The sequence below is a fragment of the Chelonoidis abingdonii genome, chromosome 2 (assembly GCF_003597395.2).
Source record: "Chelonoidis abingdonii isolate Lonesome George chromosome 2, CheloAbing_2.0, whole genome shotgun sequence".
In the NCBI taxonomy this organism is placed as follows: Eukaryota; Metazoa; Chordata; order Testudines; family Testudinidae; genus Chelonoidis; species Chelonoidis abingdonii.
In genome coordinates, this window is record NC_133770.1 from 285,465,865 (window position 1) to 285,610,043 (window position 144,179).

The window sequence follows — 144,179 nt, forward strand, 5'->3', positions numbered from 1 at the left end:
AAACACTTTAATTAAGCTAAGGCCTTACTAGACAAATGGGCCTCGATCCCATAACAATTTAGTTAACAGCTAAACACCCAATCCAGCGGGCTTTTGCTTACTTTTCCCACTCTATAAAAAGCGGGAAAACCCCGACACCAATAAAAGTGTATCTTCAAATTTGCAATTTGACATGAATTTCACCACAGAGTTTGATAAGAAGAGGAATTAAACCTCTATAAAAAGATCTACAGCCCAATGCTTAAACACTCAGCCATCTTACCTGTGTTTTTAACCTGCTGATTTTTTTCTACTAACCATAAAGACATTGGCACCCTATACTTGATTTTCGGGGCCTGAGCAGGAATAGTAGGCACAGCATTAAGCTTATTAATCCATGCAGAACTAAGCCAGCCAAGGACCCTCCTAGGGGATGACCAAATTTACAATGTCATTGTTACAGCCCATGCCTTTATCATAATTTTCTTCATAGTTATACCAATTATAATGGGTGGCTTCGGAAACTGACTTGTACCATTAATAATTGGAGCAATGAACCATAACAAGTTTTCACATCTGTGGCTGCGGTTGTCATTATGCACCATACATGAGTTTTTATGTTTCAGGTCTGAGGCTGATTGAAGACTTTTTCCTAATAGCCATTCAGTATGCATTTCAAGACTGCTTAAGATAGAAGCATTGAATAGACCTGTCATAAACAGATGGTTAAGGGTTAATGTCTCTTTTACCTGTAAAGGGTTAAAGTTCACCTAGCCTAGCTAACACCTGACCAGAGGAACCAATGGGGGAACAAGATGTTTCGAAAGGAAGGAGGGATGTTTTTCCTTTGTTCGGAGTTTCATTTTCAGCCGGAGTGGAAAAGATCAAGGAACCAGCCTCTTATCAGAGTAGTAAGTTTTAGAAAGGAATAAATAGGCTTATGTTTATTTCTTTGTAACCTGTCTTATGCGATTAGAGGTAGAATCAAATTGGGTATTTGGGTATTTTTTTGTGTAACTAAATTTGTGCCCAGGGGAACATCCTCTGTGTTTTGAATCTGTTGTCTGTGAGAGTAGCTGGTATGCCAATCTCTCCCAGAGGGTTTTCTCTTACCTTTCTTTTCTTTAATTAAAAGCCTTTTTTTCTTAATACCTGATTGATTTTTTCCTTGGTTTTTTTTTGATCTAAAGGGATTGGGTCTGGACTTACCAGGGATTGGTGGGGGGAAAGGAGGGGGTATGGTTAATTTCTCCTGGTTTTAAGATCCAAGGGGTTTGGATCTTATAGTTCACCAGGGAATGGTGAAAGTCCCTCAAAAACTAGGCAGGGAAAAAAGTAGTGCTTGTGGGATGGTGGCAACGATACCAGATCTAAACTGGTAATTAAGCTTAGAAGTGTCCATGCAGGTCCCCACATCTGTACCCTAAAGTTCAGAGTGGGAAGGAAACCTTGACAAGACCTTATTTAAACTGTCTACATTCATTTATAGTGATTTATTTTAACTTCTGACTTGTAGCAAACAATTCATATGTCTTTATGGAGTTTTGTGGAGTCTCTCATCAAGTTCAACAGATGAGTTGCAGTCACATATTGTAGGTCCTGAGATGAGTCCAAAGACCAAATTTTGGCCTGCATCCTTGTCTGCAGCTTTCCACCCATATGAAAGTGCAGCCCCACAGGGAAAGATGAAAAGTTTAAACTCCTTTAATTATCTTAGCATAATGTTGTTGGCTTCTGCCATTTTTTCTAAATTTTATCCTGAGCTGAAAAAAGTTGCAGCAAACTGTTCCAGTGCAAGCTGAGAAGAAACACTAACCTCCACTACCATTGTTTACTTTTCAGCATATTCCTGAAAAATAAGTAAAAATAAAAATAAATAAAAAAAATAAATGGGAAAGTGTGAAGTTTTTAAAAATTCATGCATGGTTTACAAAAGAAATATTTTTTAAAAAATCTATAATCACTGATGCTACTGGATGCCAGAAAGCTTTAGAAGCATTAGTTAATTTAAATATTGGAGTATTTAGTTAAGATTAGAATTCTTTCTCATTAAAGCAGTCCATACCGTCCTTATAGTCAAAAATAAGATTAAACATGTAATTTGTGGAGGAAACATGCTTATAAGCAACTAGAATAAGCTTGCCAGAGTGCTATTTTTTCCACTGGTTAGTGAATGAGGTCAGCAGTGAATCTCTTCTTGGCAGTAATCTCAGTTAAATAGATGTTTGTAGTTTGCTCTGGATCCCATTGAATATGAAGTTGAATTCAACTTCTCTGTATGGATATTGAAAGTTCTGTGTAATCCTAGCTACTTAAGAGATCAGTACTCCCTTCTTATCCATGATTTCTCACAACTGCTGAACTCTAGTTGTATGCTGAAAATTTTGGCCAGTGAGGAAAACTAGTTAGTGCCAGAGACTCAACTTTTACAGGAGCTGAAGATATACAGGGAACTCAATCCCAGGAGAGAGAAGAATGACCGTGAAACAAACTACACCTCTACCTCGATATAACGCTGTCCTCCGGGAGCAAAAAATCTTACCGCTTTATAGGTGAAACTGTGTTATATCGAACTTGTTTTGATCCACCAGAGTGCGCTGCGCAGCCCCGCCCCTCCGGAGCACTGCTTTACCGCGTTATATCCACATTTGTGTTATATCGGGTCGGTATATATTGAGGTAGAGGTGTACTGGTACTTTCAGAATTCACTGCAAACCTCTTTCCTTCAGTTTTTCCCTCAATTTCTTCATAAACACATCCATTCACACACACACATGACAAGCAAACAGAACCAATAAACTAATCAAGTTGTTTTTTTCAAGACTAGGAAGGATGGAGAGTGTTGCTTCTATTTTTAATTCTTGGGAGGCAATTAAGCTGATTGGGAGGGGCCATAAAAGAGCCTAGGTAATATCAGAATAACATTGAGTAAGTGGAGACACACTCTTTGTTCAGATTGTGAATGAAAAGATCTTCTCTGTCAAAACTGTAAGATTTTGACAAGGATTCTTATAGGTAAGAGGCCAGGAAAAAACTCTGGCATGTGATAGAGGCACAATATTTTTTTTTTTTTTTACTTACCTATTTTTTAACTAAGGGAGAAAAATGCTATTTGGCTGTTCTGAACTTCTTTGTAGCTGTCTTAATTTAAAAAGCAAACCCTAAAACTTGCAGTGTGCATTAATTAAGCCTTTTATGTTAAAGCCAGGTTAAATTTGTTAAGATGTTTCTGTTCATGGATTCCAGTTAAATATTTCACTTTGTTATATAACTTTTCATTACACCAAATTCAATGGATTGGGGTTTTACTCTTGTGATTTGCAGTATAATGGGATTTAGTCACGTGGTCAGCTTTTTGGACAAACTAAGCTGCAATCCCCATGCAGTTCAGTATTTTTTACTATGTAAAACTGAGTAGTCAATTAGAATACCATGCAAATCTAGTATGGTTAGATTTATAATAGTTTTGAAGGGGCTTCTAAAACCACTTCAGTGGATGTTTCTTTTAGTCTATCACAAGTGACTATCATGTGGGAGACAAAAGGATAAAATAATGCAAGGACATAGGAATACTTTTTTTTTAAAAAAACTCTTCTAAATGTTTAACCATAAGTGGAATTTCTACTCAAACAGTCTTCGCTGCACCAAGGCAAATCTTGAAGAGTCTTTATAATGGATTTAAATTTAGTAATACCTTCATAAGAATGGCCATACTGGGTCAGACCAAAGGTCCACCTAGCCCAGTATCCTGTTTTCCGACAGTGGCCAATGCCAGGTGCTTCAGAGGGAATGAACAGAACAGGTAATCATCAAGTGATTGTCCCCTGTTGCCAGTTTCTATCTTCTGGCAAACAGAGGCTAGGGACACCATCCCTTCCCATCCTGGCCAATAACCATTGATGGACCTTGTGACACTGCACCCCATATTCTTCGCAGTGATATTATTATACAATTATGATCTAATTATATTGTATTTCATGCAGGATAAGTCATGTGAGGTGCCATTGGACATGTTATGAGTTGTTGAATTTGATTATCCTGTTTGTATGCATGTATCATTTTTGTATATGAAGTTATGAATATTGACTCTGTATCTGTATTCCAAATGTAAAGTTACACCTGGGTAACGTCCACTAGACAAGATACTTTCAGTCTAGATAGTGGGTGGGGAAGGGCCTATTGGAGGCAATGGGCTGTTAGGAAAAAACGATAGGCCTTAGGAGAAGCTTATCTACCACCTGGTGAGCTTTTCTGTGAATGCTCCAGACTGCCTGTGAGTGATGGCTGCTATAACTCTACAAGAACAGAGTCCACATCTTGGGTGTCACTATTTTTCCACAGACTGGTCTGGGAACCAAGCTTTGGAACAAAAGGTTCCTGCCATATGCAAAAACTGTGTAAAGCAGGGAGTGACATCATTGATCTTAACTCCTCACACAAGAAGATGCCTGAAAACACTTGAGGAACAAAGACTGAACTGGGGGAAGAGCTAGACCCCGGCTAAGGGGATTTCTAGCCTGTGAATGATACACCTGGGAATTTCAAGCTGTAAAGCAAGTGCAGCTTGCCCCTTAAAAATTTGCAGCCTGCTTGTATCATTTCTTAGGGTGAGAATTTGCTGTTCATATCCAATCTATTTAGTATATTAAGTTTACTTTGCTTTTTTTTGTTTATTTGCCAAGTAGTCTGCTTTGATCTGTTTGCTATCACTTATAATCACTTTATCTTTGCTTTATCTAAACCAGTGTTTGGGAATCACCCGTCAGGGGCAAAAGGTTGTTTCATATTCCTCTCCACATTAAGGGAGGGGCAAATTTTATGAGCTTATGCTATACAGGTCCCTGTGCAGTGCGAGATGGTATAATTTTGGGTTTATACTCCAGAGGGGGTATGTACCTGAGGAGCTGGGAATAGCTTTCCCATGCAGGGGCTGGTCAGAGAGCCTGCTTGTAACTGCAGCTGGGTGTGTTTCTACCTATATGTATGCTGGTGAAAGTGCAGGCTTGGAGGGCTTTGTAGCTTGTCACAGCAGTACAGTGTGAGAAGGAGCCCAGGCTGGTGGGTCAGGGAGCTCAGTAGTATGCCAGTTCCATGTGATACCCTGGGGGAACTCGTCACAGACCTATCCTCTATGTATTCATCTAGTTCTTGTTTAAACCCTGTTATAGTCTCGACCTTCACAGCATCCTCTGGCAAGCAGTTCCACAGGTTGATTGTGCATTGTATTGTAAAATACTTCATTTTGTTTGTTTTAAATCTGCTGCCTATTAATTTCGTTTGGTGAACCCCTAGTTCTTGTGTTATGAGAAGGAGTAAATAACACTTCGTTATTTACTTTCTCCACACCAGTCATGATTTCATAGACCTCTATCATATCCCCCCTTGGTCATCTGTTTTCCAAGCTGAAAAGTCCCAATCTTCTTAATTGTTCCTCATATAGAAACTGCTCCATATATCACCTTTGCTTAAACTATAAGGTATTATATACAGATAGCTCTAATGTGATTAGTCTCCTGACTTTTAAATAGGTGTCCCTGTCCTTAAAATTTAATATTCTTGTTTAAAAGTCTGTTTTTAAGGCTTTATTATTAGCCAGGAATTTATTTAAAAATACGATAAACTTGCTAAATATACTAAAAGAAATCCAAATTGGTTTGATACTACCACTGTAAAGTGATATTCAGCTGCAGAATTAGCACAGTTTTTCCTAAAACTAAACTATTTCTCTCTCCTGTCATCTCTCATACAAATGGAAGGCTTTGCATTATACGAAAGTTTGATTTAATGAGTCTGGTCATGTCAACTCATTCATACTATATCGTGTGTACAGTGGGTGGTGGTAACAGAATTTGATACTTGAATTGTCCCGTGTTTGGTAGCTTTATGTTGATGTCACACGGAGAGCTAATTAGATACTTTTACAGTCTTCTAGTACATTACATGAATGCTACTAAACTGAGCTGAAAAGATGCAGAACTGTTGAAAAAGGACAGCTAAAAAGAATAGAATAAATGGAAAGTAACCTCGCATACAGGATGAGGCAATACGTTCAAGTTCCGACAGTTGAACAGGAAAATACCTATGACTACAATCCTGCATGGGACCCAAGTCCATTTATGCATTTGGGTAGGTGGGGGAAAAAATCACTTACTATTTTGATGTTACGCAACATTTCTCACTATATGGTTTGTAGAATATGTTTTTATTTAAAAAACAAGAGAATGCTCTTAGTATATACTTAACATGTAGACTATGAAATCTTGATTTCAGAGGACATATATTTGAATACTTGGAAAATGTGTACTGTTTAAGCTAGTGTTAATCTACTTTGTAAAACTTTTACATGGAATATAATGTACTGATACAGCTTTTTCCACTGACCTAACTTCAAGTTTCATATATTTATGTGCTTATGAATATTCTTTTCCCCATTCTATTTTTTGCCGTAAGCAAACCAGTTCAGGGCACAAAAGCATGCCAGAATCTTTTTCTTTGTTCCTGTTGCTCAGATGGTAAAGTGTAGTAAATACAACACAATTGAAAGATACTGTGGGAAATCTGCAATAGGGAAAAGGTAAAATGGACATCTTTCAAGTCTACTGTAGTACTGTGTTTAGTTTGGCAAATTCATTTCGTTGAACAAAATGCAGTGTGGTGAATATCCTCCCCACAAAGGGCAGCAATTGCTTCCTGCTTGTCACATGATCTGGCTGCCAGAATGAGTCAGCAAAACAGCTCATAAATAAGTCTCAAGATCAAATCCTCTATTTTACATTCAAATTATATAGCTTCAGTTGTGAAAAACACTGTTTTTAGGCTTGCTGTTGTAGTTCTTGGTATAGAGGAGATGCCTTTGGTACTGAGCTTTTTAATTTGGCCTTTCTTAACAGTAAATGGGAGAAAGGGACACAAGTATGTGAAAGATGATTAAAAGAGAAAATCTTTATTGGAATGAACAGTATTTTCATTAATTGTAAACATTTTAATAGCTGTATGGCAAATATGTATTGACCTAGTTAGTTATTTGAAATACAGATAAATACAGAAAACAATCTCAAATGATTTTGCTAAAGTTACTCTAAGAGTTATGCAATTGTTCTAATTTAGGAAAGTAATCGAATAAGATTCCAGTATATTTGCTGAAGTGTGGGGCCCAAACTTGGATACTCACCTCCAGCTGAGGTGCTGAATAGAGCAGAACCATTACTTCCCATATCTTACATATGACACTTTGGTTAATACACCCCATAATATTTTCCTTTTTCATAGTTGCATCCAACTGTTGACTCACTCAATTTGTGATGCACTATAACCCCCAGATTCTTTTCAGCAGTACTACTACCTAGCCAGATATTAGCCATTTTTAGATGTGTATTGGGTTTTTCTTTCCTAATAGTAGTACCTTGCACTTGCCTTTATTGAATTTCATCTTGTTGATTTCAGAACAATTCTCCAATTTTCAAGGTCATTTTAAATTCTAATCCTGTCCTCCAAGTGCTTGCAACTCCTCTCATTTTGGTGTCATCCAATTTTATAAGCATGCGCTCCACTCCATTAGCCAAGTCCTTAATGAAAATGGATAGATCCTTGCGGGACTCCACTAGATACTTCCTCCCAGTTTGACAGCAAACTGTTCATAACACTCTGAGTACTGTCTTAACCAGTTGTGCACCCACCTTGTGGTAATTTCATGTAGACCACATTTCCCTAGTTTGCTTATGATGATCTTTACTTCAAATTTTTAGTATTCTATATGTACCTGATTTAGCCAGTTGTTGCAAATTCAGTCTTGTTCCCTTATTTTAATCAATATCAAATATTACAAAATGTTGTGCTGTACAAAACAGGTTTCTTTAAGATATTTGTAGATGTCTTTTAAAAAAAAACCTTGTAAATCACTTGGTTAATATTGTGATGTGGTGCTGTGGAGGATTCTTGTGAAATGTAGAAAGTTTTTTTCCTCAGTCCTGTAGTGAAGTAATATTTCTGTTCTCATCCTTGTCTGGTGCTGTGGAAATTATTATACTGTGTTTTAAACTATGTATTCATGAATGACTCAAAGGACTGATGAAAGTAGACTGAAAGATCAAGTGCTTAAAAACAAATTGTTGTAAATTTCACAATTGTTGATTGCAAGTTACATAAGATAAAAACAGTAAATTAAATTGTCAGAAAGTGGGCATAACTGAAATTGAATGGGGCTCTTCCTTCCCAAATGGAAAGTTTGATTATTAGGAGAGAGAGAAGAGGTGGATAGGGTAACAGTATCTAGTGCTGTACAGTCTCTGTAATGGAGAGGGATACAGCAAAATTAGACAAGGAGTTGTGTATCTGTTACATCTCCTCTTGACTGGTAGAAAGCAAGAGTGGAAAATTCCTGAACAGTTATTGAGTTTGAAACCAGCGGATAGCTTATACTTGGACCTCTCATACATCGTGTTGAATGATAAGTGTGGCTAAAAATGACACAGGTTTTTCAGTTGCATAGAGATCCAAAAAATATTGAGTAAAGTCATACAACTACGGATATAACCTTCAACATACACACCTATCCCCTCATAAACACTGTCCCTACCCCCAACAAATGAACTGCAGTCATCAAGGTAGTAACAAGAGATTCTTAAGTCTGTTCTCTTTTAACGTGGGTGTCGTTTTCCCTTAGCAACCTTAATGTTTTAGCAAAGTTTTTGTATATTTGTGTTAGATGTTTGGAAGGGGATCCAATTGGTAGGCATCTAATCTCCTCTGTGTTCACTACCCCCATTATATTGCTTGCTGTTTGAGTAGGTATTGTTTTTTTGAGATTTGAGAGGCATGCTCTCACTGATTTTTGTGGACAATTACTAATATTCGCTTATCTCTAAATGGCTCCTTTGCTTCAGAGCTGCTCTATTGTGGATCTGGGACTTGACCAATGAGTTTGAATCACATCATATCTGACCCATTTCTGGAATAATTTAAAACTAGATTAGATAAAGTGCTTAAAAATACTACAGGGAATAAATCTGCACTGGTAGAGGAATGTACTAGATGGCTGACTGGCTATATTCCATTTTTGATTTTAAATGTGCATTATTCCTTTAATTGATGTTTCTTGTCATGTAAATTATGAGTTTTTTTATTCCTTTGAACAATCTGGTTGTGTTCAACCCCAGAAAAGAACTATACCTAACCCATATCCTCTTGTCTTTGTGAACAGGAAATGTGATGTGTGTTGCTTATTTTGACAGAGGCTGCATATTTTAATCTAAGACTCTTTTGATGTATCTGAATAGAACGTCGTCAGTGCGGTTGACAGTGGAAAAGGGGCAAGAAGATGGAGGACCAGGCATTTTTAAAAGTGTAGTTTCATTTAGTTGTCATAAAAGCCTACAAATGGTTGAAGGACTAAATAAGCCCAGTTCCCTCAGCCTTTCCTCATCAGTCATGTGTCCCAGCCCTCTAATCATTTTCTTGCCTTCTTTCCAATTTGTCCACATCCTTTCTGTAGTGGGGGACTCAAAACTGGACACAAAACTCCAGAGGTGGCCTCACCAGTACCGAATAGAGGAGAATAATCACGTCGCTCAATCTGTTGGCAATGATCCTACCAATGCAGCCCAATATGCCGTTGGCTTTCTTGGCAGCAGGGGCACACTGTTTACAGTTGACGAGAAGCTGGATATGAATAAACTCCAGATCCTTTTCTGCAGAACTGCCGCTTAGCTAGTCGGTCCCTAACCTGTAGCAGTGAATGGGATTTTTCCTTCCTAAGTGAAGGGCTCTTCACTTGTCATTCTTGAACTTCATCAGATTTTTTTTAGCCCAATCCTCCTATTTGTCTAGGTCACTCTGGACCCTATTCCCTACTCTCCAGCGTATATACCTCTCCCTCCCAGCTTAGTGTCATCCGCGAAGTTGCTGATTAGTGCAATCCATCCCATCATCCAGGTCATTAATGAAGATGTTGAATAAAACCGACCCCAGGACAAACCCCTGGGGTACTCCACTTGATACCGGCTGCCTACTAGACATTGAGCTGTTCCTTACTATCTGAGCCCGATGATCTAGCCAGCTTTCTATCCACCATATTTTTGCCCCAGATCCCTAAATGGTGGATCTATGGCAAAATCTGTCTGGGGATTGGTCCTGCTTTGAGCAGGTTGGATCCCCCCTAGCCAGCAAGTTAGAGCACTATAAAATATAAGTGCAGACAAACCCTTATAACCTGGGGATGCAGAAAAACATCATACCCTTCCTTTCAGTCTTTAGGGGACAACTGCACTGGGGCTGAAAAAGTGGTAAATAGTGGAATTTACCCCCCTAGCTGAGTTGCTTCCCCCTTCTGCTGCAGAAATTATAATAGCTGCTAGTTGTAATCTCTCTGCTTTTCCTGGAGATGCTTTCATGTATGAGTGTAGGAGGCTCTAACTTTCCCCACAGTCCACTCCTTCACTTACTGGCTATTGGGGAAAAAAAACTGCTATTCTAAAAGGTGGATTTAGGGAGGAAACTGCCAATGCTCCCTCCTGGCAGCAGATCAAGAGGTTATTGTGAGGAGGTGGTTTCGCTGCTTGACTGCCTCTGTTTAATCCAGATGCTATGTGTCTTGCCCCACTGCTCCAGATGAAAGTTTTTAACTTTCAGGCCCTGGAGTAGGGTAGGCCCATGCACTACAAGTCTTTATGCCAATGCACATCATCTTCTGGTGGAATTGTTGCCTGTTATCGGAAAACATGAGAAGGTGTGCAAAAAATAAGCTATATTACAATATTAATTTTTTTGTTTAACTCACTTTACATAAATGACAGTTTTCTAGAAAGTGAGATTGCAGAGTATAGTTACCATTTAACTTTGCAGCTGTTTTTTCCTATATGTGTAGGAAAAACCTCCTGGGTATGGTGCTTTGTCCCCCTCTAGTGGCACCAATACTACTTAGAGATTGAGTCTGCTACAGCATTAGCTAAGAGCCATATGTGGCTTTGGCTCATGCAGTAGAGTTTCATGCATTAAGCTTCAGAGGTCCCAGGTTTGATCTTGCCGACAACCTGGGTCTGTTAGTGTGACACATGCTTGTACTCTTCCTCTCTTAAATGACTCTATACAGCTTCTAAAATATTCACCTTCTAATAACCTGGTTTTGTTTTATTTTGTTTTGTGTTTTGGCAAATGTTTTTCCAGGAGTATGCTGTTGCTGTGCTGCTTTGCGCCCTCGTTACAAACGTCTGGTGGATAACATATTCCCCGAAGACCCCAAAGTAAGTAATAATTTAATTAAACCTTATCCAAAATTCTGAATTTGAATCTTCTTTGTTTACTAAAATATTGTAACAGAAATAGTAATATTTTGTAACTTTTAACATACTTTTTGGAGAAGAAAAGGCATTCAATTTTTCATCTGCCAGAGCATTCTCCAGTAAGAGAGAAATCTGAAAAGTTGTCATCCAACTGTTTGGATCACAAATAGTTGATATTAAACAGGATTTTTGTTCAGATATGACCACACGTTTGAACTTGTTTCCTTTTCTCTGTATGCCTAGCAATTCTTTATTTTGTGTCTTTTTGAAATATATAGTTTGGTTCACCCAATGGATTATGATCCAATTGTTTTTCATCTTTAGTTGTCCATATGTATTAGTTTATTGTGACTTCATTTAGATACACAGAGTAGAAACCCTTTTATACCATGTTCCTTGAAAATATAGTTCCTTGTTAAGTACTGATGGTGCTAAATATCTAATACAGCTGAATGTTTGAAACTAATTCGGAGTTTCTGTAAATGGTGGAAGATCACTTTCAATGTCTTATCAGATTTGTACTACTTTTTTATTTTTTCTTAAAAATAAAGGATATGAACAGTATGGAGTCATGTGTAGGTCCAGCATATATCTGAGAATGTGCAGCATGTATGTTCTTCCTAGAAGATCTGCTATTATCACTGTGGGCTAGCTTCCTAAGTTTTTTGTAAAATATCGGCTCTAGGGTAGAGTTATTCTTTTCTGTGGATCTGATATCTTCAAAGCATGGATTTTTTTTCCAGAGGAAATAGTCATTCAGACGTAAATTCTGTTGACCTACAAGAGGGCGATACTGATGGTCTGTTTTCCATATACAATCATAGAAACCAAATACTTCTTTAAACATGTTTGGTACTGTTAGTATAGAGAGATGCCTCTGAACATCTAAAGTCGGACTAGCCTTACTAGTGCTGTGTGTGCTCTCAAAAGCAGCCCTGATGCAGCAATCCATCAGAGTCTCCTATTGTGCTGGTGTGTGCACAAGGTGGGGGAGGGCAGGATATTGTCCAGCCCACAAGGTATGACACCGTGAATGTTAATTATTGCCTGATATCTAACTGTGATCTGTTTAGTCCTCTTGGGCATCTTGATACTAAAGATTTTTCTCTTTCTAATGACTCATTTAATATATGGTGAACATTCTCTCCTGTGACTGTTCACAAATAAGTTAATCATTCTTGTCAGACTTTGAGAGAAAATACCCTTCTTTTATATAATTAATATTTAATTTGACTTAAATTGTTGTGAATGAATGAATCTGAAATGTTGTTTAAAAACTATGCTGTTTGCTGAACTGCCAGTTAAACTGCTTTGTAGTATAAAATAAGTTGGATGATAGTAGACAATCACAGATCATTTATGCAGCCAGAAAGGGGACTTTAACAGGAGTACAACTTACTGTACCAGTAGCACTGCAGGAATGTAGTTATTGCTTTCAAGGTTACAGTGTGGCATATCTAATCACATTACTGTATGTTCTTCCATAGTAATTGATCCCAATATTCTCCAATTTATTTAAACATGAAATTATCAAAGTGTAGAAGAAGTGAAGAAAAATTCTTACACAATGATCTGGTCAGTCTCCCCTTGAAGCTGACGCTGGTGTACAAAAAGGAACCACAATTTTAAAGCTGTTACTCTAGTGGAGGAGGATTGAAGCTTCTGATTGAAGAGGTTGAGGCCCTGAGCGTGGCTAGACTTTCACCTTGATGTCAGTGAGAGAACTGGACAAAAATTAAAAAAAAAAAAAATCATGAGTAATCTTTTTCATTGGAAAAAATTAAGAAAAATGTGTATTGTCTACCAGCTCTAATTGGTTATTCAAATAAGCAATATATTTTAGTCCCTGTTTCGTCTTGACTCTAATAATTAACCAATGATAATGCTGAGTACTTTTTGTATGTCAATAACTGTAGTTGGTACTGATATTTCTAACTATCAGGTGGCTTCAGCTCCTTAAACACTAGCTGTAATACAGACAAATATGGAAAGCAGTGGCCTTGTACAGAGAAGAGTCAGAACTGTTAAGGCATGATATTCGAGCAATGAAACTTTTAGACTGCAATTCAGTTATATAAAAACAATTTTACCCTGAAAGGATTAACTTGACACTCTCACTTCTGAAGTTTTTTTATTGTAGTAATGGCTTTTTGAAGAATTTTTAAGTAACAGAAATTGGACTTTAGGAAAAATAGTGTGTCTCAAGAATGATGTCACAGCTCACCCATAATCTGCCTTTGTTGGAAGGGAGAACACTGACAATATACTTCTCTGAGAAGTACTGGGCTTAATCTTCTGTTTTGCAATTTCTGTATTTTAGGCCCTGAACAAGCTTGTTAATGAACTATTTAACATATTCTAGTAAAATGGAATGTTTTAGTTTGTATTAGCCCAAAACCTGTTCTTTGAATTGGAAAAATGTAAGATATTTCAGAAGCTTAAAACTGTTCCTATGAATTAAAAAAACAAAATTTGTCTCATTCTTAGGATGGTCTTGTTAAAGCTGATATGGAGAAGCTGACTTTTTATGCAGTTTCTGCACCAGAGAAGCTGGATCGAATTGGAGCTTACCTAGCGGAGAGACTGAGCAGAGATGTTGTCAGACATCGCTATGGGTGAGGAATTCGGTCACTATATAAATACAGATGCTAAAAGCTGTTTTCCCCTATCATTATTCTGGTTCTTTTTACAAGACATATAGAATCAGAACCTTGGCTATTCATGCTGATGGGCAGGGGATAGCTATTATATTTTTATTTTTTAGCCAAAATATATTAAAAGTAAAGTGGATTATGAAGTTATAGGCAATGTTGGATGTGAAAATGACCTGGATTTACAAGTCAAACTTCTAGACTCAGCAGGACATATTTTCCACTATACTAAGAGTGTTTTCATTTAATATATATGTTACGATATATATATTCAGGCCTGTCTGCAAAGGCCTATACTTTAAGAATATAGGTGTATTCTTATCATTTAGCTAGTTACAGAGGTATAAAAGAAAGAATCAGAGATTACTGTCTGTGTAATGGCCTTCTCTTATTGTGACAGGCTAAGGTCTTCAGCTAAGATGTAGTTAGACCCCCATAAGCTGGGAAGTGTATGGTCACATCCTCACATTCCAAACTAGTCACATTGAAATAAGGTGCTGTTAGGAATACAATCCTGTCCTGATATTTATCACCTCCAGAGAAAGGGAAGAGCCTAGAAGATAGCATCCTGTCTGGCAAGAACTCACTTATCAATAGACGCAGCTGGAAAACCCTTATATCTGGTAAAACCAATTAAGGTGGTGGGGTATAATTGGTTAATAACCAGTTACCATTATGTTAGGATTGGTTAGTTAAATTTCAGTAAAATGATTGGTTAAGGTATAGCTAAGCAAATGCAGTGTTTACTATATAGTCTGCAGTCAGTCAGGAGTGGTGGGGGATGGAACAGAGACCGGGGAATTAAATCATGTCTTGCTAAAGGGGAAGATGGAACAGGAACAGGGACACAGGCAAGGCTCTGTGGTGTCAGAGCTGGGAAGGGGGACACTGAGAAGGAAACTGGAATCGTGCTTCCTGGAAGTTCACCTCAATAAACATCGAATTGTTTGCACCTTTGGACTTCGGGTATTGTGCTCTCTGTTCATGCGAGAAGGACCAGGGAAGTAAGAGGGTGAAGGAATAAGCCCCTAACAAATATCCTTCAGTTCTTCTGTGGAGCATAATTGTTATATAAGCTAATTGTCTGACTCACAGGTGATTGTCCTTAATACTTAAGCTAAATTAATCCTCCTGACCCAGAGGAACAGGTTAGAAATGGTCTTTCCTGTACTTCCAAAGAGGGAATAGGGGAGAGGAATATATATAAGAAATAGAGAGAGGAAGAGACCATAAGATGGAAAGAGATTAAAAAAATGAAACAGACAACACATGGAATTGGAAGGAAGAGCTCAGTGGTTTGAGCATTGGTCTGCTAAACCCGAGTTGTGAGCTCAATCGGAGAGGGGGCCACTTAGGGATCTGGGCAAATCAGTACTTGGTCCTGCGAGTGAGGCAGAGGGCTGTGACCAGATGACCTTTCAGGTCCCCCTTCCGGTATTATGAGATAGGTAAGAGAATGTTGTGCTGCCCGCAGTATCATTGAGATAAAGAGGTACAGATGTAAAACAACTGTAAGAATTTTTTTACGGATTACGGTCAGTATGTGAGTGACAGTAAACACCCTCCTGATCACACTCTTCCTCTCACTAACATGCTCTATGTAGATTGAGATGTCTCCTTAAATGTGGAAGTTAGATACATTGCTGTCTTGTGCATACTGAAATTTGGTAGACTGAAGGCCCTTACTGACTGGAAGGATGTGCCTTTAATCCAAAATAAAAAGTAGGACAAATAAGATTTTAAAAATATCTCTACAGGAATACCAAGAAATCTTTACTTTCTTTGAGTGTCTTCAAAAATATACTTCTGAAATAAGTGGAGAATATTAGGTGTGATGTGCCTTACACCTATCTGACATTTAATTTTTTCTTTACAGTGTTTGTAATATGGGCTTAAATAAAAGCATGTAAAAGTTTGGGCCAAGTAAATATGGCACACAATGTGCATCTGTATGGATCTCTTCTCATTTGCTTTCAGGTATGTTTAATAGCCATGGAGGCATGGACAACTTTTAATGGCTGCATTCTCAAAGCATTAAACCATTTGTGGAAAGTTTCCTTCGATTGTGGCAAGCTGTCTAGAGTCAGGGGAACCAAAGTCGCAATTCTTGTGAACCAATTCTGTGAGTAAACAGTTGCTAGAGTATAGATGTAGTTGTGAAATCCTCACTTCTGTATTGTTTTGTATGTTTATTTGCATGGTCTCTGTCTGGTTCTGTAATTGTTTCTGTCTGCTGTATAATTAATTTTGGGTATAAACCAATTAAGGTGGTGGGGTATAATTGGTTAAATAACCATGTTACAATATGTTAGGATTGGTTAGTTAAATTTCAGTAAAATGATTGGTTAAGGTATAGCTAAGCAAAATGCAGGTTTTACTATATAGTCTGCAGTCAGTCAGGAGTGGTGGGGGGATGGGAACAGAGACCGGGGATGGGAGAATTAAAATCATGTCTTGCTAAAGGGGAAGATGGGAACAGGAACAGGGACACAGGCAAGGCTCTGTGGTGTCAGAGCTGGGAAGGGGGACACTGAGGAAGGAAACTGGAATCGTGCTTCCTGGAAGTTCACCTCAATAAACATCGAATTGTTTGCACCTTTGGACTTCGGGTATTGTTGCTCTCTGTTCATGCGAGAAGGACCAGGGAAGTAAGAGGGTGAAGGAATAAGCCCCCTAACAATATATCCTTCAGTTCTTCTGTTGGAGCTATAATTGTTATATAAGCTAATTGTCTGACTTCACAGGTGATTGTCCTTAATACTTAAGCTAAATTAATCCTCCTGACCCCAGAGGAACAGGTTAGAAATGGTCTTTCCTGTACTTTCCCAAAGAGGGAATAGGGGAGAGGAATATATAATGAAAGTAGAGAGAGGAAGAGACCATAAAGTTGAAAGAGATTAAAAAAATGAAACAGACAACACATGGAATTGGAAGGAAGAGCTCAGTGGTTTGAGCATTGGTCTGCTAAACCCAGAGTTGTGAGCTCAATCGTAGAGGGGGCCACTTAGGGATCTGGGGCAAAATCAGTACTTGGTCCTGCGAGTGAAGGCAGAGGGCTGGACTCAATGACCTTTCAGGTCCCTTCCGGTATTATGAGATAGGTAAGAGAATGTTGTTGCTGCCTGGCAGTTATCATTGAAGATAAAGAGGTACAGATGTAAAAACAACTGTAAGAATTTTTTTTATGGATACGGTCAGTATGTGAGTGACAGTAAACACCCCTCCTGATCAGCACTCTTCCCTCTCACTAACATGCTCTATGTAGATTGAGATGTCTCCTTAAACTGTGGAAGTTTAGATACATTGCTGTCTTGTCATACTGGAATTTGGTAGACTGAAGGCCCTCTACTGACTGGAAGGATGGTGCCTTTAATCCAAAATAAAAAGTAGGACAAATAAGATTTTAAAAATATCTCTACAGGAATACCAAGAAATCTTTACTTTCTTTGAGTTGTCTTCAAAAATATACTTCTGAAATAAGTGGAGAATATTAGGGTGATGTGCCTTACACCTATCTGACATTTAATTTTTTTTCTTTACAGTGTTTGTAATATGGGCTTAAATAAAAGCATGTAAAAGTTTGGGCCAAGGTAAATATGGCACACAATGTGCATCTGTATGGATCTCTTCTCCATTTGCTTTCAGGTATGTTTTAATAGCCATGGAGGCACTGGACCAACTTTTAATGGCTTGCCATTCTCAAAGCATTAAACCATTTGTGGAAAGTTTCCTTCAGATGGTGGCCAAGCTTCTAGAGTCAGGGGAACCAAAGCTGCAAGTTCTTGGAACCAATTCTGTGAGTAAACAGTTTGCTAACCCAAATCTGAATCAAGTTCATAGAAGATTGGAGGGGGTGAGAGATTGTCATGCCAGATGTTCAGCTGGTGTTCAATCAAAGGAAAAAAATTAATGAAAGCCTGAGATTGCATGTAGTTAGTACCTGTATGACTCATGTGAATGTATCTATAAGCAGCTTAACTGTCAAAATAATCCTTATCTTTGGATATTTATCCTACTAAAAGTATAAAATGATTTTCATAGTAAAAGTTGGAGGTGAATGTCTTATTCATGAATGCAACTAATTTTATTTGGTCTTTTCCCCTTTATGGGGTCAATCCAGTTTTCCTCTGTTTTCACAGTAGATTCAGCTTAATAGCAATCCCGATATTAACAGCCTTCATTTAATAGTAACATATCTTCGTGAACAGCTCCCAATCTCTTGACTTCAATGTTAATGGGATTAGGATATTGGCAGCAGTCATGCCACTTACAGCTCTTTTTGGAAGAAAGTCCCTGGCTGCAGTGTTTTTGCAGTGCTTGTTGTATTAATTTAGATGGAATAAATGGTCTAAAGGTGTTAAAAATAATCACGTCACCATCCAATGTTAAACAATATCCAGGGTTTGGCATACAGAGACCTCAGCTTACTTATTACCATGGCAAATACACTATTAAAAATCCTTTATACCTTTATTAAAGGTACAGAAGAGAAGGAAAAACAGTTAAAGCATTTGAAATATAAAGTGTTAAATAATGCTTTCATTTTAACAAATCCTTTGTTTTCTTTCCCTTTCACTGGAGAGTTTTAGAAAGAAAAACTCGCTTGTTCGATAAGTATCAAAGATGGTGTTAATTGTCCTTTTGGGAAAAGAGAAGAAGTTTAAGATTGGTTGAAGCTGTTGTTGCTACTGTTGTGAAAGTCTGATTTCATTTCATGCCAGCTGGTGGTTGGGTTAAGCTGGAGTTTGTGGGGTGGTGGTATTCTCTGGAACTTTTTTCTCTGGCCCAGTCTGGTCAGGACATTCTCAGGGTTAGGATGATGAAGGCCCAGGGTCACAGTACATGATGGGGTTGGCAGCCATGATGGTGAAGCTTGCTTCTGTAGCCTCCCTTCTATTCTTGTTTCTGTATTTTCTTTCCTCCTAAAGTCTTTCTTTATGGTGTCAAAGTTAGAATCAGAACTCACAGTTTGTTAGACCACTCTGTTTTATTAGCACAGCGCTCTGCCAATAACACGCAGATAATGTGAGTGGCCATGCAAGACCCAAACAGTCTTATTTGTATAGATAAGAGTGGGAATTAGACAAAGGGACAAAGAAAGCAAAACAGTAAAATTCACCTGGGGCACAGCGTGCATATCGTACTTCCTTACTAACTCTTATCGATCTAAGGCTAATACTTCACCAATTACCCTTAAACGGTGCAATCGTTCTATGTTAATGTCTGTATTCCTGACACCTGGATTGCAGCATTCCAACAATTTTGCTTAAAGGTACAGACAGCATTTCTTTAATCCTTTCTGTTTTCACAATATAATTCATTCTACTTTCACAATGGACTCAGAAAGGGTGTGATTGGTAAAATAGCCCATCCTCTCTTCATTTTGTCCCCCAGTTAGGCCTAATATCTAACACACCAGTTTTTGTTTCTTAATTTCCAGGCTTTTACCAAGAATGATTTCAGCATAGTACGTACTATGTACTATAGTAAATATGTCCTAGAATATTCAAGGAGCTGGCTGAGGCGATATCTGAGCTGTTAATGATTATCTTTGAAAAATTCATGGAAGATGGGCAAATATAGTACCCATCTATTAAAAATGGAAAAAGGACAACATGGGGAATTAAACACCTTAACATCTTAACTTCAGTACTTGGAAAGATAATGGAGCAAATAATTAAGCAATCCGTTTACAGACACCTAGAAGATAATAAGGTGATAAGTAACTGTCAGCATGGATCTTCAAGAACAAATCATGTCAAACCAACCTAATAGCTTTTTTGACAAGGTAACAAGCCTTGTGGATAGGATGGAAGCAGATGTGGTATATCTTGACTTTACTAAGTCTCTTGATACTTTCTCACATGACCTTGTCATAAACAAACTAGGGAACACAGCTTAGGTGAAGCTATTATAAGGTGGGTACGTAACTGGTTGGAAAACCATTCCCAGAGAGTAGTTATCAGTGGTTCACAGCCAAGGGCATGTTAAGTGGGGTCTCACAGGGATCAGTTCTGAGTCCAGTTCTTTTCAATATCTTCATCGGTGATTCAGATAATTGCATAGAGAGTACACTTATAAAGTTTGTGGACAACATCAAGCCAGGAGGGGTTGCAAGTGCTTCGGAAGATGGGATTAAAATTCAAAATGATCCGGACAAACTGGAGAAATAGTCTGACATGTTTCGAATGAAATTCAAAAAGGACAAATGCTTAGTACTGTACTTAGGAAGGAACAATCAATTGCACACATGCAAAATGGGAAATGACTGCATGGGAAGGAGTACTGCAGAAAGGAATCTGGGGGTCAGAGTGGATCACAAGCTAAATATGAGTCAACAGTGTTATACTGTTGCAAAAAAAACTAGCAAACAACATTCTGGGATGTATTAGTAGGAATGTAAAAGCACTACAGAGAAAACATAATACAAACAATACTGGGGTGTGTCCCATTCGTAGCCCTTATCCAATATGCCATGAGAAATCTGACCGTAGGTATCGAAGTTCCTACAGCTGGAGCGGAGCTGGGAAAGCACAGCCTCGTCTCCACAGAGGTAGCAGATCCAACAATTCTGGTGTGCTCCAAGCAGGAGAGTATTTGCTACATGGAGCTGCCATGGTCAGCTGGGAAGATGTGATGTGAGCTGTCCATGCCAAGCAAACAGGAAGTGAAATTAAAAAAAATCCTGAGCCTTGGAAGTGGGAGGGGTTGATACCTGGGTGCAGGAGAGTAGAGTACAAACTGCTGACGAGAGCAGTCAGAATGGGTATTGTGGGACACCTTTTGGAGGCCTTTTAGAGTGACATAACCAAGTGCAGTGTCTAACTTTGATGCAAAAAGCTCTGCGTCTCTTGTCAAGGTGGTTTTATTTAGTTGGCAAAGCAGGAGAGTTTTTGTCTGTGGAAGAAGCATTATAGAGTCCACACATCCACTGTTTTGTTGACGAAAGCTGACTTTTCTTGACAAAACACTGTAATGTAGACAAGGCCTTAATAAGATCCAGCAAGATCCTCCACTCTCTTATAAAACTTGTGGATGTAAGTTATCTGAGCCTGCTGATTTAAAAGTGTCTGATTGGAGTAGCTGCTGTTTAACATCCTCCTGAGCTGCTATTGGAATGGAAAGTGCTTTGTGATATTTTTTTCCAAATACAGAACAGAAATATTTATTGAACACTTCCTCCTTTTCTATATTATTTACAATTCTACCATGTCCTTCTATTGTAATTGACTGACTAATACCATTGTTAGGATTATTTTTGTTCCTAATACTTAAACTCCTTATTGTCCTTAACTCTGCTTGTCATGGATTTGTGTCCTAATGTGTGTCTTATCAATTTCTCCTGATTCTTAGCCTTATTTTTATTCAGCACTATCAACTTTCCCTTTCTTCCATTTACTGTTTGTTTTCATTGCTGTCTTCACTTCTTCTCTAATCCAGATAAGTTTGCTTGCTTGATGTGTTTATTTGTTTTAAATCTTTCTCAATGATGGCACTGTGACTTTTTGGGCATCTAGTAAAATGTTCTCAGACAATTCCCATTCACATTTTTCTGTTAAAATTTGTGCTCCCAATTGATTTTGCTCAAATTGTTTTCAGCTTTGTGAATTTGGCTATCTTTAAGCATCAGGTATTGTGGCAGAGCTTCTTCCCCGCCTCAGTGGTTTCTGGTCTTCCTCTTAGTGGCGGGCTGGGGGATTCCTCTCTCCCTGAGAATTTCCCCATGCCCCTGGGTTTACTGCCCTCACATTGTCTGGGCAGGGGTTGCTCCCGGCCTCCCTAACGGGAGGGGGAGGGAAGCCTCTTAGTCTCTGGTAACTACTCTGGGTGTAGTGGAGGCAGGCCAGGAGCCCAGTTTAGTCTCTCCCCTCTGGTGGAGTCTCTTCTCCCCAAACCTCTGGGGCCTGGAAGGGCTGTAGTCCCTGCTGGGGGGAGTTTCCCCTGCTTTTCACATCTGTGAGGTCGGTCTCCAGCGTTTATCAGTATCTGCACTGTCCAGCTCTCCAGTAGCATGCCTGTTCCCCACAGCTCCTGTTGCGTGCACCTATCTGACTGGAGGGGAGGCTTTTAACAGGTTCTGGCAGGCCCTTGATTGACCTCACATGTCCTAGTTAATGTGGAGTAACCCTTGTTCAATTACCAGGGGGAAAGGGACCTGCTTATCCTGGGGCTAATATACCGGCCTTCTATACTTACCTGGCAAGGGAGATACCATCATCACAAAGGTAGTTTTTCCAGGCTGAGGCTTATCCATTGCACTGTGAGTGTGCTGACCCCTTTAATTTCCACAAATGAGGGAGCAGGGGACTGTGTTCGCGCTTTCCTACAGCCGTTTGGCCTAACTCCGTCACCATATATATTACTTATTTGGACTTTATTCTATTTGCACGTTACAGATATAATCAAATCATTATCACTCATACCGAAGCTACCACTAATGTTTAGTTCTGTGATCAGTTCCTCTGTGTGTCAAGGTGAGATCCAATATAGATAAGGTGACCAGATACCAACTGTGGAAAAAATGGAACGGGGTGGGGGGGGTCACAGGTGTCTATATAAGAAAAATTCCCCCAAAATGGGACTCTCTCTCTAAAAACGGGACATCTGGTCACCCTAAATATAGAATCCCCCTATGTTGAATGCAGCTTCTGGAATTAGAAAATTGTCAACTATTGTATTTAGAAATTCCAAATATCTCTACATATATCACTGAAATTGAAATCCTCCATGAACATGCAGCTGTTTTTCCCTGTACACATTATAGATAGATGCTTAAGGAACCAGTTATGCTGTTCCCTAGTGTTTGGTGGCCTGTAGCAGATAAAGCACGAGACTGAGTACTTGTTTATATCTGTTAGGACACTGATCTGTAAGCATATAAGATCACTTTCTCCTGAGCTGTCAGTGACTTGGAAACAGGTAGTGTAATTTTTGACATAGAGTAGCCACTTTTCCGTTTTGCTCACTTGGTCCTTCCTAAATAGACTATAAAAAATCAATTGATTTTTAGCATATCAGTCATGAAAATCATCCCACCAGGTTTCAGTAATGCTAACTAGATCAAATTTATTCTAATAAATAAGCAATTCGAGTTCATCTTGTTCGTTACCTAGGCTCTGAGCATTAATGTATAGGCAATTCAAATAATTTCTTCTCTTCACAACCTCTAGTTTCCCAATTAATTTTATTGTCATCGTGATTTTGTGCTCTGAGTGCTCATTTGTGCCTTCTTTTCATCCTCCCCTTTTGGTGTTGGGTTAACACCAGTCTGTTCTTGAGGAAACTGGTTCCTCTTTCACTGAGGGCGTATCTGCACTACAGACTTAAGCCAGACTTAAGCCACTACAGACTTAAGACAACATTGAGCCTCCGTATTAAGTTGATCCTGCGTGTCCACACCATGCTCATTGTGCTGGTGGCATGCATCCTCATTAGCAGCACTTGCATCAATGCACAGACCAGTCCACCATGGGTAACTGTTCCACAGTACAACTAACCGCAGGATGTTTTGGGAAGGGCTTGCAACGCCTCATGGGACTGAAACATTGTTGCAGGGGGGAATGGGAATATGTCTTCGGCATCCCATGAGGCGTTGCGAGCCCTTCCCAGAACATCCTGCAGTTAGTTGTAATGTGAGATGGCTACCCATAATTGACTCGCTCCCTCCCAATATCAACAGCAAACAGCTTGTGTTTTTTTGCGCCTTTTTCTGAAGACCTGCCTTACCAGCACATGCGCCATAGCCTGAGAAGCATGGAGCCTGCTCAGCCGTGCACTCTTGTTGTGAGCATTACTAACACCGAGCGCCTTATCCTGCAGTATTTCCAGTGCAGAGATAGGAGCCATCACATGGAACATTGTGATGTCATGCAAGCAGCCTACTGCAAGCCATAGAATGAAACAATTCCCAGTTGCTGCTGGCAGTCGTGCATCAGCTGAACACAGTGGAGTGCCATTTCTGGTCCCGAGAAACAAGCACAGATTGGTTGGACTGCATCGTTATGCAGCTATTGGATGACGAGCACTGGCTGCAGAACTTTTGAATGTAGAAGGCCACTTTCCAGGAACTTTGTGCAGAGGCTTCCCCAGCCCTGCAGTGCAGCAACTCTAAAATGAGAGCTGCTCTGACAGTAGAGAAGCGAGTGGTGGTTGCTCTGTGCAAGCTTGCAACACCAGACTGTCAATTTGGAGTTGGTAAATCCACTGTGGGAGCTGTTATGATCCAAGTGGGCCAGGGTCATTAATCAACTTCTGCTAAGAAGGGTAGTGACTCTGGACAACTTGTAGGACATAGTGGATGGTTTTGCTGTGATGGGGTTCCCTAACTGTGGTGGGGCGATAGATGGCATGCATATTCCTATCTTGGCACCAGACCACCTTGCCAAAGAGTACATAAACTGTAAGGGATACTTTTCAATGATAATGCATGCGTTGGTGGATCACAAGGGGTGTTTCACCGACATCAGCATGGAATGGTCAGGAAAAGTGCAATACACGTGCATCTTTAGGAACAGAGGTCTGTTCAGAAAGCTGCAAGCAGGAAATTCCTTTCCAGACCGCAAAATAACCACTGATGTTGAAATGCCAGTTGTGATCCTGAGAGACCCAGCCTACCCCTTGCTCCCATGGCTATGAAGCTGTAACCAGCCACCTAGATAGCACTAAGAAGCGGTTCCACAATAGGCTGACCAAGTGCAGAATGGTGAGGGACTGTGCCTCTGGATGTTTAAAGGGTCACTGGTGCCGTTTACTTGCTAGGATAGACCTCAGTGAGAGCAATATCCCTATTGTTATCGCTGCATGCTGTGTGCTGCATTTTATCAGTGAGGCAAGGGGAGAGAAGTTTCTGCAGGCATGGGGCATGGAGGCAGATAGTTTGGCAGCTAATTTTAAGCAACCAGATACTAGGGCAGTAAGAGTCCAGCAAAGAGCTCTTCATCTCTGGGAGGCTTTGAAAACGCTTTTCAGTAATGAGCCACAGTAATGTGTGCCAGTTATCTGCATTCTGCCTTCCCTTGCCATCCCCTCCATTGCATCAGTTTTCCTGTACCCAACACAAACCCCCATGAGTAAAATAAATGAAGAGCCTTTCTATCTCAAAGTGTTTACTTTTATTGTATACACACAAAGAAACTGAAAGAGCAGAGAAATAGGTTAACCTTGGGCAAACTGGCTGATAAAATTGGGAGGGGAGAAACCAAGTAAGTCAGATTGTTTTTCAAAAGCATGGGTAGCATCAAAGGTCAAGGATGGGCTCCATTTGTTCTCTGTATCCTCCCCTAGGGTTGAGTGGAAGGGATACTGAATTGCCCCTCCCTCCTGTAACATTTGGGGTAGGGGGTTCTTGAACAGGGTAATGCTTGCGGGCAGTTCTGCAAGGCCTCCAGATGGAGTCCTGCCTCAATATGTTTTTCTTGAAGCTCATCCAGATATCTCAACCTGTTTGATTGGTCCTTCATAATCCACAGCATCTCTTCCTGTGTGGCACGGTCCTGGGATGCTCCCCTGCTCTCCATTGTCCAGTTTCTCGGGGAGTGAAATCCTTTAGGCTCTGGGCTATGTCTCAGCTGTCCCTGCAGCATTCGTTATCTTGTGTGACAAAGTTCTGTCCTTGACTCTGGGGGTTCTGTTTCCTGATGGATTTTTGCTAGCCTCAGAGGCTCACTGTGACCCTCCACGTACCCCTTCTCTCTCTAGAGGCAAGGGTCACAGCTTACTGAGCCATTTTCATCATAAGCCAACAACAGAGGTGAGGAGAAGCAATCCTCCCTCACACAGTCTCTGTTGTCTCCCAGTCTTAGTGATTAATGAGGGAAGGGAAGGGGGAGCCCGGGCCCGCCCTCTACTCTGGGCTCCAGCCCAGGGACCCTAAAATTAGCAGCTGTGGTAGCTGACTTTTTGGAAATAGGACGTGTGCAATTCCCTGGGCCACTTCCCCAGCAGCCCCCACTCAATATCTCCTTCACCGTTACCTCAGAGCCTCTTTCCTTACACCTGTTATGGATTCGTACTGCTTCATTCCTCCAACAGAGCGGCTCCCTCCTATAGCTCCTGACACCCGTGCCTCACTGACTAACTGGGAGGCTTTTAACTAGTTCCAGCCAGCCCTTGATTGGCTTCACGTGTCTCAATCAATCTAGCTATCTCCACTGCCTTCTAGAAGGATCTTAATTGGCCCCAAGTGTCTTGATTAACCTGGAGCAACTGCCATTTGGTTATCATGGTATCAGGGGTTTGTTTAGCCTGGGACTAATATACCTGTTCCTCACTACTTTACTGTAGCCATCTGGCCTTGCCCCATCACACTTGCTGAACATGTCATCCGGTGTCCTCTTTTTCTGCCTTTTGATCTGCGATAACCTCTCTCGCAGTTCGAATGATGCAGTGTAGGACAAGCTTTCGGCTATAAGGCATGCAAAACACAAGACAACCATTGTTAGCTCTACGCTGGTTCTGGTGCAAGGTTGGTATTTAAAAAAAAACAAACATAAAACACTCCCCTTATCACACTCCAGTGTAAACCAGAACATAATCAGAATCCCTAGCTATTCAATGGGTCAGTTTCCTGTTCCAGCCCTACGACATGGGCGACGAGCCTTGTGCTGCAACTTGTGGGAAATTCACATTGACGGCACAAGTGGATAGGTGAACAGTGCCCCCTTCCCCTAGGAATATGGATGTTGCTTGAGAACCAATCCCAGTGTTAAGACTCCCAAATTGCTGTCTGTTTCTCAGGTGGTTCCATAGGGTGGGGGATAACACAGGAAGCCTTCTTCCCCCCCTTTCCTTAATGCTCAAACTGGGTGTTGTGACCCCTCAGGGGTCGCGAGATTATTACGGGGGTGGGGGGGGGCGGGTTGCAAGCTCTCAGCCTCCACCCCCAAATCCCGCTTTGCCTCCAGGATTTATAATAGTGTTAAAAGTGTTTTTTAATTTATAAGGGGGATCGCACTCGGAGTCATCCTGTGTGAAAGGGGTCACCAGTACAAAAGTTTGAGAGCCAGTGTCTTAGTAGATGCTAGTCCCTGCCAACCAAAGCAATGACATGTTAGGCAAAACGTGGTTGGGACCCAGAATTCACCAGGAGGGGAGAGGTGGCTCACATGCTCCACTGTTTGTGGTATTAGCACTTGTAATGAAAACTTCCCCTGTTTTCTCTAGGTGACCTTATCTGATAGTTTCCTGAGGGTAACAGAGGTGGCAAGGGAGCAGATGCTGCAAGCGTCTGGGTACAGACCTGGTCCTCATGCTGTTATGCTGTGTACCAGAATGATGCCAGCAAAGTTAAGAGTGGAGTGGTGTAAGAAAGTGTCCTACCGTGATAGAAGAAATAAGGCAGTCCTCCCCACAAACCTGCAAAGAATTGCAGGGTACCTTCATGAAAGTTTCGTAGAGATCTCCAGGGAGGATTCCGGGCCATCCCTGTGCACATAAACAGACTTTCCCGGGGAGCACCATCTGCGGAGCTGGAGCAGCAACTTCGAAACAGATAGCCAATGCACCTCATTTTTTGTTCAGATTAAACATAAAATATAATAGCATGTAAGCCCTACAGTTTGTTTGGAAATGTATACTCACCAGAGGTGCCTTCACCAGTATCACGCTTGGCCACCATGCTCTCCTGAGACTGGCTGGGCTCTGGGGTTAAGAACAAGTCCTGGCTGTCAGGGAGAATGGATCCACCACTCACCTGTCTCCCATCTTCCTCCAGAACGTCCTCCTTGTTGCCTGTGGTGGCCCAGAATTCATACTCCTGGGCAATGTCCACAGTGTGTTTGTGGGAGGAGTTGTGGGGTCACCGCTGAGAATCGCGATATTCCAGAGCAGTCACAGCAGAACATTGTGGGACACCTCCTGTAGGCCATTTGAGTCAAACCACACAAAGCTGTATCTATGCTACCTCTCTGTTGACCCATCAATATCAAATTCAATGCTACATCACTCGAAGAGGTAGAGTAATGAAATCGCTGTTACAGGCAACTTAGGTCAGCGGAAGGGACCTGGTAGTGTAGATGCATACATTATGTCTATTTAAGCTTCCATCGACCCAAGTTTGTAGTGTAGACAAGGCCTGAGAGAGAGAGGTCATCCAAATATTACCTCCTCTTCTGTTCCCACAGAAGGTGGATCATGCACCACAAAACCAAAAGCCTTTTACAAGAATGGATCTGGACAAATCACTTGAATAGGCTCTGAAGATGTTTGAATGTTTGTGAACATGTTAAAATTAGGTCCTCCTGTTTTCCTCTTTCCTGAACTTCATGGTTCATTACATTGTAGAAGATTGATTTGTGTAAAAAAGCCGTTTTGCAGACAACCTATTTAATCACACTGCCACATAATTAGCAATGCTGTGAAACAAACAATAGGACAGCAGGTATTTGAAGCCTATTCCTGAAGCCCTTAGAGAGAGGAAAGCTTTAAAAAAAAAAAATTATAAAGTAGTGTGTCAAGAGAAAATGTTGCTCATGTTCTACAATGAGTGTCTGTGGGCTGTTCTCCTTCACACAAATGAGTGACAATAGACCTTAGAACATTGGTTTGATTGTTAATCACTTTCTTACCATGTGACAACCCAGTGCATTCTGTTTCCAGGAAGAACATTTTTGTACAGTATCTCAGGTTTTAGAGCCAGCTTTTTCAGTGATGCTTAGAATATAGTTGTAAGATATCTGCTGAATTTAAACTGGTACTACAGCTCTCAGTGGGTAAAATGATGGCAGTGAGGTTGTTGGATACAGAACTGATGTTGCAGAGGAAACAGGAGAAAGAGATGCAAGGGCAGAGGAAGATAATGAATGGTAACAGTTTCATTATCTCCCTCAAATACAGAGCTCTCATCTTTAAGTTCGTACAGTGCCCCTGCAGATTCCACATGGCTTTTCCAGTCATATCTGGATGACCTGTTGATACAGTCTAGTTCTAAAGTTAAGGATGGAAGGGATGCTTTAGATCGGGGTAGGCAACCTATGGCACTGGTGCCGAAGGCAGCACGCGAGCTGATTTTCAGTGGCACTCACACCGTCCAGGCCTTGGCCACCAGTCTGGGGGCTCTGCATTTTAATTTAATTTTAAATGAAGCTTCTTAAACATTTTAAAAACCTTATTTACTTTACATACAACAATAGTTTAATTATATATTATAGACTATAGAAAGAGACCTTCTAAAAAAGTTAAAATGTATTACTGGCACGCAAAACCTTAAATTAGAGTGAATAAATGAAGACTCGGCAAAGCACTTCTGAAAGGTTGCTGACACCTGCTCTAAATCAATGTTTCTCAACCTTTTTGATACGAGGTACCAACTTGCTGCCTTCCTAAACTGTGTCAGGGATATCTCAGGGATTGGTGCCAGTCCATGGACTGGTCGTTGAGAAGGGTGAGGGGGAAGAGATAGCTCAGTGGTTTGCACATTGGCCTGCTAAACCCAGGGTTGTGATTTCCATCCTTGGCCATTTAGGGATCTGGGGCAAAAATCTGTCTGGGAATTGGTCCTGCTTTGAGCAGGGTGTTGAACTAGATGACCTCCTGATGTTCCTTCCAACCCTGATATTCTTTGATTTTATGAAATACTGCTCTAGACTGTGCTTGGTGATTTGTAAAGAAATGTCAACCGTTTCTTCAAGTTTGGCTCATTTTGGGACTTTGAGATAAGAACATAAGAATGGCCACATTGGGTCAGACCAAAAGTCCATCTAGATGCTAAAAAGATACTAATTTTTTGTCAAAGATAGTTTAAATTCCTAGATGTGGCATCCAGAGCTTTCTTCTGTCATCTGAACTATTCCATTCCTTTTTTAAACCAATATTTTTGTGTAAGCAACTAAATTTGTGGGGGTCAGTTATCTCCCGAGACTTCTTCAGCAATTCTCTCTAGTGCAGAAGCCATACAAATATCATCTGGATCACATCACTCACATGTTCTTTTGAGTCCAGAACTCTTCATTGTTGTAGAAGATGTTGACTTTTATAGCCAGTGATTGTATAGCAGGGGTTGGCAACCTCTGGCACGCGGATCACCAGGGTAAGCCCCTGGCGGGCCGGGACAGTTTGTTTACCTGCCGCATCTGCAAGTTTGGCTGATCGTGGCTCTTACTGGCCATGGTTCGCCGGTCCAGGCCAATGGGGATGGTGGGAAGCCACGGCCAGCACATCCCTCAGCCTGCGCCACTTCCCGCAACCCCCATTGGCCTGGAGCAGCGAACTGTGGCCAGTGGGAGCTGCAAGCGGCCAAACCTGTGGACGTGGCAGATAAACAAACTCGCCAGGCCCGCCAGGATGCTTACCCTGGCGAGCCGCGTGCCAGAGGTTGCTGACTGCTATTGTACAGCATTGTATAGGATAGAAACACAATCCCACTTTCTACTCAGTGGGACTACTAATGCATTTGATAGTTTAGTGTTTGAAAGTTGCAGATAACATTAGGTAACATTCAGCATTATCCAGTATCATTTATTGACTTTTTTTACTTTTATAATGTTCAAAGCATTTTGTGCAAACCATGTGGCATTAGGGAAATTCTGCTTAAGTTTGTGAATTTTTGTAAATTGAATGCTGCTTCTTAGTTTTTGTTTCAAATGCCCCTGAGCAATAGGAGATGCCATTATTTGGTACATAGTTTTAGATAGACTGTTCAACCTGGCAAGCAGCTTTGTGAGGTTGTTTGATGGGTAGATGCCTTCCCCCCCTCCCGCCTAAAATGTTATGATGCAATACTTTGTTTCAATTTTACATATTCACCACAAGGTATGCTCTTCATTCAGTTTCATTTAGATCACTTTGAAAGAATGCAGCTGCTAATGGAACAGCTTTTGAAAATCACATGTACTACAATTTAACCCTTTTTTTTGTTTTGTTTTTAATTAGGATAAAACAGTGTTGCCAGCTCTTGTGGATTTTTTTTGTGGTGAATCTTATGACATTTGATATATATTTAAGCCCCTACTAGTTGGAATCAAGAGATGGTCTGACAATCTCAGCTTTCATTTTAATTTTTTTCTAACCTCCATTGTTACAGAGAAAAAGTTAGAAATTTGAAGCCAGGGCACCCTAAAGCCTCAGACTTAACCAGACTGCAGATAAAAAGAACCCAGCATTTATTACTTTGGCTTAAAACTCATGGCTTTTTTGTATCATGTTTTTTGGGGGCTGGACACATGTTTACATGCTTGAGGCTGGCAATACTGACTTCACAGGGTTGGAGAGGAAGAGTCCTCTAGGATCTCCCATGAATGCTCACTCTTTCAAAGGAAATATTTGTGACTGTCCTTCCTCTAGCTGGTGAGAGTTAAAGCAGTTCCTTCTACAGCCTGCCAGTGTTGCTCCCTGTGACCCAAAGTGAATCACCTGCAGCAACATGAGATCACTCCTTCCCTCCCACCTCCAGGCTCCGATTTCATGGCCTACACAATACCTTTGGCCTCTGCTGGCCTGGAGAGCAGGCTTGTGAACAAAACTGATCACTTTTGTATAGCTTGTTGACCTACCATTAGATTGCAAGGCCAGTTGTCTTGGTCTTCACAGATTTTATAAGATGATGAAAAATTACATCAGAACACTTTAAAAAAATCCATTAGCTAAGCACATGAATCCAAAATAAGAAAAAAATCACTTAGAGTCTATAGTTTTCTGAGCTGGGCTGATATTTTTCTGGAGCAAATTAGGGCAAGGCCTATTTACTCCCCTCTTTCTCTTCCCATCCCCCCGTCCCTCCCTCCAGTCGCATGTTTCCTTTTTGTTTTACTAGATTAACCAAATAAACCAGGATAAATTATTAATTCTGCTCTTATTGTGCAGATATTCTACATTGCATTGCAACATGAGGATTCTTTTTTCTGTTCAATTTTTAAATATTCGACTTTGTAAACATTAAACAGCCACTTTTGAAAGTTCTGGAATTAAAAACTAAAAACCCTTCTAGTTCTCTTTTTGGAAACTTTTGTTATAAAAATTTTTTCTAACCGTGCTTTTTTTTTTCCTTTTGTCCCCTAGTTTGTCAAATTTGCCAACATTGAGGAAGACACCCCTTCATATCACAGACGCTATGATTTTTTCGTTTCTCGATTTAGTGCCATGTGTCATTCCTGTCACAGTGATCCAGAAACACGAACTGAGTAAGTACCAGTTTGTATTGTATTGCTATGTACTCTGTTCAAAACTAAAGCAGAAGTGAAGTACAATAGTTATAACATTTCGGTGATCATTCAAGGAACTAACATTACAACCTGTGCATTATTTCAGGAAAACACGCCTCATACTGCAAGTCTTACTCAGTTAAAACTCTCAGTGTAGTTAAGTTTTACCTGAAAAAGGGCTGCAAGATTGCTCCAAATATGTTAAGGGACATAGGGCCAAGACTACAACCATATGAGTTACATGAGAAGTCAGGCCTCACGATTGAAGTATTGAATAATTGATACTTCAGTCGGGAGGCCAGGGGGACCCCTGTTGATGCACCTACTGCTTCTAAGGGGATCCTTGCTGCTACTCTAGGTTGGGGAAGAAGAGGGCCCCATGCTGCTGCTGCCTCTGCTTCTCTGGAAGGGAATTGGGTAGACCTCTGCCACTGTATTTCCAAGAGGGAGGTGAAGCTGTTTGAGGAATGGAGGAGGGGAAGGGAAAATATTGTGGTTCTCGTAGGGCACCAGGTTCCCTTCCAGGCCTGAGTAGTAGGCTTCTGATAAGTCTTCACTTACAAAGGAAATATTTAGTTTGTATAAGTAATCAAAATCCTTTACTACGACAATAGTGCAAAAAATATATTATGGTACAAAATAAACTGTCCAAGCTTAGCTGAATTTTCAGTAGTGAACTTCCAAACAGTTACCTTTAGTCAGTTTATCTAAAGTATAAACATCATGGTGATGAGTTTTGTATGTTAAAATGTAAATAGATACAGGAATAGATTTGCCAGCTTAACATAACATTTTCTGCTTTGTTTGGTAGCATCACTGTTAGTCCATTTTGTGTAGTGGGAGTGTAAGCTGTGGTTAAGGATGGCATTTTGTATATAAATTAGTGTAATTTAAGGACCAGCATGTCAATAGTGTAAAAACACTTTAATTCATAAAATGTCAGTATATTGCACCATGGGCTTGTTTTTTAGTATTACATAAACACTGCGTTTTTTGGTCTTTAGCTCCCTCTAGTGAAGTGTTCTCATTTGTCTACTCAAACATGTTAGAATTTGTGAGAACTTTTTTTTAACAGAATGATTTATAACTCCACTATATTGTTACCCTTTTTCACACTGTTAGGAGAATGATGTGCTACTGGTGCTGCTGTCTGGGGCTTCCTTGTGCTTTCTCTCTCAGGTTCTCTGGTCTTTGTTTCTTTCACAGATACATGGTCTTCATAAAACAATAGCCAGCTAAGCCTCTTGCCTACATGTTCCTTTGTTTTGGGTGGTGGTGTGCCTGTTTTGGGGTGGGAGGTCACAGTTGCTTCAGCTACCAGGTTCTATAAGGGAGTGTAATGGCCTCTACATTTATTCTGAATGAAAGGTGGTGGTTGCACCCACCAGCAAGGTTCATCCCAACCTATAACAATACTGATTTTTTTTCCTGCTTTCATGTATTAAATTGTTCAGATTGCCTTCAACAGTAAAAATCCAAATTGTTGTTAAATATTTTTATTAGTCAGCATTGGGTGGAGGCCTACTCTGTTAGGTGTAGTACAAAAGACACTTTCTTTGCTCAGAGGAGTTTATAATGTAAGAAATAATTGAAATATTCATCTGAAAGCTGTATATTTTTATTAAGGAAAGCATACTCACAATGCATCTTCATGGGACAACATGAAGCTTCAGTGGTTGTATGGTCATTAAAAATAAACTCAAAGGGCTCTATGAATTGTAAAGATTAGCATATGGTCTTAGTTTCCTTATCAACTTGGACAAGGTCATAAAGCATGCTGATCATAGAGATGCGGTTGGAACACAACTCTGGTAATTTCCAGTCTTGTTCCTCACACCAACAGGAGTGGGGATAGGTCCTGGCCTTAAACTAGAGTGTATCCTAATACAGTTGTCATAAGGCTGCAGACTTTGACAAATCATTCAGTAGTTCCAAATATCTAGTCTTTTGGAGACAAAACTAAGATGCAGAAGGATTTCAAGGTTAACATACATCTGATATTCTTACAATATTCAGATGTAAATCCAACCCCTTTCTTGGAGTATTGGAAGAGACCTCTTCTAGTGGAAGCTAAGCCATTCTCCTGTGCAGGAATTATGCCAGAAGATGGAGGATTCACGTTCCTTCAGCACAACAAAAGCCCCAGCTTCACAGGGGTTTCCTGCACAACAGTGACAGTAAGGATATGAGCACTGGGCCTGTGGTGCTGTCATAAGTAGATAGGTAAGGTAAGGGTTAAATTTCTTTTACCTGTAAAGGGTGAACAAAGGGAACCAAACACCTGACCAGAGGACGCAAGTCAAGAGAGCTGGATTTTTAAAAGTCAGGGGCGGGAATTGTGTACTCTCGGTCTTTGTGTTTCTCCCAGCTATGGAGGAAACAGCTTTCTGCTAACTCCTATTTCTTTCTAACATTTCCTACAAGTGTGAGTACAAAGGCAACAAGGCAAATAGGCTGTTATATGCTTTGTGTTGTATTTACATGTGTGTTGACTGTGCTGGACTGGTTAATTTGGCTGTCTTTTAAATCAGACTGTTTATTCCTATTTTCTTATAAGCAAGAGCCTGTATTGATCTCTTAATGCAGTAATATGTTTTGTATTTCTTTCTTTTATATAAAGTTCCTTTTTTTAAAACCTGGCTGAGGTTTTGGGGTTCTCCGGTGAGGCTACAGGAAGGGAGGGTGATTTCCCTCTTGTTTTGCCTTCAAGGAGTTAAGACTGCATCGCCAGGCTCACCCAGGAAAAGGGAGGGGGAACGGGGAGCAGATAACGAGGAGACAAGGGGGAGAGCTTGTTTTCCCGTTGAGATAGGGAGACCCAGGGGTTCTGGTCTTGGGGGTCCCCGGTAAGGTTGGGGTGACTCGGGGTAACTAGGAACCCTAAATAGTCCTAGTTGGTGGCAGCGAGATAAAATCCAAGCTGGGTATAAGCTTGGGGGAGGTTCAGTAAACACTCAGATGTTGAACTCTAAGTCCAGATCTGAGACAGACGTTTATTACATGCTGCTGTACAGATCCACTGGCCTTTTTCCTCCCACGTAGTGCTGGAACGAGTAGCTCTTCTCTCACTGTGATCAGAGGGAAAGTATACCTTCCTCCTGGTGTTCAGGGGTAGGATTTTGGTCTTAAATAATTTGCATTTTTTATGTCTAAGTTTCCTGTCAGCCTGAAGTAATTCTGAATTGATCCAATTCAGTTTACATTATCATTGTGAAAGAGGCTTTCCTAAAGGCTAGGATTTTTTTTTTAATGAAAACTTAAATTCTGCAGAACCCCACTTTCCAGGACAAGTTCCTGCTCATGTTGGCAAATGAGCTAGCAAATTTTTCAGGACATTAAACAGACTCGTATAACTCAGATTCTCAAGCTCCAAATTGATTCTAAGGGTCAGATTGAAAGTGCCTGTCTGTACAGAAATCTTAAACTTGGTTCTCATCACCCCCTTCTTAAAAAAATTAGATAATCATAGGAGTTAATGCAAAAGTTGCCATTGGGATGGACAGTGAAGTCATTCAAGATGAACAAGTCTTCACTATGTAAGTACCTTTTGATAGGGGTGATTATTAGTATAATCATTACATGAGCAAAACTTGATCGTACACCAAAGATGTATAATTGAGAATTAAATGAGCATTCTTGACGAAGTGGGTATTCACCCACGAAAGCTCATGCTCCAAAACGTCTGTTAGTCTATAAGGTGCCACAGGATTCTCTGCTGGTTTTACAGATCCAGACTAACACGGCTACCCCTCTGATTCTTGATTAAAGTCATGCTACTTTCCTATGAAGAATAATAAACATCTCACTTAAAAAATGTTAATATTATGGATGACGTTATATGACTGAAATTTTTTCTGTGATGGAATATTAAAATGCAGTGCACTTTAACTGTAATTTCTAGACTTCTTAAAATTGGAATGACAAGACTGCACTATACATCTACTAAAGTAATAAACCTGCATTTCTCTAGCTATTTGAAGTGCATCCCAATCACTTACACATGTTGTCTCTACCTCTTACATTAACCATATTAAAGCTGTCTTCCATGAACTCCTAGAAACAGATTTAGTTCCTGGTACCAAATCCTAATTAGACCTACAATAGATTATTCAGGATCTTAGCTCTCATTTTCCTCTAACTGTGTGCCTAGTGAATAAAGTGCCATTTATGAAGTAAAGCTTGGAATATTTTAGTTTAGTTTAGCAGTGTGACTAACAGTTAGCTTAGAGAAGTAAGAATCAAGGCCAGTGACCATATTCCTTTGTGCTGAAATTAAGATTTAAAATGGCTTTAAAGGAGTGATAAAATCTTTATTTTAAAAAGTCCAATTATGCTAAATCGTCTCACCTCTTATGACTAGTAGCTTTCTTCATTTCAATGTCTCGTCGCAAAATAAGTAAAATAAATAAATAAATAATAAAAATTTAGTTATTGGCGCCTCAGCATATTTAATATTTATCAGTTCAGTTCCACAAATATGAACCTTTTCTGTATAAAGTTGTGTTTTTACATAGTTTCTTCTAAACTACACCTGTATTTATACTTATGGGTTAGGAATGTAAGAATATAACCAGTTAAGCTTGATGGTTATGGGTTTCTGTTAGTGATTAAACTCCATCTGGGATTCCGGCGGGCAGCAGAGCGCAGAGCTAGCAGCTGGAATCCCCAGATGCAGGGCTGGCAGCGGAGCCCCTCCTAAAACGTGGGGGTGCTGCAGCACCCCGGCATCCATAGTTCCCCGGTTAAACATTTAACCAAGTAATGATAGAACTTTAATCGGTTACATGGGTATTGTTTTTACATGTTTTTTACATCCCTATTATGGATACTATATAAATGGCTGTAATCAATAGGACTAAGTCCTTAGTAGAGGTCCGAGCATATCAGTTTGTATTTTTTTACAGTCAGCATTTTTGGTATATTTGGTTGATAAATACAGATGTAAGTGCCCTTTTGTATTTTATGTTTCACTTTTATTCATTGATCAAGATACATGTAACTGTTCTAGCAATTCAGGCTGTCTTCCTTTTTCTGACTTACTTCTGTCATTTCTAATCATTCTCGTAGATATCAACCTTCAAAAATCTTGAAAGATTAGCTCCTTCTTTTTTGTAAGCCATGCACTTGGTGCTTTGAGAGGCAGTCTGTACCATTGAACAATTATATATATTTGCAAGTTTGCCTGAAGATCCATATCAGTATAACTTTTAAAGGCCATATGTTGTTCTCATGTGTGCATGAGTTGCTTCCATCAATGTCACTAGGAGCCTTGTGTTCATTTAAAGGCAATATGTATGTCCTCAACAGTTTTAACCAGCTTTCCAATTTAATTCCATTTTAGAGTTGAAATGAAATCCAAACTGCATAACCATAATGCCTAGTAACTAAATAAATCATTAAGTCTTATGCTACGTTTCCACATTTAGACATTTCTTTTCTCTCCTAGGATCCGAATTGCTGGAATCAGAGGCATTCAGGGAGTAGTACGTAAAACAGTTAATGATGAGCTCAGAGCAACCATATGGGAGCCTCAGCATATGGACAAGATAGTTCCCTCGCTGCTGTTTAATATGCAGAAGATAGAAGATATTGACAGGTATTATGCACTAATTATCACTAATTTCGATTTTTTTAAAGCAAGATTTAGATCGCTTTTCCTTCCCTGTTAGAGTAGCTCTCATTGTCACTACACACCTTGATAAATGTGTATAACTGGTAGCATAGATATGGTTAACTGCTAATCTTCGCCTTGGTAAACATTTTTTTTCAACAATCAGTATTTCAGTTGTTCCAGATCCTGTGAGACTGAAAATTGGTTCAGTTTTTTTTATCCAGATACCTTTAAGCTTTTTAAAATTAAAAATCACTTGTTTCATGCAGTGTCTGATATAAAAATCAGCAAATACCATTTTTGCCCAACTAAACAAACCTGTTTAAAGTTGAGATTTTTGTTAATTTTTTGGTAGTCCTTAAAGCAGTTTCTGGGATTTTTATTTTAGGAGAGATGTAGAAGCAAGATATGGAACTAAGGCACAAATGGCAGTTGAGCACCCAGCTGCTATTTGACTTTCAATGGCTCTTTGGCATCTAACTGCCACTTGTACTTTTGAAAATCTCTCCAAAGATATTTATGAATGAAATCACTGTAGCTCTTGAGACTATACAACAGTTACTTTTCCAGTGCATTTTTGTATGTACCAGAATGTGTATCAAGTTTTTTTCTTTTTTCCATAATAGTATTGGAGCCATACAATTGCTGATAAATACTCTTCTGTGGACCATGTATTACAGGCAAATGTCCATTTGCTAATCCTGTGGAATTGCGTCAAGCTAATTCCATTGTGGAGGCATTCTTAAACAAATCTTCCTTTTGGTGGCTGAATCTGGCCCTTTTAAGAGCCTGCGTGTTGTTAACTCTGGTAGACTTCCTACATCTACACAAAACAGTCATTTCATGCTCTCTCTTGTGCCTTCCTGAACCTACAGGCCCTTTGTGTTCTCTCCTGCCTCACTTTTTCTTCCATTTCTGGCTGGCAGCATCTGGCTCCCCTTCACAGCAGTAGCAATTTCAAGCTAGGCTGGTACTAGTGGCTTCACACTTCAGATCATTCATTGCCTACCTGCCCATTTTTCTGCACGCATCTCTGAGTGTGTCTTTGGAATGCAGATTGCCCAGGCCTTTGAGGCACAAAGCTTTCTCTATGTGGCTTTTACCCTTGGAAAAATGGCCTGAACAAAGAACTCATGTTGCTGCTCTGAACGAGAGCAGCCTAGCCAGCCTCCACTGGCCTTAGGATGTCTGTGCTAGAAGAGAGGACTTCTCAAGAGCAAGTAGACAGAGGCACCTCTACATTACCGCCTTTCAGGTTCCTCTTAACCTCTGCCTGTGCTGAAAAGCAGACAAATGGTTAACTAAATTAGTACTTACTCATTAAAGAAATGGACACAGAAAGACTCTGACTTAAGTGGGGTTTGGGTTAGGCCTTAAAGGAGGTCATTTCAGATGGACCCTGGGGTAAAATTTATCACTTACTGAGCAAAGGAAAGTAATATCTGAAGCTAATTGCTTATATGAAAGATAGTATTCTAAAGACATTCAGCAGAAAAAAATGGCTAATGCTTTTCCAAGTGGCAAATAAATGGCTTTTATACACGACATAAAAATGGAAAACAGTATTTATCAGTTGTTGACTCTTGGCCTTAAATGCTGCAAATAATAATTTCTTGTTTTTTGCTATTGTGACTTTGTACATGCAGAGGCAGAAGAGAAAAGCATCTTGAAGAGTAGGAGTATGAACCATATTGTTCTAGCAGATGGCATCAAAGCATTATGTAGGAAAGTCCAGACTTCCAGTCCAGCTGCATAGAGAATGAATAAAAATACACACTACCATCTTAAGGGAGAATGAAACATTTCTCTTGACATTGGTTGCTTTTAAGAAACAGTTATGGGTTCTTCTTCAAGGAGTGTGCCTGCGCCCTTGGTCTGAGTTTTTTGGTAGCAGTGCAAGGGAACAGAAAAGGGACCATTCTTCCTCAACCTCTGCTACCACCACTTATGACAGAGGAGGAGATCTTTGAGGAGCAAGAAATAAAGGTGGCTAAGGAGATGACACCTCTTACTAATATTTCCTCTTCACTGCCTGACAAAGCTGTCTTGCTTCCACCACCCTCTTAAGGCAGATGATGTTAGGCACTTTCAAGAACTGATTAAGTGAATTGCTGACATGCTTCAGATTCCCTTAGAGGTGGTTCAGGAGTCCTGCCATAAACTGCAAGAAATTTTGCACATCTAGACATCTGCAAATTGTCATTCTGGTCAATAAAGGCTGCTAACACAGTTTAGCAAACCTTAGCTGCCATACCACCTACTTGCAAGAGGGCAGATAAAAGATATTATGTCCCTGCCAGGGAATCAGAGTTTTTATTTTCTCATCCAGCTCCAAATTCCCTGGTAGCGAAGGCTTTTAGTGAACAAGGCAGATAGCATAGCTCAAAGTCCACCCTTTACAGTAAGGATGACAGGAGACTTGATCTTTTTGGTCCCAAATGCCACACTTCAGTTCAAGATAGCAAATTATCAGGCATTCATGGTCAAATATGATTATTTAAATTACCACAAACTTAATTCCTTTATTGAGCACTTGCCAGAGAAACATCGTGACCAGTTTAAGGGCATTGTAGACAGGGTCAGCTCCTGACAAGATATGGTTCCAGGCATCCTTGGATGCTGCAGGTACTTCAGCATGATCTACACTCACTGCAGTGGTCAGGAGGGGAGAGTTTTTGCTGCAGCTGTTGGGCTTCCCAAGCGAGGTTCAGAGTAGCGTCAAAGACCTGCTGCAACCCCAGGGGTTCAAGCCGTATGATAGGTGTGGTAAGTCTATGCCCAGAGGGGATCCGCATGCCGCTTGTCTGAAGTGCCTGGGAGAGGGACATTTGCAGGACAAGTGTAGTATTTACAGAGGCTTCAAACCCAGAACCAAAAGTGGGAAGGGCTATCGGCTTAAACTCCTTTTAATGGAGTCTGCTCTCTGGCCTCAACCAGCACAAGAGGCAGCACCAGCCACCTCATTGCACAGTGCACTGGCCTCAGTGCAGCACGCCTCGGCACCGAGGCAGGACTCTCATAAGGAACATCGGCACCGCTTCCCAGTGCAGAAGGCCAGCTTGTCGGTGCGATATCATTCATGATCCCCAAGCCGCATAAGAAGAAAAAGGCAGAGGGGGCCGTTCTCATGCCAAGAAGAGCAAACAGGACATCAGTGTGGTGCGTCCCACACTGGGACACCAGAAGGCTGGTCCATTGGTCCTGTCGCTGTTGACTCTGGCCTTTACGGGAGGTCCGGTGTTGGACTCCCCAGTCTGGAGTTGGAAGAGGACCTTGACCTTCCCTTCACACCAGACACTTTCAAGGCCACATGGGACTTGATTGCCATGACAGCACAGTGCCCTGCCTCGCATTCATTGGTTCAGGTGTAGACGACGCAAGTCCCAGCTCATCCTGGAGTATGTGGACAAGAGAGTTCCCTCGCTGTTTTTTAATATGCAGAAGATAGAAGACGTTGACAGCTATTATGCCCTAATTATCACTAATTCTGATTATTTTTATTATTTAAGCAAGGTTTAGATTCTCTTCCAAGAGTAGATAGCTTTTCTTTCCTTGTTAGAGTAGCTCTCATTCCTGGAGTGCTGATACCCGGTACATCTGCTGCACACTTCGGGCACTGTCTGTGGCACCACCTATCCGGCACCGTGGCAAGCCCACCATTATGCAAGGCTCTTATCCATCACCCCGGTGCCGGGTCAGGGTCTGCTCCTCTGAGTCAGAGGCGGAGTAGTTCATGTCCCGACACAGCCAGTACTGCTCAAGATCCCGGCACTGGTCTCGGCACTGTAAAACAAAGGACCCCTTGGTACCGATGGTGTCCTGACCACCCAGTGGTAGGGGCCCAGTACAATGGCCCTTTTGGACCTCAGCTTACCTCATGAAACTCACCTCTCATCCTCCATGGCAACTCCCAATCAAACCTCAACTGTTGTCTCAGGATGCAGGTCAGATGCTTCACCTCAATCTGAACGTTCTTTAACTGCAAGCGTAGTTCCTCAATGGTTCTTGGGACTAGAGGCCACTTGTTAATGAGAAATACAAAATGTACAGGGACACACATCTCAAAGAATTCCAGGTACCTCACAGGTTTAGTAACTTCTCCTTTCCCGCCAATCAATGCTGGTTTCCTGAGCCCAGAAATGGCACTGCATGGTGTGAAGCTGCTTCAGGAATGGCTCCTCTAAAATTAGCTGCTCTGTGTCAACCTCTTGATCATCCTCACCCCACTGAAGCTGATCGTGCTACTAGACAGCTGCTGTTGTTGCCATATCATCTGCTGGGTGGTGCAGCAGGAGAAGTCCAAATTCATCCAACTTTAAGTGCTGAAATGCAGCCCAGCCTGCCTCTGCACAGTTGCTAGCATAGAGGTGCAGTGAGGAGCTTTGCTGGGTCCATGCCGGCCAGCAGAAATACAAAAATGGGGCTAACCCACCCAGAAAAAGAGCACGGGGCAGAGAAAGCAGAAACCTGGGGGTTTTTTGTTTAGTTTTTTTAAGAATTTGAACCCTCTTGGTTTCTGCTATGCATCCCACAATGCAGAGAGAAAAATCTCAGAATGCATACGTCTTAGCAGCAAAACATAGGACCTTAGAAGATCCTCCAAGAACTCTGTGTGCTTAGTGTACACAACAATGCAAATTGAAAAAATGCACAACCATCTTGTATGCATGCTATTAGTGTAGCTTACGTACTGCAAGTTAAATAATGGCATCGATGTGGTTTAACACCCCCCACCCCACCCCACATGTAGGCAAACTCAAAGACTTGCTGTATCTTGTAATTCTAATAGTCATTTATTCTTTTTCACTATTGCACTTTTATACTTTATTACAGTTCTGTATTACAAGGAAAAAATGTACTATCTAATTGCTAGTATATGTATAATATATTCTTTTTCATAAGCCCGAAACATTCCTCCTACTCATGGTTTCTAGAGTAAATGCTCAAAGTAGGGATTGGAAGAGGTTTTATGTAGTTTATTACAAGCTGAGCAGGCATTTATCACATACCCATTCATAACAGATTCTTTGATAGCTGCAGTGGCAAAATGGCAAAGTTCTCTGCAGTTAAACATTGTCATGTACTCAGGGCTGGATTAACGCAGAGGCTTTAGGGGATGCAGCTCAGGACCTTGGATTATAAGGGGTCTCCAAAATATATCCCTTACTGCATTGTTTTTCAGTTGGCAGCCTGAGACACAGATCTGGCCTACAATAGTCTTCCATTTGCCTATGCATCAGCTGTTCCTTCATGCCTTCTGGGAAGCAGCAGCCAACCAGACCTGCTCTGGAAACAGCAAAGTTCTTTTCTCTTTCCCTGAGGTGTCTAGCCTATTCTCACAGGAAGGAAGGGGGCTTACAGGAGGGAAGAAGGGAGTAGAAAGAGCCCTGCAGCTCATGGCAAGTCCACTCCCTTCGCCAACTTGTGTGAACAGAGATGGTTCCTCTGCTTCTGTCCCCTCCCAACCTGTAATACCTGTCCTAAGAAGGGACAGGTTGGTGAAGAGAACTCCTGGAGCTGCCTTCTGCCTGGAAGAGGGGAGGGGGGACTCTACTGCATCATCCCTCCCCCACTCTGGTGAAGAATCCAGTGGAAGCAGAGGTGGGGCTGAGCACAACTGGCAGGGGGAGGGGCACGTGGGAGGGGCTAGAGGGCAGAACTACATGGGAGCTGAGTTGATGGGAGCAGGCAGATGCACTTCAGTTCATTTTCCCTCTGTTTACTGTCATGCTATGTATTTAATTCAGAAACTTTTCATGTGCATTTAAACACATTGGAGCTAGACTATGTTGCTACATTTCGACTTAATCAAGTGCTTTATCAGATACTTATGCAACTGTAATTAGGGTGACCAGACATCCCGATAAAATCAGGACTGTCCCGATTTTTAGGCATTTGTCCCGTGTCCCGATCAATGTTTGGTCGGGACGCAATTTGTCCCGATATTTCATATTCCTGGTTTGGTTTGGTTTGTTCTGCTGGCGGGACTCTGCCTTTTTTTTCCCCCCCCTTTGCTGGCAGGACTCCGGTTTTGTGGAAGTTTTTATTTTTTCTCTCTCTCTCTCTTCCGGCAGGACTCCATTTTTTTTCTTTCTTTTTCTTTTTCCCCTCTCTCTGCCGGTGGGACTCTTTTTCCCTCAGCCATCGGGACTCCGTGCTTTTTTTTTCTTTTTTTTTTGCTGTGTTGGTGGGACTCCCCTTCCCCCCATGTGTCCCATTATTTTATTCATCCCATCTGGTCACTCTATCTGTAATTGATGTGCTTTCATTAGTTATTTTGACTGGGTACTCGGCAGCACCTTTCTGAAAAAGACTGCAAGCAAATGTCAAAATTTCAGACTATAAGAAAAGAAAATTAAATGTCCGTTCATTTGTTATGAGTTTAACTTCTAATTCGAATTTTATAGTTTTAATAGAATTTATATTAGTAACATGCTGTTTTAATAACATTACAGTGTATTTGTATAAATAGTTGTTTGCAACATTGGAATATTGTCTACTGGCATGTTTAATTTATGTTGAGATTAATAAATAGTCTGGCATCCCACTCTTGAAAGGTTGCAAGCCCTGGCCGGTGGCAGGCTCACTATAGAGCAAACACCTGAAAAGCCATTTGGCCCTAGAGAGTGCCCTTTAGCCCACCAAGATTTGGACATTGCTTTAGCTGGCCCACCAGAAAATGTAACTGAATATCACTGTTGTAGGTAATTAAGAAATTGAAGTCATAGCATCACTATGTGTATTACTACCAGTTATGTGCCGAAATTAAAATGGTGTTGTTCATTTTAATATTCATTCAGCTTTACAATTGGTATATCCTGTTTTATAAACTAGAACTGAAATAACCAATATAACTTAACAGTAAAGTGGTTTGCATTGGGCGTAAGTGGTGGTAAAACACAAACTGTATGTCTACACAGCAATGAGCCTCCCAGCCTGAGTCAACAGACTTGGACTAGCAGGGCTCGGGCTAGCACTCTAAAAATAGGCTGTGTAGATAGTGCTTTGAAGTTGTGACTCAGTCTCTGAAGCTAGCTGCAGCTTCAAAGCACCTTCTACACAGCTATTTTTAGAGCAGTAGCATAAACCTCGCTATCTTGAGTCTGTTGACCCAGGCCGGAAGGCTTGCTGCTTCAGGCTATGTAGATTTACCCTCTAATAGCAAATCCAGTTTTCTTTCCTATTCTGTTAGACAAGTGTTCTCATGATCTCTTCTTTTGCACCCTAAAAGTGTCTGGCAAGCGTCTAATTATTAACCACCTACTTAGTACTGTAGCTTCTAAAATATTGACCAGAGCAGAGGCACTTAGGCTTGACTATGTAATTTTATATCACGATGGCCTTAAACCACAAACCTTCTGTGAACACTGGAAAGCCTTAGAGCTGTGAAGTATGTTATTTGACTAAAATGACATTTCTTTTCAACCTTTGACTTTGTGATACTCATAGGCTATAGCTTTTAAGCTACTGAAAACTATTAAATATGGCGTGCCTTTTTTGATTGACATTCTTTGTAAACAAAGTTAACACACAAGAATTGTGTTTCCAGAATTGAATATACTTGCAGACTTTAAGGTCTGCGGGATCTAGTTGTGATGTGTAGTTATGTGGGCAGCAATGTTCTAATTAGTTCCATCAGTTTTTTTTAATCTGGAAACCAACTGTTACTGCAAAAGTACTGGAGTTTTCATTTCACACTCACCCACCTAATGAGGATTAAGCGGTGGGCAGGTGGTCACTTTGTTCTTACCAAAGTTTTGCTTAAGTTTTTTGCATAGATTCGGGGCTTTTAATTCATTTTGAAATATAATAAATACATACAAATAAATCTTAGCTATGTTACCAAAAATATTTTATGCAGCCTGAAACATTGCATAACTTTTGCTTTAAATTATTTTTGACCTGTCTGTTATATAGGTTTATGGTGTATGTTCCTGTTTATCCAAAACCCCATTCAGATAATGTTCGCGTTATCTGAATCCCTTCCTTGTCTCCCAGCATGAGATACTGGCCCTCTATAGCATGCATCTCATGCTGGGGGATAAGGAAGGCATTTGGATAATGTGGACATTTGGATAAAAGACCCTGACTGCAAGGGAGAGGACAAGCCCTCAACTGTGAGAGAGGCTGAATGACATCCTGCAGCAGCATAAGGAACCCTCTGCAGCCCCACTGTCATGGAGGTGACTCTGGGACCGTGACAGGATTATGCTCTTCCCTGCATGGACTGCAGCCTTGCCTGCATGGATTGGGTGTCCACCGACCCTGTGGCAGTGCAGGAACCCCTCCGCCACCCTGCCATCATGGGAGTGGGTGAGCAGGACAGAACAGAGACTTCTAGTTAGGACTACAAGGAGGAGGATGAGCCCTCAGCCATGGAGGAGGCCACCTGCTGCTGTTTGGCTCCTGCCCGCTCAATAATCTGAATTCTGATTGAATGAAATCCATAAAAAAGCATTAAATAAAGTACTGTGTTTTATAATACTTTTTTCTGCTATACTTAGAGGGTTATGTAAGACCAAGACCAAGAGTGGCTCAATTTCTTTGGATATTTCTTTGGATAGCTGAGTTCAGGGCTGATACAAATGCAGCTGGGGCTCCTTCAAAACTGTTTGACTTGTTCTTCTTTTACAAGTCACAAGGTTCATTGCAGGAACTTTGTCCCGTTTGCCCCAAAGTGCTCCTCTAATAAAAGTTACATGTGAAAGGGGAAGGCAGTAGAGAGTGTATTCACCAATTATGTTTTTCTGGAGAGAGTTACAGAAGCGGACGGAGGTTCCTTCAGATCAGGAACCTCCACCCAGTTCCTTCAGATAAGGATGGAACCCTTCAGATAATGTAAGGATTGACAAAATTGTCTGAATTCAACCTAACCAAATCATATAGCTACATAGCTAACTAGTGTGTTTGATCTTGCCAAATAGATTTTAGATTTAAAGTTGTCTAGGATGGAAGAGCAATCATTCGTTCACCCGGTTTCTCAGTCCATAAACAAATCTACAGTACTAGATGCGATGGTGTTACTGGACAAGTAACATATCAAAACTCAGTATTGATAGCCATTGTTTTGCCTCCCGTCAGGTACTGGTCCTATAACTAAATTATTTATTAAACCCCTACAGTTTGCTTGGGGAGAACAGATATGTAAAGACTGACTTTCAGTCTCTGCTCCAGGTAGTTCACAACCTAGTACAGACATGCACAATTTTTGAGCCACAAAAATACACAGGGCAGTTAGTGCACAGTAGGCTGTGGTGTGAATATGCAGCACACTAACATGCAGTGCACTAACTGGCTATGTGAAACTGGAGTAGATCAAAGCACGCTATACTTTTAGTGCACAGTAGAAGCGTCCACATGGTTGGTTAGTGCCTGGCATTATAGTGCACTCTAGGTTTACATCCCAGCTTGTTGTGCAATGTCTGTCTTGGAACATGTTGGATGAGATATCTTGCAGAGGTCATTGTTGAGTGGCTTTGCATAAGTCAAGCACTTGAATACTAGATGGATGAGAGCCATAAAAGTACCTTGGGATAAATGTATGAGTAACAAGTAAGAGTAACTCCAGTGCAACTTGTTTCTTTGTTTCAGTCGAACTGGCCCACCCTCTTCCCCTGCAGGAGGAGAGAAAGAGGAGAACCCTGCTGTGCTGGCCGAGAATTGTTTTAGAGAACTGTTGGGCCGAGCAACCTATGGGAATATGAACAATGCTGTCAGACCAGTTTTTGCGTGAGTAGAAAACAAATATCAAAATGACTGTTTGTCCTTAAAGTTGGAAGTGTGTTTAATATTTCAATAAAAAAGATTAACAGTTTTAATACTAATGACAAACCTCTTCACTGTATATATATGAAAAGCTTCTCTTGAGGTATTCTAATCTTTCTTCCCTGCCCATCACTCTGATCATGTCACTTTGAATCCTTTCACTGGCTCCTCCTGTTTCATCTCATAAAATTCTACCATATAAAATTTCTTCTTGTCCCCTTTTTAAGGGCCCTTCAAGGGCTAAATGCCAGCCTTGTCCTCCCATCTGTTAGCTTCCACCATGCAGCCCCTGTACTACAGTGCCCTGGATGGGTTGTCACCCGTGGAGACTGAGCTTGGGTTTACTGTTTTAATTCAGCAGTTTTCCTCTACTGCCTGAGCTAAAAGACCCATTGCCAGCTTATAAATTGCTGTGGTCCAGCCTCCAGAAGGGAACTGCTCCACATTCATTCCAGTAAGCATGGGTTACATATGGAACACCCCTCTGAATTAATACATATGGATACTACTTACCCTTCCTTAAAATCCCTCTTCAAGACGGACCTCTGCTTGTGAACCTACAGGAAATCAGGCAGCTGATTGTGGTTTTGTTGTGCGTCAGTCAGGGAAAGCTAATTATATTAAAGTGTATATGATACCTTCAGTGATGTTTGGCTTGTGCACGGAACTAACTGATGTAACTGTTCTACCCCATCATCTTTTCCTGCCTTCTGATTTTCACTCTTGTTGTTTTTGTCTCAGATTAAATTATAAGATCTTTGGGTCCAGAACTGACTCTTCTGCTGTGTGTTTGCGTAGCATCTAGCACAGAGTGGGCTGATACTGATTTGGGCCTCCAAGTTAGCACCAGTAGAAATAAAAAGCTAAATCAATAGAAATAATGTCCTACTTGCAGTTAATCTATTAAAGTAATATTTATTTATTTTTATGACCACCTATGTGAAGTTCATATATTATAAATGCAGATTATGCATACTTTCAAACACATTTGTGAATTGTTAGTTGTCCATAATGCATTTTAACCAAAGTACAGAGTTACATACTGAAATGGAAGAGTGTTCCACCAACATTTTGCTAAGTAAATAGCTGAATATCAAAAGTGAATGAAATGTAGAAACTGGCATTTATATTCCAATAATGATTTCACAATGATATAAATTACTGAAAGCAATTTACACCACATGGAAAGACCTGGGAGGAAATTGGAGCAGTTACTGTTTTTGCTGCTGCATATTCTGACATCAGTATTCATACTGAAGAAGCTAAATCTGAAGATATAAGTGGTTTGTGTTTTCCCCTTAGAAATGTCTCCAGTTTTACCTTCACTTAAGTGACACAACTCCCAGTGACTGCAGTAGGTGTTGCAGTGGTGTACTGGGCCTACTTCTGCGTTCAAGGACAAGTCTGCATAGTAACCAACAATCTTCATTTGACTAGAAGTGCTCCAAACTTTGCGCATCTATCCCTGGTTAATCAGTCCCAGTCAGTGTGCCAGACCATGCAGCCTACAGCCTGAAGGGTCATCTACTGCACTGTTCTCCTGCAACTGCAGAGCTCAGTGAAGAATAACCATTAGGCTGTCTAGTGTCTGATGCCTCTTGCTTTACTATGCCTCTGAGTTAAGCCCTTTGAAGCTTCAGGCCTTGGCTACTTGCAAGTTCCAGCGCTGGTGAGGGGGTTACAGCACTGCAGCTTAGCAGGTGTCCACACTTACAAAGCTCAGCCAGCGCTGCAACTCCCTGTCTGCAGTGCTGGCTGTACTCCTGGTCTGCTACGGGTGTAGCGAATCCAGCGCTGATGATGCAGCGCTGGTCATCAGGTGTGGACACTCACCAGCACTGTAATTGGCCTCCAGGGTATTAGGAGGTATCCCATTCTCCCGGTAGCTTTATCTTTTCAGAAACAAAACAGCTGCTCTGTGCGCAGCGAGCAGCACCGACCAACCCGGCTTTGAATGTTCACGCTGTTTCTTGAGAGTAAGAACAGCACGCAGGGGGGGAGGGAGGGGTCTTCGGAGAAGCTAGCTTTACTGGCTCGAAGCCTTTTTACATGTAAGAGGATTGAGAGACGGGTAGGAACAGTGGCCGATTTGCTAGGCAGGAGCTGTCGAGTGTTCTCCAAAATTCACTCTCTCTGTGTCCCCGGACACTCACTGTCCACTCCACCCCACCCCTCTTGAAAGACTGTTGCAGCACTTGATGCTGGGATAGTGCCAAAATGCACCACTCACAAACGGCTGCAACTGCTGCAAACTGTGGCCACACTGCAGCGCTGGCCCTACACAGCTGTACGACCACAGCTGTAACTACCAGCGCTGCAAAAATGTAAGTGTAGCCATGGCCTCAGTGAGGAAGCAGTATAACAGCCACCCTCTCCCTGCATTCTAAGTTTCTCTGGGATGAAGGAGAGAGAAATCCTTTTAGTAGATGAAGAAATAAGATTTTTTTTTTCTTGACCGTGTCCATTTATAAGAGAGCTTATTTGAATCTCTGGCAAAGCTCTCTGGAGGGGAAAGATGATCCAGTAGTTGATGCATTAACCTGGGAGACCCAGATTCAATTCCCTGCTCTGCCACAGACTTCCTATATTACCTTGAGCAAGTCTCTGGCCATCAGTAAAATGGAGATAATAATACTTTCCTACTTGACAGGAGTGTTGGGACGATGAATACATTAAAATATTGTGAAGCTGTCAGTACAGTAACAGAGCTGGCAACATTAGTGCCTGAGACAGATAAGATCTAGTGTCAACCTACTGATGTTTTTCAGGATTGATTTTAAAATCTCCTTGCCTTTGGCAAGAATTCTTAATGGTCATTCAGTGTCAATATGGCTATTAATATATGCCTTGTCTCAAATTCTCACTTTTAGTTTTGGTGAAATCTGACTACTCCATCAGGCAAAAATTACTAGTTAGTGAAAGTTGAAAAGAGTTATAGTAATATGCACACATTGGGTTGTGTGTTGCTGCTGTTGTTTAACATTCTCAGACTGTTTAGAATCTCATATAGCTATACCTCAGCTATTGGTACTATGTCTCCAAGGGGAAAGGAAGGCTATTCACTATAAATTGAGTTTTCAGAGTATAATACCCCTACAGACTTGAATTTTATCACAGCATCATCTACATAAAGTTTTTGTAATAGAAAAGGATTGGTTGTCCTTCCAACAAATGTGATTCAAGAGACTGCTTTCTGAATGGTTCTTGAATTGCACCATTAAGGCTCATACTCCGAAGAATGTGGATCTGCATATGCAGTGTAGTCTGATAACTCTAGCTATGCTGCAGGAATGTTATTGGCCTCTACTTTCTTGGTGTTTAGAAATACTTGTAGACTGATACCTTATGCTCCCAGCTGACATCTATTGTTTAATTAAGCTATATATATATATATTCCTTTTAATACTCTTCAGTAGTTATGCCTTCAAATTGTGTTCATTTTAGTCTCTCTTCTCTGAATTTCTTTGAGTTTATTTGAGTCAAGATGAAAAATGCTATATGCCTAAATACAACATGGGAAATAACTGGCTAGGCAGTAGTACTGCAGGAAAGGATCTGGGGGTTATAGTGGATGACAAATTTAAATACGAATCAACAATGTGATGGAGTTGCAAAAAGCTAATGCTATTCTGGAGTGTATCATCAAGTGTTATGTGTAAGACATGGAGGCAATTCTGTTCAGCACTGTTGAGGCCTCATGGAGTACTGTGCCCAATTTTGGGCACCATGCTTCAAGAAAGATGTGAAGAAACTGGAGAGAATTCAGAAGAGAGCAACAAAAATGACTAAAGGTTTAGAAAACCTGACCTGTGAGAAAAGGTTTAAAAAACTGGTCATGTTTAGTCTTGAGAAGATGATTTTTTTTGAGCGGGGGGAGCTGGTAAGTCTTCAAATATAAGAACATAAGAATGACCATACAGGGTCAGACCATATGTCCCTCTAGCCCAGTATCCTATCTTCCAACAGCGGCCAATGACAGTTGCCCCAGAGGGAATGAACAGAGCAGGTAATCATCAAGTGATCCATCTCCTGTCGACCATCCCAGCTTCTGGCAAACAGAGGCTGGGGACACCATCCCTGTCCATCCTGGCTAATAGCCATTGATGGACCTATCCTCCATGAATTTATCTAGTTCTTTCTTGAACCTGATTATAGTGTTGCTCTTTACAACATCCTTTTTCAAAGAATTATACAGGTTGACTGTGCATTGTGTGAAGAAATACTTCCTTTTGTTGGTTTTAAACCTGCTGCCTATTAATTTCATCAAGTAATCCCTAGGTCTTGTGTTATGAGAAGGAGTAAACACTTCCTTATTTACTTTCTCCATACTAGTCATGATTGAATAGCCCTCTATCATAGCCCCCCCTTATTCATCTCTTTTCCAAGCTGAAGGGTCCCAATCTTATTAACCTCTCCTCATATAGAAGCTGTTCTGAACCTTTTCCAATTCCAATATATCTTTTTTGAAATGGGGTAACCACATCTGCATGCAGTATTCAAGATGTGGGTGTACCATGGATTTATATAGAGGCAATATATTTTCTGTCTTATCTATCCTTTTCTAAATGATTCTCAAAAATCTGTTTGCTTTTTTGACTGCTGCTGCACATTGAGTGGATGTTTTCAGAGAACTATCCACAGTGACTCCAAGATGTCTTCCTTGAGTGGTGGTAACTAATTTAGGTCCTATCATTTTATATGGATAGCTGGGATTGTTTCCAGTGTGCATTACCTTGCATTTATCAACATTGAATTTTATCTGCCACTTTGTTGCCCAGTCACCCAGTTTGTGAGATCCCTTTGTAGCTATTCAGAGTCTGCTTTGGACTTAACTATCTTGAGTAGTTTTGTTTCATATGCAGACTTTGTCACTTCACTGTTTACTCCTTTTTCCAGATCATTTATGAATATACTGAATAGTACTGGTCCTAGTACAGATGCCTGGGAGACACCAGTATTTATCTCTCTCCATTCTGAAAACTGGCCATTTATTCCTACCCTTTGTTTCCTATCTTTTAACCAGTTACCAGTTCATGAGAGGACCTTCCCTCTTACCCCATGACAGATTACTTTATTTAAGAGCCCTTGGTGAGGGACCTTGTCAAAGGCTTTCTGAAAATATAAGTACATTATGTCCACATGCTTATAGAATTCTAGTAGATTGGTGAGGCATGATTTCCCTTTACAAAAACCATGTTGACTCTTGCCCATCAAATTATGTTCATCTCTGTGTCTGATAATTTTGTTCTTTACTATAGTTTCAACCAGTTTTCCTGGTACTGAGGTCAGGCTTACTGGCCTGTAATTGCCGGGATGACCCCTGGAGCCCTTTTTAAAAACTTAAATCCGCTTCTGTACCAAATGACTGGATAGCTAGTGTGACACCCCCCGCACCCCATCCTTCTGCCCCAGCCCTAAGCCCCCTCTCACACTCCAAACTCCTCTGCTCTACCCCTGCCACTCGTCATCTCCATATTGGTCGACATGACAAAATTCATTTCGCTCTGGTTGTAAAAGAGGGAACATTGGGAATACCATCTGATCCTGGTGACTTATTGCTGTTTAATTTATCAATTTGTTCCAAAACATCCTCTAATGACACCTCAATCTGGGTCAGTTCCACAGATTTGTCACCTCAGAAGAATGGCTCAGATTTGGGAATCTTTCTCACATCCTCTGTCATGAAGACTTATGCAAAGAATTAATTTAGTTTCTCTGCAGTGGCCTTATCTTCCTTGAGTGCTCCTTTAGCATCTTGATCGTGCAGTAGCCCCACTGGTCGTTTAGCCACTTTCTGCTTCTGATGTACTTACATTTTTTTTTGCATTACTTTTTGAGTCTTTGGCTAGTTGTTATTCAAATTATTTTTTGGCCTTCCTAATTATATTTTTATACTTAATTTGCCAGAGTTTATGCTCCTTTCTATTTTCCTCTCTAGGATTTAGCTTCCACTCTTTAAAGGATGCCTTTTTGCCTCTCAGTGCTGCTTTTTGTGTAGGTGCGGTGGCATTTTTTTTGTTCTCTTACTGTGTTTTTAAATTTGGAGTATACATTTTAAGTTGAGCCTCTATTTTGTTGTCTTTAAATAGTTTTCATGCAGCTTGCAGGGATTTCCTTTTGGCACTGTACCTTTGTTAAATTTCTGTTGTTAACTTTCTTCCTCATTTTTGCATAGTTCCCCTTTCCGAATTAAATGCTACAGTGTCGTCTCTCGCATTGTGATCTAGCATCTAAATACTGTTTGATCTTCCTGACCAGTTTAGCCCGACCCTCCTTCTCCTCTGCCATTATAGCCTACGCTCCACTCTTGTGTTTCTGAGCCATCTCCCAGGTCTTCGCTGTGCTCCCCCAATGCATACCTGTTCCCCACACTGCTCAGCTGTTCCCGTGGAACCTAGTTTAGCCCTCCTCACTAGACTTGGCAGTTCTGTGTGCATATAGGGTTTTCCCCTCTGCGAAAGGTGAACGGCATCTTGCTTAAGAGTCCTTCTCGATCATCCCATGACGCACGCGAAGCGCAGCCACCGACTCCTGGCACACCCATTTACGGCAGCCAGCATCACCTCCATGATCTAGCCATAACATCAATCTGTGGTCATGGTGAGGGGATTTTTGTGGGGGAGAGATGACATCAACCACATAATAGCTGCAGGGGTTCTCACTCGGTGTGTGGTGACCACTTAGACACCGGCTCATCGACGCGTTATCCTAATAGTGGAGCGCTGCAAACTCGCTCACCTCACGCCAAACCTTCTTTGCCTCTGAAAGACATAAATCTACACATGTAGAGGTTAAGCACAGAGAGATTGTTATTAGCACACACCACTGGCTAGATGTGTCGTCCAGTTACGTTCTCTATTAGACCCAGAGACACTGTCAATAAATTGATTACATATAGAATATATAGATTTTGTTTTTTTTTTTAAATGTGGACAGGGGAAAGTGAGCTGGCATTTAGTCAGGTTTCCACACCCTGGGATAGGTTTTTGCAGCAAGTATCAGAATAGATATTAATCATATGTGTTAACAGGTAACATTAATGTCTCCAGAGCCATGGTTGTTAAGTTAGCAAGGCAACATTTTATCAACAGTATTATTAAAATTGTATTATTATACAATATATATGTGAATTTTGATTTGGGGGTTTAGTAGGAATGGCGGCAACGTCTTTATTTCCAACAGGGAATTTGAATGGGGTTAAAGCAAAGAAACGTGAAAGTATATGGTCAAATAAACGATTGTCTCATGGCGTTCTAGAAAGGCCTTGGCCTGAAAGGAAGATGGAAGGATGCCATATCTCCTTTTACTGACTGTGTGCTACTTCGACCAAGCGGGACCTGTAGGGACGATGTCTCCCTACAGAAGAGACGACACAATAGTAGATTATATATAAGATATATAATTTGAAACATTTAATGAAACTTAATTATTGCTTTAACATTTGGCTTTTTACTGACCAAGATATTTTTAGCAAGGCAATATATTTTGTTTTACGCATATATAAATATAGACATGTCATAACAGATAGTTAGGGTAATGTCTCTTCTCCTGTAAGGGTTAACAAGCTCAGTGAACCTGAGATTGACCAAAGGACATCGGGGACAAGATATAATAGGAGGGATAGAGTAGATAGATATATAGAGTGTTCTTTGTTCGTCTTGGGGATAAGAGAGAGAACAAGATGTACCCCGATCTGTCCGCATTCTTTCTAACAGTCTCTTCCATGTATACACGCATAGTAAAAGTATAGAATAAAAGGCGCGATTAGATCTTTATGCGTTTTTTCTTTAATTTGCCCAATGTGATCTTCTGCTGCGCGACTTTCTTACACATCTTTTTGCTGTAACTTGTACTTAGGCTAGGGGGATGGAGTTCCCTCTAGTCTATGTTATAAAAGCTAGACCCCATCGTCAAACCATTTTCCATCTTGGTTTTACAGAGAGAGGGTTTTTTTACTTTTTCTTTCTTTAATTAAAAGCTTTCTTTTTTAAGAACCTGATCGATTTTTTTCCTTGTATAAAACTCAAGGGGATTGGGTCTGAACTCACCAGGGAGTGGTGGGGGGAAAGAAGGGAGGGGAAAGGTTAATTCCTCTCTGTTTTAGGATCCAAGGAGTTTGGATCAGTGTATCTCTCAGGGAAAGTCTGGGAGGGGGAAAGGAGGCAGAATGGTTTATTTCTCTCTGTTTTAAGACCCAAGGGATTTGAGTCTTGGGTTCCCCAGGGAAGGTTTTTGGGGGACAAAGTGTACCAAAACACTATATTTTTGGTTGGTGGCAGGCAGCGTTATCAGATCTAAGCTAGGAATTAAGCTTAGAAGGGTACATGCAGGTCCCCACCTTTTCGACGGTAAAGTTCAAAGTGGGAATAATACCTTGACAAGCTAATTACTGTTTGCTAGGCCTCTGGTCTCTTGACCATACTCTAGACTTTGGGTCTGGAAAAGAGCTGGCGCAATTCATATACCAGGTTGTTATATAAAATGCACATGGATTTTAACCCTTCAGCCTCCAGCATTTATAATAGCATTAAATGTGTTTTACTTTATTGGCAGGGATGGGGGGGGGGGTCACACTCATAGGCTTGCTGTGTGAAAGGGGTCACCAATACAGAAGTTGGAGAACCACTGCTCTAGGCTATGTCTCTATGGTTAGAATCCTCCAAAGACTCTAACTGTATATATCCTACCTAGAGTGGCAAAACAATAGTTTCATCTTAGTGTGTCTCTTCAGCTTTAAGTTCCTGGGTAGGGTTGCTACTTGTCCAGGTTTTCCCAGGACAAGTCCCTTTTTTGAGGTAACTGGCTTGGGAAATCGGTACGGGTGTGCAGTGTGCACTTCCTGCTGTCCAGTTTTATGGGGTCAGGATCATCTTGGATGTCTGTTTTTTGCACTTTAGAGGTAGCAGTAATTCTCCTGGGTAAGAGCAGTTTTGAAAGCCACTAAAGACAGCAGTTTCTTGTCTCAAACTGGAGATTTAACAAGCCTGAATATCTATTGTATTTTCATCCGCTTTTAAATATAGTAGGTTAGAAATCATATTTGTCTTTGCTACTGTTTGTAGGTTTGGCTTGACATGAATAATTGGCCATCAATGAGGCCTCATTTCTTGGAGCCAGGATTAGGGAGGTAAATGGATCAGGAGGCTGGAAACAGAATGTCTGTACTAGCTAAGATAAGGGGAAACACCCAGGAAACCATTTACGATGGACCACATAACAAAGGATAAGATAAGCCTGGAACATAAGATGAGGTAAAGAGCAAGTTATGTATGAACAATGCAATGCTGTACAGGGATTGGTTCCCATAAAATGACCAGGCCAATTTCAAAACGTGTGATGCAATGTATAGTAAATGCAGTGTAATGAGTTAAATGTATATTAAGGGAAGAGGCTTGCTGTGTAACTTTGGATGTGTGGTTTGCCCTGTATTGTATGCCAATAAAGATGAGTGATAGTTTGGAGTTGCACTGAATTCTTGGGAACTGAAAGGATAAGGTCTCAGAAGCCACCCAGCATCCTCCCGCATGGGTATGGTCTCAGAGGCTACCCCAACACTTAAAATTTTCATTTTTGTCTTGGGGGGTGATGGAGGAAAGCATTTAAAAAGGCTTATCTGCTGTACTAGGATCCAGCGTGGGGTGGTTGTTTTTTAACTTTCATGCACATTGGAACCTTTTACAGTGGTTGTTTTACCAAGTTCACCTTCAGAAATTTGTCAGCATGGTAGTGTCCTGTCAGTGACAAGAGTAGGCTTAAGTATCAGGGGGGTAGCCATATTAGTCTGGCTCTGTAAAAAGCGACAGAGTCCTGTGGCGCGTTATAGACTAACAGACATATGGGAGCATAAGCTTTCGTGGGTGAATACCCACTTCGTCAGATGAATGCTTTTTACAGATCCCGACTAACACATCTATCCCTCTGATACTTAACACCATGCAAGGCACTGCATTTAGCCGTATCGAGTGGAAATCCATCAACCTCATGAAGAGTAGAGTTGTAATCCATTTTTTCTTATTTTAGGTCAAGTCATCTTACTGTCCCTTATCAGTACTTTTCCTGGTTTGTTTGTGATGGTAGTACTTGTCCGATATGTCCAGTGGGATTTTGTTTTACTACCCTCTTGTACTGTACTTTCATTTTCCTCTTCCTCTCCAGTTGTCTGAAACTTTTAATTACTTCCTTTCACTGCTTTCCTTTTCAGTTTCACTCTCATCTGTTCCCTTCCTGTTGGCCATGGTTCCCCATAGCATATCTAGCATTAGATGGAAGCAGCACTGCAAGGGTTTAACTCTAGATCAGTGGTCACTAACCTGTTGTGATCGACTGGTTGATTCTGCAGCCTCTGCCAGTCAATCATGATCTCTGGCCGCTAAAAGTCTGGCAGTGCAGCGGGGCTCAGGCAGGCTGCCTACCTGCCCTGGCCCCACGCTGCTCCCAGAAGCAGCTGGCTGCTGCCACATCTTTGTGGCCCCTGTGGGGAGTAGAGTGAGGTGGTTCCACGCACTGTCCCTGCCTGCAGCTCCCAGTACCTACCAATGGAACCAGCCAATGTGAGCTGCAGGGGTGGCGCTTGCAGGCACAGGCAGCGCATGGAGACCCACTGCCCCCCTACCTCTCCCAGGGGCCACAGAGATATGCTAGCTGTTTCCCAGAGCAGGGTAGGGCCCGGGCAGGGAGGCAGGCAGCCTGTCTGAGTCCTGCTGCACCCCCTACTGGGAGCTGCCTGTGGTAAGCGCCTCCTGGCCGGAGCCCGCACCTCGCACCCCCTCCTGCACCCGTCCCATCCCAGAGCCCCCTCCTGCACCCAACCTCCCTCCCAGAGCCCTCACCCCCTCCCACACCCCTCTTGTGCCCCAGCCCACTGCTCCAGCCCAGTGAAAATGAGGGTGGGGGAGAGCTAGTGATGGAGGGAGGGGTGTGGGACTGGGCCTCGGGGAAGGGGCAGGGTAGATCCTGGGTTGACCTTAAATTCTAAAAGTTATCTTGTGCGTAAAAAGGTTGGAGCCCACTACTCTAGACATAATGCCTGGGATAGTCCTCAAACTCTAGTGGCACATCTCACAGTCAATGCAAATAGCATAATTTTATGATCCACTATGGGGACAACAAGCCATGATCATCTAGGGCAGTGGTCTCCAAACCTTTTACGCCCAAGATCACTTTTTGAATTTAAGGGCAACCCAGGACCTTCCCCTCCCCTTCCCCAAGGCCCTTGTCTCTTCTCCAAAGCCCTGCCCCACTCACTCCATTTCCCCTACTCTCTTTGTAACTCGCTCTCCCCCACCGTCGCTCACTTTGACTGGGCTGGGGCAGAGGGTTAGGGTGCATGAGGGGGTTCATGCTCTGGGCTGCATCTGAGGGGTTTGCAGTGTTGGGAGGACTCTGAGCTAAGTCTGGGGCAGGGGGTTGGGGTGCTGGAAGGGGCTCTGGGCTGGAGCAGAGTGTTGGGGTGCAGGAGGGGGTACAGGGTGCAGCTCTGGGAGGGGGAATCAGGGCTGGGGGTCGTGGTGCAGGAGGAGTATGAGGTGCTGGCTCTGGGAGGGGGCTCAGGGCTACAGGTTGGGATGCGGCTTTCCTCTGGGCAGCACTTACCTCTGGCGGCTCCTGGTTGGTGGTGTAGTGTGGCTGCCTCTAAGACAAGCTCCCGGCCTACCCTGGCCCCATGCAGCTCCCGGAAGGGGCCAATGTGCCCCTTTGGCCCCTGGGGGGTAGAGGACATGTGGCTCTGTGCACTGCCCCTCTCTGCAAGCACTGCCCATCAGCTCCTGTTGGCCACAGCTCCTCTTTCCCAGCCAATGGGAGCTGCGGGGGTGGTGCTTGCAGAGATGGGCAGTGTGTGGATGGAGACCTCTGCCCCTGGAGTCATGCTGGCCACATCCAGGAGCGGTGTGAGGCCAGGGCAGGCAGGGAGCCTGCATTAGCAACAGCCTCACTACAGCACCAGAGATCTCAGTCGACTGAGAGATCCTCTAGGATCGACCAGTCAATCCCAATCAACCGGTTGGTGACCACTGATCTAGGGGAATAGAAATAATGTGAGGTTGAATTGCATCCAGGGTATAATACTGTAACCAAAATATGTGGTGGTTGTCCTTTATATGTATTTTTAACCCCTGTAAGGAGGAATTAGTAACTTGTTTGTTTAATTTTATTTCGGCTCTTGTTTTAAAAAAAACAAAAAACAACAAAACCCTACCAAATTACATCTTCCATTCTTGGCTCCTGTTGATTATGTAACAATCGTGCTACTTTGTTACATAAAATAAAAAGTTGCTTGAATATCAGTCAGATGCTTTCTTTGTTAGTTCCATTTTATAGCAATGTTTTATCTGTCATAATTGCCTTTTCCTATTCTCAGTGATAAAATGGAAATGAAAGACTTTAGTTCTGCTTATCTTATTTTTTAAGTCAGCACATTGCTGTGAAGTGCTAATGCCTTTAAGATGTGCCATGCTGTTAATGCCTTTCCTCTGACAAAAAGGAAACATTTCCCTGTTTCTTTCATTGGGCTGTTTTTTTCTTTGTTTTTGTTTTGTTTTGTTTTAAAGACTGGAAAGTGGGAGGTTATTCAAAAGAGAACTTTTAGAACCTGGCCGGCCTATGTTTCGGTAAATTTTATTTCCCATTTTAAAATAAATATAGAGGGGATATCTTTGTACTAATTACTTGTTTTGGTTAATGAGGACATATAGAAACAGGAGTGTCAGATTCTGAAATGTATATACTTTTTTCTTTTTTCTTTTTTTTTTTTTTAGTCTGTGTATATTGCCAGAGATGCATTGCCTGGAAGTATGAGCTCACTTCTCATCACATCAAACACAAAGATTGAGTTCTTATTAACAAAGCCCTTCCAATTTTAGCTCCTCATACTTAACCAGTCTCTTATTTCACCATGTTGTGACTTTCACCCTTTGTTTTAATAATGATGGTAGGCTCTCACCTGCTTGTCCACTTCTCCCAGAGCTAACTTTTTGCTGCCCGTTATGTGTGGAATGCCCTCCAAAAATCATTTCACACATCCAGAAGCCTTTGTTTTATCAGATACTTTGGCATCATAGTAGAGATCTTGATGATGATGATGTCTAGACAAATTGCTTGTTAGTATCTCCTGAACAGGTATTAAAAAAGAAACTTCAAAGCCTGAGGATTGTACAATTAGTTAAAAATGTATATTAAACTTCTTTGTTCTCGTTGTTGTCACCCTTTCTCTGCCTGTATTTGTTCCTGTTTTTAGGTTGTAAATTATTCAGGGCTTGGACTGTCTTTTATTGTATGTTTGTACAATATCAAATATGAATGAGTGCCTGTTCTTGTTCGGGGCCTCTGGGTGCTACTGTAATACTTATTCTCCTTCAAGTGATTAGTCTCTAAGGTGCCACAAGGGCTCCTCAGTTTTGCACATATACATTCCACTTTAGGTTTAGAGCACCCAATTCATTTCAGTAGGAGACTTTTGCCAATATTACCACTGGGTACCATATGCTCTTCTTGTGCATCAAGCTGAAGACAGAAAAGGGGCATGTCTACCACCTCTCTCTCAGTTCCGTGTCAGCGCCCATGGCAAAAGTCGGAGCTCCTATAGCTTTTGTTTCAATTTGCCAGCTTTAAGTCTTCAGTGTATATAATTCTCACAGTTAGTCTTAGTCCGTCAGCACTGCTGGCACCACTGTTGCTCCCACCTTGTCCTCAGGGTTCTTCTGATTGTCATTACCAAAGCACCCGTGGACCACAACAGGGAATGCTTCTCTTTCCAGATGAGTCCTACATCTCCTCATGAGGCCTATGCTTTTATTCCCCTCTTAGATCTTGTCCAGGGGGCAAGAGGAGAAGGAACTGGACTGGTACTCTTAAAAAGAGGTTCCTGTATGGTACCCTCCCCTATGGTCTACTCCAGGGGTTGGCAACCTTTCAGCAGTGGTGTGCCGAGTCTTCATTTATTTACTCTAATTTAAGGTTTTGTGTGCCAGTAATACATTTTAACGTTTTTAGAAGGTCTCTTTTTATGTCTATAATATATAACTAAACTATTGTTGTATGCAGAGTAAATAAGGTTTTTAAAATGTTTAAGAAGCTTCATTTAAAATGCAGAGCCCCCCGCACCAGTGGCCAGGACCTGGACAGTGTGAGTGCCACTGAAAATCAGCTCGTGTGCCAAAGGCGGCACGCGTGCCATAGGTTGCCTACCCCTGGTCTACTCAGAGAATAGAATATCCTCCATGACCTACTAGTCTTGGCCTGCTCCGAGGGAATCTAGTACTCCATCAGAATTACAGTCCAAGAGGAGAGTCAAGTGCAGGAAATCTCTGGAGAGACTCCTTCCTCCATCAGCTGTACTAGATCCTGCTGAAGAAGGGGAATTAATAGAAGAAAGCCAACATGTCTTCTCTCCTTACTCCCTGCCCCAATATTTTACCCTGTTCCCGACAATGAAGCAGTCATCTCATCTCCTTCTCCAGAAAACTTAGTCTTTCAGGACTTGATGAGAAGAGTAGCTTCTTCTCAGGGTGTCAGGCTGAGCTCATACAAAAAAAACCCACACAGCCTCCTTAATATTCTATAGGTCCCTGCCCCAGGAAGGGTTGCCCTTCCCATTAATGAAGTCTTGCTAGAGCCAGCAAACATTCACTGTCCTCTATGCCACATATGGGTCGATAGAGGTTACCAAGTCCCTAAGCAGGACTTAGATTATTTCTTTACCCCTCCCCCCCCCCATTTTCTGACTCATCTGACACCAGTGAGCAGTCTCAGCAGTCTCATCTAGATCTGCTCCTGATAAGGAGCTCAAGAGACTGTACAGTAACTAAATGGAGGTTTTCTGTTTAGGTGCAATCTCAACCCATCCCTTCCCATCACACAGAAATCTCACATGTATTATACTTTGTTACACTTGGAATCTTCTGGCCTATCAATTAGTTCTGTGAGAGTCCACTTGGTGTCAATATCTGCCTTGCATCTGCCAATGGACAGGTTTTCTGTTTTCTCTCACCCTCTGGTTTCCAGATTTTTGAAAGGTTTAATCAACATCTTCCCACCTGTGTCTGATTCATTACCTTTATTTGCTCTTAACTTAGTCCTCTCCAGACTGATGGGTTCTCCTCACTGTCTCTGTTGTCTATGAAGAAGGCATTCCTGGTGGCAGTCATCTCTATAAGGAGAATTTCAAAACTTCAGGCTCTCTTAGCTGATCTTCCTTTCAAAGTTTTTCATAAAGACACAGTTTCTTTTAGGCCACACCCTCAGTTTATGCCAAAGATAATTAGGCTTTCCACCTGAATCAAATGATTCATCTTCTGGTGTTTGTCCCCCCCCGCCCCCCAAGATCTCACTCTTCAAAAGTGGAAGACACATTCCATACCTTAGATGTTTGCAGAGCTCTAGCATTCTATCTGGATTACACTGTGTCCTTCAGAGCTCTCTGAGATTCTTTGTAGCCTAAGCTGAGAAAGTTAGAGGCCAACCTGTAACAGCTCAGCAAATTTCTTGTTGGATTTCTAACTGCATTAAGCAGTACTACAGTCTTACAGGATAACAGTTCAGGCTACTAGAGCTCAGTCTGCTTAATAAGCATTTCTGAACATCATCCCTATAGTGAATATCTGTAAAGCATCCACATAGTATCTGTTCATACCTTTTCCAAACATTGACATCACTCAAGCCTGTAGAGATGATGCCAACTTTGGCAAGTCAGTGCTACAGTCTCTGTTCAAGTGATCTGAAGTCCACCACCTGCAAGAGAACTACTGATGAGTCACTTGCGATGGAATGTGTATGTACGCAGTCACTCGAAGGTGGGAAGAAAGGTTACTTATCTGTACAGTAACTGTTGTTCTTTGAGATGTGTTGGGCACATATATATTCCATGACCTTCTTCCCTTTCGCTACTACGTTGGACGTTACATATACAGGGATGTAGTGGACACACCTCTTTTATGTCCTTGTCTCTGCACACAAGGAGAGTAAGGGTGCATGCACTGCCTAGTGGCGCTGCTGGCAAAAGTCTCCAATTAGAAAATATTGGGTGCACTTACGCCTTTAGTAGAATGTATATCTGCACAACACACCTCAAAAACTGTTACTTTATGGGTAAGTACCCCTTTTTTTTTTTTTTTTTTTTTTTTTTTACATTAATTGAATTTTGCTAACGCTTATCACTTCTGATGTGAAGGCAAATGCGGTAGACTACTGCTGTTCTGGAATAGGTTTAAGTTCTCAATAAAAAAATACATACACTTTTTTTTTTTTTTTTTTTTTTTTTTTTAACAGAACATTAGTTTTTTTCCTTTGGATCCTCTGGCCTTTTGTCAGGATCTGTAATCTGCCATGATGTCCAGGACTTTTGTCCCTTGTATTCCGTAGTGGCTGATTTAAATAAAATATATTAGGCTTCAAGTACTGTGCGTTTTGGAAGGCAAAAGTGTTAATTACTAACTGGTGGGCATTATCTAGATGTGTCAGTCATCTGCTAGATGCTCTGTGCACCAGTTTCATATCCAGGGCACAAAAGAGGTGGAGCATGAGCTCCATCTGTTCATCTTGGAATGTTGCTTTAACACCAACAAGTCTGATTCTGGGGACCTGGATAAGTCCATGGCCAGAGGACTCTCCTGTTCCTGACCCAAAGAGGAAGTAGAAAGACAAATCCCAAGCTTCATCATTTAAGGATATTCTAGAAGCTCAAGCAGGCATCCGACCATGTGAGCTCAAGGCCTCAGATCTCTCTAGTGCAGAGGAGGATGAAGGAGGGAGAAAGTTTTCCAACTGCTTAGGGGATATAATCTTAGATTGTAAATTCTGAAGGACAGAGACTGACTCTTAATGCTTATGCAGCATCTAACATACTGGCTTCTCAAACTTTATTGGGGCCTCTATATGGGTGCTACTATAATAGAAATATTCTTAACCATACACCTGCTGTTGTTACTTTGGCTTACACAAGAGGATCAGTATTTCCTACTTCTGCAGCAGCTCACCCTGGTCACTCACAACTGTGAATGTGTCAGTGCCCTTATATGTATATGATTCTTTTAAATCAGTGGTTCTCAGACTGAGCAATGAGTTTTTGCTTCCTTGAATGCTCTTGGTCAAAGCACAAGATACTACTCTGTGCAGGCACAGACTTGCAGTCACTACTGTGCAGTCCCTGATTGAGAGTGTGTGGGCACGAGCACATCCTATGGTGGAGAACCCATACGATCATATACTCGAACTATGAATTTTCAAAATATTGTCCTTTATGCCTCAGCTTCCTCAACTACAAGATTGGGATAATACTTCCTTATCTTACAGGGGGGTTGCTTTCAGAGGGACCTGTGAATGCTCAGTACCTCTAATAATAAAGCCACTTGTTTAGGATCCTAAATAGAAACTAAGGTGACCAACTTTAGGCACCAAATATCAACTTTCTAGCCAGAGGTTTTGACAAATAGAACATGGATCTCCTGACTTCCAGTCCCCTTCGGTAATTACAAGACTGTCATTTAAGAGCCAACTAGCTGAAAATCTTTTGATATACAGCAATGATAAATGGGACCACAAAAACAGTCTCATCATTGCAAACAGGACTTTCAGTTTAAAATGACTGAAAACCAATTGCTAGAATAGAATCCATAATTTTGTGAAGAACCAGTATAAAAAACAAACACTGGGAAAAACTGATGTCTTTTGGTTTTTTGTTAGACATTTGGACCATCACAAACTCTGGGACCCCAATGAATTCGCTGTCTCCTGCTTCAAAATCATCATGTATTCTATACAGGTAGGTTTGATCTAGTCCAGTGATTAGGCCTATATGTACCATAAGAACAAAGCTGACTAAATGAATTATGTGCTCGCTCACTCATAATTAAGGCTATGTTTTAGTCACATGTATTTTTGGTAAAAGTCATAGACAGGTCACAGGCTGTGAATTTTTGTTTACTGCCTGTGACTTGTCCATGACTTTTACTAAAAATGCCAATGAGTAAATCTTGGGCAAGGGGCCACAGGTGCTCTGGGTGGGGCAATCCGGAGGCATTGAGGGAGGTGGCCCAGGACCCCGCTGGGGGGTGGGGGGGGGCAGGCAGCATGGCCCAGGACCCCTGCTGGTGCTGAGGGGGAAGTGTTAGTGGGGCTGGCAGGGGCTTCCTACCCGGCTCCGTGTCCCTGCAGCAATGAGGTGGCGGAAGGGCCAGGGGACTCGGCTCTCTGCTCTTGCCACAAGCACCGGCTGCCACAGCTCCCATTGTCCAGAAATCACAGCCAAGGGGAGCTGTGGGGGCGCTACTCACAGGTAGCGTGCGGTGTGTCATGCCCCTGCCCTCCGACTTTTTTCCACCGCCTAGGAGCTGCAGGGCCATACTAGTGGAAGCTGGGGAGACCCCCACCTCGAGATAAGTGCCCCCCGTGCCTTCCCAGTCTCCTAGCCCTGAGCCCTCTCCACACACCCAAACTGCTGCTTCTGGCCCAGGTGCTGCCAGAGCCGTGTAGCCACTGAGCCAGCACCAGCTGCTGCAGAAGTCACGGAAAGTCATGGAATCAGTGACCTCTGTGGAGACTCAGCAGCCTTACTCGTAATGATCGATGTCTATTTGGTGGTAGATGAAGGCAAAGAGTGTATAATGTCTCTTCCATTTATGTACCTTATAGGAAAATTTGATCTCATCCTCCAGTAGTTGTCAAACAGTTTAACCCTGTAACTGTGACCAAGAATCACAGTTGTTGAGTATCTAATCCCATACGTTCTCAGACTTTTAGGTGTGAGGAAGGAGTAAGAATAAAACTGACTTTCAAGTCATAACCAGCACACACATCCAAAAGGCAAAGAATTGTCACTTTATTAACTCAAATTATTGATACAAGTGATACAACTAATATTTGCCATTCCATCAATGTACCACTTAAATAAGGCTGCGCTCATTCTGAGAAATTTTGAGAGAAGAGGAGTACTAATGGAAGATGGTCCTGGCATCCTTTATCCACCTTTAGTCAAACTCTTTATTGACTGGAATTTAGAAATATATAATTGTGCCCAAAAGCAATGCTAAAGAGAAGAGGAACACCACTCAAGATTATTAGTCTGAGTTGAGGGCTGATTATTTGTGTGGAGATATCTTTAATTAGAAAGGAAAGTAACAAACCATTTTTTTCTTTTATAGGCACAATACTCCCATCATGTAATACAGGAGACTCTTGGACACCTTGATGCTCGCAAAAGGGATTCGCCACGAGTCCGAGCAGGCATTATTCAGGTTCTTTTGGAAGCAGTTGCCATTGCTGCTAAAGGATCCATAGGTGAGTCACGGTAAATGAATGGTATGAAACCAATTAACTATTTCAATGAATTTCAGAATGAATAAAAACTTAAACTGTTGGCACTTTTTTACCATTTTTAGCTTTTCATTCAAATCCATAGTTAAATCAGATTTTCCATTCTCTCTTTGGTGTAGGTGGAACTTGCCCTAAATTTTGTTCAGCACTTAGAACTTGTTCCAGAGCGCTGGTGCTGTAATTGTCCATGTGGCCTACCATGACGGTTAGAGGGCCTCAGCCCTTTACAAGCAGGAATTCTAGGGGATGTAGACTTGAGTTATTATGTGAGAGAGACAAGGGCTGTTGCTTAGTCAGAGAGAAACCAAGATCTAAGAGTCTCCACAATGACCGGCAGAAGGAAAACTTCTAAGTGAAGAGCAGTGGCCGAAGGGCCCAGAGTGGGACTGGCAGAGCTCTTTCCACAGAAGGAGCTTTAGCAGGACAATTGGGAGTCTTTGGTAAGGAGATTCGGTGAAGCCCTGAAACAAAGGTAATTGTGAAACTCTGGGGAAGAACCAAAAGGGACTTGAGGAGCCCAGGAACAGTGCTGAATTTTATGTTTAATAAATGAAACCTAGTGGAGAGACTTTGTGATGAAATTCAATATTATGTTTCTGATTTTTGTCTAGCCCTAAATAGAAGGAGAAATTGAGACACAGCTGTGCACTCACTTGGGGAGGTGCCTCTTATGGCTCTAAATATATGTATCAATACTGATCCTTAGAACATGAGAATGGTCTGACCCAGTATGGCCAAGGGTCCATCTAGCCTAGTATTCTGTCTTCCAACAGTGTCCAGTGCCAGATGCTTCAGAGGGAAGAGCAGAACAGGGCAATCATCAAGTAATCCGTCCCCTTGTTCACTCCCAGCTTCTGGCAGTTGGAGACTTAAGTACACCTGGAGCATTGTGTTGCCTCCCTACCATCTTGGCTAATAGCCATTGATGTTCCCATTATCCTTGAATTTATCTAGTTTTTTTTTTTAAACCCAGTTATACTTTTTGACCTTCATAGCATCCCACAGAAATGAGTTCCCAAAGTTGTGTGTTGTGTGACGAATACTTCCTTAGGTTTGATTTTAAACCTACTGCCTATTAGAGCGGGTGACTCATGGTTCTTAACGTTATGTGAAGGGGTAAATAACACTTCTTTATTTACTTTTTTCCAATAATTCTTGATTTTATGGACCTCTATCATATCCCATCCCCTTAGTCGTTTCTTTTCTAAGATGAACATTTTAATCTCTCATCGTATGGAAGGTGTTCCATACCCCTAACCATTTTGTTGCCTTCTTCTACCTTATCTAATTCTCATGCATCTTTTTTGAGATGAGGCAATCAGATCTGCACACACAAGTCAAGGTGCGGGCATACCATGGATTTATATAATGGTATTCTGATATCTTCTGTCTTAGTATCTCTCTCTTTTCTAGTGGTTTCTAGCATTCTGTTTGTTTTTTTGACTGCTACTGCACATTGAGCAGATGTTTTGAGGGAACTATCCACAATGACTTAAAGATCTTTCTTGATTGGTGGTAACTAATTTAAACCCAATCATTTTGTACGTATAATTGGGATTACTTTTTCTGTTGTGCATTACTTTGCACTTATCAATCTTGAATTTTGTCTGCCATTTGGTTGCCCAGTCACCTGGGGTTATTGGTTTTTTTGATCCCTTTGTAACTGTTAACAGTTTTGAACTTAACTATCTGTAATTTTGCCACTTCTCTGCACACCCCATTTTCCAGATCATTTATGAATATGTTGAACAGCACAGGTTCCACTACAGATCCGTGGGGGAGATCACTATATACCTCTCTCCACTATGATAATCCTTCATAATTATAAAATGAATATTAGGCTCCAACCACCAGTGAATGCATTATTCAGTGTTGCTTTTCATTTTGTCACGTCTCATTAGTAATTGACATTCTGTTAGCCTTAATTAAAGGTATCTGAAAAAGCCTACTCTTCAGTTTTCCTACAGGCTACTACTGACCTAGCAATATACTTTGGGTTGATGGCTTAATTCTGTTATGCTCTGAATGCATGGAAAGTGTTCCAAAATGCACTGTGCTCTTCAGAATCTGAAAACACACACAGTTATATTTATGGTTTCCAGATAAATTTACCATAGAAAATATATTCAGAATTTCATAAATGGGCACATCATACAACTGATCATTTAAAATTGTTTTTAATTTGAAAAATTGGGAGTTAAATACACTATTAATTTCTTAAATGGGGAAATTTATTTAACTTAATCGTGAGGCTTGTGTATATGGAACTTTTAAATTATCTGGACATCAGTCTCCCTCTCCCATTTTCATGCTTTCCTCAGTGCTATTCATACACAGCCTTTATGATCGTGTATACCATTTAACTCTCTCCCTTCTAAACATAACCCCTGAAATACACTTTTTCATTATATATATATATAACTATAATTATTAGAATTTTTATAAAATCTGAGGAACCAACAAGAAACTGAAGCCAATCAAATCATTTGCTTTGTGGGAACTACTTTAACCTAAGAGCTCCTTTTTTTTCTGCTTTGTTTTCTCTGTTGCCCGCAGTTTGTTTTTCATTTTTGATTTAAGCAAGGGCCTGATTCTTCCAGATGTAAGGTGGTCCTACTTGCACAAATAGACCTATTAGCCTTGTCTACAATGTGAAAAAAACCCATTGCTGACAACAGAAGGTTGAGCTGAAAAGTTTTAAAAGCAAGTGTAGACAAGGACAAACCATTCAACACCACCTCAGAAACAGTGGTCAAAACTGGGTTGGAAACCTAAGCCTAGAAATGAAGCAGGATTTAACTGAAGTTTCTGAAACCGTTTAACTCAGTTTGTTCTTAATGTAACTGCAAGTGTGTGTATGTTCAGTTGCATCCATTGATGACGTCTGTTAGCAGCAGTTAATTTTCCTAATGTAGACAAATCTTCAGATTTCAATGAGAATATGCGTTTAAATGTTACTGTTATCAAGCTCTTAGACTGGAAAGATCAGGGACTTAGATGTGTGTGAGAAAAATTTACCCTAAATCCCATTTCCAAAAGAGACTTAGGGACAGATTTTCACTCTTATACCTGCTTATAAAGAGTGTTGCCATCTTTAAAATAGCCATAATGCTCCCTGTGGTTTTGTGTTGAAGACTTTGAGTTTCTGACTGCTTACTTTCTCCTTCAAACAAATCAAGTTCACCTGTGCTTTTCAGCATAATCTCCAGTTCTCTTGAAGAGGGATTGTTGAAGATGTGTCTAGTTTTGTTAGGCATTTTTCATTTTTAAACTACAGCCATTATTATCTATTACTTTTCAGGCCCAACGGTCTTGGAAGTGTTTAATACCCTACTGAAGCACTTGCGTCTCAGTGTTGATTTTGAATTAGGTGAGAGGCGTAGTTCAACTGGCAGTGCCAGTTTCAGCACAAGCTCCAAAGAAAGTGACGAGAGGATTGTTCAGAATGCCATTATTCAAACAATTGGTGAGTGAAGGTTATTTTTTTTCTGTTGAGCATGGACTCACTTAAAAACTGACATGGGTATGTACTCTAAACACAGAGCACTCCTCTGAGTAAAGGTCTTGCCATTCACCTCTTTATTTCCCCTCACTCCCACCAAGAGTAGAGTGGCTGGCTGCCCCAGCTTTTAGAACACAGGCTGGGTTTGTGGGGTTGAGAGTTAGAGGGAACTGTCTTTTTACTTGTTAACTGGCCAAATAGGATTTCAATCACTGACACAATAAAAATGGAACTGTCACTTCGCCCGAGTCATATTGCTGATGAATATTGTGCTTTGGAAAAATATAAATAAACCTTATGGGTTTATGCCTCTTATCTAAAATATATAAAGCCTCTTACCCTTAACATATAAAGCTGCTGTCTTAAATTTCCATATATTAATGTATGCAGCGTATCACTCATATGTATACGATATCTGTATGATATGAAAACCACCTGGGCATCACAGTATACAGTAGTGAGATATATTTTAAGTGTTACTACTTGGAAACTTGTTCAGAAATCAAAAATAGCTGCAACAATGACACCTACTGGCCACTTGTATTTATAGGGTTACTGCAGTGTTTCCAAGAGTCATAAAATCCTGTTTTAGCATCTATTCTGTAAATAATTTCATTAGCTTAACTTCTCTCTTTTCAGACATTCCTGTTACTTTAGTGCTATTTGTGTTGCTATATATTTAGTGAAAATTATTACTTTAAATTTCCCCCAATTATTTAGGTCTGATTCCCTCAAATTTTTGTTCAGCAAATTTGGAAAATTAATCTTTCTTAAATTTCTCTATATCTTAACCCTTATGACTGCAGTAACAATTTCTCAACTTCATTGTAAGACTCAATTTTCTTAAGAAAAACTGTCATGGTTTTAGAAATCTTTCTAGCTCAAAAATCCAGATTTAACATTACTTTATTGTAGTTTATAGGTGAACAAAGAGCATAGTCATATTCTTGTAAGAGTTCTTTTTTTGAGCACCCCATTCATGTTTAATAATAGCATAGGAAAGTGCAGAGGTAAGGAATTGAATTAAATTTTGTTCTAGCTTGGAAAATTTCCAGCTCCTGAATATTCTGTTAACTTGCAATTAATGTCAAATGCCTTGGTTTAAATAGTATAATTACTCATGAAAGATGAGACTAGAAAGTGTGTGTGTGTTGGGGGGGAAGAAGGAGAATGAGGCAGTCGTGACAAGCTGGTGTATACTAATGAGCAGAGTTGCACAGATGATGACTCCTCTATCTATTACAGCCGTAATACAAACTAGAAAATTGCAAAAGGTACAGGAGACCCAGATAAAGTAGATATTTTATTCCTTACATTTATTAACCTCTGTAGTATAAAGAGAGTAACCAGAACTGTCGTCTTTCTCTCCTTTTTTATTTAGGGTTTTTTGGGAGCAATCTCCCAGATTACCAGCGGTCAGAGATTATGATGTTCGTTATGGGGAAAGTGCCTGTTTTTGGGACATCCTCACATTCGCTGGATACAAGCCACCTTGGGTTTGTACTTTGTTTTTGTTTTTTGAGCTTCTGAATATAAACTCTTACCTGTTCTGAAGCCCTGCTAAAGTAGAACTTTTTAAAATTGAGTTTAAAATAACTCACAGCTGCTAGGTTTCTATTAAATGTGAGAGAGAAACAAGCCACACACAATGACAGCAGTATGAACCCAGTATCCAAAATGCAACTTTAATTACAGTTGATTGGAAAGCCCTACATACGCATTACAAAATTTCTGCTCTTCAAACTCATGTAGGTGTTTCTAAAAATCACTGCACTTAATGTTCCATTAATTCCTTACATTTTTAGGAAGTATTCTTTTAGTCATGGAATTATCTTCTGGCTACAAATTTTCAGACTGCTGAATAATTCAGAAAGTTTTCTGCTTCATTCTATACTAATTGACTTTAAGATTAAGAAGGAGTCATGGTGGAAGAATTATGCTTCAGATGGCTTTCTTTTTCATTTTAAAATTGGATGATTAACATGGACACTTAAGACCTGATTTTTCAGAAGTGCTGAGCAGCCACAATTCCATTTGAATTCATTGGAAGCGATGAACACTCAGCACTTCTGACATTTAGGCTCAATAGATACCAAGTTCAGCACTTCATATAAGGAAGCATTCGATATTGGGACACTTCTGAAATTTAGGCCCCTTTCTATTTACAGCATCATCCTGTGTTACTTTGTATGTTCTTTGTGACTAATTGCTTACTCAGTTGTATGCCTTCCTGTAACTATCCCTTTGAAATAGTTTTTTACCCATTTATTTGTACCTCTTTTGTAGATGTTCACCCTTTTTTGCTTAGTCTTGTACCTTGCTCTCCTAGTTTGTTGTTTTTTCTCTTGGCACACAAGAAATGATTAAAAACAGTATTTGTTGTTGAACAATATTTTGAAGTTATCCAGAGAAATTGATTCAAGCTAACTCTTTTGAGTATCTCCCCTGATTCTAGGGATTTGGGAACTAGGCGGATTCAGATCATGTTGCTGAGATCTTTACTTATGGTAAGCCTTATTTGTTAAATAAATTTTCTAAGAAATGCTATAGATAACTTAGTCTGTAAATGCACAGAATTTTGATTTTAGCCAAATTATGAAATGCGATGTACGTGTTCCCACTAACAAGATATGTAGATATATAGAGTAAAATCACAGCTGCTCAAGCACAGGTGCTTTACAAATAGCTCAGAAGTTAATCCTGCATTCCCACAGAATAGAATGTCAGTCGTAATTAGAACTGTAGGCCCAAAGAATACCAGGGAGTTGAAGCAGCTAGTTCTGCCAGCAGTGGCAACCTCAACCTCAAAGTGGACCATTTTTCCCTCTCCACCACTAGGAAAGCTGAAATTGGTAGAACACTTTCTATACCCTTCTAAGATGTAGCAGTGGGCACTTATTAAGCACCCAGTGGTTCAGGAGGCATTATGGTTTGAAATGGCATAGCACTTCAGGCACCAGCATTCAGTTAGTGCCTCACCTCCCAAGCCGCCTTCATCTTCTTAAAAGGCATAATTAGAAATACTGATTTTTCACAAATATAGTCTTTTAAACTTTAAAGTTTCTTCAGCCATTCAAATTAGACTTAAATATGAAATTTACCAAATGACCCTGTGCTCTAGGAAGCACCTTATGAGTTTCAGTTGGTTTTAATAACTCATTATTAGTAGAAGGGGAAAAATGTTTGTAGAGTGACTTAAATTGTGGTTTTGATCATTGTTGCTCTATAATAGGTAAGGCTCCAATTCTGTCACGGAATCCATGACTTCCAGAGACCTCCGTGACTTTGGCTGTGGTAGCTGGGAGCTGCAGGGTCCCCCCACTGCCCATGGCAGCTGGGAGCTGCGGTGAACCCTGGCCTCGAGCAGCGGCTGGGGGTAACCTGCAGCTCTGAACCGGCAATACCAGGTACCCTGCAGCTCTGGGTCACCAGTGGTGACGGGGTACCCTACAGCTGCCCAGCCAGGGAGGGCATTGTGGGCATCCAGCAGTTTTCCATGGCTATTTTTAGTCAAAGTTAGGGACAGGTCATGGGCTTCCATTAATTTTTCTTTATTATTCAAGACTGTGACTAAAAATATCCGTGACAAAAATCTTAGCCTTAATAATAGTATGAATACGCTAAAAAGCCTACATATCTGTAACCCCAGATAAACTTACAGTTAATTCTCCCATTTTATATTCTCTGGATAGTCTATGGGATTTATTTATTTGAACAAATGAGAAAAGAGATTCAGTTTAAATTTAATTCAAAATTGGTCATTGGGATTGAATCCAGTCAGCAAACAAATATTCTCAATGTCTCAAACTTCACACATTTATCAGATATAAAACACAATTCTGTTCCAGTTATTATAGTGGAACTTTGATCTTATGATTTTTATAACAAACTTCAAAGACTAATAAAACCAAATGGCAAAAAGTAAATGCTCAGGTAGCTGCAAAAGAATGGAAAAGGAATATCCTAAATGCATGAGGGTTTTCCATGAAACCTCGTTTGTTTCCTATAATGCCCATATATTATTGACTCACTATAGCATCTCTTTTCTAAGTGGTTTAAAGGAGTCTAACACATTTCTTAAAGTCTCGTGCCTCAGTCAGGATTGAGAACTTGGGACTCTCTGCGTCCCTAGCCCTAATGAGGCTATAGCACAGGGTTCTACAATTTCCTGTGCAACTGTTTTTGCAGCTTCTTCTACACAGTGCATGGAGAGAGCTTAATTCTCTGCTTATGTAACTGAATTGACATTAGTAGAGTTATATCAGCAGAAAATTTCTCCTGTTGGCATAAGCATTTGAAAACTTAGATTAGAAAGAGTAGACTTGGTCTGAACAGATGACTGGAAATCAGGGACTCCCAGAACTCTAATCTCAACTCTGATACTGGCTTTGCAACCTTAATGTTCTTGTAACATAGTTTTTTTTGTAATTTCCTAAGTTTTTAAAAAACAAACGGGGAAAAAAAATTCCAGATGTGGCATCATATTGACACCCTTCTGGTTCATCAGCTGGGTTGGAACCTTTAGATCAGGGACAGGCAAACTTTTTGGCCCAAGGGCCACATCTGAATACAGAAAGTATATGGTGGGCCATGAATGCTCACGAAATTGGAGTTGGGTGCGGGAGGCGGTGAGACTCTGGAGGAAAATGCAATGCCATGGGTGTAGACTCTTCTACACATTCCCTGCCAAGTTTGACCCCTTCTAACCCATCCCCTCCAAACTATTCCAGTCTTGTTTCCTCCTTACTTCTAGTCATGAGACTCCTCATCCCAGCACCAGTCTCCTTGCCCATTTATTTTTCTGTCTAAATCTCAGTCTTGCCCTTCCTTGCTCCCACTCGTTTTGTCCATTTTCTCCCTCCACATGTTCGCTGTCAAATATCAGTCTCCCTCTTGCTCCCTAGCTGCTTGTCTCAGTCACCCTTTCTGTCTCCTTGTCAAAATCTCTTTGCCAGCCATATCCTATTCTACACACCACTTTTGGAGTCATTGTCAGATCCATCCCCTACCCTGTTCCCTTCCCACTCCACAAACTCTTGTTCTGAATCTCCTTGTCCAGCCAGTTCCAATCTACACCTCCTCCCCCAGCTCCCAGGCTCCTTGTCCAAAAACTGAGTCTCCTACCTGCAACTCCCAGTCAGTCACTTCGCATGATTGGTGCATGCACAGTCTGGTTGCATGTTGGCGCTATGAAACATTGGCGTTTGGATCCTGTGAGGGTGGATTTTCAAAAGAGCTCACCTACCATTTAAGCACCTAGGATATGTCTACTACACAGCAATGGAAGCTTAGGGTTATCAGGACTCGAGTCAGCTGACCCATGTCAGGGAACCTCTGGGCTTGAGCATCTACACTTGGTTAAGGATTTTCTCACCTGTGCTCGAACCTAGGGCTCTGGCATCCACACTGCAATGCACAGGCCTGAGTCAAAGTAACCCTGTCCCAGAGTGCCTAGTGCCCCCTCACTCACCCCTGTGTCGATATTCTTGCCATATAAATGTGTAAAGTAAAACTTTACTGCCCACTGTGGTTTCTAACTGTGACAGTGCTATAAGGAGCACATGAGTACATACACTGTATAATTAGCTCCTTTGGTGGCTCTCCCAGTGGAATGACTGCAGTTTGAGAAGGCTTTATACTGATTTACAATTCTAATCTGAGAATTGGGCTCTCCACCTTTAGACTGAGTCACATTGGCAGGAAAATGCACATGTGCACCTGTTCTGAAGATAATTAGGACATCAGTCTCCAGGGCTGTCAAACTATTAAAATGAAACTTTGCAAGTCTTAATTTTTTAAAATGGGATGTTCAATTAAGATGTTTTTGTTTGGTTTGTTTTTTATATATTTTTGTCTGCTTTACATATTTGCATTAAAACTATCTTGTTTTAATTTGCTAATGTATTTCTGGGCTGAAATTTTCAGGGTCTGGTCAGGGCCATCCTTAGGATTTATGGTGCCCTAGGCAGGATTATTAAATTGGTGCCCCTGTGCCTGTCTTGCTCCTAGCAACACAAACATAAGCTTACAGTATTGGAAAACTTGCTACATGCATGTTATTAAAACCAGTTTAAGTTAATGAAGCACACTGTAATGCTGATGGACTAGCACTAACGAAGTAGCACTATAGAAAAAATTTTGATTTGACAGAATGATGCAAATAATATAATTTTTTAAATTTGTCAACATTTTATTGGAAATGTATATGAAGAGGTATTGAAACAAGGATTAGCAATCTTTCTGGCTTTTTTGGCTACAAAATCAGTAATAATGTCATCATATGACAAAGACAAAGTGAAGTCTTGTTCGATTGCAAGAATAGCAAGACAGTCAAGTGTTTCTGACCCATTGTAGAATCGGAGATAGTTTTAATGACTTAGTTTGAGACATCCGTTCTCCCTGATGCGACTGTTACAGGAAATTGTCAATAGAATATGAGTGGCAATCGTACATTAGGAAAATATTCAACCGTTTGGTGTCCAATGTTATTATCTATTTTGCATGTGGCAACCACTCAATTCTCGTACAGTTCAAGTGCATTAAATCAAATGTGATCACCATGCTTCAGGAGGCTCTCTAGGTCAGGGGTCCCCAATCCGGTGCCACGTACTGGCCGGAGATGAGCCTGCCAAATGCCGCCTGAAATTCGTGGCATTTTGGCACCGACGCCTCTGGATGACACTGCTTTGCCGCCAACAACGCAGCGTCATCCAGAAGCGGCATTGAAATGCCGCGAATTTGGCAGCAGATTTTACGGGCGTATGCTGCGTCTCCGCCACAATTCTTCTCTGGCCGCCAGACGAAAATGTTGGGGAACTGCTCTAATGGTCTGCAGCTTTGTCATATGTCTCTGCTTTTCTACGTATTTCATGAATTTAGTCTCGCTCAGCCTCACTGGCCAGCTGAGGTGATGAACCCAGGGCCGAGAGCAGTTGCCACGTGCCAGTCTCGGGTTTCCATAGGGGTTCCCAGGCCAGCAGCAGGTTCTGAGTGGGGCCAGCAGCCAGGACTCCAGGTGGCAATGGGGGCAGCAGCTGGAACCTGCGGGCACAGCTGAACCCAGACAGCAGTGGGCCTGAGCGCTCACCACATGGTGCATGAAAATCAGCTCGCCGTGCCACTTTGCCATGTGCCTAGGTTGCGGCGACTCTGCTCTATAACAGTAGAGGAGATTAAATATTAAGTTGTTTGGAGGGCTCTATTTAGCAGTAACAGGGCTATAGGAAAGTCAGTCAACATTTTTTGTTTCTCTGATGAAAACTGACCCACTCCCTTCCCCATACCAAACTTGTTACAATTAATTGTCAACAACTTAATTTTCTGTTTTTGGCTAAGATATTGATTTAAAAAAAAATATATTGAAATTGAATTCCAGATTGTTAGCAAGCATTTTTGGCAAACAGATTTGTTAAATGACCATCTAAATGGCAACACAGTACTGCTTTCATACTTGGCTCACCCCCCTATCCTGATGGTCGAACTGCTGCAGTAGAGGAGGAGATAGGTGGAAAACTGCAGGACCCCAAAATCCACTTCTTGGGGTGCAGAGTGGCAACAGCCACAGCAAACCCTCAGGTCTGATCACACGCCAGTAGGCACCATCGCCAGCCTAACGGACCATGGTGAAGTTAGCACACCATCTGACCTCAGGGACGGTGCACCTATGGAGCCACAGCAGGTCATCCTCCCCTGTGCAGCTCCCCCCCTCCCCTGGGTGAGATAGATCACTGTCAGCCTGGGGGAGAGACGCACTCCCCAGCTAGGGTGACCAGATCCAGATGTCCCGATATTTGGGGCTTTGTCTTATATAGGCACCAATTACCCCCACCTAGGGTGACCAGACAGCAAGTGTGAAAAATTAGGATGGGGGTGGGGAATAGCAGCCTATATAAGAGAGAGACCCGAAAATTGGGACTGTCCCTATAAAAGTGGGACATCTGCTCACCCTACCCCAACCCCCTGTCCTGATTTTTCACACATGCTATCTGGCTATCCCCAGCCCAGCCCTGTGCAACCATTCCAATCCTGGCTGCCTGCCGAGGAAGTGAGTTACTTTCACTTTCATTCCTCAGCAGGCAGGCAGCCAGCTTCCTCTCCTCCACCCCAGCACCTTACCCGACCCAGCCCTGACGGAGGGCATGGGGGAGAGAGGTGTGCTCCGTGGGGGGGTGCTCCGTGGGGCAGGGAGGAGAAGAATGGACGTTATGGGGGATAACAAAGGATACTGCCAGAGCCACTGAGCCTGCCTCACTTCACGCCAGGGGAAAGAGTCACACTCACAGGTGAGTTCCTTCCCTTTTAAAAAAAAAATCAGCTGTTTGACTAGACAGAGTAGGGGGAAAAGTTTCACTACTTATTTTAAAACAAAAAAAAAATCACAGCCTTTTTTCAAAAACAAATGTAGTGTAGAAAGTTGTGTGGCTAGGAAGTTATTCAACCATAAAATTGCTGTTATTGAGAGGAGTTATATTTAATATTTTCCAGTAAAATTGGTCAAGTTTTAGGGTTTGAAAGTAGAATGTTCTGTATACACAACACTTGCAATATGAATGTGTTTTTTTACCAATTTTCTAAGCAAAGAGAGACTGTATTGCATCTGCACATGTGGTTGGGCGACCTTAGATAAGTGTACAAGGGAAAGCTTGTTGCATACATGGTTCAGCTATTAAGGGACAAATTGAATGAGGCAGGGCTCCTAACCTCATTCTTTAGATTGACTGACTGGTTAAAAACCTTCTGTGTCTGTAGCATGGTTTTTTCACATATTTATCATCCAATCTCGTATTGTGTCCAGGAGCTTGAAATATAACGTGTAGATGCTGATTCTGGAACTGCTTTCACACAGGCTGAGGGATCTGCCCACATGGAGACAATTGTACAATAAGGGCTTTGAGGTCACGAGCAAAAGACAATTAGTCAATGGAGAACCTTTCCATTAACTTTAGTGTGTATTGGATCAGGCCCTAAAAGAGGCAGACCTTTGCACAAACTATTGCCTCATTCAGTGTACGCGTTCATGGGACAGGGTGTTCCTGTAATATCCAATTTAAGAAATATTTTACTTTTTACAGGGAGAGGGAGACCCAGAAATTCTAGTTTTTAAAAAAAAAAATCCTCTTAAGAGATAATATTAAGAATACATGAATAAACAGTCAAGTCAGGAAATTCCAAGTTAGGTTCATTTGTAAATGCAATTATCCCCCCCAAACGCTTGAGCAAAACCTGCTCACTCAGAAATGGAGTGAAAGTTGAGAATTATTCTCATCTACTAACATAATAATGGTTTACAATGGTATTACTTATGTTCTTCAAGTGCTTGCTCGTATCGATTGCAATTACGTGTGCGCGCGCTGCGTGCACGTTCGTCGGAAGATTTTTACCCTAGCAACACTCAGCGGGTTGGCTGGGTCGCACGCTGGAGTGGCGCCATTATGACGCTGGATATATACCCCTGCTGACCTAATGACCCCTCAGTTCCTTCTTACTGCCCGTGACGGTCATTGGAACTGTGGAGCGCGGCTTTGCTGATCTCCACTTCCCTAGCTTACTCGTTGTTCTTTACTGTTAATTGTATTTATAGTTCGAGTTTTTACAGTTGTAGTTAGTGTTACTTGTTGTGTATGTATATATAGTTAGTGTATATAGTTGAAGGGGGAATCGGGGATTAGCCCCTTTCCTCCACCTCAGTGCCGGGCTTATGCCCAGGTCACCGGGATTCAAACCGTGCTCGGCATGCCAAAAGCCGATGCCAATAGGGGATCCCCACAACTGCTGCCTCAAGTGCCTAGGGGAATCCCACCTTCCTGAAAAGTGCCGCATCTGTAAGTCCTTTAAACCGAGGACGAAGAAAGAGCGGGACTTTCGACTGAAACAGCTCCTCATGGAGGTGGCACTTAGCCCTACAACGTCGGTACCGAGCGCTCAACAGCCTGCATCTGTGGGGAGCGCTCCTTCGGCTCTTGACCGCTCCGGTACTGCAAAGGGGCCATGGCACCGACGTCTGCTCGGCAATGCTCCCTGTCCCCGTGGCCCAGGAAGCAACACAGTGCTCCGGCGGCTTCGGCACCACCCGCACCACAGAAGGAGTGCCTGTCGACAACGGATCGCCCACACCGTCATCTGCCGTGGCACCACAGAGTGCGGCACTGTCGATTCCAGTCCCACAAGTGCCATTGAGTCCGGTGCCTGAAAGCTCCCTATCTCACGCTGTGATCGAGCTCGCTCTCCCATCCACTCTGGAGACCTTCTCCACAGCAAAGGAGTTGATCGCAATGACGGAGACTGCAGTGCCTCAACCCCTGGCATCGCCGGTGCAGGTCATCCAATCTATTGGCAAGCCCTCTGTGGGAGCTGCCGAGAGGCATCGTTCAAGATCTCGGTCACGCCACCGATCTCGGTCCCGATGCCGCTCGCAGTCCCAGCACTGCTCTCCATCGCGGTACCAGTCGCACTCGCGGCACCGCTCAGCCTCCCATTCACCTGCCAGATACTCACGGTACCGATCCTACTCCCGGCACCATTCCCGGCACTGCGCATCTCACAGCCATTCCAGGTGAAGGGACTCGAGATCCCGGTCGACCTCCTGGCACCACTACAGTCGCAGGTCCTGGTCTAGCTCATGATACCGTTATAGCTCCCAGTACCATTCTCTGGTACTGCCCTGGGAAAGAACAACCAGAACCGAGGGTCCCTCTCAGGGTCTGTCAGCACCATCGTGGCCGTCAAGACACACATCAGTGTCATCACAGGCTGGTAGCGCTTCCTATCCACAGGAGCGCGACTCGGATGTCCCCAGCTATATATTTCCCGAGAGCCAGAGCCACGAGCAAGGACCCTATCACTGGTCCTTCTGGACACCATGGGCATACCACCAAGCACAAGGTGCTCCTTCAGTGGTTCCACGATTGGCCACATCAGAACACCGGGGTGCCAGAGGTGACAGTAAGCTGCCCCCCCCCCCCCCCCATGGGCACGGATGAGACTCCGATATCTCCTGCAGATACCCAGGTCCCACCTGACGCAAATGATGCTCCTCAAGAACAGGAGCCCCTACAGGACCCTCTGGTCCCTGGCCTCTCCTCTTCCTCCTCGCCAGACAAGGCAGTGGCGGGAACATGCTCCTCAGGCCCTCTGCCAATTGATCTAAGGGCCCATCAGGACCTCTTGAGACAAGTGGCTAAAAATATGAACTTACAGGTGGAGGAGGTCCCTGAAATAGGGGACACTGTAGTGGACATCCTTTCAGCTGATGCACCTACTAGAGTGGCTCTCCCGTTTATCTGCACCATACAGGCAGATGCGGACACCATTTGGCAATCCCCAGCCTCGATTGCCCCCACAGCCAGGGGAGTAGAGAGAAAATACATGGTCCCCTTAAAGGGGTATGAATATTTCTACACTCACCCACCTCCTTGCTCTCTAGTAGTGCAATCGGTGAATGAAAGGGAGCATCATGGCCAGCAAGCCCCTGCTCCTAAGTCAAAGGAGGCTAGCGCATGAACCTCCTAAGCTGCAAAATATACTCAGCCGAGGGCCTTCAACTTAAGGTGTCAAACCAGCAAGCCCTCTTAAGTAGATACAACTATAATACGTGGATGTCCTTGGGGAAGTTCACGGAGCTTATTCCCAAGAGTCTCGCCAAGAATTTGCGGCCCTGTTAGAAGAGGGTAAATAGGTGGCGAGAACCTCCCTCCAAGCTTCTCTGGACGCAGCGGACTCTGCAGCCAGGACTCTGGTGCCAGGAGTGACGATGAGGCATATCTCCTGGCTCCAGGTCTCAGGTCTTCCTCCTGAATTACAACAAACTATTCAGGACTTGCCCTTCGAAGGCCAGGGCCTTTTCTCAGACGAGACTAACCCCAGATTGCAAAGTCTGAAGGACAATCGCGTCATAATACGCTCGCTGGGAATACATACACCAGTGACCCAACGCAAGACCTTCCGGCCCCACCCAAACCGCCCTTACGCCCTGCCTAGGCCACGTCAGGACTTTAGCAGAAGGCGTGGTAGAGGGGATCGTCAGAGGCAGTCTGGCCCCCAAGGGGGTCAAAATCAGGCCCCTCCTAAACAACCAGCAGGGCCCAAGCAGAACTTTTAATGGGACGCCCGTGGACGGCCCACCAGTTACATTCCCGGATCCTTTTCCTCCATTTGTCAACCCGCCTCTCCCATTTCCTCCTGCCTTGTCAGCCAGCTCAACTTCCGATCGCTGGGTCCTGCGCATTGGTGGAATTTGGGATACGCCATCTCCAGTTGTGTTTTCAGCCTCTACCTTCCACCCTCCCTGCCCGTCCCTCTTCAGGGATACAACACCTACTCACGAGCAATTCCTCTTACAAGATGGTCAGTCGCTCCTAGCCATGGGAGCCATAGAGGGTGGTGCCAAAAAGACATGAGAGGGCAAGGGTTTATTCCCTGCCTACTTTTCCTAATCCCCCAGGCAAAAGGGAGGGGGTCTGTCTATGACCACATCCTAGACCTGCGAGAACTCAACAAATTCATTGATAAGTTAAAGTGTTCCGCATGGTAACCCTGGGGGACCATTATCCATCCCTGGATCCAGGGAGTACTGGTATGCCGCCCTCGAATATGAAGGACGCATATTTCCACATCGCAATTTACCCACCACATAGACGGTACCTCCATTTTGTGGTCAACCGTGAACACTTTCAGTTCACTGTACTTCCGTTCGGCCTTTCTGCGGCACCGCGAGTGTTCACAAAATGCATGGGCCGTAGTCACCGCCTCCCTCTGGCGTCGTTGGGTACACGTCTACCCGTGTCTCGACGATTGACTCATTCGAGGGACCTCCCAGTTACAAGGGTCACGTAAGCTGTGCATTGTCCAAGACCTCTTCAGGAGCCTAGGCCTTCTGATCAACACAGAGAAGTCTACTCTGACATCCTCGCAGAAAATAGACTTTATCGGAGCGGTTCTGGACTCCAATCTGGCCGGAGCCTGCCTCCCACAGTTGTGTTTTCAAGCAGTGGCTACAATTATTCGAGGACTTCAAACCTTCCCGACAACATCGGTGCATAACTGCCTCAGTCTAGATGTTTAGTAGGCCTCCTGCGCCTTAGTGACCAAACACGCCAAGCTACGTCTCCGTCCCTTTCAAACCTGGCTTGCTTCAGTATACTGGCCACGCAGGGACAGCCTGGACTCGGTGCTCACTATTCCCCAGAAGGTTCTGGGCTCCCTAACCTGGTGGCTAAACCCCACTGTAGTCTGTGCAGGGATGCCATTCCACCCGCCACAACCCTCGATGGCCCTAACCACAGACGCATCATGTCTGGGTTGGGGTGCTCACCTCGAGGGCCTACGCACTGAAGGCCTCTGGTCAACTCAAGAGTTAGTCTTACACATCAATGTGCGGGAGCTGAGGGCGGTGCGTCTAGCATGCCAGATGTTTCGAGAACAAATCCAAGGCCGTTGTGTGTCAGTGTTTATGGACAACACAACGACCATGTTTTACATAAACAAGCAGGGCGGAGCACACTCCTCCCTCCTTTGTCAAGAAGCCTTCCACCTCTGGGACTTTTGCATAGCCCACTTGATCGATTTGGTAGCATCCTTTCTCCCAGGAGTCCAGAACACTCTGGCGGATCACCTCAGCAGATCCTTCCTGTCTCACGAGTGGTCGATTCGTCCAGATATCATCCATTCTGTTTTCCGGAAGTGGAGGTTTCCCCACATAGACCTCTTTGCCTCCCGAGAGAACAGGAAATGCCAGATGTTCTGCTCCTTCCAGGGACACTCTCCGGGCTCCCTATCAGACGCTTTTCTCATCCCGTGGAAGAAGCACCTACTCTACATCTTTCCACCATTCATGCTGGTTCACAGAGTCCTACTCAAGCTTCACAGGGACAGTGCCCACCTGATCCTGATTGCTCCAGCATGGCCGAGGCAGCACTGGTACACCATGTTGTTCGACCGCTCAGTGGCAGACCCGATCCCCCTGCCACTCTGGCCAGATCTCATAACACAGGGCTTTGGCAGACTTCACCATCCGAACTTGCAGTCTCTTCATCTCACAGCATGGTTGCTGTGTGATTGAGCCAGTGTGAGCTGCGTTGCTCTGCCTCGGTCCAACAGATGCTCTTGGGCAGTAGGAAGCCTTCCACTAGGATGACATATCTGGCCAAGTGGAAGCGTTTTTCCTGCTGGTGCTCAACGTAACTCAGTCCCCATGCAGGTGTCATTTCCTACTGTCCTGGACTATCTCTGGTCCCTAAAAGAACAAGGCCTAGCTGTATCTTCCGTAAAGGTGCATCTGGCAGCCATCTCCGCCTTCCACCCAGGGGAAAATGGCCAATCAGTCTTTTCTCACGCCATAGTTTCAAGGTTCCTCAAGGGACTGGAACGTTTGTACCCACAAGTTAGACGCCCAACCCCTACCTGGGACCTCAACCTGGTGCTAGCCAAGCTTATGGGTGCTCCTTTCGAACCACTAGCCACCTGCTCGCTGCTGTACCTTTCCTGGAAGACAGACTTCCTCATCGCTATTACTTCGGCAAGACGAGTATCTGAGCTTCGGGCCCTGACAGCGGACTCCCCGTATACGGTGTTTCATAAGGACAAGGTACAGCTGCGACCACACCCCTCCTTCCTCCCTAAGGTGATGTCCGCCTTTCATGTCAATCAAGACCTCTTCCTTCCAGTCTTTTTCCCCGAAGCCTCACCCATCGCTTCGGGAACAACAGCTGCACACCCTAGACGTTCGCAGGACTCTCGCCTTTTATATCGAGAGAACTAAACCCTTCCGAAGGTCGCCTCAGCTCTTTGTAGCTGTGGCAGACTGGATGAAAGGCCTACCAGTCTCATCCCAACGAATTTCGTCTTGGGTGACATCCTGCATCCATACATGCTATGATTTGGCTCATGTTCTGGCCAGCCACCTCACTGCCCATTCTACTCAGGCTCAAGCTTCATCTGCTGCCTTCCTGGCCCATTCCTGGCCCATGTTCCCATCCAGGAAATATGTCGAGCAGACTACCTGGTCATCAATTCGCACCTTTGCCTCACATTATGCATTGGTTCACAGTCCAGAGATGATGCAACAAGTTGGCTCAGCAAGTGTCTGCATTACTGCCAGCGTCTCTTGCATTCCGCAATGTCTCACTCCGACCCCACCGCCTAGGTAAGGCTTGGAAATCACCTAACTGAAATGGATATGAGCAAGCACTCGAAGAAGAAAAGACGGTTACTCACCTTTGTAACTGTTGTTCTTCGAGATGTGTTGTTCATATCCATTCCAAACCCGCCCTCTTTCCCCTCTGTTGGAGTAGCCAGCAAGAAAGAACTGAGGGGCGGTTGGCTCAGCAGGGGTATATATCCAGCGCCATGGTGGCGCCTCTCCAGGGGGCGCCCAGCCGACCCACCGAGTGTTGCTAGGGTAAAAATCTTCCGACGAATGTGCACACGGCGCGCGCACACCTAATTGGAATGGATATGAGCAACACATCTCGAAGAACAACAGTTACAAAGGTGAGTAACCATCTTTTCTCTTGAATAATGAATAGGTGACTTCAGGGTATAATGCAAAGACTATTGCTGCTGCTCTTCCTGCCCCATTTCTTGATCCTTTATTGTCTCCTTCGCTCATGGAAGACTCTGAACTAAGACAGCTGGTCTTGGAAATATTGGATAATCTTATTGATCGGCATGACAACAGAGCAAAACTTAGAGGAATAAGGTAGTGTTCTGGTTTTAATGGCTTCAGTTATAATAATTTTCTAGTTTAATATCCAAATGCTAAAGTAATGCATATAGTTAATTATATTTTTTCAAAGCACAAACATTTTAATACACTATTTTCCCAAACTTTAAGTTGTTAGATATGGTTCCTTGTACACACAGCTTCCTGTGTCTTATTGTTTACTATGCATTTTAGTAGCACTGTAGCCCAACTTGCCATAACAAAACTGGAAAACAGTTACATTGATTGAAGAACAGAGATGGTTCTATGTCCAAGCCCTAATATTTTATTTATTAAATGGAAGTTCTGAATAGTTGTTGGTTTAATTAAGTTTTTTAAATTGTATTTTTGCTTTGTAGAAGATAGTTGTTGCTCTATAAAATGCAATCTTCTGTGTTTGAGTCGTAATTACTTTTATTTCCTTCGTTTAAAACTGAAAATTGAATGTGATTGTTAAACATGGATATAATTAAAATGGAAATTGCAAGAATGTTTTGAATAGCTCATATATAATACATAGCCTGTTCTTCCCCATACAACATCCTTAAACAAATTGTAAATAGGTTATTTTATTAAAATGACATACTTGTTGCCTTTGTAGAATAATACCAGATGTTTCTGATCTAAAGATAAAACGAGACAAAATTTCAAGACAAGATGTGAGCTTCATGAAGAAGGTAATAGCATGAAACCGTTATCTTTTCCTTTGAAGGAGCATGTGAAGTAGCTGAATCATTAACTCGTCTTTCTTTGCTGCAACATTTTCACATCAAACTAAAAATATCAATATAAATTTTTTATAAATTTATTTTAATTTATAGCACCTTAAAAGCAAGGTACTGAATCATTTCCAAGACAGTTCTGTGCACTGAAGAATTTACAGCTTAGGGCTGGTCTACACTAGGAGGGTGGGGATCGATCTAAGATACGCAATTTCAGCTACGTGAATAGCGTAGCTGAAGTCGAAGTATCTTAGATCGAGTTACCTACCGTCTTCACGGCACGGGATCGATGTCCGCGGCTCCCCATGTCGACTCCGCTACCGCCGTTCGCGTTGGTGGAGTTTCGGAGTTGACAGGAGCGCGTTCGGGGATCGATATATCACGTCTAGATGAGACACGATATATCAGTTCCCAAGAAATCGATTTGTTACCCACCGATAAGGCCGGTAGTGAAGACGTACCTTCAATCTCTCATTCAGCGAAAGTACTCACATGCATGAAGTTAGGTACTTTGCAGAATCAGGACTTTAACAACTTTAAGCCCTGATCCTGAAGTAACTTCCATGCACCCAGACTCATATGGAGCACCAGTAACTTCATTATGGTCCTCCATTACAGATCTAATCCTCAGGTAAACAACAAGCAGTGGACGGGCTTCGAAAACCACTGTGTTAAACTATTTGTATAAGACTGAAAACTGTGTTCACGTAAAATGGCATATTACTCTAAAACTGCACTCAAGGTAGAAAAGTAGTCCTTTTTTGTTTAATAACCTGTTTTGGTGTATTTTAAAATAATCTTTATTGACAATATCTTTTCAGTATTGAATGTCCCTTTTCTGCACTTTATAGCATGGGCAGCAGTTGTACAGGCACATCTACTTAGGCTGTAAAGAAGAAGATAATGTCCAAAAGAATTTTGAGCTGCTGTACACGTCTCTAGCTCTTATAACAATTGAACTAGCCAATGAAGAAGTGGTTATTGACCTCATTCGACTAGCCATTGCTTTGCAGGTAAGCTTCAGGAATGATACTTGGGTTAATCCATTCATGGATTTATTTAATTAATTAATTTATGGATATCTTTTGTTGGACCAACTTCTGTTGGTGAAAGAAGGAAGTTTACACAGAACTCTTCTTCAGGTCTCGGAAAGGCAGCCAGAGTGTCTCAGGTAAATACAAGGTGGAACAGATTGTTTAACATACGGAATTAACACGTGTTGCAAGAGACCATACAAAGTGAAGTGACCAGTTAACATCTCTCCAGTCATGAGGCAAAGGAAGATTAATGGGTTACAGATTGTTCTAATGAGCCATAAATCCAGTCACTCTATAAGTAAATAGAAAGGAAAATGAAAAGCTGAGTATTGAGATTATTTTAATTTGCTTTGGGTTTTTTCATATATTAGAAACAGGAGCCAAGATTTTCAAGGTAGAAATCTAAATATGTGGCATGAGTACCAGCAGCTTCCTAGCATCTTTGAAGAACAGGCAACTAAATAAGTGCCTGTTTTTCAAACTGCAGAAATTTTGTCTGGGTCTCTTCTATTAAATTAAATAAAATAAGACTTTACTAAAAGGTTGCTAAATGTGATAGAAAGGCAGTGTGATCTCGAAGAATGAACAGGAGTATGGATTCAACAGTTTAGATACCATGGTTATTGGAGCAGTAGAAGAATCTGGATAGAAATAAGTCCTGAGCTCTAATCCTGGCTTTTCCAGCAATTCATTACATGGTCCTAAGCAAGTTACTTCACGTTTCTAACAGTTAACCACTGTGAAGATTAAGGAGCTATTATGTATGTTTTTTTAATATGTTTTGCCTGTGAGTCATGCCAATATTTTGTCTGTTTTTAAGTCATCTTGTAAAATTTAAGTTTTAAAATAACATGCTAATTTCCTGGAAATGCTATATTTAGGATGGGGAGAGGGCATCTTATGGGGAAAACACAGGACTAGGTGTCAAAAGACGTGTCCCATGGTGGAGAAGGAAGTAACTCCCAGAGATTTCAGTAGTTATTCATATCCTATGGGGATAGAATTGAATTGGGTCCCTGTGCTTTGCTCTGCTATACTCATGGTGTAACTGGGGGTCCTTACATTAGTTGTTCCCAGCTGTAGAATGAGGCTATTGCTTACCTACTTCAAGAATGTTAAGAGGCTATGTATTAGAACTGCATGGAGACCTTCAGAAGAAGGCATTAAGCACTAGTTTTTAGTAGTATACACATAGTGATTGTGAAACATTCATGTAAATTCAGAATAACTTGTAAACGTTGGGTCACTTGATGTTTTCCTTTTTATTATAGGATATTGTCATCATTAATGACGATAACTTGCCAATGTTCAATCGCTGTGGTGTCATGGCATTGGTTGCAGCCTACCTCAACTTTCTAAGTCAGATGATTGCAGTCCCTGCCTTTTGCCAGCATGTCAGCAAGGTAGTATAAAATCAGTCATTTCAATAGTTAGCATGGCATTTCATACGCTACAATAATTAAATAACTTTTGTTAAATGTTTTTCTTTTTAGTGTCTTTTGCATAGCAATATGCTGACTGATTTTAAAGCGTAGCAAGACTACATGTAATAGGTAGAATATGTAGAGATATTGCCATTATTGTCACTTTCGCCTTATGGAGCACACCCTCCTTTTTGCATAATTTGTGTTGTCGTCATATCTGTTGCAATGGCCCCTCTAGTAAATGTATTAGCGGCTGCATTTCTTACTGAAGAATCTTGGGACTATGAAGCTGGACCCACTGTAAGATGATATTCAACTCTCTCTCCAGAGACTGTATCATAAGAACTAAGGCCCATAATATCGCTGTGCCAGTTAATACTACAATAGTGCAGTCTGTCAGCTCAGTGGAAATTGCATACTACCTTCAAGCTTATGCGGTTAATTTTCACTTCTTCTAATGTAGCATTTTAATTTTGTTCACCTATATTACTTTTCATTATAATTGAAATTTTATATTTATTGGCCAGATCCTCGGCTAGTGTAAAACATATAGCTCCGTTGCCTTCAGAGAAGCCATGTTGATTTATAACAACTGAGAATCTAGCAGACAAGCTAAAATAAACAAAACAATTATTTTAGGTATTGGTTAGTTTAGGGGAAAAGATATCTTAACCTATTTAAACCAGTAATGCACCATTGTGGTGGCCTCTGCTACACAAGATATGCAATATTCTGTATGGACAAATAAATATTAAATATGTCAGTATAAGAATGAAAATTTTAATTCATTCACTGCAAGACAGCTTGCATTACTTAGCTTGTTTTTCAGGTCATTGAAACACGAACTGTGGAAGCACCCTATTTTCTTCCAGAAAACATCTTCAAAGACAAGCGCACGTATGTAGATACGAATATTTATAATAAAATGAATGATGATGCATTTTAATATTCTCTTTATTGAGATTAAACAATTGTACATCGTAGGAGTAGGTTGAATCTATGGAAAAGTGGCACAGAAAGGATGATGATAATACACAAACCGGGGAAGGAAAATGAAGTATTAAAGATAAGATGGGAAATCTCAGTTTTAATTTCTTAATAAAAGGTTAGTCAGAAGTAAATTACATGTTGATGCTAAACTGTCTAAGTAATATAAGGTATTTTATTAGTACTCTGTGTAACTTTAAAATGTAGTGTGGTATCCTAAACCCTTCAGAAGTGGAGAACCACACTTAATAATAGAATTGTTATCTACATCATCTTTCAAATCCATAAAAGATGATTGGGAAAGTTATTCTTGAATGTAAACTGGTCTGATTATTAGAACATCTATTTCATTTGCAATTACTTTGAACTGGTGAATCAAAATGAGACCAATAATATCTTAGCAACTCCTAGACTTGGTGAAGAATAAACAGTGATGATTAAGTTGCAAATCGTCTAGGTGTGTTTTATTAAGGGGACTCATAATAGGTTTTTAAATGTGCAGAGAAATTAAAGCTTTGAATATATCTGTTAATAGCCAATTTAACTATGTTCCTTTGTATTGAAACATCAACACGACTCCTCTCTAGGTAGTAGTTGACTTCCAATATGATCTTGATTTATTTTCAAAGGGGGAGCCATGTTGGTCTGGATCTGTAAAAGCTGCAAAGAGTCCTGTGGCACCTTATAGACAGACGTATTGGAGCATCCGACAAAGTGGGTATTCACCCACGAAAGCTCATGCTCCAGTACGTCTGGTTGTCTATAAGGTGCCACAGGATTCTTTGCTGCTTTTGATTTATTATTACATTTATAGATCTGTATCAATAAATATTAATTGCTAAATATATATTATTTGACAGTCTTCCCAAATCTTTGGAGAAGCATGAAAAAAACTTGTTTTTCCTGACAAACAAGATTGCAGAATCATTAGGCGGCAGTGGATACAGCGTGGAAAGATTATCGGTGCCATATGTGCCCCAGGTAACAGGTAAGCAGTAATCTGTGACATAAATATTACAACAGCAGCTACTAAGAATTCATTTTGTCTCATGTCTGATCTGTCACCCACATCCAGCGTATATGTAACTTGAATACTTTGCATCAAAATTTCGTGGCAGTATAATTTCTGTTTTCCTCAGAAGTCAGTTTGTTCATGGTGTACTGTACAGTGTACAACACAGGATTTTAACTCCTAGAATTATTTTCTGCATCCTTTAAAAAAAAAAAAAAAAAAAGAGCCACAAAGAGGAAAGTTTTGACCTCACTTGGATTTCATTAAAAAGTCTTTATTTGTTAAATGAGATGGTAGTGCTTATTACTAAATTTCTGAAATTACTTCGTATTACAGTATTAAGTCAATGTTGAATCTCTGTATACACATTAATTGTTCACTAGATAAGTAATTTTAAATCCAGTCCTGGTTCGTAAACGTTCACTCTTTGATTGAATGGTGGCCTGAGTTACTGGGCTCAGTCAGATTCACAGTAGACCATGGGTTCACATAACAATAATAGTAGGAAAGGCAGTGTTTCCGAATGGATAGAGCAGTGTACTGGAACTCAGGAGACCGGGGTTCTGTTCCCACTGGCCTGCTTGATGAACTTGGGCAAATCGCATTGCCTCTTTTCCTCAGTTTCTATATATGTAAAAAGGGAATAATGAGGCTTGTGTCCTTTAAAGTGCTTTGAGATCTACTGATGAACAAGATATTATATGTATTATGTTTGTCTCTAATTAGCACGTTTGTTGCCTCTTAATACTGGGGAGGTAGATTGCGCTGTTGATGATAAAATATCTCCATGTAGAAGCATTGTGGGAGCTTTTACCCTCCACCATGTGCAAATAACTTTTCTGGTTGTGTTGCTAGAAAAAGCGATCTCATGTTTTTGGTGTTTTGTTTTCCTATTTTTTTTGCTTAGCAAAGAATTTTTCTTTCTAGAGTTCCTGCTTCAAGGCCTGATATATATATATTTTGTGGATTTATATTATTGTGACTATGAGTCATTTGGGGGCATTAATCCCCCAGGATGTCTCAAGCTGAATTATAAACTTTTACAGCCTAAATTTAATGTTCCTAGCTGGGAGATATGGATCAGGTACAGAAGGGGACACAGTGCACACTGAACAGCAAGTCACAGAGTCCACGAAAGCTCTAATCTTAAGAGTTTTGCTGGGGGACTGGTTCTCATAACAGTACATTGGTTCTGCCATGAGTACTGTGGCAACATAAATTCATTTAAGGTACCATAATGGTGTACTAGGCACCATGAGTCTTAAAATGGTGCTCTCGGCACTTTCTGCTGCTAAGGTTGCATCTCACAGTAAGAGGAGGAAATTCCATATCTGTGTGGAAACATTTCAGTATCTTATAAATGTGTTAATACCTTTTCACTATTTGCAGATGCCAGATAGAATAATGTAATCCTTTACGTTAAAACTGAAGGAAAATGCCAGATGTCAGCAGAAGCAGCATTTGTTGTTTTCTTTTCAGAAGACATGCCTTTAATTTCTTTGGGGTGGGAATGAAGAGAGGTTGCCTGATCTGAATTTCTTGCAAAAAGTTCAAATTCTTATATGAAACAAATCAATTTCTGTTTAGTAATCTTAACACAAATTAACATAAAGGGTCCTATGTTTGGGTTACAGATGAGCTCATAAAATAAAACAGATTTTTTTTCTTAGTTACCATGTAAAAAGTTAAAATGATTGTTACTACATTAGGTCTTGATTCAAAAATCGCACCTATTTAGAAAGGGCATTTAAGCACATGAAACCTATAGGATTAAAGCGCGTGCTTAACCTCTTTCCTTAATAGGGATGGATTTAAGCACTTTACTATGTCAGGCCCTGAATTAGTTGTTCATATTTACTTGAGCATGAATTAGTTTCATTTATGTTTTTGTGTTTTAATTTGATTGTGCTACTTTTTGCAGAAAAGTAATTTGAACTGTTGCAAGTGGACTATTATTAGCTGGTTGAAAAATGGAATTTCCCATACTGTGAGAGATTCTGAGATTTTTGAATTTTTCATTTCATCTCAAATTGGGACGAAAAGTTGAAATCTTGGAATTTTTTGTGAAATCAAAATAAAACATTTCAGAATATTTGATCTTCTCAAGACATTTCAACTTTTAATTACTGGTATAGTATAGTTTAGTTTATAATAGAATAAAATGATAAAGTTAAAACACAATTTTTTGCTAATTTCCCATCAAAATTTCAATAGTTTGTATGTCCCTGTTAGGAATGCTAGTGCCAGTGTGGGATCCAGGCCTGTATTTTCACCTGAAATGTTATTTTGGGGTTTGCTTACCTATTTAATTTTTTGGTATTTTTACTTGCCTCTTTAATTTAATGTATGTGTAACAAAGGGATCCTTACTAATATGTGACAAAAATACTGTGTATGTTGCTTTTGTCTAAGCCTGATGGGCTTGTTAGTATAATGGGAACACATAAAAGTAGCTAAAGTGTTACTGGGAATGGTGAAAGTATAATACATGAGCGCACACTTGAAGACTGCCTCAACTCCTTATCTCAAGGTAAGGTCAAGCAGCCATTCGGGATAGACAAGAGAGGATTGAAGGGGAAGGTAAAACACTAAAAGACCAGGGAAATACCTGCTCCTGACTGTAGCACAACCTCATTCCTTACCCCTTCCATGGGGTACAAAAGGGGTGGGGTGAAGACCTCAGATTCACAACCCCCCAAAATGGAACATGACTATAAGTTGCAAGGGGTGGGACTGTGGGTGTGCATTTCAGGTATAATTAGGGCCCTACCAAATTCATTGCCATGAAAAATGTGTCATGAACCATGAAACCTGGTTTCCCCCCATGAAATCTGGTCTTTTGTGTGCTTTTACCCTGTACTATACAGATTTCACGTGGAAGACCAGCATTTCTCAAATTGGTCTTGACCCAAAAGGGAGTTGCAGGAGGGTTGCAAGGTAATTATTGGGGTCGCGAGATTGCCAGCCTTACTTCTGCACTGCTGTAGACAGCAATGCTGCCTTCAAAGCCGGGCAGATGGAGAGCAGCAGCTGTTGGCCTATGACCGTGCAATTGACCAAAATGGACCATGAATTTGGTAGGGCCCTAGCTATAATGCCTACTGAGGACGGGGGAGACAGAATACTGGAAAACAAGGCTCTGTGGCATCAGAGTTATGGGACAACACACACTTGCTGAAAACTAACCCCAATAAACGTCATGTTTCCTGCACTTCAGACTTCTGGTCTTCTGCTTTCTGTCTTCATGACAAGAACCGGGGAGAGGGTAAAGGAAAAGCCTTCTAACAGTACCTGTGAAACATTTTGATTTAGTTGAATAATTTCCAACAGAAAAATCTTAAGTGAGAGTTTTTGAGCTACTTAAATATTTAAATGCTTAGGGAAATTTTTGAAAATATATGGGGTAACAACTAGTAACTTTTTTCGTCAGTGCATAACTTTTCTTAGTTGTCTTACAAAGCCCTGTTCTGACGATAAAAATAAGAAGCTGGAGGAAGTGAATGTTTTGAACCTTAAGAGTTGTTGTGAGACAAGACCAAAGCTCTTCTATCTGTCTGTTTTCATGCCAATCACTAATATTGGGGAGAGTTTTATTAACATATTTCTTATCTGAGCAATAGAAATTCTGTGATTTTCTGTCTTTTTTTTCTGTATCTTTTGCTTTCTAGCTGATACTTAAACATAATTTTTTATTCTCATTCTTGTTTTTTTTTTAATTTAGCTCTATTTCCATCAGGCAAAAAGCCTCATAAATGCAGACACAAATCAAAAGGTAAATCCGAACCATAAGTCTGCCTATCCTCCTCATAGGTATTGTGTGTGGATAGTATCCAAACAAAACTGCTTTTAGAAGACCTTTAGATAAATAGGCAAGAAATTCTGTTGTGCATAGTTTTAATTTCTTTCTTTTCCTTCTGTTTTTCTGCCTCAGTCCTCATGTTGTAGCTAGTTTTGTAGCTGTAATTTTATCGGGTTTCCGTTTGTTTTTATTCTTGGACTTGGAATTCTAAAATGTGGTGGTTTCCTTCTGTTTTCTTTTGCCAAAGATTTAATAGCTTCATAACTATCGATTTTGTAATTCTTCCAAGTGCTCCATGGCAAGTTTCAGCAAGATGCCAGGCCTCTGCCATACTACAGTGCAGCAAAAATGTAAATACTGTGGCAAATTTTAAAACGGATCTTCTTTATTGAAAAATACGGTCAAATCACTAGCTCTTGTTTATTTTAATATTAAATTCAACTTATTCACCTTGTTCCACATTTTTGTTATGCCATAGGTTCTTGTATTGAAAATGCATAGTTGCGACATAGAAGTAATCAGAAGCAGATGGAGGTTATTGCAGCTGAATCCAGGGCAGTTGGGACTTTTGGTACACAGAGAAGTTTCAGAGGATGTTTGGGTTCATAAGGCAAGCACATTAGCTCAGTGTTTCTGGTAAAAAGATCATCTGTAAAATAGCATCGTCCTTTAAAGTGTCCTAGTTAGGTTTACAATATGTGCATCCCATTGAGATGAATGAGGTAATTCATATGTGACACAGCTAGTGTTTAAGACTGTCTGCAGGGTCAGGAACATGACAATTTATTGTTTTGCAGTTGGGTGTATCTGCACTGCACGGTTAATCTGGGTGCTTGGCACCTGGTTTACCCTAGCCCTGCTGCAAGCATCTCCACACCAAAGTTACTGTATTTTCACTGTTTCTCTACTCCTATTCTAAAATAAGCATGTCCTCATATAGAGTTACTCAGGACTAGCTACTGCGCTTTGAATTCACACTCTGCCTTAATCCAGATTCATTTGCAAGTATAGACAAGCATTCAGTTAGTTGTGAAGAAAATCTTAAATACAGTGAGGGTTAGAAAAGAAAGTAATAAAAGAGAGCTTATATTCTAGATCACATTTGTTTAGTACAGGCAAGTCGCATCATATACACATTTAACTTATGCGAATTCAACTATATGCACTTGGCAAAAAAAAAAAAAAGAAAAACAAGATACCTGTAAATAGTGTGGGCGATTCCACCCAAAGAGCATATGCCCTGGAGTGAGCATGGGATGGGAGATGTGAATCTGCTGTTCCGTCAGTTGGTCTCAGTTCCCACGTTCCTCTCATAGTGTGAGCATCTCGCCACACTGAGTGTGATTTTATTGTTTAAAGGTACATATTTTTTGTACAACGTGGTCCCTAAACATAAGCCAACTACTTCTTCTGGTGCTCAACCAAAGAAACAGTGATCTGTTCCAATGCTGGAGGAAAAACTGGCTGCGTTGGACTGACTGAGAGATGATATGTCGGTCTCCAACGTGGCGCATAAATATGGCCGCAATGAACCTAGCATCCGTGCCATCAAGATTCAAGAGAGAGAAATTTGTCAAGCCATGGCATCAAGTGCTCTGATAACTGCTAAGGTGACAAGCCAGTTACATGATAAGACTTTAGTGAAGACTGAAAAGGCATTAAACTTGTGGCTGGAAGACAAGAACCATAAACGTGTGCCTATCAATGGCAATATGTTGTGAAAAAAGGCTCCTAGCCTCTATGCGCTGTTCAAACCTCCTGCCGAAGAGGGACAGCCTCAAAAACGTGCTGACTACTGGTGAAGCTGCCTCTGCCAGTGAAGAGGCAGCAAAAGCCTACCCCGAACAATTAAAGAAAATCATAGAAGAAAAAGACTATCTTCCGGAACAAGTTTTTAATGCTTTGTCTAATTTGTCCGTATCTCAGACCATTTCTCCAGTTTGTCAAGACCATTTTGAATTCTAATACTGTCCTCCAGAGTGCTTGCAACCCCTCCCAGTTTGGTATTGTCCACAAACTTTATAAGTGTACTCTATGCCATTATCCATATAATTTATTAAGATATTGAATAGAATTGGATCCTGGACATATCCCTGCAAGACTACAGTCGATATACTGTTCCAGATAGATTGTGGACCACTGATAACTACTCTCTGAGTACAGTTTTTCCAACTAGTTGTAGCCTAGGTGAGCCTACTACAAGATGGATGCACATTTCTCTAGTTTGTTTGGTCATATGAGACAGTATCAAATGCCTTAACTAAAGTTCAGATATATCACGTCTTCCATCCACAATCCACAAGCTTGTTACCCTATCAAAGAAGGGTATTGGGTTGGTTTGACATGATTTGTTCTTGATAAATCCATGTTGACTAATACCTATCACCTTATTTTCTTGTAGATGCTTACAGACTGACTATTTGCTTCTTTATCTTTCCAGGTATCGAAGTTAAGCTGACTGGTCTATAGATTCCCTGGATTGTGCTTATTCCCCTTTTTATAGATTGGTGACATATTTGTCCTTTTCCAGTCCTCAGGTATCTCTCCCATGCTCCCGGAGTTCTCAGAGATAATCACTAATGGCTCAGAGATTTTTTCAGCAAATTCCCTAAGTACACTAGGCTGTATTTCATCAGGCTCCGTTGAAGACATCTATCTTGTCTAAGTAATTCTCCATATGTTGTTTTTCTATTTTAGCCTCAGATTCTACCCCATTTACAATTATGTTCACTATGTCAGTCATCTCATTACTGCTAATTTTTTTGGTGAAAACTGAAATAAAAAGGGATATAACATTTTGGCCATTGTTGCATTTCTCTTCATCTTTGAGTAGTTGCAACCATGTATTCCACCTAGCTGTGTGCGCACAGTACTCCAGAGCAGGAGAAGTTTACCTAGCAGTACGTGTAGAAGGGCAGCATTCACACCTTGTGACCATAGCCCCTCCCTTGACTACATGAGGTGATGCCACCCCAACCCTCCCTCAGTTCCTTCTTACTGCCCATGGCTGGAGTCTGAGGTCTGTGTGGTCTCAACCTCTCAACTAGTTTAGTTGTTCTCTTGTTGTATATAGTTAGTAGTACCGTTAGTGTTAGTTAAGGTTGTGTTAGTTGTTTTGGAATTTGTTTCTCTCATAGAACCATAGGGTTAGAAGGGACTGCAAGGGTCATATAGTCTATCCCCCTGCCAAGATGCAGGATTGTTGTGTCTAAACCATCCAAGACAGAGGGCTATCCAGCCTGCTTTTGAAAACCTCCAGTGAAGGAGCTTGCACAACCTTCCTAGGCAGCCTGTTCCATTGTCCTACTGTTCTTACAGTTAGGAAGTCTTGCCTTCTGTGGCGAGAGAACAACTTTTCTCCATCTCTTTTTATGGCAGCCTTTCAAGTATTTGAAGACTATCATGTCCCCCCTTAATCTCCTCTTTTCCAAACTAAACGTGCCTGGTTCCTTCAGCCTTTGCTGATATGGCTTGCATTCTTCAGGGCCCCCTCACATGAGATACTGCTCCTTTAGCAGGTTAGCTCTCTGCTGGCTTTGGAGCAATGGAGGAGGTTCTGCTGGAACACGAGAGTCATGGCTTCTACTCCCAATACTTCCTGGCGGTACCTATATCCAAGGGAGGGGTAAGACTCATCCTCAGCCTTCACAGCCTCACCAATATGTCAGATACATGAGGTTCCAGATGCTCACTCTATCAACTGTCCTCCCCGTGTTGTCTCAGAATGGCTGGCTTGCTACTCTGGATCTTCGGGTTGCCTACTTTCACGTAGACACAGAAAGATCCTTCAGTTCATCGTGATGGAATGTCACTTTCAGTACACACTGCTTCCAGTCAGTCTCTCTTCTGCCTCCTAGGTTTTTACCAAATGTGTGGTCATTAATGGCATTTCTCAGGAAGAAGGGAATTCACATCTTCTTGTATCTCGACTACTGTCATATCTCTTCATTCTCTAGACAGACTGGTTCATCTTCCTCCACTGGTCCTAGTCTCCTTGCAGAGGTGGACGTGTCCGCAGAATGTTTTCCAAGGCATTCCTTTTGTCCAGCCTTCACCAATCAAGTCGGCTGTTAGTGATAGCTCACTGATGGGTTGGGGAGTGCACCTGTGGTTACGGAAAGTACAGGGACTGTGGTCAGTATAGGCGGCCACACTCCATATCAATTTGCTGTAGCTTTGAGTCATCTGCAGTGCATCTCACACTTTTCCGTACTGTATCAGAGACTCAGTGATTCACATACTCACAATACCACTGCCATGTATGGTGTCAACAAACAAGGGGGAACACAATCCAGGTTGCTGTGGCTATAGGCGCTCTGGCCGTGGCAATTCAGCATCAAGGAGAGCATTATTTTGACAACCGTAGTGATAACATCTGCAAGGAGTATATGTGAGTTGCAGACTGTGATGGCAGAGCCTCCTTAAAGACAATTCTCCAGAGACGGAGTGACTTTTTGAACACACCCAAAATTTTTGCCTGAAGTGATCTCTGTTTCATTTGCACCAGTATATTTACCTGTTTTTTCCTAAGTCGCATTCATCTCTGGAGGAGCAGCGTCTCCATATCTTAGTTGTCAGATGATGTCTAGCCTTTCATCTGGACATATCTGGAATATGCGGCTGCATCTACTTGAAGAAGAAGAAACACTTACTTATTATAACTGTGGTTCTTCGAGATATGATGCAGATTTGTATTCTATGACCAACCCTCTGTCTCCTGTGTATTGGAGTCTTGTGTCAACACATTCAATGCCAAAGAACTGAGGGAGGATTGGGGCAGTGCTACCTCATGTAGCCAGAGGAGAGGCTGTGGCCATGGAGCACAAGCACTGCTCCCCCACCCCCACAGAAGTACTACTAGGTAAATTTGTCCAGCTCCGGTGCACTGAGTGCACATTTGCCTAGGTGGAGTATTCATCCGTATCATGTCTCAAAGAACCACGGTCCTGTAAATAAACATTTCTTATCTTTTCCTCTTCATTGAGTAATGGGCCCCCTCCGTCCTTGATCTTCCTCTTGCTTCACATGTATTGGTAATACGTTTTCTTGTTAACTTTTGTGTTTCTAGCTAGTTTTATCTTGCTTTGTGACTTGGCCTTTCTAATTTTGTCTCAACATGGTTGTGTTTGTTTTTTTAATATTCATTCTTCATTATTTGAATTAGTTTCCACTTTTTTATAACTCTTTCTTTTGTTTTTCAGGTCATTGAGGACATCCTGGTTAGGACGAGTGGTCTCTTGCCATGCTTTCTATCTTTTCTGTGCATTGGGATAATTTACTCTTGTGCCCTTAATAATGTTTCTTTTAAAACCCGCCATCTCCTCTGAACTCTTTTCCCTTAGGCAAAATCCCATGAGAAGCAAGTCCATCAGTTCTCTGAGTTTGGTCAGGTCTACCCTGTTGAAATCCACTGTCTTTTTCTGCTGTTTTCCCTTCTACCATTTCATAGAATCATGAACTCTATCATTCCACTTTCACCTCAGCTGCCTTCTACCTTCAGATTCTCAACTAGTTCCTCCCTGTTTATCAGAATCAAATCTAGAATGGCCACTCTCCTACCCACTTTCTCCACCTTCTGTAATTATAAATCTCCAATGCATTCCCAGAACTTGTTGCATAATCAGTGCCCTGCTGTATTTTCTCAACAGATGTCTGAATAGTTGAACTCTCCCATCACTACCAAGTCCAGTGTTTTGAATGCTTTTGTCAGTTGTTTGGAAAAAGCGTCATCCACCTCTTCTTCCTGGTTAGGTGGCCTATAGTAGACACCTACCATTACATCATCTTTGTTTTTTATCCTTATTCGGAGACTTTGAACAGATTTGCCTCCCACTTCTATCTTTTGTTCATAAAATCTTTAAGGATGACAGCTATAATTCAAACATGGATCACTAGCTTTGTATCCTTCCTTTGATTAATAGTTTTCTCTGCCTTGCAATGGAGGCCTTTGATGCTTTATTCCTTTGAATTACCTGGTGGTAAAGAAAGATTAGAGCTGCGGTCTTTCTGAAATGTTTAAATATGATAGATCATCTAGCATCTCGTTTGCCAGGCCTTGTCGTTCTGTGCAGTAGGAATCAGACGGAATAACGGAAGAGTTATTTCCTTGAAAAATTTTTTTTTTTTTTTTTTTTGTAAAGTCCGCACTATTTTGCATTTTGGAGAATGTAGTATTAATCTTCTAATACAAAGTGTCCAGTTCTGAAATTCTGGCTCATGTTACTGCTAGGAGAAAAAATACTGCTTTTGTCATCCTGAAACAGAGGATGACCAGCTTTAAGGACTCGAAAATATCTGATGCTCATTTATACTACAATAAGAAACTCTTATTCTGTTTTTAAAGTGGGTGTAAAAAGTGATTTTATTTATTTTAAATCAGTGTATTATAAAGCAAATTAGAGGAGCCTTAATGTAGCTGGGAATCAGGTACTGTATCACTTGATTAAGCATGTTATCACCCATGTAAATCTAACTCCCTCTATTTAACAGATCACATTTTGAGAGACACATCTTTTGGGCACTGGGTCTTTATGTAGAAAAGGAAAAATGCATGCTGTAGGAAGCTTGGAAGTAAGGAGCTTCATACTGGTCTCTTGTTTGAGGCTGATCACATTGGATAATCCATGTCTATATAAAGTGGTTAATAATCAAAACCATGGTCGCATCGTATAAAAACCCAGCCGAAAGTGCATATGTCCATTGCACTGCGGGTGTGCTGACCCCTGTGATTTTCCCCAAATGTGGGAAACTCAACTGCATAATTTGTGGTAGTGGGGGACTGCGTTCGTGCTTTCCACAGACTAACTTGACTAATCAGAAAACTCCAAAGGGCCCATATGATATTTAACACACAGGTATGGGCTTGCTTTTCCTAGTCAACAAAATATTCTGAGTGCAATCACCTTGTTTTCCTAGTATGTAAAATTAAAGCATGTCAAAAGGGGGGAGGCATCTGTACACATAGAACCATGCTGAATCCAGCGTAGGACAAAAAGTATGTGGATTATACATAAGGCAGCAAGGTGGCAGCAAAGATACAATTTTGTCTTGCATTTATTTCTTATAGTCAGCATGCTTTATGCTCTCCTCAAATTCCTATACGTTCTTTGGGTGTCATACGGAACAAGCAGGGAGTAGCAGGTTGGCATCAGAAAATTAAAGATGAGCCAGATTCTGCAAAATACTTTTACCAATATGGAGTATCTCTGGCAACCATATTAAAATACATCTTCAGCTTTATTTCAGTGCACGAGTAATAGTAAATTAGCTAAATTAGTCCTAATACCTGTAATCTAAATGGAAGTCTCAGGCGGTTTGTCTGTGTCTCCCCGTGTGTGTGTTCTTCACTCTGTCCTTTTTATGCTATAAAATTAATCCTATTTTATTTTTAAGGCTGTATTGAACCACATTTCTTGTTTTTCTGAAGAGACAGGAAGCCAATGGAAAGCTATTGAAAGGAGTGCTTGAGTGTGTGCTTTGTACTACAACATTTGTGTTTGCAAAGGAAAATGAGATGAATGTAGAAAAGTACAAAACTAAATTAATAGGTGGGAACAATAACAAATTCAATGCTCGGGCTCTGTGAGCTAAGATCAAGTGTAGTCTCAGCTCTAATATTCAGAACCTTGAGCCACCATCTCATGTTGCTCAAACATGTGGTCAGTTAAGGAGTAGTAATGTGGGGAATTCAGAAAGTGAGGTCTTCTACTTGTGATGTATGGGATTCCGAGCTCCACTAGGGATGTGGAGAGCCTCCCTTGCCATACATTAATACATCTTTGCCATGTGACTGTTGCACGGCCTGTGTTATATAGGTTGGTGGTGATAGGCCTCTCAGGTTTCCGCATCATAATTGGCACCCTTGTCAGCAATCTTAGGAGAAGTCAAGAATTGAATGAGCCATGAAGTCTGAGCTAACGTAATCTGTAGAATTGGACCTTTTTAGCACAGGGTTGAGGAACTTCAGCCAGAGCAACACAGAGAAGATTGTGGCAGCCAATGACATAATTCTTCCATGCATAAATCTAGAGGGCCTTAGTTTTCCATTCATGAGCTTCAACAAGCAATTTTTCTTATAAAAATTTGGAACAAGATACGAGTAAGTAAGTAATTACCCATGCACTATGTCCCAACTATGCTGTCACATTACAAGACTCATGGGAAGTCGTGGAGGAAAATGGAAAATCAAATCGAATGTATAGCAAAACAGAGTCAAATTTGGCACTGAGTCCTGAATGTTCCCTATTAAATGCAATTCTACGGCTCCCTCTAGCATTAATGAAACTACCATACTCTTAACAAAAAAGTGTAATCAGTCTTGCATTCCAAAAAATTTTGTAGGCAGTTAAACTTTCAAAAGTGCCTCTTGATGCAGTAACAAGAAAGGAGGGAAATGGTGGTGTAACCAAACTAGGAACCTATGTTGTAATCTAAGTAAAGTCCAGCAAATTAAGTCCAGATGACTGGAGAATAGCTAATGTAACTCCGATTGTCCTCCCCCCCCCCCCCCAATTGCTCCAGAGGCAGTCTGGCTTTTACAGGTCGGTAAACTATACTTTAGTAAACCAGGCAAATTGTTGAAACCTTAGTAAAACAACCAAATTAATCAGACCAACAATGAAGCACAATATGTGCGAGAAGAGCACCATGGCTTTTCTATAAACATAAATCATGCTATCTAATCTATTGAATTCCTTTTAGAGGAGTCAACAAATAATGTGGACAAAAGGTGATCGTGGTAGATAAATACTTAGAGCTTTCAGAAGCCTTTCACAGGTCCCACACCAAGGCACTTAAGCAAAGTAAGCAGTCATGGGATTAAGAAGGAAGGTCCTCTCATGGGATCAGTAACTGGTTAAAATACAAATATAACGATTAGGAATAAATGGTCAGTTTCACACTGGAGTAAGTAAATAGCAGGGTCCTCCAGGATCTGTACTGGGCAGTGCTTTTCGACATTCACAAAATGATCTGGGAAAGGGATAAACAGTGAGGTGGCAAAGTTTGCAAGATGATACAAAATTATTTAAAATAGTTAAGCCAAAGCTGACTTGTAAAGAGTTACAAAAGGATCTTTCCAACTGGGTGACAAGGCAACAAAATGGCAGATGAAATGCAATGTTGATAAGTCAAAGTAATGCACATTGGAAACATAATCCCAAATATAAATTACAAAATGATGGGGTCTCAGTTAGCCCTTACTACTCAAGGAAGGGATCTTGGAGTCATTGTGGATAGTTCTCTGAAAACATCTGCTCAATATGTAGCAGCAGTTGAAAGTACATGAAATTCCCAAATCTTCAATACAGTGTGTGGTTCTGGTCACCTAGTCTCCAAAAAAGATGTATTAGACTTGGCAAAGGGTGAGAGAAGGCAACAAAATGGCTTAGAAAAACCAAGGGTCCGGTGGCACTTAAAGATTAATAGATTTATTTGGGATAAATTTGCATGGGTAAAAAAACCCTCTCTTCAGATGCATGGAGTGAAATTAAAATGCAGGCATAATATACTGACACATGAAGAGAAGGAAGTTACCTCTCAATTGAATGAACCAGTGTTGATAAGCAATTCAGTCAGATGGACATAGTCCATTCCAGTAATTGATTAGGAGGTGTCAATTCCAGGAGAGGGAAAGTTGCTTTGGCAGTGAGCCAGCCATTCCCGGTCCCTATTCAAGCCAAATTAATGGCGTTAAATTTGCAAATGAATTTTAGTTTCAGCAGTTTCTCTTTGTAGTCCTGTTTCTTGAAGTTTTTTGTTCACGAATGGCTACTTTTATCTGTTATAGACTGTCAAGAAGATGAGAGTGTTTCCTACTGGCTTTGGTATGCTACCATTCCTGAATGTCCTGATTGTGTCCATTTATTTTTTAAATAGAGACTGTCCGGTTTGGCCAGTTGTACATTGGAGAGGGGCATGCTCGCACATGATGGTATATATCACATTGGTAAATGTGCAGGTGAATCAGTCCTGATTGTGTGGCTGATGTGGTTGGGTCCTCTGATGGTGTCACTAGAGTAATACGGGGACAGAAAGGCAATGAGGTTTGTTACGGGGTTGGTCCCTGGCTTAGTGTTTCTGTGGTGTGTATATTTGCTGGTAAATATTTGTTTCAGGTTGGGGGGGCCTGGTCCTGTGAGCGAGGATGGCCTTCCTCCAAGGTCTGGTGAGTAAGTGAGGAGATCGTTTTCCAGGTATGATTGTAGATGATTGATGTGCTGTAAAGAGGTTTTAGCTGTGGGCTGTATGTGATGGCCAGTGGTGTTCTGTTGTTTTCCTTGTCGGAAACAGTCTGTAGTAGGTGACTTCTGAGTATCAGTCTCGCTGTTTCCTCACTCGGATATTGTGGTTTTAAAAAATGCTGATAAAGATCTTGTAGTGGTTGTCTCTGTCTGAGGGATTGGAGCAAATTGGTTGTATCTTAGGGCTTGGCTGTAGACCATTGATCATGTGATGTGTCTGGATGGAAGCTGGAGGATGTTAAGTGTATATAGCGGTTCAGTAGGTTTTCTGGTATAGGGTGTTATTTATTGACCATCACTTATTGCCCTGTAGTGTCCAGGAAGTGGATCTCTTGTGTGGACTGGTCCAGACTGACGGTGGTGTGGTGTGGAAGTTGTTGAAATCCAGGTGGAATTCTTCAAGGATCTTCCTTTCTGTGGGTCCATGTGATGCATCAGTGTAGCAAAGTGAGAGAGGGGCACTAGGGGAGCGAGATTGAAGAAGCGTTCTAAGTTGGGAGAGAGAGCCAGTGGTTTGAGCATTGGCCTGCTAAACCCAGGGTTGTGATTTCAGTCCCGAGGGGGCATTTAGGGGTCTGGGCAATAAATCTGTCTGGGATTGGTCCTGCTTTGAGCAGGTTGTTGGACTAGATGACCTCCTGAGGTCCCTTCCAACCTTGATAGTCTATGATTCTATGAAGTCAGCCATAAAAATGTTGGCATACTGTGGGGTCACGTGGGTACCCATAGCAGTGCCTCTGACTTGAAGGTATAAGTTGTCCCCAAATCTGAAATGGTTGTGGGTGAGGACAAAGTCACAAAGCTCAGCCACCAGGTGTGCTGTGGCCCCATCAGGGATACTGTTCTTGATAGTCCATCCTCATGTGGAATATTAGTGTAAAGAGCTTCTATATCCATGGTGGCCTGGATGATGATTTCGGGAAGATCACCAGTGCTTAGGGATATGGAACAACTTCCATCTGATAAATATTAAAAAGACTAGGACTGTTCATCTTAGAAAAGAGATAACTAAGGGGGGATATGATAGCGGTCTATTAAAATCATGAATGGTGTGGAGAAAGCGAGTATGGACGTGTTATTTACCCCTTCATGTAACACAAGCACCAGGGGTCTCCCAATGAAATTAATAGGCTGCAGTTTTAAAGGAAACATAAAGAAATACTTCTTCATGCAACACACAGTCAAAACGTGGAACTCATTGTCCGGGGATGCTGTCAAGGCCAAAAGTATAACTGGGTTCCAAAAATTAGATAAACTCATGCAGAATAGGTCCATCAATGGCATTAGCCGAGATGGTCAATGATGCAACCCAATGCTCTTGGAGCATCTGCCTCTAATTCCCAGAAGCTGGGACTGGACAATAGAGGATGGATCACTCTATTATTGCCCTGTTCTGTTCATTCCCTCTGAGGCATTTGGCATTGGCCACTGTCAGAAAACCAGATACTGGGCTAGATGGACCTTTGGCCTGACCCAGTATAGCCATTCTTACACGCTTATGTTCATCAGATCAGTGGCAGCAGGGGAAGAAATGTATCTCCTCCCACACTGTTCCTTTCTGCAAAGAGCCATCTGAACCATCTGTGAAAGAGCTCTTTTATGTTTCAAAACATCTCTAAACTAAGGCCTAAAAACATGAATTTTAAATTACAAACAACTCTTCAGAATTCAACTTTTGTGGTCTAGAAGTGTAGAATGTATGTGATGGTATTACATGGCTGTTATAGTTCTTAACTTGTGTGACACTTGAAAGAATTTTAAAATCACTAATACAGAAGGCAACTTTCTCATATTTTTTACAAATATCCTATTGATAAAATAGATTAACTTGGCTGTAGAGGCAGGGAAAAACAAATCCACAGCTGTATGAGGGAAACATGAATTTGCTTTCTTTCTCTCTTTTAATATTACGGATACAGAAAATGAAAAATGTTGTTTTTGTCTAGATGAAGATAGACTCTCCAGAAGGAAGAGCATTGTGGACACTGTATCTATTCAGGTGGATATTCTGCCTGGCAACAACACAGAGGATAAGGTATGTGGAAAAACAAGGTATCCTAGGAAGTATTTCTTGCATAAAGAGAGAACCTACAGAATGAAACTTTTCCAGAGAAACTCTCTCAAAATCTTTTGTCTTGCATGTCTTATTTTGTAACTCTTCAGAAGTAAAGATTTTTATTATCTAGTTTATTGAAGATGAAGTACATTACGATATTTGAGTTATTTTTGACCATTAATATAGACTACTGTTTCAATGAAACGTCTAGATAGTTACCTGTCAGCCTGTATAACACATTGAGGGAACACTAATTAAATGCTAAATTTCTGTGTAATACATTGAGACTATTACATCTTAACTGAGTAAAAGTCAGGCAACTCCAAATATGTAACTTGATGCCACTACTTACTAATGGAACTGAACACAGGAAGAGAGAAATTCCACACATTGTATATCGTAAGTAAATCTTATATCTTGTCCTTTCTATTTTCAGGAATGTATAATAAACTGTATTTTAAGGCAGAGGAAAGAATTAATAGAATCAAACAAAAGATACAGACATAAGGTACAGGGATTTGTCCCAACAGTTAGTCATACTGTAGCCTTCCTGCAAATCTTAGACTTCTTAACTGAAGTGTTCTGAAAAGATATTCCACTTTCCAGTGATCACAGAAATTTACTCCCACACCCTCCAAAAAAAAAAGTGTGCTAAGCATAAAATGTAAGCTGTTTGTTACACATTTCCTGACACACGCCAGAAGTAACACAAAGGTGAAAAATAATTAATTCCCAATTTTCTATGAGTGCTAAAGAGAAGCAGCATTTACACCTTCACTAGAGCAGGGGTGTAAATGCTGATGTCCTACCTGAATTCTTATTAACTTTTGTGTGTATAATTCTAAATGTGTTGAAAGAACATTATGGTCTCAAGCTCAGTAGTTAAGAAATACAAGAACTAAGGGTGTCTGCGCAGCTTTAATTCCTTCCCCTGTGCCCCCATGCATATGCATTATGATAGTCTTTACTTATCTTATCACGTTCTAGTTTTTCACAGGACTCCTCCTCATTCAGTGAACAGGAGGGATGTTGCTTATTGAAAGAATAGTATTCTGTCTCATCCTCATTAAAATTGTGACCTGCCATGTCTTTTTTACTTCACACTATTCAAAGCCTGCTCTGACTACAGAATTTTAATTTCATCATGGGCTTTTGTATGGGGTTCTCAGCATAGTGTCTAAGTACTTCACAAATATTAACTATTTTTTACCCACCCCTATGTGATGAGGAACTGAGGCACAGAAAGTAATGTTACTGAAATATCGGGTCTGCCTAGCTGAGAGCCAATAACAGCCTGACAGAGATAAGGAAAAAATGCTTTATTCTGCAGAAGAGAGCCTTGTACCTTGGTACAAAAAACTCTGGTCCATACAAATTTCACAAACCTTTTATACACTTTTAGACAAAGACCCTTGCGTGTTAATACTTGATTGGTAGGTGTCAAACCCCGCACTCTGTTATCTGGTTAGTAAAAACTGGTTTGAGGCAAGTTTTCTCTGCTTTGAGGCACAAAAGAAAAGATAGTTCAAAAGTTCAGGGTACTGTGTACATGAGGCTTCTGCTTCCCCCTAATGGCCAAACCGTTAGTTGTTAGGAGGGTTACCAGTAACTTTCACAGTAAGGTCATAAGTGTACACTAATTTTAAGTGTGCAGCTTGGGATGGTTAGAGCCCTTAGCTCAATGTCCCATTCTCTTTGCCTAGCTGGTCTCAGTGCCCACACCTCCTCCATCCTCTCCCTAAACTGGTTCATAGTCTCAGCCTTCCCTCTTCTCCACCCAGCTCCCAGTTTTCTGGCATAATCGGTCCCTAGGGTCTAACTTCCCTTGTTCTGAGCCCCAGTCTTTCCTTACCACACCACGTTCTTTGTTCCAGTCTGCTCCTTCCTCTGTATTTCACCGCATTCCTTCTCCGAATTCTAGGTCAGGCTTTTGCGTCCTTTCTATTTGAGTCAGTTTCCTCCTTCACATTGCCTAGGTTGCAGTAGGGAGAGTATTGAGAGCATAGAACAGAATCTCCTTCTCTGTTCAGGTGCCCAGTTCCATAGCCACCCATAGCAGCCGAGAACAGCAATTGTAGGGAAAGTCCTGCTCAGGCCTGCAGTGGAGCATGCTCACTTCAGGCAAAAAAATGTAAAAAGAATTTAGCTGTCAATGCTAACAAGTCTCAACTGAGCATGTGCAAACTGCAGTTTTTCACAGGCTTATAACTTGGCAGGGTTGTTTTGGTTTTTTTTTTGTTTTTTTTTTCCCCAGCAGCAGAAAGCACATACTAACACACAGGTCACCCTGTGGCAAATTTCAAGTCTGTGTTAAAAAAGCCTGAAGGTGCTAGGTAAAATGTATTTTTCCTTACTCTTATTCCCAGAAGCTGTTGAATTCTTTTTGCTGAAATTTAACTAAATTAATAAGTAAATCAACCTGAGGTATTTCAGCACAAATAGTTAATTTTGTAAACGTATAGGCAACTGAAAAATGTGTCTTAATAATGAAGTGTCAGGCAACCATAAGTATGGCTGGAACTACCAGCTCTGTCTATAATAAAATAGGTGGCTCACTAAACATCAATATAATGCAGAAGACAAAAGATTTGTAATCACACAGCGAGTCACTGTGATGGTGAAGAAATATAAGACTACTTTATGTGTTCACAGTAATCTTTCTCTTAAATAAAGACTCTGTTAGGCTAAAAACGTTAAAAGGTATTTAGGTGTTGCACTCAATGTTGCAATGCTGTCAGACACATAGAAAAACATAAACTGTTGAGCAGTAGTTAACATGGTTTCTGTAAAGGGAAATCGTGCCTTACTAATCTGTTAGAGTTCTTTGAAGGGATCAACAAACATGTGGACAAGGGGGAATCCAGTGGACATAGTATACTTAGATTTCCAGAAAGCCTTTGACAAGGTCCCTTACCAAAGGCTGTTACGTAAATTAAGCCGTCATGGGATAAAGGGGAAGGTCCTTTCAAGGATTGAGAACTGGTTAAAAGACAAGGAACAAGGGTAGGAATTAATGTAAAATTCTCAGATTAAAGAGATGTCTCTCAGCTGGAAAAAGAGGACACTAAGGGGGGATATGATAGAGGTAATATAAATATGAGTGATGTGGAGAAAGTGGATAAGGAAAAGTTATTTACTTAGTCCCATAATACAAGAACTAGGGACAACCAGATGAAATTAATAAGCAGCAGGATTAAAACAATAAAGGAAGTTCTTCACGCAGCGCACAGTCGACTTGGGAACCCCTTAGCTGAGGAGGTTGTGAAGGTTAGGATATAACAGCGTTTAAAAAGAGAATGGATAAATTCATGGTGGTGAAGTCATAATGGCTATAGCTAGGATGGGTAAGGGGGTGTCCTACCTCTTTGTCAGAGGATGGAGATGGATGCAGAGAGAGATCACTTGATCATTGCTTTAGATTCACTCCCTCTGGGGCACCTGGCATTGGCCATGTTGGAGACAGATACTGGGCTAGATGGACTTTGGTCTGACCTGGTATGGCCATTCTTATGTTCTTATGTTATGCCCCAACTGATTGAGGAACAAATCTCATTTTTCAGAAGAGATTTAGGGCACTAGGTGCCCATTGGGATTTGGTTCCTAATCCCTTTTGAAATTATAGTGAGTATAGACAATTACTTATTTCAGCAGTTTGTGTTGTTCAACTGAATTAAAAATCACTTATTTCCTTTAGGTCAATAATACTGAGAAATCACCTTTGAAGCTTTGAAGAAAGCAATTGGTGAGATTATTGGCAATACAATTTTACACTTTTCCAGTAATGAAATATTGCCAGAAAAGCTTGCTGACATAGTAACTAAGTCAGAGGGTAGCCGTGTTATGGATCTGTAAGCAGAAGAAATCCTGTGGCACCTTATAGACTTAACAGATTTTTGGAGCATGAGCTTCATGGGTGAATACCATTAGTCAGATGCATGTATGGGAGTTTCCAGGGCAGGTATATATATGCAAGCAAGCTAGAGATAATGAGTAGTCAATCGGGAAGGATGAGGCCCTGTTCTAGCAGTTGAGGTGGAAACCAGAGAGGAGAAACTGGCTTCTGTAATTGCAACCATTTCACAGTCTTTGTTTAATCTGAGCTGATGGTTCAATTGAGATGAACTGAAGCTCAGCATTTCTCTCTTTGAAGTCTGGTCCTGAAAGTTTTTTAGCGGCTGCACGGATGGCCAACCTTAGGTCTGCTATAGTGTGCCGGAAGGTTGAAGTGCTCTCCTTACAGGTTTTGTATATCCATTCTAATATCTAGATTTGTGCCCATTTCTTTTTCGTAGAGACTGTCCAGTTTGGCATGTACAAGCAGAGGGGCATTGCTGGCTATGATGGCGTATATTACATTGGTGGAATGGCGGAGTGATGAACCGGTGATGGCGTGGCTGATCTGGTTAGGTCCTGTGATGGTGTCGCTGGAGTAGATATGTAGGCAGAGTTGGATGAGGTTTGTTGCATGGATTGGTTCCTGAGCTAGAGTTACTATGGTGCAGTGTGCAGTTACTGGTGAGAATATGTTTCAGGTTGGCAGGTTGTCTGTGGGTGAGGACTGGCCTGCCACCCAAGGCCTGTGAAAGTGTGGGTCATTGTCCAGGATGGTTGTAGATCTCTGAAGATGCGTTGGCCTATGACCCAATGCACCAGCATCCCAGCTATCTCTGTGACACCACTGATTTCCTGAGGAAACTACAATGCATTGGTGATCTTCCAGAAAACACCATCCTAGCCACCATGGATGCAGAGGCTTTTACACAACATCCCACACACAAATGGATACAAGCGTCAGGAACAGTATCCGTGATGATGCCACAGCACAACTGGCTGCTGAGCTCTGTGCCTTTATCCTCACACACACTATTTCAAATTTGATGACAATATATATCTCCAGATCAGTGGCACCGCTATGAACCCACAATATGCCAATAATTTTATGGCCAACCTGAACAACGCTTCCCAGCTCTTGTCCACTCATGCTCCTTCTCTACCACTAGCTACATTGATGACATCTTCATCATCTGGACCCATGGGAAGGAACTCTGGAAAAATTCCACCATGATTTCAAGAGCTTCCACCCACCATCAACCTCAGCCTGGACCAATCTATATGGACGTCCACTTTCTAGACACCATGGTGCAAATAAATGATGATACACATTACACCACCCTATACCGAAACCTACTGACTGCTATGCCTACCTTCATGCCTCCAGCTTCCATCCCAGGCACATCACACAATCCATTGTCTACAGCCAAGCACTGAGGTACAACTGCATCTGCTCTAACCCTCAGACAGAGACCAACACTGACAAAACTCCACCAAGCATTCTCAAAAATACAATACCCGCAGAAGGAAATAAGGAACAGATCAGCAGAGCCAGATGTGTATCCAGAAGCCTCCTACGCAAGACAAACCCAAGAAAGAAACCAACAGGACCCACTGCCATCACATACAGTCTCCAACTAAAACCTCTCCAACGCATCATCAGGGATCTACAATCCATCCTGGACAATGACCCCACACTTTCACAGGCCTTGGGTGGCAGGCCAGTCCTCACCCACAGACAACCTGCCAACCTGAAACATATTCTCACCAGTAACTGCACACCGCACCATAGTAACTCTAGCTCAGAACCAATCCATGCAACAAACCTCGATGCCAACTCTGCCTACATATCTACTCCAGCGACACCATCACAGGACCTAACCAGATCAGCCACGCCATCACCGGTTCATTCACCGCACATCCACCAATGTAATATACGCCATCATATGCCAGCAATGCCCCTCTGCTATGTACATCAGCCAAACTGGACAGTCTCTACGGAAAGGATAAATGGACACAAATCAGATATTAGGAAAGGCAATATACAAGAACCTGTAGGAGAGCACTTCAACCTCCCTGGCCACATCTAGCAGACCTTAAGGTGCCATCCTGCAGCGAAAAAACTCAGGACGCAACTTCAAAGAGACTGCTGAGCTTCAGTTCATCTGCAAATTTGACACCATCAGCTCAGGATTAACAAAGACTTTGAATGGCTTGCCAACTACACGAACCAGTTTCTCTTCCCTTGGTTTTCACACCTCAACTGCTAGAACGGAGCCTCATCTGCCCTGATTGAACTAACCCTCATTATCTCAGCTTGCTTGCATGTGTGTACACACACACAACACAACACCACACACACACTCATGCTCCAAAATATCTGTTAGTCTATAAGGTGCCACAGGATTCTTTGCTGCTTTTATAGCATACTTAAAATACTATAGTGGTTTTTCATCATATAGCAGATTGATTTGAAACCACAAACCCCTTAAATGATCTTCAGCATTTCTTAGAGAACTCTTCTCTTTACCTACAGCTGGTGTGACTTACTGAAAAGCTGGTAAATACATTCTTATTTTTAACAGTTTCTGGAACTTTCCCTTTACAAGTCAAGGCTTGAAAAACACTTAAGCAATTCACACATCGTTTTATCCTTAGTCTGTGCGAATTTCAGTTAAGTAAATATCTGTAAATCACCTTTAATATACTGACAAACGGTCAAGTCCTCAAAGGGAGTTCTCTGAGTATAGTGTGTGAAATTAGCATGATGAGCTTCAGAGGAGTTCTGTTGTCAGATATGCTCCAGTTATGATTTAAAAAGGAGTTTTTCCAACTGCCAACCCAGCAAACTTAACCTGGGATCTGAAAATGCAGCTGAGTTCTTCCTTCTAACATCTCACCGTCAGTAATAAAGATTATGCAAGTCAAACTATGCCCATGCACATATCAGTGTAACTTGGAACATACTTACAAGACAACAGAGTGTTACTGAGGGTATAACTTGGTGGGCAAACTCTTTACTGCTGGTTATGCATGAAAATAAAGGAGTCGAAGTTGACTTTCCGGTCTCAGGTTAAATTTGTTAGGCTGACTATTTTAAAAAAAAAAAAAAAAAAAAAAAAAGGTGAATAGTATATGGAGTTGATGGTCTTATGTACACTTGAAAAACTGGGAATTGGTACTAATTCAAGTATATTGAAAAAAACAAGCTGCACGAAGTCTTAGCACCTGTTTTCAGCCTATTGCCCCCAAGTGTTAGGGCAAGAAGATAACAAAAGATGGATAACGGATTGCATAGTTTAATATTATAAACCCAAGAACGTAGCCACTGGATGAAGTTTGGACCACATTCCACTGCATCTGTGGTGACCTCCTGTGCTCAAACAATAACTTTTTCTCTCAAGTCCCACAAGCAAAGTAATCTCAGAAATACATTTTCACAGAGTGAACCCTGGGCATTCCAATTCACAGTGAGCGGGGCAGGAGACACGTTTTGTTTAGACTTTTCTTGGCCATTGTTGAAACGGGGGCAGACGGTATTTCAGCCGGCGCTAGGCACACAGCCTTTCTCCCTTTCATTGCAAATATTGTGCTTCAATAATTGGCCTAATAACAATAACTTAATGGGCAAATCCTGCAGTCCCATCAGGCAAAACTCCTGCTGATGGACTCAGTGGGAACTGAGTTGGGACCACAGGATATGATGTTGTGTTCACTTTTTTACACTGATTCTCAAGTATTGTGTTCCATTATTACAGGGAATTTGACTAACTAGAACTTTATTCAATAAGTCTGCCTAAGCTGTGACTACTTTTTACTATTCATTTAAAAGATTCTAGTCTTATGTCTTCGTTTTAAGTAGTAGTAATAAAAAATGAAGACATACAAACCTCTTAATGTATTGTCATTTCACTTGTTGTAGGAAGTCTGTATAAGCATAAATTAGAACTGTCTTCATTTTTTTAAAAGATAATACTGGACTTGAAGAGCAGGAAAAAGAAAAGAGGCGTCTTGTGATTGAAAAGTTCCAAAAAGCACCTTTTGAAGAAATTGCAGCACAGTGTGAAACAAAAGTGAGTACTTGGTACATTTTATATCGTTTCAAAGGCTTTCATACAAGTGGTGATGGAGACACGAGGATAAAAGGTGGTTCATAAGTGTTCACTGTTTAAAAAAAAAATAAAAAAAAACTTGTTCCCTTTTTGCCTTCATCTGTGCTCTGAATTTTTAATCTGTGTAGGAAATCAAAATTACTTATACCTTGAGTGGTCCCCTACATCTCACAGAGCTATTATTACTATTTATTATTTGTATTGCTTTAGTGACTAGGGACCCTAGTTATAGAGCAGGACCCTAGTAATAGACCAGGACCTACAACCACTGTGACAATAAATCAGCTGTTTTCGTATCCACGCTGCCCTCCTTCTGCCTATCGTGCATGTCCTCACCAAGAGTACTTGCACCCACTGAAGTGGGGCTTTGCGTGGGCAATGACAGCCTCATGGGGCTCACAGCTGGAACTCCTTGCCCCAGGGCTAACAGCCCCAGCTGTGAGCTGTGCAGGGCTCAGTTCACAGCAGGAAGTCTACCAGCAGACTGACATTCTTGTCAGTTTTTGGCTGCTATGATTTCACATTTCCTCTCCTGCTCCACCTGTCAGCCTTGCATAGGGTTCACAGCTGGAGCCTCCTGCCCCAAGGATGACAGACAGAGCTGGAGATGAAATGTGAAATAATAGCAGCTGTGAAACTTACAAACTTGTCAGTTTCAGAGCTGGTAGGCTCTCTACAGCGAAATTAAGCCCTACACCAGGCTGACAGTTCTGGCTGTCAACCCCTGAGCACATTGGGGATGGGATGGGAAGGGGGATTGGGCTATAAGCACTGGGGTCAGGGACTCTAGCTGTCAGCCCTGTGCAGCTGTCAGTGCCCCACACTCCAGCTATATTGACCTAAGCACAACACCTCTCGCGGAGGTGGAGTTAAGTCAATGTAGTGGGTGACTTACATGGGGTGGAGCACCATTGTAGTGTAGACACTGGCAGAGTTAGGTTGATGTCAGCTGCCTTACGTCAGCCTAACTCTAGTGTAGACCAGACCTTTGTCCTCCACCCTCCGCATACTAAACACACTTTTACCTTTGCTGCCTTTGTGACTGGGTTCACAGCCATGATTTATTTCACTCTGGAATTACAAGTAAATGTCACTTTTGGATCACGCCAATATGCAGGGCCGGTGCAACCATTTAGGCAAACTAGGGCACCTAGTGATTGGGGGCGCCTAAAAGTCCCCTCAGGCAAGGAGGTGGAGTGGAGGTGAGCTGGGGGTGGGGGGTGCGCGGGAGGGCTGCCTGCAGTAACGGGGGCAGGGGGAGGCACACAGGGGAACAGCTCCCTGCCCCAGCTCACCTCCACTCTGCATCCTCCCTGAGCACACAGCCTCCACTCTGTCTCCTCCAGTCGGCGCCGCACGCCTGGGCAGGGAGGAGAATTAGAGCAGCTCCAGCGTGCTCAGTGGAGGAGGCGGAGCCGAGGTGAGCTGGAAGGGGAAAACCCAGACAGGGTTAGCTTCTGTGGGGGATGGGTGGGAGAGGGTTAGCTGCGGTGGTTGGGGTAGCTGCTGTGGGGGGGGGGCGGGCCCGGGTGGGGGCTGAGTAGCAGCCGTGGGACGGCGGGGTTAGCTGGGTGGGGCTGCAAGGTGCAAGTTTCGCCTAGGGTGCGAAACATCCTTGCACCGGCCCTGCCAACATGCTTTAACTCATTGGAAGGGTCATTTTTTTTCCCCCTTCTCATCTTTTAAGAAATGAAAATCTACTTCAGTTTTGTCACTAAACTCCCAGTTGCTATTTTTTTGCATTCACACAACTAAGTCCTTGCTGCAACAGGGAAGCAAAACTCTGAAATTCAGAGTATATTCCACTAAACCAGTCAAGGCTTCTTATTCATAATCATTCTGTGTACAGTGGTTTTACAGGATATCATTAAAATATTTAATTTTTTTCTCTTTGTAGGCAAACTTTCTTCATGATAGACTTGCACAGATATTGGAGCTCACCATTCGGTAACGTTTTATGCACAAAAGGGAATTAATTAAAAGTAGGGATAGTTGTCAGAAAATTCTGTGCTACTTTAAGATGCCAGTCTCATGTACTTTATTGAAATAGCCCCATTTACAAAGCATTTGATTTTATTGTTACTGTTCTGATTTTTTTAAGAGAAAAATATCCTGTGTCAAGATTAGCCCATCAAATATTTTGTTTTACAAAGGTCAGCCCCTGTTTTCTATCCAAACCATATAATTAAAGGTATTGCTGTTAAGGATAAAACTTGTTTTTTTCCATTAAAATTATTGAACCTCTTCCATGAGGATTGTATCCATTAATTAGGGTTTAATTGGGTCCCTAAGGAAGTTCCACCTATATAGCTGTGGAACAAATTGGGCGTAAGTTTGAAAAATATTTGCTGAAAGATGTGAAAATATATATTGGCAACACAGTGCTGGAGTATTTTTATATTTGTATTTTATACATACATTTGTCATGCTTGAATTTTTCCTTTATTGTATGTGCTCTAGGAATTAGCTAGCAATCTATGTATTGTGAAGTGCCATGCACATCTATTCTGCATTTGAAGTAATATTGTGTATCAAAAGCCCTATCTTGATAGTTACGTTGATATCAACGAAACTGGTGATTCAGGCAAAGATACAAATAAAAATCAGCCATTATAATTTGACTTCATTAGAAATGTAGGAAAAGGATACAGTAAGGCTGGAAAGAAATTTAATATCAAATTTCCAAGCAGATATTCTATGAAATTAAAAGTAATAACAGATTACATAAGTGCATTTTTATGAAAGCTTAAATTGTATGGCTTTGTTTTCTCGTCTCTTCTTTACAGTCCTCCTCCTAGCCCCTCGGGAACGATGACCATTACTGCTGGACATGCTCATTACCAATCCGTTCCAGTCTATGAGATGAAGTTTCCAGATCTTTGTGTGTATTAAGTGTCTTCTGAAGTCTGCAGGACATTATTTAGAGTAGAGTACAATAAACAGACCAAGATGAGTTTTCAAGTTCTTTGTTAATTTAGATTAAGTAAATAGTTTTTTAGAAAAATGATGGACCTACAATATATAGGAATGATTTTTAACCAAACTTTCATTTTTTTTTAACTATTCTCTAATATTTGATGTTAGGTTTGTTATGTTACCTTATTATTTCACGTACAGTCATTTTTCATATTTCGGTAGGTTTAAAAGTCAGAAGTAAATATTTCCTCTTCTTTTGCCAGCGTGTTCTAGTGTTTCAGAGACTTAAAAAATGAGTTTACCGAAATACAGTTTCCTAGAACTGGGGGCTATATCTGCAATGCCTGGTGGTTTCCTTCCACCTGGGTTTCCAGATTTGGGTAGAGTGCTTTTGGCACGCTCACTGTTACCACATTTATCAGTGGAGCAATATTTTAGCTCCCTATACTGTTGCTGTCTAGTAGCTATTTATTCCATTATTTTGAAATACATTAAATAGGCAACCTTTTACCTGTTCAGTTTCACTAATAAATATGACTGGTCAGACAATTGTTAAATATTGTTCCTGGTGAATAATTAACATAATGTGCTTTTTAGAAATCCAGCACACATGCTTTTTTCTGCCGAAAGTTGAAATGTTCTACTTGAGAAATGTAAATCCCTCCTCTTGGAGCTCTGACTTGTGCAATATTTTTCATGTCTTATGTGTATAGTTTACAGACTATGCTTTTGAAAATGCAGTAGTATTTTGCTGTCTGAATTACAACAAATAAATATATATTTAGTATAGCAACAAACTGAGGGCATTTTAAATGGATAAGTACTTTAAATACTAGTTCATTTGTGAAATTATAACAGAAGATTATCTGAAATGTTGCTCTGTGTAGTTTAGTAAAATAGGTTTTTATGATATTTTGCAAATTGAAAGAAAATTGTTGATGAATCCTCTTGAAAGTTATACATTTAGATGTGTGTTCAAGCAAAAGCATTTTGCAATTATATCTGTATACATTTTTGTTGCATTTGACAAGTCTTCCTGTGACTGTTGAAAACCGATGTGCTAACTTTCATAGGTTTAGATACCTGAGTATAAATTTCAAATAGATACACAGAACCTAACTTTTTGTTAGCTCGGTACATAAAACTGTACTGTTCAGTAAGTTGCTTGGCCCTTGATGATAATTGACAATGTTGTCTTCATGACCCATTGCGAAATTCTGTGCATAAAAATGAAAAGTTCTGATAGTCCAGTGCTATGAGCAGTGAGCTTTGTAGTCTAGGTCTAGCTGGATTTTTCTGAAGCAATAAATGTAATCAACTTACATTCTCAATATTTAAATATATGGTTTTGAATTTAATACGTCTTTGAATGGGTCAGGGCTGAGGTGAATAGTGTAATAAACTAATAACTCATGTTATAACTTTATTAGGAAGCTAGTCAATATGTTAACTGTCCTTGGCAATTTCCACACTTGCTGCAAAATGTAGGGCTTCTGGATTTTTAAATTTAAGTACAATGTTCCTTTAAACTATCTTTAAAGGTGTGACATAGCACATTTCCAGAGAAATTTCAGCTATTTAGACCTATGAGATGACGCATCAAGACTTTCAGGAAGCATTCACAAAACTCAGAAAGGTAATTGAGACCTTTTTTTCAGTTTGACAGTGCAATCACAGCTGTTAGTGGATGACGAAACAACCTCTTACCTACAGCATTCCGTTGTGATTGTTACTGCTGCAACGTATCATCCTGATCAGACCACAGTCAACAACATTAGTAGAACTCGTTGTCACCTTAGTTTTTAGTTTTCACTTTTTGTTTTTTAAGGTAAGATATAAGATACTAGATTTTGACCTATATAAACAGAGTGTATTTTTTTTAATTAGATGTAAGCTGGGGACACAGTGTAAAACAATGATCATTCACAGTGATGTGATTTTATAAAGTAACACTGTGCGCATTTATACAAAAAAGAAATAGAATTAAAGAGTCTAAATAATAAGAAATAAAGAATGTACTTTCATTTGCACTCTTGTAATACGCAGACTGGTATAAATACAGAATTTTCTCAGATTAACTAAATTCTGTTGCATGTATACTGCATGTGAAAAATTATATTCAGCATTTCATGTAGCATTCATTTGAGGTCTGTTGATGAAGCATTTGTTTCATTTAATCACAAGGTAGGCTCCCACATGTCCTAAATTCAGATAAGTCTTGTTCAGGATGCTCAGATGTTAAGGAACTAAAGATCTGTAATCTTTTGGGATTTTACCTGATATATAATTTTTCTGCTGAAAATGCAGAGAGTCTGCAAGTTGAGTACTGTAGCCACTTTGGACAGATGAGAATTGAGGATTTGTGGAAGTCTGCAGCATAATATGTTGTACTCATAGTTTACTGTAAGTAATAAATTGTAGGTATTTTGAAATCAAATCCTTCAGAATGCTGTTTTTATGTATACAGCTGCTTTGAATCCCTTATTTCTTTCTGGTCTTGAAAAGAGTTGCAGAGCTTAGAATACAAAGTGTGCATACTGGGCCTGTAGTGTCTGTGACAGTTTGAATACTGTTTGAATGTTTATCTCTTCATGTCCAGTTGACATTTGTATGTATTCCAGCTTGTGCTTTAAATTCTTTTAAATGTAATGTCACTTTGAGTAATTACGGTTTTTGATCGCAGTTCATTTTAAGGTAAATTAAAATTATCTTAATTCATAAGAAATAAAATTAGCCTGTTCAGAGTAAGGCTAATTTGTCTGTTTTATTGATGCCCATACATTCTGTACTGTTAGTGTTGAACCAGTTTCATGAAATGTAAGAATACACTGTGCAATGTACATTTCAGCAATAAAATAAACCAAAAAGTTAAAATAGCTGAGTTTGTTACAAATTAATTTTAAGTTACACTATTAACTCCTGTATGATACTTGAGATCCTAAATATAGTACTTGCTTATTGTTGAGAAGCAAAACAAAATTTCACTTAAGACAGACAAGTGTCAGAGGGATAGCCGGGTTAGTCTGGATCTGTAAAAGTAGTCCTGTGGCACCTTATAGACTAACAGATGTATGGGAGCATGAGCTTTCGTGGGTGAATACCCACTTGATCAGATGCATGACATCCATGCATCTGACGAAGTGGGTATTCACCCACGAAAGCTCATGCTCCCATACGTCTGTTAGTCTATAAGGTGCCACAGGACTCTGTGCTGCTCTTAAGACAGACAGTTATTTTGCAAACCCAAAACATTTCACTTCTTCATAAAGTTAGGACTTGTTGGAAAAGTTCAACAAAATATTAGGCAGCAGCAAAACTTAAAAAGCATTCCTAAGGGCATATAAGAACGGCCATACTGGGTCAGACCAATGGTCCATCTAACCTAGTATCCTATCTTCTGAAATTGGCCAGTGCAAGATGTTTCAGAGGGAATGAACAAAACAGCAATTTCAAGTGATCCATCCCCTATCATCCAGTCCTAGCTTCTGGCAGTTTGAGGTTTAGGGACACCCAGACCATGTGTTATCCAGGGTTTTCAGAACCCACAGCAGGGGCAACTTAACTATTTCACTCCAGGCGGTGTCAGGAATAAATCAGTAGCAACACCGCAATTCTGTGTGGTCAAAGATTAAATATAAGTAAGCATGCTCTTACTTAACACTGCAGTTTATTAGATTTAAGCACACACAGACATAAACAATAGGTTTAGAACATCTCGCATATTTACCTAACATCTGGAATGGTATTGAGTAAATAACAGCGGGTTCGTAGTGGCCGAGTTGCTCACCCACCAGGGGAAAAAAGTGTCAGGAAAAAGTCTCTTTTATAACTAACTTCTACAAAACACACAGGTCATAATGACTCCTACTGGATCATTTCTTTTCTGACTTTCCATAAACTTTTAATATTGGAGGCATCTAGCTTCAAGGTTTTCCAACCACCAAGGTTTTCAGTCTCAGTTGTTTACTTGTCTGTCTCTTCCTCCTATTCTGATTAGCAGAAACTCTAGCTAGTTTTGACCTTGCTTCTGAAAGTCTGTCTCCAAATTAACCTGTAACTGTATGATCTGTTTTATTAATTCAGGTGGCTGAATGCACATAATATGGTTGAAGTTAGCTCAGTCACATTCTGGGTATACACACCCCTCAAATCCAGGGAAACACATGGGATTGTGTCCCTATCTTGGCTAATAGCCGTTGATGTACATATCCTCCATGAAATTGATTTTTTGAAACCAGTTATAGTTTTGGCCTTCACAACATCCCCAGACAATGATTTCCGCATGTTGACTGTGCATTGTGTTGAAAAAGCACTTTCGTGGTTTTAAATCTGGCTGCCCATTGGTTTCATTGAGTGATCCCTAGTTCTTTTATTATGTAAAGGGGTATGTAACTCTTCCTTACTCCCTTTAGCCATACCATTCGTGATTTAATAGACTTCTATCATATTCCCCCCTTAGTTATTTCTTTCCTAAGACAAACAGTTCCAGCTTTTTAATCTCTCCTAAAAAGGATGCTGTTCAATACCCCCAAATTTTTTGTTGCCATTCTATGTTCATTGTCCAATTCTAATGTACCATTTTGGAGATGGGGCAACCAGAACTGCACACACTATTTAAGGTGTGGGCGTGCCATGGATTTATATAGTGACATGATATTTTCTGTTTCATTATCTTTCTCTTTCCTAACGGTTCTTAACATTGTTAACTTTTTTGACTGCTGCTGCAGACTGAGCAGATATTTTCAGAGAACTAGCCACAGAGAATCCAAGATCTTTTTGAGTGGTAACTGCTAGCTTAGACTCCATCATTTTGTGTGCATAATTGAGATTGTTTTCCAATATGCATTACTTTGCACTTATGAACATCCAATTTCATCTGCCATTTTGTTGTCCAGTTTTGGGAAATCTCTTTTAAATCATCACAGTCAGACTTGGACTTAACTATCTTGAGTAATTTTGTATCATCTGCAAACTTTGCAACCTCACTGTTTACCTCCTTTTCCAGATCATTTATGAATATGTTGAGCAGCACTGGTCCCATTGCATATCATTGTGGGGGGACCCTCTGTCATAAAGAAATAGTTAAGTGTTAATGTCTCTTTCACCTGGAAAGGGTTAACAAACAACACCTGACCAGAGGACCAATCAGGAGACAAGATACTTTCAACTCTCAAAAGGGAGGGAAGCCTTTGTTTGTGGTTTTTGGGTTTGGCTTTGTTCTCTCGGGGTCCTGGACAGGACTAGAAATGAAATCAGGTCTCTGCCAATCTCCCTGCTACAGTCTCTTATCTATTCAGAATAGTGAGTAAGTAAAAAGGCGATTTTAGGCTTTTTTGTTTGTTTTACTCTATTTGCAAGTGTGGATCTGGCTGGTTAACTTTTATATGTGTAGTTGCTGGGAATATTTTTATTTGTATTGGTACTGGAGGAAGGGTTTCTTCCTTTGTCTGTAAACTATAGGACCCTGTAATATTTACATCTTGAAGTTACAGAGATAATTCTTTACTTTTTCCTTTCTTTTATTAAAAGATTTCTTTTAGAGAACCTGATTGATCTTTCCTTGTTTCCCTTGTTTTATCCCAGGAGAGTGGGTGTAAACACCAGGACTGGTGGGGGAGGAGGGAAGGGGGAGAGAGAGGCTAATTTCTCTCTGTGCCAGGAATACTGTCTCTCTCAGGGAAAGTCTGGGGGGGGGGGGAGGGGGAATGGTTTATTTCTCCTTGTTTTAAGAATCCAAGGGATTTGGGTTCTTGGGGTCCCCAGGGAAGATTGGGGAGGTCAGAGTGCCCCAAAACACTATATTTTTGGGTGGTGGCAGGCTATCAGATCTAAGCTGGTAATTAAGCTTAGAGGTTTCATGCAGGTACCCAAATTTTGGACGCTAAGGTTCAGATTTGTGAAATATACTTTGACACCCTCTTATCTCTGTCTTGTGAAAACTGGCCACTTAATCTTACCCTCTGTTTTAACCAGTTACTGATCCCAGAGTGGACCTTCCCTCTTATCCTGTGACTTCTTAGTTTAAGAGTTTTGATGAGAAACCTTGTCAAAGACTTTCTGAAAGTCCAAGTATGCTATGTTGATTGTATCACCCTGGTCCACTTGTTGACACCCTCAGAGAATTCTAATAGATTGGTGAGGCATGATTTCCCTTTACAAAAAGCCATGTTAAATCTTCCAACGTATCATGTTCATCTATGTATCTGATGATTCTGTTCTTTACTAGTTTCAACCAATTTGCCTAGTACTGAAGTTAAGTTTACTAGCCTGTAATTGCCAGGTTTGCCTCTGGAGCCTTTTTTAAAAAACAGACTTTACATTAGCTATCTGCCAGTCAGTTGATAGAGGGTGATTGAAGCAATAGATTACATACCATGGTCAATGATTTTTTTTTAAGTTGCTTTTTGTTTTTATACAAAATATATAACAAAATAAAAAATAAATATAAATACAAGCACAAGATGGAAATACCATATAAATAACAATTCAGTGTTCATTATTTGTAAAATCTAGGGGGGAAAAAACAAACATCTGAACCTATAGAGGTCATAGAGTACATAAGTTCTTAAAGTGACTAAATAAGTGAGAACATAACCTATGAGTATAGGGGACTAATATATACTAAACTGCAAAAATATGCAATAGTTTCATGTGTGACCAGGAATTCTCATATTTTTCCCAAGTGTTTCTGTTAGTCACCTTTTTCCATTAATTCAGTGGTAGAGAGCTCAATAAACCAGTTTGTGTATGACAGACAAATTGCAGACTTCCTTTTTCTCAGAATAACTCTTTTGGCTACTAAATGGTTAACTGATAATACCAACTCATCATTTGGGGGGTCTCCGTACTGCAAATGCGCTTTGAAATAAAGCTAGTCCTACAGATTTTTTTGGATCAAGATGACCATATTCTTGAAATGCCAGAGGACTTTGAATGTAGTTTGGGTTCCCAAATTCTGCTGAGTCTGTTGGTTGAACTTGTTTCCAAATTCTATGCTAGTGATTAGGCCACAGGAAAAAATAAATGTGCCTAAATGGTTACAGCAACCAGCTCACATGCCAGACTAATAATCTAGCGGAGGCAGTAAGCAATTATTAGCTCTTAATTACTTTGGAGCCCTTCATGGACCAGGACCCCATTGTGCTGAGTGCATTATCGCTGCCTACTGTGGGGACACCGTGCTTTTAGCCAGCCATTCCCCTTACCAGTTACAAGTAGAGTAAAAAGCTACTCTGTGGTTTGGACCTAAACAGAAATGCCTTTTGCACATTTCTGCTTCATTTAATTGTTTATATATATTGTGGAGATTCTGTTTGCTGAACTCTAACGATGATTAAATACAGTTGAAGCTCAGTTAAGATTTCATTTTATAGGCATTGATCCTGCAAGCGCATAGGCATGTGCTTAACGTTACATGCTAAATAATCTCAAGGACTTCAGTGGGAGTACTCAGTGAGTAAAATTAAGCATGTAAGTAAATTCTTTTCAGGATTGGAGACATAATTTGTACAAGTTTAGATATAAGTAGTAATGTTAACTGACTTCGTGACTGTTTTAAATACTTCATGAAATATCAGAGGTGGGGAATATGTCTGCAGAAAGTATTCATGACTTTACTGTCACGGTAAAATAGCAACACGCTTATAATGTAGTCTGTCTGACATAAGATAGGTAAGGATCATTTGAATGGAGCAGTCTATGAAGGGAAATAAAGCCGATGGAGATATTATCGGCATGTAACTTTTTATCTCTGAATGAACATACTGTGTTCGCTAGCAACTGGAGAGTTCTGCATCTAATATTAAATCCTAACAGTTACCAGAAATTACTTTCTTTGAAACGTTCATTTTATCTGAGGGCTTCAGAGCAGCAGTATCAGTCTATATTAGAGAATTTAGCTTGTGCTCATTTGAATTTGCTAATTGTCCGTTTCATTTCTTTCAAAGGCCAGTTTTTCCTTTCAGCTAATTAGCTGACTGACCTTTTTATCACTTTTTATTTATAAATGTAGGATAGAAAACAAATTGCAGTCATTCTGCCAAAATGACTGTTAAGATGACTTCTAAAAGTCCAGTTCTGAAATTATTACGAATGCCTATTGTTTAGTATCAAAACTCATCCTCTGCATCAGATGAAAAGAACAGGCACTGACATTTTGTAGATTAATTCCGGTTTTTTTGCTGAAGTGGATATTTAAATGGTCATTGGACCCAGGATCTTGAGGATCTTGAGGATCTTGAGGATGCGTGAGGTAAGTTTGGTTTTGCCCGTGGATGTAATTTCTCAAGTCCCTCCGCCAAGTCACTTCACCAACCCTCCACTGTGCAAACCTTTATACCTTTTGTGACTAAATGTTAGTGCGGGTTTGTAGGCTTAGACCTTTCTATCAGTTTTCTTCACCAATCTTGTATTTTAAAAGGAAGTGTACATACCTTATTTGATAATGAGGGCAGTGATTCCTTCCACTAAAGGGAAGATTCACAACCACATACTATCCCTCCCTTCAGTTTTTCATGTTGCTATTCCTTTGGGGGCTTTTCTTAAAAGTCCTGGGGAGAAATCTGAGTCCCATAGAATTCAATGGAAATACTCGCATTAACATGTATGAGGTCAGGATTTTCACTCCTTATGTGTGGGACATTTCCCTAAACATTTGCTAGCTGCTTTCTTAATTATGAACTGTGATGGTAACTTGTACCTCCAGCAAACCAACACTAATCCTCTGCTCTGTCACTGAAGCAAGCTCACTCTCTACTGGTTTTGCTCCATGTTGCAAATCATTACCATAAAAATGCAGAACTGGAAGGGACCTTGCAAGGTCATCTAGTCGAGCCCCCCACACTAAGGTGTTTTTCATAGTGGTCTAATCTTGTACTGCTTTTTTAAAAAGACAGTAAGGATCATATAGACCTCTGTTGTGTGAACATTCAGATGCAGCACTGGATTTTAAGGGAATTTTGCATATTTACCTAATGTTCTCACAATACTGACTAAGGCAAAAAGACCAAATAACATGGGCAAAGTCAAACAACTTCATGATATGGAAGAACCTTCGCAGGTCTTCTGCTTCCAGAGCCTTTGCTGTGATTGTTGGACCACACAACTTCCTTGGACTCAACACAGAGCAAAGTTCTTATGACTAAGTTGCAGACCCTTAAAACAGGAATCTAGAAAGGAAATATTGGAAACAATGGCAGAAAAATCACTATAATAAGCCTAAGATGACGCAGTGATAAGTTAGTAGCAAGTGTCTTTATTGTAAAAAATGTTAGTGGAAATTCTTAATTTGTTTCAAGAGGAGCCTCAAGGGGTGACATTTGAAAATATTTTGGTTTTATTACATTGTCAATTGTTTCCTTCAAGTTAATTTTTCTGTTTGAATCTCCATTTCACACATTTACAGTAAAATCAAATCAATAGTTGTAGTAAAGATTGTCAGTAATTTTATTGATCTAGTTATGTTAAAGCATAATATGACAGCACCACCAAACTCTTCTGTAAATACTAAAAATGGAATATTTACTCTACTATGTGGGATGAGATTATATTCAATATTTTAGGTCATAAATCAGAAAGTGTGGGACTGTTTTCATTTAACTTCCAAACTAAAAACTTGCTTAGATTTTTTGGACGATGAAGAAAATATCCCAGACAACTTGTCTTCTATTTTCATACACAATTCAAAGTCAGAATTTAAAAAAAAAAAATCACTTTCATGCAAACTGGTTAAATGTGCATTTAGCCACCAGGGAGAATCTTTTTCACAACTCAGTGTCTACTGTGAGTTTTAGGAGACCAAGAATTACAAAGCACGGAATGGACTAGAGGGAATGGCCTGTTCTGTTCAAGACCCTGACCTTTGAAACATACACGCATCCCTACTCATTCTGAAACATCTGACTTGTCCCATTGCCTGACATTTTATGGTCTAGGCTATGCAGGAGGTTAGAGGAGATTATTGTGGTCCCTTCTGGGTTTAAAATCTGTTGATTCCATTGCACTAGTCAGAACTGAGATGAAGCAATGAGATTAAAATTGGTGCCAGAATATATGCCATCATCCAAAGCAATGAAGCTGCTTTTGATTTAACTGCCAGTGAGATTTGATTTTTAGGCCCACTTGGTTACAACATGCAAAGTAGATAATTTACTCCCTAATATTAACATTTAACTGGTCACAACAAAGCTTTGAAATTAACACCTCATTGCATGTCCTTCATTGCTTTGCTGCTGTCTACGGAGCGATAGCCTTACCTATATAAATCAGTGTTGTCCTATTAAGCAAGTCTTCCAGAAAACTCTGCAATGCAAAGGGCTGGAACCATCCATCATCATCCATAAATCTCAGTTGTTGCAGAAAGCAGCAAAAAGTGCTGCATACTCTAGATTTGCTATAGGTCCCAGCTCAATTTTCCAGTGATTCTGGGAATAAGGATTTTTAATTTTCTCCCACCCCCTCCTCAAAAGTCTCATTACAGCTCGTAATGAGGTGTTTTGTTTTGTATTTTAAAAGGAGGACTGGGGACAGGAAAGAGGCGGATTTGCTGCTGTGGTTTGACAGTTTATCTCCACTGAGTCCATGCAGATGGCATAATGGGAGCATGACAGTGGGCCGTAGGAAGGGAAAATGTAGTTTTAATTTGAGAAATCTATTACATTAGTCTTGTTGGTATCATGCCATATTCCTGGAAGCTGAAGTTTGTTTCTCCAAAGAACAGTCACGGTATGGCCAGTAGAGATGCAGGCTTCTCCACATCATTTGGCCCACGTGCCCTAGTACTCCTTGGAAGATGTCACTATGCTCCCTGTCTACATAATATACAAAAAGGGAAATTGGAGACCTGTGAAACTCTACAGCATGTTACAGTTGCCCATTGGCATGCAGAGCCAGTAAGAGGTGGAGCAAGAAAATAATTCAGAGCATGGTGATAAACAGGAAACTAAGGCCCCAGCTGGCCAACAATGTAATAGGAAAGAGCTCCATGCTGTTGAAGGCAGAACATGTGCTCCGTGACACCTTGAGGTGGGTGACCTCTTTAGAGGTACTGCAGACCTCTGCAATTATTACACAATTTTTGGAGACACGTGTCTCGACAATTTTCCTCATCTCCTCCCACCACGTCCCTGGATATTCAAGAAGGATATTGACCAGAATGTTTTACCATAGTTACGTAATTAGTATAGTATCTTAGCTTACTATTTTAATATCGTGGAGGAGTTCTGTATTAACTACATAAAGTGGCATGTAATGTGAAAATGTATCAAATTCTAATTCCAACCCTTCAATTTTTTTTTTTCAGCGAGAGACATCTCCTTTCCAATACAAAACAAAATAAATTTTAATCAACTGCCAGAGGTGTTAGCAAAAATCAGTCACCTGGCAGAGGGGTCTTTACATAAAAGCTGAACAAAACTGTACTGGATACTTTCAAAAAATCATGTAAGACAAGTGGAAATGGTCCTTAGTGCAGGTTTCCCTGTAGAACAGAGTTCTATATCCTAACGTATATAATCAGTTACCTAGTCTGTAATTCAATCTGGGGTCTGCAAGCAAATGTAAAAGAGAACGTACAAAGATAAGAGAAAATGGGACACACAGTGGTTGACTCTGGAGCCCTCCATGCCATTTCCCAATTGGATATAGAGACTTGGCTATCTCTCCTGTAGTGTGGCTCTGGCTTTTCCCCAGGGGTGTCGTGCAGCTCTCTTTATTCTTCTTAAAGCACTCCTCCATGGACCTGCCTCCTCACTGCTCTCCTCAGAGCTGGAGGTTCTGGTGCCTACTCCAGTGTCACCTGCAGGCCTTTCAGCTATTCCACTCTGACATGAGGCTTTGTTCGCTTGGCAGGTTTGCCTAGTTAGGAACCTCAAGCTTTCATTGAAAGAGGCGGCAGCCATACACTCAGCTGCTGTCTTATCACAGGTACACAGGAGCTTCTCACACATGCTCCAGCCAATGCCTTAAAAAGGAGATTTTAAAGATGAAAACGGCCGAAAGCAAATTGTAATTGGTGTAAGCAGTTTTAAAAATGTGTAGTCAGCTACACCACTTATCATAAAGCCTATCACCACAGTTTTCAAAATCAGGCTGCTAAATTCATGGTTAGGCATCTAAATATACGATAAGTAACCTGATTTTTTCAGAGATGCTGAGCAACTGCAGCTGCCATTGACTTCAGCAGGCCCTGTAGATGTTAGCGCTCTGAAACTGACCAGTTTACATCCCGGTGCCCACCTGATAGAAGCCAACCATACCCTGAGATCCACCAGTGCTCTATGGACAAGGTTTTGCTTAACTAGGAAGAGTGCTCGGGTTTAGATCAAGCTTAGCTAGCACATTCTAGCTAAGCCTTACCTAAACCTGATCACCTTTTTCCCTACTCAAGGTCAATTCCACTGTTATAACACTTTTTTTTTCCAATTTCTAACTTCCGTGAATCTGTTCTAGTTGTGTGCTTCTATACTGATCTCAATTGTGCTCAAAGGGAATGTCATACATTTAATCATCTGACCAAACTTACACTTCGGTTTATGATCTAAACATACAACTTCAGATCTCAAACTTCCTTCTGGCTGGCACCCAAGTTTTTTAACTTGTTCTATACAGCATTGGTGGGAGAAACAGCACCTAAAACAAAGAACAAATGTTTACCTTTCTTAAAAGTAACTCCTCTCCCTGGAGCACACAGTATTTAGTTATTTTGGCTATTCGTTTTCATTGCATCTTGAAACTGGGAAAACATTTGTTTTAACCTTTAATGAAAAACTTTTTTTTATCCAAACAAGTTGCTAAATAAAGCTTTTCATCCTCTTACTATTACAGCCTTTCTATTTCTCCTTCACTCAGAGTCCCTTGCTTTTGTCTTTATTCAACTGTGAGCTCTGTGGAAGAGAGACAGGACTCGTTTTATTTCATTTCATTTTGTTTTGTCTGATGTAATAAATTGCATAAGTAATCCTATATAAAATCAGGAGTGATGTGGAGAAAGTGAATAAGGAGAAGTTATTTACTTGTTCCCAGAAGTTGCCTGAGGAGGTTGTGAAGGCCAGGACTATAACAATTTTTAAAAGAGAACTGGATAAAGTCATGAAGGTTAAATCCATTAATGGCTGTTAACCAGGATGGGTAAGGAGTGGTGTCTCTAGCCTCTGTTTGTCAGAGGATGGAGGTGGATGGCAGGAGAGAGATCACTTGATCATTGCCTGTTAGGTTCAATCTCTCTGGGGCACCTGGCATTAGCCACTGTCGGTAGACAGATACTGGGCTAGATGGACCTTTGGTCTGACCCAGTACGGCCGTTCCTATGTTCTCAAAAACGAGTCATCTGTTTCTCATATATTCCCTAAGACTTTAGTTGACTGACAATGGAAACTGCCAGTATCGTGAGGGCTAAATCCTTCCATGCAATAAGTCATATAAGTTAGGACTGGAGAAGACCTATACTCAGAGTCTGTTCTCCTACTAGGTTTCAGAGTAGCAGCCATGTTAGTCTGTATCTGCAAAAAGAACAGGAGTACTTGTGGCGCCTTAGAGATTAACAAATTTATTTCAGTATGAGCTTTCGTGAGCTACAGCTCACTTCTTCGGATGCATAGAATGGAACACACAAACTGCATCCAAAGAAGTGAGCTGTATCTCACGAAAGCTCATGCTGAATTTGTTAATCTCTAAGGTGCCACAAGTACTCCTGTTCATTTTTGTTCTCCTGCTAGTTCCTTATGATATATATTCTAGTAGTCCAACTTAAGATAGCTCAGGTGCTCAGGACTTCCATCACTTCCCCTAGGGAGACTCTTTGACATGCTACTGGAACTCACCCTGAAAGAGATTTCCCTTTTCTTAGAGTTACCGTGAATTTTCTCTAATTTTATCTCATTCTTAGATGTATCCACCAGTAAACGAAAAACTGCATTGACGTCAGTGGGGTCAGGATTTCACGTTGGGTGTTTACATCCTTCAAAAGGATAGTGCAGCATAGATCTATGTTAACAGACTAGCTTGTCTATCTGCAAGTTACTATTCAACCCCTCCATTCCTTGAGTATGCTTTACCTCAGCCTCACTCCACATCTTCTTCCCCTCCCTCTCCTCACCTATGGTGCTCTACTTGCCCCTCCTAACCACTCCACCCCTCAAATCTGAGACGTTAATATTACATTTGTCACCATCCCATTGATTGCTGTGTGTGAACGGTCTAGCCCAGTGGTTCTCAAACATCATTGCACCGCAATCCGCTTCTAACAAAAAATAGTATGTAACCCCCTGAGTGGGGGACTGAAGCTTCAGCCTGCCTGAGCTCTGCCACCCTGGGCAGGGGAGCCAAAGCCAAAGCCCATGGGCTTCAGCCCCAGGCAGTGGGCCTGTAACCTGAGCCCCAGTGCCCAGGGCTGAAGCCAAAGCCTGAGCCCCGCAGCCCAGGGTGGAAGCCCTCGGGCTTGGGCTTTGGCCCTGAGCCCCAGCAAGTCTAACACCAGCCCTGATGACCGCATTAAAACTCATTTTGGGGTCATGACTCACACTTTGAGAACCTCTGGTCTAGCCTTTTCCCAACCATTTCTGTCTTATCTATTTAAATAAGCTCTTCGGGGCAGGGCCTAGCACAGTGGGGTCCTGATCTTGGATGGGCCCTAGGCACCATTGTAATAACCATGATTAACAACAGACAATGCCAACTAGCAGGTTGTTGACCATCCAGCACCTGTCAAGTACATCTGTAGGATAACCTCTTCCTTCTTGGCCACAGTAGCAGCCATAAGATTCAAATTCCTGTGGGCATCGATCAGTCAAGCAAAATAGCATTTCTCCCAGCCGAGGCAGCTCTCGCTTCACCTTTCCGTTCCCACTCATTTGCAGAAAGGTGAATCTGTCACAGACTGTAAAGAGAGACATTTTGTTTACTAAGTAACATGCAGGTTCTGGGCAGAGACCATGTCTTCTCTTTGTTTGGAATGGTCAGAGCTACCACATACTCTCTCTCAAATTCTTACTCATTTTACATAGTTTCTGCCTTCCATAATCCATGTCTCTCCTCAGAACCTTATTGAACATCTCTCTAATTACACAGGTCCTCTGGAATGGGTCTGAATTTACCAACTGATTTTCATAAAACTGGTGAGTGACATACAGCTTGTATGTATTTCCACATACCACATGCTTCACAGGATCTTCAGCAGAATGTTATGCAAGACTGTAAGCCTCTTCAGGCAAGGATCAGCTTTTTGTTCTGTGTTTGTACAGGACAAGCACATGTGTGACTAGGACCCCCAAGTCACTATGGTAATACTAATAAATTATTACACAATGTTAGTCTTTCTGCTGTGTGTGTTCAGTGCCTAGCGTCGCATGATGATCAGGACCTCTAGGCACTACTATAACAGGAATAAGAACAGCTGTGGTAGCACACTGTAAAAGGAGGTCAAATGTGTTCAATCAGATTAGACTCATGGGACTACCACTGTAGTTTTAGGTGACTTGAGAAATCCTACATCTGTCTTTTCACTGGGATTAGATTTTCCTTCATTTACTTAGTTATTTTATTTTGTGTTGTTCTTAAAGACCATCCCAATATTTCTATCCTTCAACCAAAACCATGACCATCTTGAAATCTAGCTGAAGTAACTCCCAAACTTCAGTTACTCCCCTATTATCTCCAAGTAATTGTTTTAAAACCAGCTGTTTTACACTGAGCACAAATTGCCTTTGCTTAGAATAGATTCTAATGACTATTTCTTTGTGGAGAAGGAAAAGGCAGATGAAACAAGATCTCCCGTTCAAAGGCACTGGCGAGTAATTAAATGTTGTTAAACCAGCTGAGCATCATTAAGAAAAGAGAGGCAGAGAATAGTCAAAATGGGAACACAGACTTTCATGACGGGAAAGCTGTTTTGATCTGCCAGTGTAAGATGCAAGTTAAAAGGGGTTGTGATATTAATGTTTTGCACTTAGAGCCAATTTAACTGTAACATTTCCTTTCTTCCAAGGTGCCCAAAGCCATTTTAAGATGGTCGGAAATAAGAATGCAATGCACTCATTCAGAAAATGAAGTGATTAAAATCCAGAGCTCACTCAGAGGAATGAATAAGGAGCAAGACAATGGCTATGTTGTGTCTGAAGGAAGGAACAATAGGGGCTAGAGCCCTGCTGCGGGACCAGGATCCCATGGGTCCCGCAGGACTCACTGCCGTAACAGTGAGAGCAGGATAAAAATTCAACAAACAATGTGGGAACGGGTGGGAGTGGATATTGTGGGATTAAAAAGAGAAGCCCCTGCAGGACTCCAATAGGCGCATTTTTCAAAATGAAATTTGTGCTAGTTAACCCACGCACACCATTAATGCTAAACTGATGTGTGTGTGATGTTCCTCCATAATCCACTTTAAATTTTTTCCTAATTAAGTTTGGCTACCAGAGCAGAGAGTGCATGAGCAACCTGTTGCCTGCCTATTGACAAGAAGAATGGTCTTGTGGTTAAGGCTCTGGACTATGACTCAGATCTGCATTTGATCTCTACTTCTGCCACAGACTTCCTGTGTGACCCTCGGTAAACTACTTTAATCCTCATATGCCTCAGTCTCCAAATCTATAAAACAGTGATAATACTCCCTTTGTCTTGTATATTTCTACCGAGAGGCCTTGGGGGCGCAGAGTGTGTGTTTCCACAGTCCTCAGCTCAATGGGGCCTTAGTAATTAGTGATGCAGCAAGCAGTCAGAATTGAAGGAAATCTTTTTCACTGCTACATGCTCAGAGGCCCATGTTTGTCTGGTACAGCCTGGCCCCAGCTTGCATCCTTGAGCCTCTGGTGTCACCCCAAATGATGTCCCTTCTGAAATGTGACCCTCTTTCTCCTGTTCCATTCATACTCCAGGGCCCTGATCCCAGACTGGGGACTAATAGAATATGAGTAATTATTATCTAAAAGTCAACTTAAGTAATTCAACCATTTGAGAAATGCTGGTTTCCCCCTGCCCTCTGGCTCCTGACTATCCATAGCCCCTAGTTTTGAGGCCATTCCCATCACCACGTCTAACACACGGGGGGATCTCCTGACGAAGCATGCTGAGACCTGCAACAGTGACAGCTCTCAGCCATCTTGGAGAACTCTTTCAACTCCGCACCGAGGTGCTGAAAATAAGATTGAGATGGGGAGCCTGGGAGAACAGTGGAGCTGTTAAAGAGCGGAGAGAGGGTCTGGGAGGGAAAAAGTCCTTTTACTACCTCTGATATTTGCAGGCAATAAAGTGTCATTTAGACTGGAAATTAAACTTGCTTAAAAACATAAAGCAAGTGAACATCCCTTCTCTGAGTACATTTTTATCCACCTTTTATTTTAAAGGTACATTTGCAAATAGTTTATAAGGGGTTAATGAAAGCTCCATATGTTAATAAATGTTAAGTCATAGAATGTTAGAGTCCAGCACTGTTAGAGATGGTTATAAGCACCTCAGCGGAAGGTATTAGAGAAATTATTACATCACTGCTGATACACTTACAACCATCAATAACACATGCTATCCATGTCTGTAACATGCTCATAACAGTCTCACCATTTGTAAACGTACCTTCGCTGTACAGCGTGACCCATTTTTCATTAAATGTAACTGAGAAAACCATTATGTCTACCTTGTCTGACAGCTTCATCAGGTCCCCTCTCAGCGAGTGTCACTTCTAGGGATATCGCAGAGGAAGCTGTGCTCGCTTCTCCTATCTTAAAGCTTGTCTCTGCAGATCACATGATATACAGGTTAACTTGCATTAGAAAGAATCGCACAGAGGCAAGATGGCGCTTTCCTCGTTCTACTATCAATAGCGTCTCCGCAAGCGTAGGCGCCGAGCCAGCAATGTGACTGAAATCCTTTCAAATGTGGGCCTTTCGTGGGTGCACAAAAAGTTTTGTTGCAAACGGAATAGGCTGAGTGAGAGCTTTGGTCAGTGACCTCTTCTGATCTGTGTTCTGCACAGTGACATGCTGCTGTGAGTAAAGCCAATGTTATTCTAGGAGGTCCATGTTTGGATAATACATACATCTAGGGAGGTAATAGTGCCACTCCACATGGCCTGGGGAAATACTGGGCCTGGGTAGCTGTGAACAGGAACAGGGATGTGGTTTAAGTTGAAATAGAAAATGAATTTCATTTGTTGTGCACTCACCTTGTTCTGTTGTCGTGGTGGGATCGTTTCCACTGGGTATCACGTCTGGCCCTGTTGAGTTAATACCTGCTGTGGCTGTGGTTGGTCCTTCCATCAGGAAAGCATCCTCTGTAAGTCCTGAAGGTGCACTTACAATTAAATCGCCTTCCTGCCCCCTCTGAACTGATGGGAAGAAAAGGAAAAGCAAGAAGGAGAAATAGCAGGATAATCACCAACAACACGCCCATTTAAATGGGAAGTAAATTGACCTCCTAGGTAGCAGGAAAGAGTAATAATCCCACACAGAACTATCTTAAACTGCCAGCCATAGAAAGAAACCCCAAATTCCCACTCTTATTAATTTCTTCACATTTCTTATGTATCTTAGTTAAAGATGGTGGTGTTTGTTTATTACAGGTTAAAAAGAATGCATGTCACACTTGGAAGGTGAAGGATTATCCCAGATAGCTAAATGACCTAACCAGGTGATTGGGCAACCAGAAAAGGCGCAGGTCAGTGTTTGTTTCCTGAGTTCATCACTCTTCCGTTCTTGGTCCATCACCCCATCAAAGTAGCCCAGTGGTGCTGAAGTGAATAGCAGCATGAGAGACGGTGACACACTCTTCTAGCTCAGGTTTGGCTGATGAGTCAGGAGAACATGAAGAGACTGTGAAAGGCAGAATGCAGAGTAGTGGCTCCGTTCACTTATGTTCTCTTGTATTCCCCTGCATATACACTACTGTTGTTTATGGAGCTCAGCGAGTTTTGGTGGAGACTTGTAGCCTTGGCATGAGGCTGGGAGATTTCAATGAGAAGGAAAGCACACACAAGGGCATGTGAAGAAAAGAACTGACAATAAAGTATTTACCAGTTGCTTAGCGGGGTTCAAGTGGGTTGGACTTAGAGCTCTGTGAAGAACTCATTTTTCGGTTCAATGGCTGAACCGTAACATTTTTTTTAAATGCTTTGGGTCAACACTAAATGAACATTTTTTGACAGAACAAAAAGTACAAAAAAAGATGTTGTTTCAGGTCAAATTACATTTTATTCAACCCAAAACAAAACATGTTGTTTCATTTTTTTCAATAAAACAAGAAAAATTCAAAACAAAAAGTCATTTCAAATCAAAACACTGATGTGTTTCATTTTTAAAATTCCAAAATGAAACATTTTTATTTTTTTCAGAATTTCTTTTCCTGAACCAATCTGGTATATTGCATGTGAATTTGTGCAGTTTTGGTCAGCCCAAGAATGCATTTTTTCAGGGGAAAAGCAAGTTTAATCCAAGAAGCTTTGGTCATTGCTAGTGGGGTTGCTGGTTGCTTTAGCTGGTTGTGATGCAGTGAAATGTGAGCAATGCTCAATAGTCATAGACAGTATAACCAGAGTTAGGATGCTTTACTTTGCAGGCATCTCGCCATGAACAGCTACAACACTTCACATTCCAGACAACAGTGATTGCTATGTGTGACACCCAGAGATTTTGGGGTGTGTGTATTGGACCTTTATCGTTTCTGTGTTTAAGAGCAGGTGAACGGTGCTGCATTGAGATCCATCAAGGCTGAAGTAATGTGTCTATACACAGACCAGACAACACTGGCAGCCCCTCACTGCTTTGCCAATCTGCCTCACACCTGTCCTGCAGGAACCAAATTGCCAGGGGTGAGAAGGTAGTTCAGTCTCCATGCTCATTCTCTCCTTTGTCTTCCAACGGGTCACTAACGACTGTCTCCTGAGGTGGTAGAGTTAGTTTGTGCAACACGAGTTTATTGGGAAATGGTTTGAAAGCATTAATATTATTACGCAGTACCCAAAGGTGTGCTAGACCCCTCTCAGTACAGAGGAACTAGCATTATCATTAACAGTAGTATTATCCCCATTGCACGGATGGAGGAACTGAGGCCAAGAGGTAAACTGACTTGTTGACGGCTTTGGAGTACGCCAGTCTCAGAGGCAGGATTAGAACTCAGAAGGTGCTTGTTAATTGTAGCAATCTCCCAAGAACTTGGCGGATTACTCCTCTCTGATGCAGACACACATCTTTCTGGTATGTGTTCGTCCTGGGCCAAGGACAATGGGCTCTGATCCCTGACCGAGAACCCTGAGCACTACTGCAGTACAAATAATTCTAATACCCAAGTCAGAGATGGCACAGATGAAAAATTGCTTCTCCCCCCGGTGGCCCCCTCCCACATTCAGTGTCGCCTGAAATTTCCCTGGTCCAGTTCAGTTCATCTGAATTAACGTCATAAAGGTCAACTGAAAATAAAAGGGTGTTGTAGGATATCAAACCAGGGGTCCTGGTGCTGTCTTCTTACTTTCAGTAGCAGCTGCTGCTGTGGCTGTGATCTTCACTGTAGTAACTGCAAAACGTTAAGCAATTTTAGGTCATGAAAGAATTCTATGCAGTGCTAGGCAGGAGGTGAGAAAAGAGCATTATAATGGTCCCCTCTGGCTGTAATATCTATGAATGTGCTTTAAAGGATCATTGTATTAGAAAACCTGATGTTAATGGAGGGTTAGATTTTCAAAGGCACAAAGTGCATTGAAGTCAAGGCGCACGGGCAATTAACTCCGGTTGGGCCTTTGAAATTGCAGCTAGAAATAATTTATGAAATTTAAACAACATTCACTGAAAATGGTTCTTTGCCTTGACTGAAAGATTCTCTAGCAGAGGCTGCGATCCTGACATTGCACTATGCTGCTAGACAGTGCCAGAAAGTGGTAATGACAAATCTAGTTTCATTGCTCAAATTCAGTGAAAGGCAAAAACTAAACAGCATAAAAATCGTGAACTGGCCAATTCAATTTTAACGCTTGTCATTTAAATGAGATTTTTAACTTGGCTTTCTCTTTAAAAAAAAAAATAAATAAATAAATTCTCCCAGGAAAGATGATTAAAAAAAAAGAATTCAAAGCAAGTGAGCCACAATATTACTATAGTAATCACTTCAAATGGCATTGTGTTACCAAGTGCCTTGCTATAGTCACACATCTGCAGGTTTATTCTCACCCCTGTCCGCACTGTGACACCATCTAGTCAAGCTCTAAGATTCACTTACCTGTTAGCGTGGGATCCACGAAGGAAGCAGATGTGCCTTCGTGATCTCTTGCGATAACTAGACCGGAAAGCAGAAGCACTAGGGTAGTGAACCAAACAAACCGTACTTGTTTAGTGGCTTTGATCTGAGATTCTCAAAGAAGAACCAACTGTCGTCATTACCTCATTGTCCAGATGAGGAACTGAGGCACAGAGATGCTAACTCAATGGTCCTCAAAGAGATTTAGGCATTTGCTCCGCTCGGTGCTGTGATGCCTAAACCCCAGGCAACCTGCCCGCTAATGAAATTTTCAACCCTGAGTTAGGTGCCCAGGCTCCCCATACAATGCACGGGCAAGTTATGGCCTAAGAGAGGGAGCCTCAGGAGTCAGTAAACTGAGCAGTGAGCAATCTAAGTTAGCCAGGATGAAATGCCAGGGAGAGGGGTTTAGGCACCTATGCAGCTGAGCTGGTGCACCCAGTGATGGGTCAAAGATAGAATCTTCCCTCCACTCAGGATCCTCGGCCTGAACCCTTCCCTGGAGTGAGGCACTTAAGCCAAGTCTTAGGCATGCTCAGAGCTTGGCTACAGGATCAGGCCATGCTGGCAACAGCAACTAGTCTGAGAATCCCACTTCAGGTTTGGTTTGAGCTAGAGCTCTAAACTGCTCGTTAGCTGCAGGGCAGGGGCAGTGAGTAGGCAGCTTCGCAAAGGCCAGCTGACTACAGCTAATGCCACTGAATGACCATATGGAGCTTGCAGTGACTGATTTGCCAGAAAAATAAAACCACCACTAAAACCTCCTTGCCTCTGCTTTGGGAGTCCTCAGGACCAAGTCACTGGGCTCAGCAGAAATAGCCACTGAAGACAGAAAATGTGAGTCATTTATCAGAAAACAAACTGTAAGGAAGTACACACCATGGTGAAATGCAAAGATGGTGAATGCAGCCTTTGCACAAGGCCTTGTGATAGGGTGGAAAAAGTGAAAATGTCATCACTGGAGGTTTGTACTCTCTTTTCTATTTGCAGTAGATGAAAATGTGTTTTGTGGATAAAATGATAAATGGTTTTGATCCCATTATAAAATATATCTGTCACTAGGTGCTTGCAATGCTTTTCACTTTACTAATAAGCCCCACAAACACTACTCTAAAGTGGAAGTATAATAGCACACCCATTTTACAGATGAGTAAACCTAAGTTAAGGTCCAAAATTTCAATAGTGTCCCTGTGGAAGTTTTAAGATGTGCACCCATAATTAGTGGACAGCTGGGCTGGATTCTTAAGTGTTTGTCTATGGTTGACCAGAAAGTCATTTACAGAGTTGGAAATGAAACCCAATTCTCCTCTCCTAACTATTAGGCAGCACTACCTTTGCATGCTAAATTCATCCTGAAAAGGGCTTTTTTTTTTTTTGCCTGCTTTTTAATCATTTAGAGATGCAGATCATAAACAACCCTAAAATTGGCATCTGCATATTTATACCAGAGTATAAGCGTTCGCTTCTGGGATGTAAGGAAGCATAGATGCTCTCTAATGACAAGCACTCAGTACTGGCTTAACTCTGCTGCAATGAGTTCAATGGGAAAACTCCAACAGATATCAATGGGAGTAGAGGTGGTCCAGTGCTCAGTGCTTTTCAGAATCCCGCCCTCCGTTTACTAGATACATTTACTAGCTATGTTACAAGCAGTGTTTCCAACTTTGTGAATTTCCTAATAAAGGTTTATATTTGCTGCAGTTATTTTTGGTCTCATGTTGATGTGCTAATTACATATGCCTCATTATCGTTATGCTTTTTGAAAAGGATCATTACAGACGTACAAATACAGAAACTGCCACTCACATTCTGCTTTGGGCGTTCTCCCCCGTGCACTGCTGAGCTCTCTGGGACTCGCTGTAAATACACAAACCGAGACTGGAGTTGTTGTCTGATCAGAAAAGCAAGCTGCAAACGATGAAGTAAGAGATGTGGCGTAGAACAAGGGGAGGACAGCTATGAAGTAACACTATCACTTACACTCAGAAGTGGGGGGTTTCAAGCTGGTATTGCTGGCTGCAGGTGGAATTCCTTTAAAAACAAAAACCACACATTATTGTCTTAACATTCACAAGAGACCTTGGGATTTTCTACTCTTCCAGACTCATGCTTGGTGTGATGGTTCAGAGCAACCCCACTGTACAGGGACCCAGATTCCAAAAAGGTGCCTGGGCTCTGCCAAGTGGCGATCAGGCATGTTGGTGACAGTGTATTTGGCTTGAGACCACGGCGCAGAGGCTGTCTAGCCTGTCTGCTTTGCCCAGCTCCCCTTCTTGCTAATACCTGAAGCAATAACAGATGATGCATTCCCATGTCCCTACAAAGACATGTCATGGCCGGCCTGCTATGTGGAAAATCCTTCAAAGCAGCAGCCTCCCCTCTTCCCCACAAGTGACTCGTTTAGCTTTGGAGAAATACATTAATCTGACTTCTCTTCTGTATTTCTCTAAGGTGAGCGTTAGATTTCACCCGCAACAGCCCAGCATATGTTCTCTGCATGGAGGGCAGAGGTAAAACCCCTGCACACGACACCACAAATTTACACTGTGCTTTACATAGATCGGCCCCATTCCCTTGAAAGGTCTTTCAAGGAGCAGCTCTGCTGGCTCTGTCTAAAGTTGGAGTCCTCTTACAGTGAAATCTCCCTTCTCCCCCCCCTCCCATGCCCCATCCCAATGCAATGACTTCACTATGAGTCAAAGCCTGATGTCCTTATTAAGGCAAGTCTCCCGTTGACGTCATTAACTAATTTCCTCGAGTAAAAGCTAAGCAATGACCTCACGATTTGATCCTGGACATCAGAATTACACATGCCACATTCCAGTGCATTACAAATTTCTGGATGGATACTCTTATTGTAGTGTTGTATTAAAGCGAGTCCTCCCAGCAGAGGGCACCTACAAATCCAAAACACTATACTCTGGGACTTAGTCTTGTACTAGCTCACAGGACCAATGGTAGGTTCTTTTATATTAGCCCTTTTGGTTAACTCGGAGCATATTTCAGTCTTTTCCTGGATTATTTATTTCACTGGTTCTGAAATTTGTTGGAAGTGTTTCTTCTGCAGAGTCAATGCACAAACCTTCTGTCATGGAAGTAGTTGTCAGCAGTGGGTTATCACCCCTGTGGTACAGAAGTTCTGCAAAAATAAAGGAGGTTTCATTTCACCAGCCATAAAAACACAATCAGCTCATGGGCAATTCAAGAGGCATCAACTGAGTGTAACATGACTACAGTCATTAGCAGTACTGGTGCAAGTGGAAGCTGATTTATTTCGGTTCATTATTGCTGCACTATTGGTTCAGTGCTGACACTACTCGGCAGTCAGTGCTGTACAACATGAACAAAGTCCAGGCCCTGCCTGATAGAGCTTTCACTTGAAAACATTTACTGAAACTCCTTCATGATCATTATTCTTTAAGCCTCCAACTGAACAAGGTACTCAAGAACATCACTACTTTTAACGCATGAGCATGCTTAAAATGAGGCACTTGCTTAAGTATCTTGCTGAATCAGGGCCTAAGATGTTATAGTTAGAAAAGTGTGCATGTAAAATGGCATGAATCTGATCTTTTTATCATTGCCATCTTTAACATGTGGGAGGCAGCCTATTTTAAAACAGTGGTGTTTGTATGTGTATATTAGATACACACACACACGTGAGAAATTGGATAGTTGAACCAGTCTATTTTTTTAAATACATGTGTTCTTCCGTAGTTGGACACACAGAACTACCTCTAAAAATTATGAGCATTGTGGGTAACATTTTCACAGCACCTCTCAAAGGGCATGTCTGCCTGTAGTGCCCCCTGCTGGCCAAGTATGACTCAACAGCACCCTTCTTCAATTTCTCCTGCCGTGGGTCCCCAGAATAATCCACAGAGATTTTATGTCTAATAACAAGCAACATTCTTGGGGACAGGTTTATTAATATGAAATACAGCCATAGTAGCTCTCATCCACTCAAGACTCCTATGGGGCACAGCCCCTCTTCCTTGGTCGTCTGGCTCCAAACCTGTCCACAAAGTTATCAGCCCTTCCTAAATTCTGCTGAGTCAGTCCCTCCTCTTGAGTTCAGGACTTCACGGGCCCTTACTTGGGCCGCTATGTATTGGGATCTCAGCTACATCTGTCCTAAACCGTTTCAGCAGCTCTTCTCTCTCAGCTGCTGTTTACCCCTTTATAAGGCCCAGATGTTTTCTCTTAAACCTATCTGGGCAGCAGACAACCAGTCACATGGCCACTGGACCCTGCTCCCTCTTAAAGGAGCCAGTCACCCTATGACAGTGACTCAACCTGTCAATGATTTAGAGTCTAAATCCCATTTACAAAAGTGACTTAGGAACCTGCCTGAGTCACCTTTGAAAATGGGACTTAGGCTCCTTAGGCACGTTTGACAACTTTCCCCGTTGTGTTTTAGCATCTTGCTACAGAGGTGTTGCACTTTGCTTTTCTGTAAAGAATCCCTCTGCTGAAGTGTGCACTAGCTATTTTTTTTGCAATCAATAAGCTGATATAAATTGAATACGTTAAAGGCAAAGTATTCTAGAGCTCAGGACATACCCTCCATAGGAAGCGTTGTCAATCCTTTCTTGCTAGTTGTTTCTGAGAAGAAGAGAGATCATAGCTGATATACTGTTAGGAAGCATTTTTTTCAAAGTTTGAAACATACAGTGCGGCTATACAGGAAGGTCATCAAATGAGCGACTATGATGGGGCCACTGGCATGCAATGAGTTAATAGGGCCCTAGGGAGGCTGTGCAGAGAACAGCCAATAGGAGAGGAGCTGCGAAGAACAGCCAATCAGGGCTCAGCAGGCCCATATAAGAAGAGCCATAGGGCAGAGCAGGTGCAGTTACACCCTGAAGCGAAAGGAGAAAGAACTGGATGCCTAGTAAGCAGTCAGAAGCTAGTTC

At 41.3% G+C, this 144,179-nt stretch overlaps 2 protein-coding genes and 2 pseudogenes across 2 annotated transcripts in view; 3 read left to right on the forward strand and 1 right to left on the reverse strand.

Moving 5' to 3' along the window:
* Positions 1 to 5,932: 5,932 nt before the first annotated feature.
* EFR3A (EFR3 homolog A) lies at positions 5,933 to 120,932 on the forward strand. Its single transcript, XM_032795048.2, is given in 24 exon segments — positions 5,933 to 6,105; positions 11,140 to 11,216; positions 13,743 to 13,870; positions 17,552 to 17,702; positions 31,898 to 32,019; positions 37,487 to 37,636; positions 47,243 to 47,380; positions 65,093 to 65,171; positions 66,550 to 66,685; positions 70,023 to 70,187; positions 71,605 to 71,719; positions 72,679 to 72,730; positions 85,745 to 85,917; positions 86,522 to 86,597; positions 87,494 to 87,655; positions 88,951 to 89,082; positions 89,933 to 90,000; positions 90,951 to 91,078; positions 107,088 to 107,176; positions 110,892 to 110,901; positions 110,904 to 110,939; positions 114,998 to 115,101; positions 117,038 to 117,087; positions 117,927 to 120,932. Coding segments are annotated over 24 exon segments (2,562 nt in total). The 5' UTR covers positions 5,933 to 5,990; the 3' UTR covers positions 118,033 to 120,932.
* On the forward strand, positions 22,095 to 22,234 carry LOC116833479 (U1 spliceosomal RNA; annotated as a pseudogene).
* On the forward strand, positions 101,569 to 101,699 carry LOC116833478 (U1 spliceosomal RNA; annotated as a pseudogene).
* Positions 120,933 to 129,607: 8,675 nt separating the features above from the next.
* Positions 129,608 to 144,179, reverse strand: part of OC90 (otoconin 90) — a 27,284-nt gene continuing 12,712 nt past the window's right edge. The window contains exons 6-16 of the mRNA XM_075062033.1: positions 143,827 to 143,868; positions 142,346 to 142,402; positions 141,244 to 141,294; positions 141,070 to 141,120; positions 139,246 to 139,302; positions 138,502 to 138,546; positions 136,205 to 136,366; positions 135,677 to 135,775; positions 132,754 to 132,928; positions 130,577 to 130,683; positions 129,608 to 130,015 (exon numbers count right to left, since the gene is read on the reverse strand). Of these exons, the coding sequence (XP_074918134.1) occupies positions 129,708 to 130,015; positions 130,577 to 130,683; positions 132,754 to 132,928; positions 135,677 to 135,775; positions 136,205 to 136,366; positions 138,502 to 138,546; positions 139,246 to 139,302; positions 141,070 to 141,120; positions 141,244 to 141,294; positions 142,346 to 142,402; positions 143,827 to 143,868 (1,154 nt within the window). The 3' untranslated portion in view covers positions 129,608 to 129,707. The remainder of the gene's footprint in view (positions 130,016 to 130,576; positions 130,684 to 132,753; positions 132,929 to 135,676; positions 135,776 to 136,204; positions 136,367 to 138,501; positions 138,547 to 139,245; positions 139,303 to 141,069; positions 141,121 to 141,243; positions 141,295 to 142,345; positions 142,403 to 143,826; positions 143,869 to 144,179) is intronic.